Genomic DNA, 135,574 nt, shown 5'->3' on the forward strand with positions numbered 1-135,574 from the left:
CTCATCTGGATGAGAAATATGTATTTTTAAATAAATAACTATAATTTTATTTATATGATTAATAAAATGATTTATGCCCAAGTCCTATATGTTATCGTATGTGAAGTGTGGTCCGGTTTGATCAATGTGGATAAAGAGAAGAATAATGCGCAGAGATTGCGACTGAGTTGTTTTATTAAATACCCTGTAGACGATCAAATTTGTTTGACAATTTTGTTGGTCAAACTTCAACCAAAGATCAAACAAATTTGTCAAACTTACCCGTAGTTTCGGTTCTCTTCTTGCCGGGGCGTGACGTTCGCGCCACACGCGCCGTCAATCCAGATTTCCATTAAACCCGTCAAACACTTACATTGTTTGTCAAACAAGCCTGCATACTAGCAAATAATTTGACAAACAATTTGATCGTCTACAGGGGCCAACAACTATTTGCCGACCTAGAAGGCTCTGAATGTATTTTTTTAACGGTGGCTTTTTGAAAAAGCGGTTGCTGAACGCACGGTGTCACGTTTAGTTATCCGCTCCGTAACGCCAAACGCGTGAGCGAAAGTACTTCCCTTAGTTTAGAGCGCAGTTACGAATTTTCCACATAAGCCCCGTTTTGTGTACGATTTTCGCAGTCAATGCCTTCATAACGCGACGCGCAGTATCTGTTGTTATTTACATCGTCAACAACGTCGACGGGGTCGTAGCGTCGGTGGTGGTCACGGCGGAGTGAATAGTGGCGGAAAGAGGGGTCGGTCGGCTAGGCTCAGCGGCGGTAGGCGGGAAAGAGAGCAGGGGGGGACACGTTGTTTTGTCTGGTCTGACGTCCGTGTCGACGTCGTCGCCCGTGTGTATACGTGAGTGAGTGTGTATTGCGCGTTTGCCGAGTCGACTACGACGAAACGCACTTGTCTGCCGCCGCCGTCGCCGTTGTCGTGTGCCTCTCGTAATGTTATTTAGTACGTCGGCATCGCGAATATAATAAACACATAGAGGTGTATGCGCTTAGGGTATCGTCGAGTCGCCGAAAAAGTATTAGTTTTGTTTTGCGTGTACGTGTTCGTATAAGGAAAAAACGTGACATACGCATGGTGGTGCCCACGGATTACATCCGCATTCATTCATGAACGACCGGGATCGGCGCGCAACGATTTTGCCGTGGACGGTATCATCGCGGCTACTGTCGGCAGTAGTACATATTCAGCATCAATGCTGTCGTTGACAAATCGGGTTTTTCCGTTATATTATTTCGAGTTGTTTTGATTGCGTCTGACTGCGGTGTCAATGACCTTTTTACTGTAGTGCGTGTGGAAAATGGCGGAGCAACGCGCGTTTTGTGATGTGCATTTTTGTTGAGGAAAACAACCGGGGATTCTGTCGAGATATCGGGCAACTATTAAAATAATATTATTACAGTTTATTGATTATCACACTGTGTATACTGGATATTGCTACAACGAAAGCAACAACAACGCCAAATACTGCTGCTACTACTACTACTACTACCTCCGGTGTATGTGATATCAGCATTGTTGTTGTGATGTGGTAGAACACAGTAATATTTTCGTGTTGCTTGTTTTTACTAAACAAATGTGTGCGCCTTGCAATGTACTACTAGTTGTACCTAATGGAAAGTGCGTCATAAACACTATTCGGTTAGTACCAAATAATAATACATTTAATAATACCTCCTCTCTTATACCTAGTTAAAAACAAAGTACAAGTAAATAATAACAGTCTACGTCATGGTAGGTAGTCCGTGTTTAAGGGTGTTACATAACCGTTGACATGGGAAAAATAAACGAGAGATTTACAACAGAAGGGAGGAGATGAAATAATCAAATTGGGGTTCATAAAAAAAATATTGTCTGAAACATTTTTTTCTTAATGGAAAATTTGATAAGTAGCCTAAGCGAAATTTATCAATACTGATAAAACTATTTCTTCTATTCATTTCGTTTTGTGGATCCTATCTATTATATTATTGTAATTTGTGTTCAGTGTATTGTGATCAAATTTAATCACTACTGCAGTTTCCATTATCATTATCTGTTATTATGGATTTAATTGAAATTTGAACACCAACTAAAACGTGTTTGTACAGAACATGATGTTTATTTATAATTCAGTGTGTTATTATCTGTAAATGAAACCTAGTGTTTTTCATAAATTTAAATTAAGAAATGGGCTAGGTAAAAATAAACATTGCTTATTAAGATGTTACGAAATCAACATTTTTTTTATAGTATTAGACATAGGTACCATATGCGTCTAAGTATTTAAGTAATATAATTATAAATAAATCAATTTATTAAGCTGCACCTGTATTTCAGAATTTCATGATTAAAAAATATTAAATTTTACAAAAAAAATAGCAGTTTTAACATTTGATGAAAGTATACAACATTTGTTTGTACCTCGTTCACATAACAACATGTTTTGTTTTATTACTATTATTTTTCCTTTTTTTAAAATAACTCAATATTTCTGATGAATTTCAATTTTTAACTTGAGAGGAGGGGGGAGTGCTGGATTTTTTAAAAAAAAAATATATATATATATATAAAAATTAAATATATTTTTGTATTTTAAAATTTTATACATAATCTAATTTTTTTGGGGGGCTATGTCTAGCATTAGAGGGCTAAGCCCACCCTAGCCCCCTCCCCGTATTTGCGCCTATGATTTTGAGTATATTATTGTTATATTAAATACAAGTTTTTTTTATTATCAACAACACTTAAGTTTTTTGTTAAAATATTATATTATATTTTAACTAGTTTTTCTTTATCATCAGGTAAAATAAGTTTTTTTAAGTTCACTTATGTTTTTAACCATTGGCTTATATTTGCTCTTAAAACATTGAAGATGGAATGGGTTTCAAGTTGTCTGGTTGACACTTCTTGCTTCGTCATAGTATGTAAATTATTGTCTGGTAGGTATATGAGTTGTTGAATAAGTGTCCTAATATTCCATACAAGGGTCTCAGCCAGGCGCATTAAAATTTCATACCAATCAACTTTCAAATTCTAAAAAAATCCATGGGTACAAAAACAATAGTTTATAAATGGATTTACAGTTAAAATAAAACTTAAAGTGATTTATCAAATACCACAAACATCATAGGCCAAAGAACTTATCTGTGACTTGTGGCTGTTGTAATTATTTTTATGTTGTTATTTGTGATACAAATTATTTTTTATATTTGTTAACAAATTCACTTAATTTTTTTGTAAGCCTTGACCTAGTTCCTTAACAATTAACATTGATATATAATTGATATATAATAGTAACATTAAATATGGATTTTAGAGTTAGTGTTAATAAGGTTTGGTAACTCAAATATTAGGTTCTTGATATTAGATCTTAACGGTATTTTTACTTATAGATAGATAGATCATAATTCTTGTTTATTCAACATTTATATAAGGTCTCAATTTTTAATTTTATATATTTATAATTTATTAAATACATATACATTAAATTTGCTCATTCTTGGGGCGTCATCTTAAACAGTTTATGTCCTCTTAAAATCCAGAAAAATAATTAAAACCCTTTTCATTTAGAATAGAATATAGGTATATTTCTTTTATTCTCTTTGAGGGCTGGGGCAGTGAAATTTTTCATTTTTCATTTGTATATACATAGTTTAGATAAATAAAAAATACATTTTTTTTAAGCATCACAAAGTTACATAAAAATCAATACTCTTAAGGTGTATTTAGCAGAGTATTTAAATTTTAGAAAAAGCTTGAAGAATTCATATCATACATCAACAGCAAAGTGAACTAGTGTATGATCTGTACATATTACTATATTACATAGTGATTTTTACATAGTGCATGTGTGCATATTTTTGGGAAATTGAGTCATGTATAGCAATAGCCAATAGATACCTAATAGCCTTTTTTTTTTTTTTACCCTTAGGTCTGTTTGACAACTTTTGTTTTTAGCAAGAGTTGTATCCCGAGAAAGTAGATGATGGTAGGTTGGTTTCCCAGTTTTCTCCGCACACAAGCCTCCTACACAATAAGTATATACAAATTTTGGAAGCCAAAAATTTTGGTGTTAGAAATACTTAGTAGGTTATATGAAATATAAATTACATGTTATAATATAAAATTATAAATCTTCAAACTTTGGTAAAATTAAAAAAAAAATTTTTTTTTAAATCTCTTCTATGCTATCAAAATTAAGTATATAATATACTTAAATATGTTTTTATTTAAAAATATGTAGGCATGTTTGTTTTTATTGTTTTAAGTTGGAATCGTTTATTATATTTACTGTGAAAAGGAAATATGTCCTTGAAATACAATCATTAGAAAAAATAACATTTTTTTGTTTATGATTAATTTAATATTTTTACGCAGTCAATATTAAAATGATATCAATTGTTTTGAATTATATGTTCAATATTTCATAAATTATATTATGTATATCCCACAGATTTTACTCTTGAAATTTTTAGAAAAAAACAGATTTGTCCACTTTCTTTAGTAAGAATTTCACTTATATTCAATACTTTTCAAAAAATATAATGTATTTCTTTATTTCTTTATTTTTTTTTTTATTAAAATATGAGGTGTTAAATAAAAAGTACATATTTTTGTAATTCATATTTTAGTTTCGTCAAGTCCAAAACAATATCATTGATTCAAAATGTTTTTAATGCCACCCTATTATTATTTGTTTGCTTCTTAAATATATTTACAATATCCTCCATATTATTTACGACATTTGTCATTATAAAACCTTTCTAGTCGTGTAATATTGACAAAAGCATGGTATAAAAAGATGATAAAAAATGTTATTGTTAGACGTAAAAAGAAAACATAAAAAAGGCTACAAAACATTTATTTTATTAAAACTTCTTTTTATTAATTCTTATCATCTTAGGAAGGCAAATGTTTTTTTAAATGTTTTGGGAACTTAAATGTGTTAATTTAGAAATAAGGGTTATACAATTTTAAAAAGATTTAAATAGTTTATAAAAATAATTGATAGATAGTAATTACTATAGATTGCTAACATAGGACAGGCGCTAGTAATATGTATATAATGAGAATGATGCTACTAGTGCCCGTCCCGTATTGGCGCCAAACTAAAATTTGTCTATGTGAGCAATCTACAGTAATTTAAAATCAATGATAAAAGTAATATTATTATATAGTAACCCCTTATGACAGTTTTGTTATAAAATGCTTAAAGAGTTGATAATTTGTTTTAATTTTGACTTAAATCTTTAATATTTATTTTGGCTTTGTTTGTCATGAAATATGTTCGGTATTTTCTTTTAAATTATCAATTTATTTGGACCTGTATAAGTACACTTTCAATACGCTACCCAACCAGACAACATAAACATGGTAGTAAAACTCAACTTTTGTTAATACAATTACCCATCCTAGTTTTAATTTATTGTTAGTAATTATTATTTATTTATAGAATAACTTATAGTTGAAAAATATAACAGTATTTTATTTTAACATTTTATTTACTATTTTATTTTTAGACAAAGATGTGAAAACATTTAGTGAAAATGTGTGGTGATTATGATGAAATACACTGTCTACGTGACAACTGTCCAGGAATTGACCAATGTCGTTTGTGTGGTAGATCTGTAGTATCACCTATTGTGCAGAATGATTGCTGCATTTGTTTGTGGCCTTCAGCTCCATCACGATTGTATAAATCACCTACACAGCAACATCGAAAAGCATGGCTATTTTCATCAAAATCCGTTTGGCAATCAAATTTTCTATGTATAGCATTATGGTGTGTTGCTGTACTCAGTGTCAGTCAAGCATCTACAGAAGAGTATCGCACACAAATTACTACAATTCCTACATTCACAACTACTACAAGTAACCCTGTACAATTATCTGAGGGTAGAAGTGAGTGAATGCTTTAATATTTTGTAGAATACTTTTAAACAATAAATAAAATGTTTATTTAGTTATCTGTTTTTTAAATAATGATTGTATGAAAATAAATATGAAATTGTAATAACAACATTAGTGTATTATTCCTTTATGACTTGTTAATAAATTTCATAAAGAAGATAACTATCTGATTATAATATACAGTGTGTTTAAAAAATGGTTTTCGTCTGCCATGTACAAGAATTTCATTTTCTGATAAATTTCAATATGATATATTTTAGACCCATTTATTTTTACAATTAATACTGTCCCATATTATGTCATAATCATATTAAATTGAGTAGTTTATCATACATTTACATTTTTTAAAGGTATTATCTAAATACTCACATTTATGTTAGGAGAAAGGTCGATGAAAAATAATTTCTTCTCCATAGAATCAAATTTTGTTGATATTTTGTTATGTGACTTAGTATTTACTAAAGTAATTATATCTAGGGTTTTTTTTGTTTAACTCAACAGGATGTAATTCAATCTTGATGATAGAACAATAATATTTAAAAATAATAATAAAAACATTCCACTCTTGATACTATTTACAATAAAACTGAAATTGAAATGCCTGCCTTCCATAGATGATCACCAATTAGTTTTTTAAATTATTAAATAGTTGTATAAAAAATCCTGTTAATTTTTACATTAAAAAAAAATTTCATTGTTTAAAAAATGTGAGTGTGTAATAGATTGACTTAAAATATCAATTTTTTTTTCAGTTTGTCAGAGCAAAGACATCAGAAATAGAGCAGACAATCTAAAATCTCTAAGGGGTTGCCGAGTAATTGAAGGATTTCTTCAAATAGTTTTAATTGACAATGCAAATGAAACGAGTTTTGAATCACTTTCGTTTCCTGAATTGCGAGAAATAACTGGTTATTTGTTATTGTACAGAGTTAATGGTCTAAAATCACTCGCTAAACTTTTTCCTAATCTGTCTGTAATTCGAGGACAAGATCTATTTATGTCTTATGCTATTGCTATTTATGAAATGGTTCATTTACATGAATTAGGTTTATATACTTTAAAAGATGTTGTTAGAGGAGCTATTTACATCACTAAAAATCCAATGTTATGTTTCACACAAACTATTGACTGGAATAAAATTGCACCATCTGGAAAAGGCTCTCATGTCATATATGTAAGAAATTATTTCCTTTTAAACTTGTATCAATAGCTGTATATTAATTTTCATCATTAGGAAAATAGACCCGGAAATGCTTGTCCTGTTTGTCCATGGACAAATGATCCTAGTTGTGCTGTTTCCAGCACTAATGAACCTTTGTGTTGGAACACAGATCACTGTCAAAGAAGTAATATTTTTAGCTTTTAAAAACAATAAACTTCTATAACAATTTTTTATTTTTAGTTTGCCCATCAGATTGTAATGGTTTATGTAGCATGGATGGTAAATGCTGCCACGAGCAGTGTCTTGGAGGGTGTGTGGAAGAAAATAAACAGGACAAATGTTTTGCGTGCAAAGAGCTAGAAATTGAACGGAATTGTGTAACTGCATGCCCAGCTAATACGTTAATTGTAAGTTTTAAATAAATAAGATTGTACTATGGGAATTAAGTCTTCTTTTTTCTCTATAGTATCAAAATAGGCGTTGTATTTCGGAATACAGCTGTTATCATATGCCTCGGCCGAGAGTAGAACTACAAAATGGATTACACCCACAATCATGGAAACCTTTTAATAACACATCTTGCTTAATGGAATGCCCTCCTGGGTATGAAGAAGTGCCAACTGAAAATAGCTATGGAAAAGTACATGAATGCAGGCAGTGTGCAGGTACAATATAGTAAATAAAGAAATTAATAAAACTGAGTTATTTATTAATACCAAAACATTTCAGGACCCTGTCGAAAAGTTTGCATAGCAGCTAATGTAGAAAGTATACAGTCAGCACAAAAATTAAAAGGCTGTGTAGTTATTAATGGATCATTGGAAATTCAAATACGTGGTGGCAGTGAGTATTAATTAATAATAACTGGATTCTGGGGTCTAATATTGAGTTCACACTATTCCTCAATATGTAATTTTGTACACTAATGAATCAGATACAATTTTTGTGTACTATCAAAACCTATATTTTTCACTCTTTTAATTTTTAAATCTCATATCATATACACAAAACGAACATGGTTTAATCCTATACAAAGATAGTGATGCCATATCACAAAACCATGAACACCATTTTCTAATAGAAACCCCATCCGTAAAATAGAAGTTCAATACAATATTTAGTAATAAACACCAAGATTGTTTATATGATTCCACACCACGGGTATTGTTTTTATTGGAGTTTTAGCTCATTATTGTAATGGACCCTATTTAACTAGTAATTACTTTTTATATGAATAAAAAAAATAAGTGATATCATGTTTTAAAACCTTTTAAAGTATAACTATAGAAAATACAAGTTTTTTTTATAGTAAGTTTAAATGAGTTAATGAGTTAAATGTGATGTATGATTATGTCGAAAAGACTTCACACATACTACTTTTTAAAGCATTAGGTATAGGCAATTTTATGTAAGACCTTAATTTAGACCTAAAATTATATTGTAATATATTAGGATTCAAATTACTATATTGGTAATTAATTCTTTTATCAGATTATCAAAACCTTTATTAATAATGAGTTCCTAAAAAACAGCCTCTTTCTTTCACAGTACAACTTTCCCAAAAATTCAAGAAAAAATGATTTTCTTAGCTGTTTAGTAAGACAAGTTCTTAAACTGTCCCCTTGTAATTTTTTTTCAAAAATTATATTATTTCTCTCTGACATCTCTTTCAGTACGTTTCCACCTTTCTATTAAGATCAATATCATATTAATATGATGAATATGTTTAAAGAGTTAACACAGCTCTAACCCTTGTTTTTGTACAAAAAAAAAGGCATGCACAATACATACATTTTTGTACAATGTAATTGGATAAATTTTGCAAAAACTCATTCATATATATATTTTTTTTTATAGCAAATATTGTTAAAGAACTAGAAGAAAGCTTAAGTATGATTGAAGAAATCACTGGATACTTAAAAGTAGTCAGATCTTTTCCATTAGTATCACTGTCTTTTCTCAAAAAGTTGAAGCTAATTGGAGGAGAGACATTGGAGAGTTCAAAGTATGTTTAAAATTGTATTGTAGTGTCAACTTCACTTGGTGGTCTCTTTCACTGAGCAAGACAACTTGTCTAAGAGAATACTGCTATCCCCCCCCTCTAAGCATGGTAGAAATGCCATGCGCCTCACCCGGTGACCGGACTAGGCCCAAATAAGGCCTACACCCGGCATATACGCTATTTATATAAAAAAAAGTGTTAGCTTTAAGCTATATTTTATTTAAAAAAAAATAATAATAATAATGAAAACTCGGAAACAAAATTTTGTTGTGGAATATGTGTTTGTGTTCAGCACATGTTAAATTTCATGAGGCAATCTTATTCTTCAGTACTTTATTTTATCTGGGTACATTACTTAATTTTAATGTTTTGTGAACAATTTTTATTTAAAGTTAATATTAAAAATTATTTTATAAAATATATAACATATTATTAACAAACGATGTATTACTATAATAGTATATTTTTAAAGGTATGCTCTAGTTGTGTTGGATAATCAAAATTTAGTAGAGTTATGGGATTGGTCGACGCGTAAGCAAGATGGCGAGTTAAAAATTGTAAATGGTCGAATATTTTTTCATTTCAATCCAAAGCTATGTTTATATCGAATAAAAGAGCTACAAACTAAATTAGGCCCTAAATTTGGCAAGGTTGATGATTTGGAAGTAGCTCCAAATTCAAATGGTGATAAAATAGCATGTAAGTAATAAAGTATACACAAATATTATTATTCTTAACTTTAATGCAGAGTTATTCTTTTTACTATGATGTGTTTTCAATTTGTATTTGGACACACAGTATCTTCTAAAACACTAAACCGATTTCTTCATTTAGTCTAATTGATCATAAATTGTACCTGTAAGATACTTTTTGGGTCAAAAGTTTAAAATTTTACCTTTTCCTTCAAAATTGAGAATAACACTCAAACAATTTATAGATTTTTCAATTTAAAAATATGGTGTGCTATACATTTTTAAAAACGGCCAATTTAATAGAAACATTTCTTAACTGTGATACTACTGATGATGGCAAACCAAAAATTTATCAAAAGCCCTTTCCCTAGATGGAGTAGAAACTTTTACCTTATTTTGCTTTTTAGCTATAGTTTTAAGGCGTAATGGTCTGAATATTAGACTAAAGATAGATCTAGAGTGGGTTTAATTATAACATATATTATACCTAATAACTTATACAATTTTGTTAAAAATCTGTAGATAGTAAACCTTTTTTTTTTTTATTAAGGAAAAACCAAAAAAAAAAAAGGACAACTGACCATATGTATCTGAAAAAATAGTTACATTATGTTTTTAATTACGATTTATGGTAACTAAATTTTATAGACACACAACAACCGTAATTGTATCTACTGAAATACTAAAAATGCAATTCTAAGCACATTTTTGTCATTACAATGCTTTTGTTAATATTTTTATTTTGAACATTGACAGATTTGCGTTGAAGCGTTTATTTGATTTTAATTATAATAATTCCTTTACACTTGTGACCTCCCCGCCCACTTGATGCCCTAAATCTTCACTGTACTGGATTTTTTAAATAGTATATTTACAATATGATTTAATAAATATTGTCTTTTCAAGGTAATGTTTCAAAATTGAATGTGCGAACAGATATAGTGGATACAAGATCCGTCGTTCTTAAATGGCCACCCTTTTTACATTATGACACGCGTACATTACTAGGTTATGTAGTATACTATTTGGAAGCTCCTTACCAAAATGTATCATTGTATGATGGTAGAGACGCGTGTGGTGGTGATGGGTAAGTAAATAATAATAATAAACAGTTTTCTAGATGTATACCAGTAAAATATGATTTTTGTTATTAATAGTTGGAAGACTGATGATGTAGAATCGACTGAAACCACTGAAGAATTATTTGCAATTATCACAAATTTAAAACCATACACACAGTATGCATACTATGTGAAAACATACACGGTAGCTTCAGAATCTATTGGAGCCCAAAGTGATATAAGTTACTTTTATACCCTGCCTGACAGTACGATATATATTTTTTTTTTTTTTGTAATATTTAAAAAAAAAAATTTACTTTTTAATAAACCATATTTTATTTTTGCTATATATTAATGCAACTATTTATTTATATATTAGCACCAGGTCCTCCACAACATTTAGAAGCTACTGACTGGACCACAGATAGTGTAACAATTAAATGGTTACCTCCAGCTGAACCTAATGGTCAACTTAGTCATTATGTTATTAAATACTCACCTAACAATATATCGGGGGATGAGAGATTGCATGAGAGAAATTATTGTGAAAATAGTAAGTTATTTGAAAATTGTACTACAATGTATTAAAGAAATACATATGTTTTATATTATTTGATTTTAGCAATCAATATGAATGACTTACCTGGAAAAAATAATAATCCAAATAATGAAGTAGTAAAAAGTAAAGGTAATGAAAAAGAAAAAGATTGTAACTGCACAGTTCAGCCAGAAAAAAAGCCAACTAAAATTAAAGATGAACAGCAAATAAAAACTATGATTGAATTTGAAAATAATTTACAAAACATTGTTTTTGTAAAAAAGTAACAAATATCTTGTTAAGAAAAAAAAATACTTTTACTAATTTGCTTTAATTTTTAGTCCTCATCGCAAAAATGAAAACTCCCAAAAAACAAAGCGTGATGTATCAAATTATGATATAGCAGTCGAGTTTCCGAACAACACAATTATAGCATCTAAAGTTCTAACAGATTCTGACAAAAACGATGCTGAAAGTAAGTACATTTCTGTATTAAAATAAAATAAAAAATATTGCTAACAGTTATTAATAATTATATTAATAATAATGCAATTTATGTGTCTATATTTGAAATCGGTACAGTACAGGTTGCCAGGTAAGTTGCCACAGCTGTGGCAGCATTTATTAGTAAATGTATCCAAAACTAGTGTTTTTTGCTCAACCGTTCATCGGTTAGGATGCGTGTGGTTCAGCCACGAAGGTTCTTTATTATTATTATTGTTGTTGTTAATACTTTTGCTCCAACAAATCATATAAGACATTAAAAAAAACATACAATACAGAGAACCTCTGGCTTCTCATTTTCGCGCCGCCACTGCTGTACCAAGTTATCTGGCAATGACTGTAACTATAAATTATTCATATTTGTACTATGTGTCTTATATTTTTTTAATAGATGAATATATAAAAAAAATAGTTCCAAGTGATATATTGCAATACACAATAAAAGATAATGTAACACATTTTACCACTTATAATATTGAATTGTATGTTTGCCGTTTATCGAACAAGAATGAAACAGCCCATTTATGTAGTACTAGAAAAGCAATGACCTCAGGAAAAACTCTTAAGAAAGGTAATTCATATTAATTTTAATTCTTTAACATTCAAAATGTTTTATTTTTGAAATTATTTTAGATTCGGCTGATAAGTTAGACGAATCAAAATTTGTTGTTAGCCCTAACTCTACTTCTGTATCAGTGAAAATTTCCTGGAGTGAACCTCAAAACTCTAATGGTCCTATTGTCAGTTATCAACTAGAATACGCCAAAGTTGGCGATAACGTAAGTTAATTATTTATTTACTTTTTCTTACCTTATATCCCTTTGAGGAATGAATTATAAATACACGAATGCTACTCAGAGAGCAGATTAGAAATAGAAAATCGAAAGAAAAATTTTTTTAAATATCAGAGTAATGACGTATGTATACGTCTCATTTTTGACAATGTTCAAATTATAGCTAATAGAGTCAAGCATAATTTGCTCTGGATTTTATTATGTCGGTGTAACCTTCTCAGTCGAGACTCCAGGACTAATATGTATACTATTTAGTATTAATTTGTGCGTTTTTAAAATGTTACAGCTTATTCCGTCAATTAAATGCATAACTAGGCAACAGTTTAATAAGTCTGGTGGTTCTTATATATTATCTAGTTTATTACCTGGAAATTACAGTTTTCGAGTACGGGCTCAATCATTAGCTGGATATGGAGAGTACACTTCATACAAATACTATAACATCAATGTAAGTTTTTAAAAAATTGGGTCTTACAAATGATGAATGTAATTTTATTTTTATTTTTTTTCAGGAGTTTCAAGCTATAACTAAAACTGAATTATTTACCATAGTTATTTTGGCTGCTGTAATAATTTGTGTTGTAATTATTTTGGTTTTCTTTGGTTTGCATCGTTATTATAAAAATAAATTGGCTTCAACTAGGTTATTTGTTACTTGCAATCCGGATTATATTAGTTGTGGTAAGTACTAATAATAATAAGTATTAATAGAAATAGCATACACTACCTAACTTTGTATAGAAGTTAACATGTCATTATAATTGTGTTAATAATGTGATAATTATAATAATGTGACTTGTTTAGAATACCAAGCAGATGAGTGGGAAATTCCTCGGGAGGATATTGAGGTTTTGGAACCTTTGGGTAGAGGCTCATTTGGTATGGTATATCGTGGTATATGGAAGAAAAAAGACAGCGATCCAGTGCCTTGTGCCATTAAAACCGTAACAGAAAATAATAATATTATGGTCAGACATGATTTTCTTTCAGAAGCTAATGTCATGAAGTATGTAAAAACATTTTGTTACAATTTAGTCTTTATAATATTATGCTTATTTTAAAAACAATTTTAATTTGTTAGGGAGTTTTGTACAACTCATGTTGTTCGTTTATATGGTGTGGTATCTCAAGGTCAACCAGCATTTGTTTTAATGGAACTAATGACCCAAGGTGATCTCAAATCATTTTTGCTCAAACATCGTCCAGAAATGACAGCAGATCCTTTATTAAAGCCACCAACATTAAGAGTAATTAAAAATTGTTTTTTAATTTAATTTGCAATATAGGTATGACACTGCAACATACACATGACATTGGTTTTGGGAGAACTTACTTTTCAAATATATGTAATAAATATCAATTGTCATATTAGAAACTTGAATTTACATAGTAAAAATTTGTACGGTTGTCCCGATATTAATTTTTAACACTTTAACAAATATATATCAACAAAAGAGATCTAAACAAATCCTAAAATTTTCTCCCATTCGCTCCACATTTTGAAGTGTTTTCTAATTATTTTTCACAGTTTCCTTTTACTTATAAGTTATGAGGGATGAACTATATATTTAATAAGTCTATTGTATCAGTACAAATATGCTTATATGGTTATAAAAAATATTTTCTTTAGATAAAATTATGTTCTATAATTTTAATTATTAATACCCCCTTTTTTAGGATATTTTACGAATGGCAATTGAGATTGCTGATGGTATGGCTTATCTTTCATTTAAAAAATATGTACATAGAGATCTTGCTGCTAGAAATTGCATGGTTGGGGAAAAAAATATAGTTAAAGTGGGAGATTTCGGTCTTACACGAGACATTTATCAAACAGATTATTATAGAAAAGGTAAATATGTTTATCTCTAAATTATATATATTATAATCTTGATGAACTGAATTGAAGATACTACTTATTTATGTTATTTTGTATATAAATATAGATTCGGAAGGAATGATGCCAATACGTTGGATGGCACCAGAAAGTTTAAAACATGGACTTTTCACTTGTTTTTCTGATGTTTGGAGTTATGGAGTGGTGCTTTGGGAAATGGTGACATTAGCAGCTCAGCCATATAGAGTATGAACATAAAATGTTTAGCTATTCGTTTTTATATCTTTCATAACTGGCATTGTTTTTTTAAATTAGGGTGAAAATGATAAAAATGTAATCGCCTATGTTAGTAGTGGTGGTATTATGGAAAAGCCCCATGATTGTCCAGATATATTATATGATTGTATGAAACTTTGCTGGCGTTTCAAAGCATCAGAACGTCCAACATTCCCAGAATTAGTAAAAATGTTTTTACCTTGTGCTCGTGAGGAGTTTTCAAAGATGTCTTTCTATCACAATGAATTACAATCTGAAACGCCACGGTTAGAAGTATCTGATAATGGTGTTAATGAGTCGGAAACATCGGAAAGAGAACGTAAACAATTGGAGCAAGATCAGATAACTGCTGCATTAAGGAACTTCGGATCATCCAATGAGCGATTAGCACCAAAAGCTGATCTGGAAGAGGACGATGATGATGATGACGATGACGAAGAAGACTCAGACAACGGTAATGAGTTGCAACGATTACGCATTGATGACTTCGTATATAAGCAGCGGCCACCTAACGGGTATATGTCCATACATAATGGAAATGGTAATATCAATACCACTATGTGTTGACTTGTAATTTCATTATTATTATAATTATTTTTATTTTTTTTTATTAGAATTAATTTTTTTTAGATCAAACCTTTTCTCTTTTGTATGGTAAATTTGTTTTTATATTTATATAGTTCCTAACTGTTTGTTGTGGTGAATATGCAGAGATGGGCTTATGTTATTTGTAATATTTCATTTTAAGTACAAAACAAACATTTATATATTTAGATAAGCAATATTTATGTAAATATATATGTGTAATACATTTATATCTTACTATTATAAAAATGTATGTACACATAATATATTTATATTTTTACCATTAAATTTATACATAAATAATGTAAACACAATTTATATGTTGGATGATACATTATAAATGAAATTCAGTTTTTATTTTATAGACTTCCTAATTTTTCTGTTTTAATCAAATTAATTATTGTCTCAACTTTTTGTTAATTTTTGCCAAATTATATATCATATATGAAATTACATACGTTTAGCGTAAAACACCAGTATTATATTCTAATATACATATAAATTCTTAAACATCTAAGTATGGATTCTTAGATTTATCTACTAATAATAAAATTTTACAAATTATTTTATTAGATTTATTTTAAAATACATATGTATTATTTAACAAACCATGACACCTAATTAGGTTAATCTGATTTAACCGAATTTAAGATTGTTTTATCATATTATATGCGCAAAGCACGTAGTTTGTGTTTCCTAATCCTAATATTATATGTACAGACATACAACTGTCAATTATAACAAAATGCAACCACTAATTTTATTATTATATAAAATTCGAATTGTAATAAAAAAAAAGTATAAAAATAAAATGCTATGATAATATATTACCCATCTCTGCAATATTTCTAAAACATAATAATATTTAATTTAATTTTAAACTTCCTGTAAGTTACCCAACCAGTGGGTAGAAATCAGATTGAACTTGCTCAATGCCAAAGCCAGTGTTTTTTTTTTCAAGTATAGGTTTAGTTCCTTTTTTTCTTTTCTTTCCACAGGTGTGCAATTTATTAGTCTCTAGTTTATTATATTAATTATAATTTTTTTTTATTATTATTAAATGACACATATTCCTATAAGACTGCCTTTTACGAATAAAACTACTTACGTAGTTTCCATAGTACACAAATAGTAAAGTTTAACCTTTGTTACCTGAAGTTTAGTCTTAAGTTATTGAATGTATATGTGTACAAAATACACACATTATAAAATATGTGGTTCTAATTCAGATCCACTCAATAAAATTGAAGAAAAAGAGAGAGAAAACAAACGTGTAGATAATTTGGTTTTATGAAATCATTCAACTTACATAGTTGGTGTTTTTTATACTTTGATAATTTAGTTATTTTAAAAAAAATTGTTGTAAATATGTTTAATTTTTATTGTAGATAAACTGTAAACTAACATGTTTTTAATTTAAGTGTATTACAAGTAGTAATTGTGAGTCGTGACCAAATTGTTTGTCATAAGTGCATTAATAAATTTTTAATTTTATTTGTTCCTAAATGCAATTTTGTAGATTTATAAAACAATCTCGGTTAATTTATGGTATTTATAAAGGTATATGTTTTCAAATGTATATTTAAATGCAAACAATGTATTTATATATAGGTTTGCTTTACATAACAAATACCGTGTAACATAACTTAGAGTTAATAGTTTGTTTAATTTTAAACAAACTATGTTATTTTACCTCTGAACATAATTTGTACTTCCTTTGAATAAACTTGTTATTTAATAATAAAAAAACAAAGGTAAACCTGCAAAACAAACTACTTTCTACCTCTTTAAAAATGTGTTGATATTGTGAGATTTTACAAAATACGTTTAAACCCCCCAGTATAGAGAATAATAAGTTCTATTATATTTATGTTTTAAACATTTTATAGTTGATGGTGTTTATTGGTAGTTACAAATTGTTTGGTTAATAGTTACCTACCTAGTTCTTGGATCAAGTCTGATGTAATATTAGAAATGCAAAAGTACAGGTTAAATTGTGATAAATTATTCATTTTTTAAAAATTAATAGTAATAAATGCTTCAGAAAGAAATATTGAAAATAGACTATGATTTATACTCATAAAAGATCCTTACTATTGGACCGATAAAAGTATACCTTAGCTTTATTTATTAATTACAAGTTTTATATTAAACTACCTATACGAATACTCTTGATAAATAAACAATGGGTTATGGCGTCCTCTCTGAATTACTGCAAACAAATTTAGAGAAAAACGTTGCTCTGCTAGAAAATCGTCATTTTGTGAATACATTTTTGATTTGGGACATCGATTTATTCTTTACCAATTACCCCAAAATTTGGGTGGCTCGTTTAAACCATCTATTGTATAGTGCCTAAACCACTGAATCACCATTAAACCTAACGGTCCTTTGATTTTTAAGAATTTGTCCATGGGTTAAGCATTAAATATATCAAGCTATTGCATATCCCCTTCATTAGATAATTAATTAACAAAATGGAATCATTAAGCTATCATTTTTTTTTTTTATATAAACGTATACCATCGAGTAGTTATTCAACTCTGCGATGGAGTTTATATGCGGGCCATTCCGACAACAAATATGTCTCTTAAAACTATGTATGTTGAGATCAGTGCCGAAATTAAATTTGGAAGTTAAATTTTTTAGGCAACACATTGTTCCACGTTTTTGTCTCTGGACTTGTTTGCTTGATAGAATTGGTGTCTGGCTACAAAATACTATTTATTTTTGGTGATCATTGAGGGTAATTGTTAGTCTCTTGTACTGCAAACTATTGGGATAGTTTCCATCCGTCAAACACAAACTGTATAACAGCTTGTACAGTGCTTCTGAAAATTATGACAAAAGAATTGAATTTTTTTTTCAATTCGTCACTAATGCCATAGTCTAAAAAAAAATTGTTCAACCTTACCTACACAATTTTAATGTCATTATCGGACTCAAACGTACCTGAGGGGTATCGATCACTTGAAAAAATACGGTTTTCTGAATTACCTGAGGTGTTGGTGTCCAAGACATCAATATTACTGACGTTTTTTGTCAGGTGTCCGCACAATATTTTTCAAATTCTATTCATTTTGGACTCTCTACTCCCAAACAAAGTAAAAAACCTTAAAAACCCCGTTGCCAATTTGTTGTACCTAATCCGTATGTGATGGAGTAGGTAGGAGTAGAAGTAGACACATTGCCATATTGACAGATTGTCAAAGACTGGTTTATTAACTAAGATTAATAATGGATTATACATGTACAATGTACATGTATGTGTGGCGCCCGGTGGATATTATCTGTACGTACTCATCATCATCATAATAATTAAATGTTCAATATAAAACACTGATTAATCTAACTGTTTGGATGACTTAGATTAAATGTTGACCTACATTGGAGAAGTGGCTCCATCATTAGACTGTAGTAGGATATTATTTCTTGAAAAATCACCTTCTGATTTTACTAAGTTAAAAGTGGGCACATTTGTAATTAACCATCACGATAATTTATTTATGTTTCCCCGCTAATAATAATGCTTTTACATAATATTTTCCTGAGTATTTACTTAAAAAATGCCTTGAAAAACACTGCAGTGATATTTGTTTATGTTATGCTAATTGCTTAACATCAAAATCAGTTAGTTTTATCATTTTTGTTTACTCATTTTAAAGCCTATCGAAATAAACAAAACACAAATTATGGATGTAAATATCTAATAAGTATATAAATGTACTACCAGAACTATTTTTTAGCTACATTAATGAATTAGATAATATTTATCATCTTGTCTTTTAATTATGATTTTCTAAAAAATCAAAAACCTATACGTTAGGCTAAGAATATATCATGGTTGATTAAATTTTCTTTTGCCTAGATGATCAAACTGATATTTCCTCTTATAAGATGGTGGAGTGATTTCGCCACCTGCCTATATGCTGTATATTATGTTACTTCTTATCAGTGTCCATTCCGTGACTTTCCTTAGTTTTATTTATTTATTTGTTTTTTCATTTGAATTATTTCACAAATTCATTTCAGAGTTGTTGCTAATACCCACCCCGGATGTCATAGCGTCGCCCTTTTCCCCATTTTAAGCAAGGAGAGGGCACACGTGATAGATAGCCTACAATAATAACAATACAAATTTTAATTTTAATATAATATATTTATAGGTATGTTTTTATATTTTCATACATATTTTATGATCAATTTGGAATAGGTCTTTAGGTGCGAAAAAATTAAACGGCATCTCGTCCGTGACCATACACAAAATGCGATTACTATATAATTTTATGAAATCACACGTATTAGACATTATAGTGTTCAAACGGATTGAATTTTAACGTAAATAACAGATTTCTTTCGGCAGACGGAAGTCGCATTCGGCATTTTCTTAACCAACTTTTGTTTTATAGTTTATACACTAAAACATGATATAACTAACAAGGTACTATGTTCTTAGCTCATCACAAAAATACGAGTTTTGGTCCCAATTTACTTCTAACAGAAAGTAAAAATAAGGTTTTTATTTTACAATCGGGGTACGTAACTACTTGCGGTATATAAAAAAAAAAATAAATTTTTAATTGTTCATGAGTTTTAAACCAAGGAGTTTCAAAAAGAACTTAACAAAAGTAGGATGCGTTGGTATTTTGCTATACTTGCCAAGGTGATATTATACCCGGCCGTTGACTAAGTAACCTAGTGGCTAGTAATAAAGAAATGGACTGCGCCCCTCTCACACCCCGCCTGCCAATATCGCCGCAGGCTCAATTTCGATAGAAAAAAATAGATGTAATTAAAAACATTTTGTTATCAAGTATTATCATATTACTATTTTTCTATAATACTATTTCTTCCATGAGATACCCAGAAAATCACTCTTCAACGATATTGATTCTCAGATCTCTCTACTATCAGTCCATTTCTTTATACGGTACAGTGTATATCTATATCTATCATGATTGATAAAACAATTTTCCATTGTGGTCTGTGAGCTGTCTAAATAATTCATATTACAGAATAGAGGCACAGAATAACTGTGTTATTCTGTGATAGAGGTACCTACTTAAGCAGTCTTCAGTTGCACTGTTCACATTCAACATATTAAATATTTCATTTATTTCAAAATTAGATCTCGGCCGGTTTGTCATTGAGTATCCATTTGTGTAGTAATTATATTAATTAATTACCCGACGTTTATAGTAACAAAACTTGTTCGAGGCTGCTGAGTGTTGACCGGCATCCAACGTGAACTAACAATTCTTAAAGGTTTATATATTTTAATATAAATCATTATATTTTTTATTATTACGGATTCCCATGTTCAATCTTCAATATTAGGAGGTAATAACCATTACTTTTTACTTATAGTAGCAACACGGTTAAACACTTGTTTGTTTTATTACTTAAATGCTTTATTCAATTACAGGTTAACCATTATTAATACACAATTTATGTATTGCTCAATGTAAGTCGAGTTCATAAATTATAAACATTTTAAAACAACAATGTCTTCGGATATTCCAAAATATGGTTGGAAAGTGGATTTTGACAATAAATACCCAGATCCTAGAACACCTACATATATACCAAGGATCAAACAAATCATTCAAATATTACCTCTAATAATTAGGTAGATAATTAATGATTTAATTTTGTATTCAAATTAGGAACCAATCAACTTTACCGCCCCAGACCCGAATTTCAATTTTTTTTTCAATCAATTTGTTTTTCAATACTAAAAACAATGGTGCAAAAAAAAATTGCGGAAATGCTTAGTTTTTAAGTTACAGCTACTTGAACTTGGAGAATTATCGTTGCACGAGACGGCTGCGGCTCATCGCCTGTGGCCCGCTGTGGATGCAGGCCCTGGAAGCCGTGTTACGTGCTCGACAATAAAAAAAGACCACGAAGGGCGGGTGCCTAGTTGTGTCGGCAGCTATTGGATTATAAGAGTCTGCTTAATTCTGGATTTGTAATTAGTGACAAAACACCATTTTATAGAAAATAAAAAATCGCAAAGAAATCCCATAAACTACTGTGTTCTTAAATCGCGATTCACGTCGTCCAGTGCTGCATGATGGTGACAGCGGCACAGCCACTGCGGGGGCGTCTCGTGCTACAATAATTCTTTAAGTTCAACTAGCTGTAACTTCAAAACTAAGCATTTCCGCAATTTTTTTTTTGCACTTTTGTGTTCATCATTGAAAAACAAATCGATTGAAAATCGAAATTCGGGTCTGGGGTGGTAAAGTTGATTAAAGCCAAAAATGGCTAGGTTTATAAACATAAGTTTAGACACCTTATAAACTCATTGTTTCCGTCTGATATCTGCCCCTTGTTCCCAATATCAATATTTACAATTTTATTCTTTTTGTATATTTGCCTAGATAAGGTGTTGATTTTGAACTTAAGTTTATTGTTTAAAATGTTTTATCAACTAATAAATATTAATTTTAACCCGTGTCCTACAAGAGTTGAAGTTTAAATGGGATTTAACATAGAATTTCGACACTTGTGCACAAATCAATGCATACATTTTTTCCTACTCCTTATTTTGAGATGAAGTTTTGATGGTCTTATAGCTTGGAGTCTGCTGAACACGTACACTGTTATCATTACATAACATCTGCCTTCCCCACCATATTCTTTGGACATCACCCAGCGATCGGGCCGTCCTCTAGATTTTTTAGTCGAAATTATATTCTTTAATATAAAATGTAAAACAATTCTATCTCTTAATGTTCTCTCTTGTTTGAAAATAAACTAAAAAAGTACGATAAAACGGCTATTTTTTGTTAAACTTTCATTTTCTGGCAACAATTTTGACAGGTTTGAACTTTTGGATATAGTGTATGTGTTCAGCAGACTCCAAGCTATAAAACTATCAAACTTAGGAGTAGGAAAAAATGTATGCATTGATTTGTGCACGAGTGTCGAAATCCTATGTTAAGAGGACGCCACACCGGCCATTTCTAAGGAGTAAAATATAGGCAATTTTTCGAAAAATCTTAATTTAGAGTTTGAACTATAATGTATACTTATTAATACAATAATGATGATACTTTGTTGATTGTCATTTTTTTTGTCAGACTATCACTGTCATTTCTATAGGATAAATTATAATTTTTTTCCCATCAAAACTGCTTTGCACGGATTAATTTTTCTCAGGCTTCATATATAGTTAAGGGAAGAAATTCATACATATTATACATGACAAAATTATCTGTGCTCCAGCATCTGTATTTTTTTGAAATTCCTAATACAACCAATGCTATATCATTTTTAATAAAGTCAAAAAAGTCCTTTCTTAATTAATTAATTATTCATTAACTGGTTGAAATATTTAAAAAAGTACCATGGGTAGAGCACAGATAATGTTGTTGTTAATATTATGTAAAAATTTGGTTTCTTAGTTTTGATTTCAGCCTTTGTAAAATTATGCCGTGCAATGCGGGTTTTTGAAGAAAGTAACGTGTGTGTGACGCCCTCCTAAATCTCATATATATATTTCAAATGCATGTATATAAAGTTTTGTCGAGGCCATCTTTGGCTTAAAAAAAATTAGAGGTCAGTAAGATCATGTTGCTGTTATGTCATTTAATTTAGGAAATATATCACCATAACATGTAGCAGTAAGTATTTTTTGACCCCTACATTTATTAACCATTGACGGTTTTTTTATTTATTATTCTTACATAAATTGCAATAATTACGATATTGCAATACAATTTTATTTTAGGTACGTTATTTACATGCTAATGTGTTACATAAAAGGTCAAAAGCCTATAATGGATTTCTTATTTCCAATTCGATCACAACACATGTATGGTAAGTAAATTGTTAAGTAGTTTTTAACATGTTATTAAAAAAAAAACTTAGCTGTAACCTTTGAAAACATGATGTTCTTCTTTTAAAATATCAAAATTATTTTTTGTAATCTTCTTCTTCTTCTTTATCTTCGCCTTACACTCCCAACTACATGGGGTCGGCCACCCTAGTCCTACACCTTCATATGGCTCGGTCTTCTACATCTCGTTCAATAACCCCCCACTTCCATCATATCACTCTGTATTCCGTCCACCCACCTTTTCTTTGGTCTTCCTCTTCCTCTTTTTCCTTCTACATTTATCTTCATAACACCTCTCACTGCCTCTGCCTTGTTTCTTCTCATAATATGACTGAACCATCTCAACCTATTCTCTCTCATTTTCTCCACAATTTATGCAACTCCTAGACTGCCCCTTATGTATTCATTTCTTATTCTATCTTTCCTAGTCACTCCACTCATCCATCTTAACAGCTACACTCATTCTCTGTTCCGTTTTCATATCTACTGCCCAACATTCTGACCCATATAACATTGCTGGCCTCACTACCGACCTATAAAATTTACCTTTCAAAATTATTTTTTGTAATAAGCTATTCAAATGAATTTATGGGCTCAACCAGTGCAGTAACCAGACAGCTGTATTTTTTTTAATTGTTAAAGACTATCAAAATAAAATTCCTTTTTCATTTACTACCATTGGTGGGAAAAAATGCGTTTTGTATTATCTTTATAACTAATAGTCCGATTTTACTGTTTGTTCTACCAAAATGTAGATCATTTTCCGTAAAAATGTTTCCATGAAAACACAATGTTTGATAAAAATAGAGCAGTCTGGTGATTGCACAGAGCCCTTTAATTGCAAAATGTTAATTTTTTTATTGTTTGCAGGAGTACCATTAGGTGGTATTGGTGGTGGAACTATTGGACGTGGGTTTAAAGGAGAATTTTGTCGTTATCAAGTTGTACCTGGTATGTACGAATATAAAACTATTCGTGCCAATCAGTTCATTGTCACTATACAAAATTCTGAAAATATTACTGTTTACAACAATGTTTTGTCATCTTTAAAGTAAGATAACTTTATATTTTTTACATTAATAGTAAAATGTTCACGATGAGTCATTCATAGATGTGACAATAAAACTTTATATAATTGGAAATGGGATTTTCCAACAAATTGTGCTAAATATACTGGACTTTACCCCAGATCATGGACTGAATATTTAATACCTGAACTCGACATCAAGTTGGTCTGTAAACAAATATCTCCCGTGATCCCAAACAATTATAAAGTAAGCAGTTTTTACGGTGATATGAAATCCAACAAAAATTGATGTACACTTATCAAAATAGATGTATAGAACAAATAAAAATAATTTGGTGTAAGAAAATATTGAAATTTGCTTGATTTAATTTTTATAGCTTTACAATTGTCTAATTTAAGCGAGTACATAATATTTTAAGTACAAAGCTGCTTATCTGTAAAAATACTGGCATAGCTTGCTACTATTTTAAATAATTTTCTGCCAATTTATGGAGACATGATCAATAATTGACATGAGCCATTATAACCGTTATGACTTATTAAAGGCCACCTGAGTTATCCCCTGGGCAAGAACTTGATGTTTATGCATATTGCATAAACATTTTATTAAGTGTTTGCATATTTTGTTTATTAAAAATAGATTTAACTAATTTTGTATAGGATAGTTGTGTACCAGGTGGTGTTTTTATATGGACTGTAGAAAACAACAGTAATTCACAGTATAACATCAGTATTACATTTACATTTGCCAGTGGAAATGGAGTTTCTTCTTATAACACAGGTAAATACCTACTAATAAAAATGAATTGTTCATTCTCTCAAAACTTGCAAAAATTACATTAGTTTTATTTCTAAGTGAAAAAAATTATTTTTTGAAACTTGTTTAATATGTTATATACATTTTAGATGAAGCAAGTTGTGAACCATTTAATGTAAATGAAGATGGAACTGAAGTTGCTGGTTCACTAATACATAACTTCTTTAAGAATATGAAATGTACTTATGTTATTGGTGGAAAAGTCAAAGTTAGAATAAATATATGAAGAAAATGGATATTTTAGTACTCAATTACATAGAAATGAGCCTGAAGTCAAAGTTTAAGCCTGGATATATATATATATATTTTTTTGGAATAAAATATTGTTTGAAAAAATCGTGGTCATCTTCTAAAATGATTTTTTTTGCCATTGTCGATATTTTTTTGTAATTATTTTTTTTTTCTCAAAAGTTATAATACTTAGCTTTATATCTGCTTAGTTCTATGACTCAGCCTCATTTCTAAAACAATTTATACACCAATTATATCTAGTGAAGAAATGACTATAAAACCCTTGACCATAAAAATAATACACTCTGTGTATACGTAATTTGGTTTTAAATGTTTTCAGACTGAATGGCTCAGTCTGTCGTTAGCACTGAAGATGACAATATTGTTGCCAAAATACATATTCACATAGAGTGTATTATTTGTATGGTTAAAGGTTTAAATAAATATTCGTTTCTTTACTATATATATATATATATATATATATATATATATGGGGCATTCTGAGTTTTACCATGCGGTCCCGACCACCTCAACATTTATCACAATTTTTTTTTTAATCATCTTTTGGTCTTGTATGAAACCTTAATTTTTTTACACTCATTTTGAACCCATAAATTCAGGTTATTTAAGTTATTTTTCACAAAATCGATTTTGATCAGTTTTAAATTTCTGAAATATTTATCACAAAATCAGAGGCTCAAATTAGTTGTTTTCATCTAACTACGGGAATGAGCCGAGATTAATTTCTACTTATTTTTCAAAATCTGAAAAAATTTAGAATTTCAGTTTTTTTTATTTAATGACCTGGATGACTGCGTGGTTTGACTGGAAAAAAATGTAGACAAATATTTCTATTTGTTGATTAAATATTTAATTATTATTGTGACCTTTTAGGATCGTGGAACACTTAGTCAATTAAATTTTGATCCTAATAGTAATGGAATGTCTGTATCGAAGAGTTTGAAGTTATTTGGAGAACTGAAAGAAATGGGGGAAAAAAAAGATAATTTGTATTGTAAGTAATTATGCAAAGTAATATATCACAAGAGTAATTATCAAGGTTTTGTAACATAACAAAATATACAATTATGAACTCGTTCTGTTCACCAAACTCCCACAGAACATAACATAATATTTGAATATGTTCTGAGAATGTTAAACCGAATAACGTATACATGTTTTTGTGAACTGATATACAATTTAGATTATTTTGCAAACCTAAAAACAAATAAATTGACTAATTTTAAAATATTTCTTATAATAAATTAATGTATAAAAAATTACTTGTTTGCAAATTCAATAAAAATATTGTGTAAATTATTTGGGTAAATGTTCAAAAACCTTGTTCTCTTTGTTCTCTGAACAAATATATTTATGATGTTATTCTTTATAATGTTTACGAAGCAAAACATTTTTAACAATATTCGTGATAACATTCTCAGAGTTGATCAATTCATAATGTTATTCATAATTTACGCTCATGAACATAATTTTGAACTGGAAAAAAATAAAACTTAAAAGAGCCCTGGTAATTACTTTATGACACAAATATCTCGCACTATCAATACATAACATCTGAAGTTGAAAATATGGCTTTTTGGCAACGTCAAATTTAGAATTCGATTTCCTATCTTATATAGGTACCTTTTTTTAAGTTATTTAAACTATTTCAATGTCAGCAATCATTATCGTATATGTAGTGTAAACATGCAAGTTTTAAATTTTAAAATTGTTTTCTCAAAAAGACAAATTTCATGTTGTGAAATGCCTGATCATGGCACAATCATGCCTGATTGTGTTGATTGTGTGATATACAATGAATAAATCTAAAAAAATTACAAGGTGGTAATTATTAATATGTCTTTTGTTGTAGCTAAAGGTGAAGAAGTTGCAAGTGCAGTTTGCATCAAACAATGTTTAAAACCTAATTCGTCTGAGAAATATGAGTTTGGATTGTTTATAGATATGCCAAAAATTAAATTTCCTATGTCTCAAATTGAGTATTTAAGGTATAAAACGTATTAATAATTGTTAATCTTTTATTTTATTAATTATTCATTTTGTTATAGAATGTAAAGCTTTGATTGCTAACCATTTTAATAATAATCGTAAAAACGTATTTATGGCAAAGCAAAATGGTCATAGAAAAAGATTTTGATACCGTTAAAAAAAGAAAACTTGGTTATCTTGTCAGTTTTTTAGAAAACCTTAATTTTTCCTTAAATAAAAGCTCTTCAAAAAGTAAATTTAATTTCAGAATTAAAATATAAACTGTAAATGTTGGGTTAATAATATCAAAATAAGTTACTGTTTACTAAAAAGTGTCCTAATTACACATCACAGTTAAACTTTAAAATTAAGATTTTGCAAAAAATTACCTGCATCCCCATGCGGCCTCTGCGTCCTCTTAAACAGTATTCAAATTTTTATTTTTTTCGTCAAGTTCTAACAACTTTTGAAACTTATACATCTTATTTGTTTTTTCAATTAAAATTAATTTTGACTGGTTGATAACCATGTTATTTTAAAACTCAATAAAGTTTAAAATTTAGAAAGAATGAAGTATTATTGTTAAGTGGGCGTATTACACAACCACACTCCACCCCCGTCCTAAATTTAAACTTTAAACTGAACATTAAACATTAACCCTTAGGGCTGCTTCACACGGGGCCACTTTTCTGGTCGCTTATGCTTTTACGAGTGGCGCGGCCAATTTGCCAAACTTGGTGGTGCTACCACGTGTAAAAACATCAATTTAAATGTTATTTTTTTTATGGTGGCCTTGTGTGAAATGGCCCTTACTGTTCCATTAACTTAGCACTGTATCTTTAAAGATGCATATTTTGTATATTAATTTCCTTGACCAACCTAAAAAGTACTTAAAAAGTATTATTTATTTTTGTTATTTAAAAATAAGCCCTTGCTAAGTTAAAGGTTAACCAAATAAAATTTTTAGCAAATCATAGTTCATTAGGTAATTAAAAAAATTTATATTTGTTACCATTTTAGCTTTAAAAGTTGATAGAGCTCTGAAAATACTATATAAAAAAAAAATAGTGCAGTTATTTTAAGAAATATTGATTCTGTTGTTAAATGATCACCTTGTATGAAAATTGAAACTGGTTGTTTATAACATGTTAACATGTTACGATATTTAAATAGTTATTTTTGTTTAGGTATTACACAAAATTTTTTGGATGTGATAGTAAAACTGGACCTAAAATATTTCATTATTCTATGAAAAATTATAAAATCTGGGAACAAGAATTAGATAAATGGCAAAACCCTATTCTTAATGACACGTGTGTACTTTTTTACTGTTAAATTTACTTTTTATGTGCAATATTAGGTTATTTAAAGACGAGTATTTTACAGGTTGCTACCGGATTGGTATAAAAGTGCTATATTTAACGAATTATATTTTGTCGCTGATGGTGGTTCAGTTTGGTTATTACCTCCAAAGGATGACCACTTAGACGTTACCGATCCTAGATATGAATATGGTTACTTTGGATATTTGGAAGGTCATGAGTATCGTATGTATAATACTTATGATGTTCATTTCTATGCATCCTTTGCATTAGCGACATTATGGCCCAAACTACAAGCATGCATACAGTATAAATTTCGTGATACAATTGATGTTTCGTTGCAAATAACTAGAAAACATTTATTTCATGGAACAAGTGGCTTACGGAAATATAAATACAGCGTTCCGCATGATTTAGGAGATCCTGGTGTGTAAAATTATTTATTAATTTAACATTTAAAATTAAATTTTTCTAATTTATTTTTTATTAAATTAGAGGAGGATCCGTTTAGTTTAGTGAATGCTTATTTAGTGCATGATGTGTCTGAATGGCGAGATCTTAACTTGAAATTTGTTCTTCAATGTTATAGAGATTACACTTTGTTTAAGGACAAAAAATATTTGATCGATATGTTTCCCCAGGTAACTATTGTGTTATTAAATAAAAAATTATTTAAGCAGGGCTTGAAAACTTAAAAAAAAACATTATATTAACAGTGAAAGATGGGCTTTTCTAGTTTCTGTCAAGGAAATGAAATGAAAACTTCTTTTAGTTATTAAAATGTTATTTTAAGTTACAATAACAAAAAACAAACCCCAATTTACCCAATTTTACACTTATAAAAAAATCTGATTTTTATTATATACTGGTGTCCCATAAAGTGCGCAACTTTGAAAAAACAGGAGCGACCACATACCGACTCAGTGTAAGTTGTCTTATGCTAGGTATTGTTTTCCACAATTAAATTGGAGATGTTATTCAATGTAAATATATAAGAATATACCTATGCGTTTTAATTAATATGTAACTGTTATATTATTTTTTTTAAAGTTGCGCACTTTATAGGACACCCTATATTATGTAATAGACAACATTCAATATCAGTAGTTACCAGCTATCACTCAATTATTGGTTATTGTGATTTTTGACTATGACCTATGTATTAAGTATTTACATACTTATAGCATCATAAGCACAGTTTTTAAAATAAATTACTAGGGATGACAGCTTAAGCACAAATTTCTCACGAAAATTTGTGATTACATTTGTTTAGACTATAAATTTAATATATTATTTTTATATCCACATATAAAAAAAATAAAACTTAGTTTGGCTCTCTCATAAATAATATTTGGTTGATAATAATATATATAATTAGTGTACAAGGATCAATGGTATGTATTTAATGTAAAATTATCTAGTTTTTTTTTTAAGTATTGCTTTTTTATGATGGCAGTTTATTTTATATTTTGGTGTTTGTATACCTAAAAGTGCTAAAAAATATTTTTCTTTTAAATTAGTAAAATGTGTTTAGTAAGAGGAGGGGTTTGGGGAATGCAAGTTTTGTTATGTTTTTATTGTTTAATAGAACCTTGCCTAACGATTATCTTAAAAAAAAAAAAAACTTAATCTACTCATTTTTATAAAGTAACAAGCTGTCCGGACTGTATTTACATTTCGTATTTAAAGTACAAAGTTCGTGTTTGAGATCATCTTTAGGGGTGGAATTTTCGAAAAGTACTATGCCAAGTATAGATATAATGAATAATAGTATAATAGGTATAATGTATAATGAATAAAGGACAGACAGACCAACAGAAATTCATTTTTATATATATATATATATAGATAAGCTTGACAAAGACGAACCACTCCCAACAACGGGAGTTAATTTAATTCCAATGTCAAGAAAAACTATAATATTTTATTAAATTATTGACCATATTTTCCACTTGACTATTGACGAAATTTGTTTGTACAGACAAAAATAAAAACATGTTTATATTTTTGATATTATCATTATAATTTATAATTGTTTAAAGATCAACCATGTAATGGAGAGATGTTTAGTTTGGGATACAGATCATGACGGCATGATAGAAAATTCTGGCTCAGCGGATCAAACTTTTGACACATGGATTATGACTGGCGTCAGGTAATCTGAACTAGCTAAATAATTTATTCTTACTTACATATTTTCAATTTATACTTGTTTTGATCTTAGTGCTTATTGTGGAGGATTATGGATAGCAGCTCTTTACAGTACTATTATAATAGCAACAATATTAGAAGACGATAAAGTTATATCAAAATACTCTGCAATATTAATTAAAGCCAAAGAGTCTTTTAATAAAGTTCTATGGAATGGTCAGTTTTTTATTAGTCTTACATTTTAGTAGTGTTAACAAGATGGTTACATTTTATAATAAAACTAGTAGAGTAAGAACATTTGTATTAACTTATTTATATTTTTGTTAACTTAAATAGACATCATTAGTTTAGAAGTTTTTATGTGGTCACTAAACCATGATAGCTTAAAGTAAATAGTAAAATGTTATACATTTGATTTATATCAAAACTTTTTGAAGGTGCTGCTCTAATAGTTAAAATATAATCATTAAGAGGACGCCATAATACCGCCCATATTTAAGGAGTAAAGTATAGACAATTTTTTACAAAATCTTAACTTAAAGGTTAAACTGATGTGTAACTATGAGCTCAGTAGTTAGGACTCTTTTTTTTTAGTAGTTAAATTATTTTTCGGACTAACACAGCATCCTTGACAGCGATTTAAAAAAAAAAATTCTGTTGAATTGAGTTTTACGCGGATTAATTTTTCTCAGGCTTCATATATAGTTAAGGAAAGAAATTCATACATATTATTTATGACAAAATTATCTGTGTTCCATCATCCGTATTTTTTCAATATACCTAATACAACCAACGCTATATCATTTTTAAAAAGTCAAAAAAGTCGTTTCTTAATTAATTTATTATTCATTAACTGGTTGAAGTATTAAAAACAGGGCAATGGTAGAACACAGATTATGTTGTTGTCTATATTATGTGAAAATTTGGCTTCTTAGTTTTGATTACAGCCTTTGTAAAATTAATCAGCACAAGGCGGGTTTTTTAAAGAAAATAACGAGTGTGTGGCGCCCTCTTAATATAAACAATACATTGCTTTTCTATTACGTTTTTTTCAAAATTGAATTTACTATAAATATAAATACATTTTTTATTTAAAAAATTTGTTAAGGCGATTATTACAATTTCGATTCATCTGGCCAACCGCATTCAAAGTCTATTATGGCTGATCAGTTATGCGGTCAATGGTATTTAAAATGTTGCGGAGTGGAAGAAGAAGTAAGTGATATAAATATTTAAATTATTTTTTTCCAAGCCAGTGTTGTTGTTGCTGATGTGATTCCCTGAGCTCACAAATTAAAAATGGATTTTATTTTGAAACTTATTAAGCAATATTTTAGATTAACACTGCATTATTGCACATTTTTTATTATTGTAGGTTTTTCCAACCGACCAAGTTATAAAAGCTCTATCAACTATATACAAAATGAACGTACAAGGATTTAATGGTGGTACAATGGGAGCAGTAAACGGTATGATGCCTGATGGAAACGTTGATACATATTCGTTACAAAGTGAAGAAGTTTGGACCGGTGTTACTTATGCCTTATCTGCATTAATGATCTCTCATGTACATTTTCCATATTCATATTACGTGTTTATTTTGTTATCAGCTTCAATTTAAATTTAAATTGCTGAATTTTTACAGGGTTTAAGGGAAGAAGGTTTTAATACCGCCAAAGGAATTTACAACACTGTTTACAACAGTATAGGAATGGCTTATGAGACTCCTGAAGCATTCTATTCAAAAAAAGCATATCGCTCAGTCGGATACATGAGACCACTTAGCATATGGTCTATGCAACTTATTTTAAATAATATTAGTAAAATCTAATTCCAATTGACTATTTTATAATAATGGTAGATCACATTTTTAGTACAGTGAATATGAAAATAAAAACTATTACAGAAGTATTTATAGATGGACACAATGCAAAACTACTACAGAAATCCAAAGTGCATGATTGATTTGATATGATCGGATTTAAAGTATTTTCAATTGGTTCCCACGGGCAAAGTTTACACGATTCCTTAGTCATTGGTATTGCATGCTCATTCAATAAAAACATAACTTTATTGCCTTCTCTACATTTGTAAAACACGGCTATGAAATTTGATGCAAATGGGTCTATGAATGATGTCCTCCAGTTTCTGCCTCTCTGCTTTTCAAAGTTACTACTCAATAATGGTATGTTGTCTTTTGCAATACCCATACGAGTCACAATACTCAATACGTTAGGCGTATGTCCAAAATAAAATACTCCTGATGGAGTAATTTGTCCTCTAGCGATGTTTCTAAATTACATAACAGTAATGTTATAATTTTATATAGCATTATGCACTAATTTATATTTTTAATGAAATAAAAAAAATTTTTACTTGAAGTTGTTTATCATATCTTTGACTATTGGACATCCCAAACGTTCTCCATTTGGATTACCATAAGCATTGCTGTAGTAATATTTAAGGTCCTCGAGATATTCTAAGATCTATAATATACATATATATATATACAAAAAAAATATTTTTTAACTATTGAAATCAATGAATACTAATGCTCGAGTATCTCACTTCTAAATCGTTGTGGGAAAACAATGCACACCACGCCGGACTTGACTGAGGATACCACGCTTTTTCATATCTACAAGATTCAAATATCAGCTGAACGTCATCTATAATAATTAATAAATACATCTTTAATGGTAAAATTATAAAAGTCGAGAGTCATTACTCGTTTTCCGATTATAGTCTTAATATTTTGTTAAAACATGGCCCAATAATCCTAAAAAGGAAAACCTAGAAAATTATGTTGTTTTACTACAGAATCATTAACCGTGTAAATGGTTTAAATTCTTAATAATTTGTGTAATATATTGTACTATAAAACAGACTTGATCGATTTCAAGATTTAACATTGTAAATAAGATAAAATCATGAAAAATTTTTTTAAGAAAGATGATAAATTCAAAATTTAAAGACTAACGAATTTACAGCTATATCGCTTGTACACTGAACACTATGTTATTGTAAAATCAAAAATCTTTGCATCATTCAGCAGACGATATTTTAAACAAATTTAAATTACATATTAAGATATTTTAGCAGTTAATATTTTTCGTGTTGGTCTTATGTCCTTCCTTTAAAATTGGAAATCAAATATTATAGTTAAAAGACAATAATTATATAATACAAATTAGACGGTAGCGAATAACGGTAGTATGACAATAATTATTTTGAGATAAAAATCTTACTGTACGTGAGGTTGTTACTTAGTCCCATTTTCATAGAAACACTTGACACGACAGATTGCACTGATGGGCTATTTTGAAATTTGTTTACTTCTTCACTGCCGTCCATAGCATCGTCGTCAACTATTACTTTACATTTTGATAGCTGCACGTATACGGTATAATATAAATATTTAACATAGTTTAGTTTTTCATTATTATTCTAACACCGATAGTAAATTGTATTATATTTTAATAGTTATTAACTATTGAGGTAGGTACACTGTTTTACCGGAACGGGTGTACTACCCAGTTGACACCTCACACCGTACGTACCATGTTACAAGAATTGATTTTACTATACCGTGTGTACTTACCAAATATACTAAAAATATTCTAACAATAAAGGTATAATTTCGGAATAAAATATGTCGAAGGTAAGGTTTGCACTATAATTTTACCTATATAATTCGTTTATATTGGTGTATTTTTAGTGTAAAACGACTGTCGAAATTTGGTTTATTTTCCGTTTACAATTACACTAATATTTTTGGTATGCATTTAACGGTAACCTATAGGTATGTACGTATGTATTTTAAAGTTTAAATTAGTGTTAAATTACACTTACACTTATTCTGTCGTCGTTCTTTGTTGTTGGTAAATCCTTTTCAGGGTTTGTATTAAACAATGATTGGAAAAATACAGTTGCGCTAGCCGTGGCACGTGGTTTTGGCGACGATAAAAACTAAAACAACAATATTATACATGCTTGGTTATAATGGAAATAATTGGAAAATCACAGCTGCTGTGATGATGATTGTTCTGTTTTAAAGATACTATTATTTTCACAGTGAATTTCAAATATGAAATGTGAGCTTGAAACCGATGTGTGACAGTGGGTTGGTAAACAAAATTAACATCATAAGCTTTGTACCAGAAAAATGTATTAGAGTAGTACAATTTAAAAAAACTTACAACAGCAACAAAAAGAAGCAATAAAACTTGGAGAAAACGCAAAACGTCAACACTAGATTGATTATTACATTAGGTTATTTAACGTATGTTAGTTGTTATACTAAATAATATAATATGTTACTGGCCTATAACATTGGAAAGAAAGGAGATGTCAAGTATTTATCCAAATCCAAGGAGGGTAATAAATATAGTGGCCGATTTTTTAGAAACGTATTAGCTCTAGAGGCAAAGTGAATAAATCGTTACATCGACAGGTGTAACAATTATTAGTGAGTAAAGTAAGAGTTTTTATTCAATGCAGATTTGAGGCAATACAAATGTGAACAATAAGCCAAACAATTTATGAATATTATCATACATGGATCAATTAACGTGAAAAAGAAACAGGGAGAAATGCTAGGGAATGAACATGGTCTTCTGCATAAACAAAATATACTGAGCCTGTCCAGTACTGTGGCTAACAGACATTTTGTGTCTGTAATACAAATCTGTGGCTTGGAGCAAGAAGGGCCAATGTCACTTTTTACAACTTTCGGAAAATGAGCTTTGAAGTTTTTATTTTCCAATTAGGCTCTATGTTAATTTTTTCACAGTATATAAAGAATGATTCAATTTTTGCAATTAGCGGACTAACTCGTTTATGCACAAAATTGACATTGGCCGTTCTTGCTCCAAGCCACAGAAATGTATTAAGACAAAATTATTAATTATTAAAAAAATACTTAATTGGTTCAAAGATGAAATGGGTCATAAGAACATAGCTTGAATTTTATAATATAAAAACAGTTTTTTTAAATTTTTTATTTTTTAACCTCAAAAAGTTGTTGAAAAATTAAAAAAAAAAAATTGAAACCTTATTTCTGGTGTCAAAATAATTTCTCCATCACCAAACTTTTACCAGATGTTCTACTCACTTACTTAAAAGTAAGTATTGCATGAATTTGGAAAATTTTCGTTCAGTCACATTTGTGTTGTGGGTCATTAAAATAGGTAGTTTTCAGCAAAATACCCATGTTTGAAGCCGTAAATTAATAGCAAAAAAAAACTTAATTGGATCAAAGATCTCGATGGCCATTTGAAGTCGTTGTAACGATAGGCGCAATTTCAATTTTTAACTTGGGGGGGCTGGAATTTTTTTTTAAATATACATAAAAGTAAATATATTTTTGTATTTTAAAATTGTATGCATAACCTAATTTTTTTTGGGGGGGGGGCTAAGCCCACCCTAGCCGCCCCCCCCGTATTTGCGCCTATGGTTGTAACCGATTTCTACTGTATTAATAATTTAATAAGATTGAATTTTAATCCTTGTAGATTTGTCGCATGGATAGTAGGTAGGTACTTCATTATTCATATTTATTATGTCGCCTGTTGTGTTTATTTATTACGGCTTTGATAGTTACTTGAATAATTGATTTTTTTTAGGTTTTTATTATATTATGATTTATACATAAATATAGGTACACCAATTTACGGTTTACCAGCATGTGATTGACTTGTAATCTCAATTACAAACCGACCACGTAATCATAGCCGTTTAAGTGTATAAAAGTGCTTTTTAATAAATGCAATCATTTTTATATCTAACTTCGATAGTGACAAGGCTGTTCATAATTGCATGGTAGAACAGGGGGAAGTGCAAAGATATTGCCATTTGCCGATTGTACCTATACGCTTTAATGATGAGTAAATCAGAAGAATGGTAAGTTCGCCTTTTCGAAAATCTAAATAATATTTCAGCTGAAAATGAATTGGATTTAATAAATCCTCAATTTTTATTTGAGCAAGCCGCTAGAAATGCTTCAAAACGTGAATACATAAAGACTAAACACAAAGGTTGTCTTCACATAGGACAAAGTGTACCTAAGGCGTCACTAGAAATTCATTATTCACGATGAAACTTCTGAGATAATGCAGTGGTTTGAGAACAATTAAGTGCACGGTAGAATTTGAATAATGACTAATGAGAGGCGGTAATGTATGTGTCACAGCTCTTTTCTTTCCGCCACACTTTTGGTCAATATTTAAGTAAATGGAACTAGGAATTACAAGTACTTAAAACCGTTTAGACGCATAGCACAGGCGTCTTGAAACTCTTGTTAGAAAAAGGTCATGTTGGTGTGTATAAAATCATCGAAGAGATTAAAAAAGAACAAATTCCAAGTTGAACGAAGAACTGAAGATATAATTCGAGGAATAACACTTTCTCCATCTCGCACAGAATATACTGAACGAGAAAAACGTTTAAGTGCAATTATGAATGACAGAGAAAATCGCATGAACTTATAATTTTTAAGGGGAATCGCTCATTACATTAAATTGTAAATCATATAACATTGACTATTTAGTAGTTTTTGGCATAAGCTTAGTTTTTAAATGTTTGTATTTATTTTATAAAAAACTAATATTTATTTAAAAATAAATAATATTATTTATTTATAACATTTTAAAACTTTGTACTGATTTTATATGTATATAAGCTATAATGTATTATAATTGAGTAAATGTATGGTCAGGACATTTGTACTGATCCCCCTTTTAAGAATATCAAAAACATAATATGATAATACTCCGTAGATTTATTGAGTACGTTTCTTCAATTGCCTGTATAAATATTAAATATATATCATCGAATTTTTATGTATAAATATATACCAATAAATACAAATAAAGCAGTTTTTGTTTCAAATAAATCAATTACTAACTTTGAATTTAGACGCATCGTAATTCGTACTGAATAAATTTGGGAACTGTCGTTTAAGTCGTAGAGCTAGTGTTTTAAGTTCTTCGATGCCCTGTGCTTGCAGCATGTAATGATCTTGAATAGTCAAATTAGTGTTCCAGTTTCGGATTGCGTTTATGTCATCCCAACACATTGGAGATTGTTCAGTAATTTTAGCCTTCAATAGGTTCAGTTTAGTTTTGAACTCGGTAATGGTTTCCCTTGACGGATATCGGGTGCCGTGTCTAGACATCATCCATACTTGTATTGGTGTACAATCTGCGAAAAAAATCCTTAATATTAGTATTGAACATATTTGATCACGTATACAGGTTTCCATAATTCTCGTGCTCGCTTTGCCTTAGCAGTTATCTCGCTTAGTCCTGTAGCAGATTTAGGGATCTAGGGGGCCGATATTAATTAACAGCTTTTCAGAAAATGTAGCGCAAAATTAAACAGCTGAATGAAAAAAGGATAAAATTCCATAAATACGAAAAATAAATTGAGATAGCCACTTTGTAGCTAAAAGGTAGCCTCATAATATAAAAAAAATAATAAAGGATTAATATCCCACTGAAACTTTATTTGAATAAATTATAGCAAGAATTAAATAATTCCTATATATATAAATTATATAGGAAATAAACAGTTTTCTTTAATTTTCAGAAACGTGGATGTTACTTTTCCACTCAGCAGTTCAAATATTCTTAAGTTTAGATATTTGATACATTTTACAGTTGTTTTCATATTCGTGCTGTTGAGTGGCTATAAGTAGTAAATGCTGCTTATAATACAATTATTATCTATATCTATATCTATATGTATAAATTAAAGTGTGTTTTTTTGTTTGTCCTTTATGCATTAGTACACCATTCATCCGATCGCCATGAAACTTTGGGAAGTTTTTGAGTACACTGGCATATACCTAGTACTTTTCGAAAATTTCACCCCTAAGGGTAGCCTCAAATACGAAATATAATTTTCGTTTCTAACCCAAAATAAACACCTGGTTTGTAACAATGGTAACCACGGTATTCGAGCGAATGGTAGGTGGATGGTGGACGATTAAAGGATCAGCCCGATTCTATGGACCACGATTGGGACTGGGACTGAGACTGGGTACCCTTGAGTAAGAGACATAATCAATGTAATGTACATAATATGTAGATCCAAAAAAAAAAACCGAGACGTGGTATGCTAAAGATTTACAATATACAGCCTGGAGTGCTGACTTTTTTTAAAATCTTATTTGTAATTATTTTACTCAGCCCTGGCAAACTAAATCCCGGGCACCGCCGGGTCGGGACAGCTTGTATAATATAAAAATCATCATCAAGCTTAACGGGCCTTTTAAGGTCCAACGCTGCCATCGTGAGATGATAGTTTCTATATTATAAAAATAGTTTTCATATATTGTGTAAAAAAAAAATAGATATTATGCTGGAGTAGCTTGTTATACGGCAGTTTTATTTAGCATACATACCTACTAATATTATTTATACACAATGACGTCAACTAATCACCACTGTTTGAATATTTACCAACGAATAACTATGAAATACTTGATTAAACAATATAGTGTTTACAATAGAAGATTCTTATGCGCTATAATTGGACAGTCATACACGCATTATACTCGAGATCTATTCATGCATTTGTTGAAAAATAATTGAGGTCTATCATAATAATAGCAACTAACAATTATAAAGTTACACCCACTGCAACAAAATTATTTTATTTACTTCTATGAAAAAAAAAATATATATGCTAGTAGTATAATGGGTATTTTATTGAACATAACACAACCATTTAATGGGTGTATATGGTAGAATATAATTATTAGTATAATACGTTTTAAGCAGGGTTCCGTTAACGGTTTAAAATTACGCCCATGAACAGAAACCAGGGATAACTGTATAGGCACATTTATTTATCCTGAGAATGTTGTAACGAATAACGTTATAATTTTATTTTCTACCAAAAACGTTACAACGAATAACATTTTAAATAATTGATTTGCTATATAACGAATAAAATACACTCCAAAAACTCATGAAGTATAGATTTGGTTTTAAAATTGATAGCAAATTTGAATCAGCGAACCAAAAAAAAAAAAATTGACCGAATTTAAAGTATTTCTTGTAATAAATCAATAAATGACAATTATTCTTTTGCAAAATTTTAAGTACCTATATAAATGTATAACGATGTTCGTTATAACGCTTTGGCTAGTAAGATGGGAACATGAACTTTGGCAATATTCTTTTAAACTCTTCCAAGTTACCAAAAAACGTTAACATCCAAAATGAGTAGCCCCTTCATAATGTGTTTTTACCCAAATTCTGTTTGCCTTAAAAATCTGCACTTTGTTGCCTTTAAATTTTCTCTCGATCCTAAAAAATGTTTACAGCTGTTATTATGAACCCATTATATGCAATATTCTTTGTATTATATTTACAATTATAAATAGGTTTTACATAGATTTTAGGGGGGAAATAGTTTGTTATTATATAGTTGTTATGGTTACTCATTTACATTTACACATAGAATATCAATATTTGTACATAGAACAATAATGTTACACTTTATTTTATATTTGTTTAAAATCAATACAATATTGTTTTGACTATTATGTAAAATTTGAATTTAAATTATATGTTTTATAAGCCTGCCATTATAATTAATATCTTAATTTTTGCAGGTACCCATATAAGTTGTACTGTTAAGTCAAAAAGTTATTAGTTTAAATGTTTAAAATTTTATAGTGTTTATGTTAATGTATGTACTCTGTTTAGTAAGCTATACGTATGTTAAGAATATATATTATTTATTTAAAAGTCGCTAATACTCGACGTCCCGACTCCAGTTAAAGCTTTACTATCGTTATAAAATCTTTTTTATAATATTATGTTCAAAAACTAGGAAACATAATTATACCGTTGGTCTTACAAATTTGGGAATACTTTAGATTAAATATAGAAGGTGCTACCTCTCCTATAGTTTCGAGCAACGTACCTAGCCTAATTATGAATATTGTGGCGTGTCACGATGTCATTTCGTGATTTCAGTGATGGACTATAGGGTAAAAAACTAGAATTCTAGATTCTAGAAAACCACCACGACAGTCGACAAGTGTTTCACATGATAAATCTGATATTCAATTATGAGATACACAATTATGTGAAGAACCGCACTATGCTTACTATACGTGTGGTTAGTGGTAAATCGCGGATACTGCTCTATTAAAACTAAACATATAGGTTCAAGACATTATTTTGATTTCCAAATCTGAACGGATTTTTTATACTTCAATTATCTAGATAAATTCAGTCCTATAGCAGTCCTCGCATTCTTTAAGACATTATGTTAGCTAATGCATGATTTGAAGTAGTTAGAGTAGTCCAATGCGGGTAGTTTCTCACGCATAAATGCGTATGCGTTCAATATAACGTTATCAATCATCAACTGGCAATAAAAATCCTTAAAACGCATATTATAATTCTATGGACGGAAGATTCAAACAATAAATTAACAAATCTAGGTACCCACAATTAACGTATTACATAGGTACCTACATGAGAGTTTCTATAACAAAAACTACATAATTGTACGATAGTAGATTCATTAAAAATTGCTATTAATATTAAAAGCATTCAATTAGATATTAAGTTGTATTTAGCACTACGATTTTTAAGCACTCGCAAAGCCGTAGTTTTAGCGCAGAGTACTTTTTACAAACAAACTCTACTAAAAAACCAATGATAGAAGGTGCAGACCTACAAATTATGTTCCCAGTTCCACTACCTTGTTTTTCTCATAACCTTCGCACATAGTCACATAGTTGTTATTGTGATGTATATTGGGTAAAGTGATCGTACAACCATAACGTACTTATATATATATATATATATATGTTTTTGTTTGCGAACAAGGCTATGCAGTAGTACAACTACGGGTTCGTTAAAAATACTAACGATAATAAAAATAGTATCGTACCGTCTACCGATAAAAAAAAAATCGATAAACTAGATAGAACGACCATGACTAAATAAAGTTAAACTAAAGTATACTTGAATGCGTTGATGAAATATATTAACCAATGTAAATTATTTAAAAACGATTATAATTTATGTGGTTAACAAAATAAAATATCGCAAAATAATTATGAATTATCATTTTGATATGAAACGCATAGGCGCAATTTCAATTTTTAATTTGGGGGGTCTGGACATTTTTTTAAAATATAAATATAAGTAAATATATTTTTGTATTTCAAAATTGTATGCATAACCTAATTTTTTTGAGGGGGCTAAGCCCACCCTAGCCCCCCCGTATTTGCGTCTATAATGAAACGTTTTTTCTCGAAAAATGTAAGGTAAAACGTGTAAAACTATTTGCTAAATAAACTCAAATACTCAAATTTTGTCGAAACCTATAGCACAAAATCGATTTATTTCGATTAATTTCTATAACTTAATAACTTGAAATCATTGTAAGTTACAACGTCTTCGGAATTTCAATTTTTTTCATTATACATATTAAATTATCAAAATGTTTTAAAAAATTAAAGTGTAGTTTTTGTGGATAATTTTTCAAAATAAAATAGTAACTAACGTCTACAATTGAATTTTTTAAACAGTAATGACACAATAAAAATACAATGATATAATAATGACTGGGTAGTCAATTGTGGTTAGGCAAACATACGAATGGGTAAAAATAACATTATTTAAGCTTGAATAATTTGAAATAAAAAAAGCCAAATGGGGTTACTAATTGATTGACTATAAGCTGTTATAATAGGTTAACATTGAGATTGAGTATAAATTGGATATAAGGGTTACAAGGGATATAAAAATATATCTCCCGACTGGAAAAGACATTGAATCGTGAACACGTGTCTTTTGGCGTTGCACAAATTGTCACAAAAAATCGAATGCAATTATTTGAAAACCACCAGCCAAAAGACATGTCAAAATGCACCTCTGAAATAATGTTACTTATGTAGTTGCGCCTATAGGCTTCAGAATTTATTATCCGAATTTTTTTCAACTTATCGTAGTTGCATAATTGTAGGTAAATATTACTGGAACGCCTCAAAATATGACCCCCACGAATGAAAAAAATGATACCTAAGTCGGATAAATTAATTCGAGTTACATAACGTGTACAGTACCTGAAGGTTTTTGCAGGTCCACCCCAGAGACGGCGGCGTATGACGTTTTAGATCCATACAACCGATTTGAATTCGACTCTCTTTGATAACAAGTACCCGCCTGAACGGTTTCGCGTGAACGATAAATCACAGTGGCTGTAGATAACAGCAAACATTTTGTCCATAACATGGCGAGTGATAGTAATGATTGTATAGCGGTGTCGCGCCGCGGTTGTGTGAACGCGTATATTGTATGCACCGAGGAACAGCTAGTGTCTAGTAGTAATATTGCCCGCACACAGATGAATACTGCCCGGATGGTTCGTATGTGTATGAAAATAAATATACATATACATAGTGATGGTGTGCGGGTAATCTACAGTACCTACTGCTATAGTTGCTACCTCTATGCGAAGCGTAAACAGTAGTGATACACACCGTCAAATAGTATGTTACGCAGGCGTGTCTGTACACCTATAACTGAGCAGTGGTTCGCGCGATTGGCGTCATAATTAAAAAAATATAATATTTTTTGCAGCTAGATTATAAAATTAAAAATCAATTGAAATAACTCGGTGAATAAATTGTATTTTGTCATATGTTTGCTGCTGCCCTCCTAATGAAGCAGTGAATGCCAAATTTTCAAAATTGAGGTTATTTCGCAGATTCCGAGTAATTGGATAATTCAGCGTTTTTTTCCTTAAGGGGAACCGCAGCAACACCACTAGAAATGACTTAAAATGTACTTGGCAAAAGTACAGTAGGTATGTAGCATATCCTAGAGAATATAGCAGTATGCACAACGGGGAGATACCTAGTACTTATTTTATTAGTAAACTAATTTCTCAATGCATATTGCATACTACCTATGCATATAATTACCTGGTAATTTTAATATAAAATATAAATATTATTCAATATTGAAAATATTAATTTAAACATGTCTTTATAATTTCGTAAATAGTATTAAAATAAAACTAAATTTAAATGTAATTAAATACAAAAAAATAAATAATGTGCAAGAATTAAAGACTAAGGGATAAAACTGCATATTCTATAGTTTCGGGAAAATCGTACAAAAATATTTTAAAAGCGACTAATAGACGTTCAATAAAGACAAAAATGATTCTATGAGATCGCTAAAACCCAAGTTAAATATAAAATATGGGACAATCACACTTTACAAATTAACAGGTGTTCGGGCAAGTTCCAGGCAAAATTTACTTTTTACTTTCCAATTAAAAAAATTGTACAACATATTTTTTTTTATCCTCAATAATAGTATAACATAATAAAATGTTTAAATAAAGCCTTAATAACAAAAATAATATGTAGCAATGTTACCATCTTCAGCGCACACAACAGACTTGATGACACAATGTTGTTATCTTTCGATTTTATAATAGGTAGACTACCTATTATAACAACAATGGAGTGAGTGGACTTATTCTAAAGATTCTGCGTAACCATGTTTAGACAAAAAAAAAATATCAAGATCGCTGACATAGATGATGTGATAGTCCGAAAATAAATGAACTGCCTAAAAAGAGTTCTAATTACTAAACTAATATTGCAATTTAAACTTTCAATACAGATTTGACAAAAAAATTGCCTATATCTAACTCCTTAATAAATAGGGGTATCGCGTCCTCTTAATACGGAATACCTAAAATAATATAATAATATTGTACATTGTATATAAATCACTTGAGAGCTGAGTAACTAGCCTTCCAGAGGAAACGAACCTACTAGTAAACCAAAACCTGTCAATAACCACGAGGAAAGTTTCTTAAAGACATTTTTATGGAGTATTCAACTTTAGGGTGCCAAACGTTGGACCCTAGAGAAACAGGAGAGTAACCTACTCGCCTCAGAAATGAACATTTAAATTATAATATAAAATAACATTCGTTGTAATATAACTTATTCGTTTTAAGTAAACGTTATTAACATACCCACAAACGTTTAGAACCAATTCCCCCCCCCCTAGAAAATCATTGCTACATTCAGGTTTGCACTGTATATTATTATTCTTTTTTACTTAAGAGACGCCATACCCCTATTATTTAGGAGTTATTGAAGAAGAATTATTTGCAAAATCTTAATTAAATGGTTAAACTGTGGTGTGTAATTATTAGTTCAGTAATTAGGACTCTTATTCGGTAGTTGATTTATTTTTTGGACTATCATAGCATCCTTCACAGGTATAAAAAAAGGCATTGTGCGTAAGTATGTTTTAACGCTAAAAAATTGCTAAAAAGTATAACGTTCTCTAAAAAGAGTCCTACCATTTTTTCGGCACGTTAAACATGCCTTTAGTCAAGATCCATTCTGAGGAACTGAGCGGGTTTAGCGTAAAAGTACACCGATAAAAAAATATAGATTAAGATTTTACAAGGGCGATTTTTGATAAAACATTTTTTAGAAAAGTTATAAGCTTCCAAAAATGCGTAAGTTCAACATATTATGATTATTCAGTTTCTAAAAGTTTTATCGAAAATCGCCTATGTGAAAACTTAGATAAAGTCTTGATCTTTAATTTTGTATAAATGTACTTTTTCGCTAAACACTCACAGTTCCTCAGAAAAGTGTTTTGACTGAGACGTGTTTTACTAACCGACGCATTTTGGTTATTTTAAAGTTCGAATGGGCTTCGAGTTCGAAATTTTTTTTTTAAAATAGTCTGGTTTAATTAGGGAATATGTTAAAAAGTTTATTCCATATAAAGCTTATCACAAGGGCCGCTTAAAGTATAATCATTTAAATTCCATTAATATATTTATATTCAAATGAATGTTAATTTTACTAAATTACACACACACACACACTTTCGTGTTTTAATTAATAAAATACACACAATTCTCACTAATTTAATGTCTATGATCATAAGGTGGTACTTAGAATCAAAATTTACTATGCCAAAAACATCAACACAAAGAACCGTGCGCGAGAGAGAAAATTATTTAGTTTATGAGGAACCAAAATTAATACAATAAATTACCTTTATAAACATAATTTATCACTCGTCAACGCTTAAGGATTGATTCTCAATTATATTATACACAATATTATTAAAAAAAGTTACATTTTTGACAAGCTCAAATTTCTTCGTTTCGATTAATGTAATAAAAGTTATTAACACACTACCTATACAGGTACTATAGGTAGGTAACCTTAACAATTAGAAATTAATAATCAATAGAATATATTATTAGTATGTTACATTTTCTTGTACTTTCAGCTTTCCCCAGTCCGTCAAAGGGTCAGAAACCTTTAGGTTATTCATCTTTTTTTAAACTTTGAAAAAACACAACTAACTTAATGATATGGCACGTCCAAAATAAATGACAGACAGGTCAGACGGAGGTCAGTTTAGCGACCAATACATTTTTGCATAATGTCAAAACAAGACTTTTAAACCCATTTCGATAATGTACGTGTTATCGATTATATAGAAACTGAAAACCTTGCGTCTAGCACCTTTTCAGTTTTCTTGTAACTATAACGTTATTATTCTTGTACTAGTCGGGTATTCAATAATAACGTTAGTGCGTGTTAAACGTTCTGTAAGTCGCCATTGGACGTTTATGCAAAGGGTGGACCACTGATAAAAACTAACACGATATAGATACTTATCACACAAAAACGCGGGGGTCATCTTCTAAATATGCTATAACCATAATACATTTTATCTAAATATTATTTTTAGTTGTATATAGATACAATTTATTTTATGATTATAGCACATTTGAAACAAGGTCATCACTTTTTTGTTTACATTTAAGTGACCCTTCTGCTTTGATCTATTCTGTGGTTTATGCAACCCGCCCTATAATAACTATATTATATTATATTTCCTAGTTTTAAAAATTCGTTTTAGTCCTTCTAATATTACCTCCGTCACCATAATAATAGTACCTACATGTTATATGTTTATTATTGTTGTAATTTGTAATATGTTTTTCATCGAGGCTGTTTTGAAAGTAGTTTTTAATTACAAGGCTATTTATTTTGCGAAACCGTTTTTTATTTACATAATTATATTCACACTTAATAGATTCTGTTTGAACGATTATTGTGAAGTTCTGAGTCATATCGCACAAGTTGTGCTTATTTGGAGACTGGGGAGTGGATGTTAGAAATCAAAATAACCGTAGTTGCCATAATATTTAGCTAGGTACTAATAATTTGAATAGCTCATGTATGGGTTTTCCCTCCCGAGGATGGGAGCGTGGCATAACATTACAAATTATCATATATACCTTACTCAATTATTTATTTAGTAAGAAATATAGTCGATGAGCAGGTAGAACAAATATGGATACACTCCTGTTGTTGATTCATACTATAGGTTTCAACACTAAAATGTCGTTAACTTGTGCAAAATATTTCCTAGAACTCAGTATGTATAAGTATACGGTATACCATTATACCAATAATCAATATACAAAATAAAGAAATGTGTTTGCAATGTTTAAAACATTTTAAGTTTATTTTTAAAATCTCCTAATGTCCGCTTTTTTGTTACAAAAAAAAAAACATGTAATAAATGACGTTGTTGATACATTTATGCAGGTCGACACGGTACGCATGACTCCACCGAATATCTTTTTAGTCGGAGAGATTTACTTTATAGCCTCTGTGCTATTTACTGTATATTATGTAGCCATGCACGAGAAAAAGTTATTTAGTTAGATGTCTATTTCTTTGGTTTATATCTTTATATTTAAAATTAATTGTGTACGTTCGAAAGCGTTACTGATTTTATAGTACCTATCTACGTAAGAGATAAAAATTGACCAGTATTTCATAAAAACATGTTCCTTATACAATAACAATGCTAATCCATATTTTTTTAACACATAAAACACTTGTGCACAAATCAATGCATAATTTTTTTTCTACTCCTTAGTTTAAGCTGAACTTTTGACAGACTTTAAGCTATAAAAGCATCAAAACTTCAGCTCAAACTAAGGGGTAAAAAAAAATTATGCATCGATTTAAAATTAATATTTTCGAATTTTTTTGTCTTATTTTTATTGTATTTAGAAAACTATCAGGGGGCGTCGAGGTTAAATTATATATTAAACTATCCTCAAGTGCGTTTATAAGTTGTTCCACGAGTGTTAAAGGCAACGCAAAAAATATGTATTAAATCTACTCAAGATTAACATTTTTTACCGTATTAATTAATCAGACAAATGACATCATTTCAGGAATTACTGTACTGATATTTGATAAAACTCTTGCAGACTAAGTACTCTTAAGTTAGAATAATCAAGTTTTTTTTAAACAAAATTTAATTATAATATCAAAAACTAATATATATTTGTATATAATGTTCTGTTAATATATATTGTATAATGTATTATTAGCAGATAGTAGCACTACACTTGTCATAGAATAACAAGTGTATTTTCATACAATGTCATATTATGGACATCACAAATCATAATATTATATTAATATATATATCTGGTTAAAATAAAAACAAATTGTTTTGTTCTGGCGGTTATATTTACAAACTATAAACAATATTATTGACGTTATTGACTATTTGTTTTATTACGCGGTGAAATCACATTTTTTTTTAAACTAAACATTTTAATTTTACTGGTTTTTATAATTAAATAATCATGAGTAACAGTTTACTCGTTTATACGGATTGCAGTAATAAACTAGAAAAAATAGCGTCAACGCGAAGGATTTACAAGCCTCAGGACCAGATTAAAAGTAAGGGAAAGGACTTCAAGCCGTCCAGCTCTTCTAAAGATGGCGAACATAAGGAAGCGAAAAGCGTGTTTAACGCTATACCGTTCGTAGCTTAGGGATCTTCTGGAAAGAACCATCACTTAGGGCTTTCCATTCAAAAGACCATGTCCATGATAAAGCAATTCCCTAAGCAACCCGCCGACGAATTGTCAAATTTGACATGTTCGAGTAACAATTTTTTCACAGAACTTAACCAGAAGAAAAACAGTTGGACTTGCTCTTCGCAAGAATTTACTGATGCCCAAACGTGGTGTTCGGGTAAATCTCAAGAAGGACCAACTGTCCAGGACAGTGAGACGTACGACGAACCCGAAAGTAAGAACCCTTGGGCCGTAACACAAAGCGACGGCGATGATCCCATCACTTACGATTGCGCCCACCCCAAGAATTCGTGCAGCTGCGCCACTCGGTTCATGGACAGCTATCAGAAAGTGATGGGACCTTTTAAGAAACACCTGAAACGCAAACAGAAAGCGTTGAATCCAATGCGGAATCCTTACAACAAAGAAAAGACCGTACAATACTACACGTCGCTTTCGAAGCGCATGCAAGAGCTCAAGCAAACCATGATCGCCATGAACGCCGAATGTTTAAGTCAGTCGAAAAAATACAGTATGCTCTACGAGAAATACGTAAGAACTAGGGACGCTCATCTCGTCCCCGTTTTGTTGGAAACCGAGGACAATTTGAGTAGCTTAAAAGCCAAAGTAGAGGAAGCCGTGAACATGTACAATGCGGCTGATCGCATAAGAGTACAACAAACAACTAACGACCCGATGTCTTCGGCTTGTTTCGTGGCCGATTTAGAATCCGACAACGACACGAGGCCCAAAGATACGAACGGCACACGTCTGACTAAAATCTTGAGGAAAATCCAGAGTTTTCAAGAAAAACTTAAAACTGGACATTTTAATCAGGCAACAGCAGACAGAGTTGTCTAATAACGAAAAATGCTGAAACGACACATCAAGTGATCACGTCTAGTTTCGATTGGCATATTATCTTAAGCGTCGTTATATATTTTTGTTACTATTTATAACTAAATATTTAGTAAACTATAATATATTCTTAAACTTACTTAAACAAGTTACGTCCGAGTGTCATCAAAATCACGAATCGCGTACTACTAATTTTAACATTTTTTTTTTTAATCAAAATTAGATTTTATAACGATTTGTTCAATACGATACCAATATTATATGCATTATGAATAATTTTATTTAAAAAGCAGATGAATAAAAAAAAACAGATATTATAATTATATCATAATTTTATTAGTAGATTTGATACACATTAATCAACGAAGGAATGCAGAAAAATAGTATTACGCATATCCACAATAAATATTGTCACGATGCTAAAAATGTCCTAAAATAACCGTGAGTATATAGATATCATGTCATTAGCTATGTCTTAAATCTAATGTACATAGAACAAGATAATAACAGAATATGCAAGGGGAAACAAATTTTCGCCAAAGTAGTTACAACTTTTTTTTTAAACATAATTCAAAAGATTTCAAAATTGGAAGAAAGATATATAGATAAGTAGGAAATTAAATTTAGGGACGATTTATGCAAGTGTAAATATGTTAACATGTTAACACTTGAATTTGTTCGAATAATGTATTTATACTTTTATAATGAATTTATAATTGAAAAGCACGTCACAGTTGTTAAAATCGCGTACAGTATTTTCAAGAATACCGCCTGGTTAAGTAAGAGCAATCATATTGCTTACTACACAAATTAATAAGAATAACTTATATGTATGTTCCCCTTTAAAGAGATATTTCAAATTGTTTTACTTGTTAAGTGGATTTTAACTAAACAAAAAACGTTTGTATATTAAAAGAAAAAAATAAGGTAAACCCAGTTGTTCTTTTTTATTTTTGTAACAGGTATTTTACTAATAATCTAACAAACAACTGCAAAGTATTGTATAAAAAAGTAATTTTTGGAAATGGGGCAATTACAAAAATGTTACTGTGACGCCCTCCATACATAGTCTATCAAAAATAACATTTAGATGTTAAGCTATTTGTTAATCAACAAAATGAAATTATAGCTATAAATGAGATAGAAATCAACGATTTAACAAAATAATCAAAAAATCAATTCCTAAAAAGGAAATTTTTTTACATTCATAAAAATAAAATAAAAGTTATTTTTTTATCATATAAAATATTCCATAACTCTACTCAAGACTAATCAATATATTATGTTTTATTATGCGAGTATGAAACAAAACTATTAATATAAAATTACTTGTAAACATAAATTACTAGTGATACAAATAATATGGCAAACAAAAATGTTGGTAACATTTTATGATAGGATTAAAAGAAAAGAAAATACTGATAATTATTGTTATATTGTAAACAGTTAACTATATAATATATAATAATTATAATTAAATATTTGTAATATTTTTTCACACAATATCTCGCTGTTATCTATATGGAAACTTACTGAACATATAGGTTGCCTTTATCAACAATTACATTTTTTAAATGATGGCTAACAATTCATTAACACCAAAATAATTATAATGTACAAATAAACAATGTGCTCGACCTTAAGTACTTAAAAAGCAAAAACTCAAAACCATGTCATAACTTAAATACTTATACATTATGTTTTATTACGTTTAATTCATCCAAAATAACATTCAGAAGTTAAAATAGTTGATGTACTGAACATAATGCTAATTATTTTAACGCTCATTTCAACCATTAAAAATATGGTATGGATCACAATTAAAATGAGCAAAGTTAATTACATATTGCTTCTTCTGGTTTCGAAAGAAATGACTAAATCTGTAGGCATAGTAATATTTATGCCCACCCTGTATAATATTATATATCTGACATACTGTTACAAAAATTATGTATAATAAAGGCGTACACAAATACCTACATTGTGGATAAAACAATTGTGATAAAAAAACAAAAAGGTTACAAAATAATAGAAGATAAATTGATGGACTTTGTTAGATATCTTACATAAAAAAAAAATAATAAAGATAAAATTGGTACAAATTACCTAAACAAGTATCTAGCAAATAATAAATTAACACATATTAATAATACAAAATATAATTTTTGGTAGTGGCATTTCACAATTCTATTTTAGCTATAATACAATTTTCGACCTGTTGTCTGAAGTCGTTTTACTTAGTCTTAATGCCAGTTCAAAGTCTGCTTTCTCTTGTTCTAAACGGGCTTTCTCTTCTTCAATTCTAAATTTTTTTTGTGCTTCCCAAGCGAGTTGTTCGTCGTTAATGTGTGTTCTTTGGCAGTCATCCGATGAAAAGGCTCCATCACCAAAAGGATCAGTATCAAAGCCAGTATCCGAAAATGGATCTATTTTAAATGGATCTTCATACCTGTAGTCCTTGAAGGGATCTTCAGTAAATTCAAAACTGTTTGATTGTGATTGTAATTTGGAATCCATTTTATTATTCTGTGAAAACTAAAAGGAGGGGGCCAAAAAATAAAAATAAAATAAACAAAACAAAAATAAAACAAATAATACAAAATTAAAAAGAAATCAAGAAGAAAATGATGTCTACTTCTATAAAAAAAAAGGAAAAGAAAAAAAAAAGGAAACACCATATTAGTAAAATGTACTTCATAAACATAATAATTATAAAATGTACAACTGACTACAATTCATATCCAAATGTTAAATCAATTATGAGAATAGTTGAACAAATATGTTATTTGGGAAAATGTTGATTTTTTTATTAATTTAAATTTAATATTAAATACTGATAATTACTGCTGAATAAAAAAAAAAAATTAAATGTAGGGGGATTTAATGTTTGATTTTACAGTATTCTAGTCCTCACTCATCATATACAATTTATACAAAGACTCAAACTGGCCATAAGTATTATAATTGGAAGAAATATAATGTTTACAATAGATAACCTGATTTTAAACCATACACTCGAGAATTTCTCTCAAATATTGTCCACAATATTATATTATATATTTATTTATTTATTTAAGAAGATAATGAGCTTATGATATTACTATCATACTTTTTTTTTTATTACTCTACTGTGAGTATATTACTAGATTAACTTACAAATGTACCTAACAATTAATTGTTAATGTCAATTAGCCTCAATAAAATATTTCATTCAATAATAAATTTCATGATAAAACATTAATAGAATATTTCGAAAAAACATTACCTTGCTATTAAAATTTGAAAAGTCTGCAAACTCTGAATTAGCTGAAGAATTGGTATGAGATGTTGGCGCATGATAAGGTGCTGGTCTAGGTGGTGCCGGTCTCGGTGGAGGCTGTTTACCTTTCTTGGGTGGTAAAGCTGGTGTTGGGCTTTCTGGTCGTTGTGGAGGAGGAGCTGAATTAGGTCTGGTGGGAGCATGTAATATTGCAAATGGATCACAACCAAATGCATCTTTATCTTCATGTTTCTGTAATATTTCAGACACATTTTTAATCATTTCTTTTATTTGTTTGTTTTATTACTATTTAGTTTTACTTACATCAGTCAATTTTGATGTGTTTGAATCACCACCAAATGGATCAGTACTTTGACCTATAACAATAATAAATTATCATTTTTTTATAATAAAATATACAGATGATGAAACTCTTTAAATTGTTTGATACAATTAAGGAACACAAAACCAACTATAGAATTATGAAGCATACTTGTAAGAATATAATTAAAAAGTATTTTAATACAAATCATACTTTTCATTAAAAAAAAAAAAAAACATAATTATAAATTAGTATTATAAATTAAATAGTAATATTTTTTTTTTAAAACTCACTTCTAGCTCTTGAATCATCTAACGAAGCAAATGGATCATTTGAAAGAGAATCCTAAATAAATAACCAAGTTATAAAAAATATAAAAAAAGAATATGAAAAATATATTTGTATGGTTTTTTTTTTATTTACCAATTTACTACTTGTGGAAAAAGCATCATTGTTCGCAAAGAAATCTACAAAACAAAAAAAAACATTGTTTTTAATTACCAATTACCACTTAAGTAAACATTAATGATTTTTGGGAATATAAAATATAATAACACTATATATTCTATTTAATATGAGGTTCGGTCGAGGAAATTTATTTTTGCAGAATTTAAAATCTTAGTAACATTATGAAGTAGGCTAGTAGTAGCCTATTTTTAGTGGTTATAAAATCTTAAAATGTTAATAGAATTTTAAAAATAATAGAATATTAAGTTTATTGTGAGATCTTTTTGATTTGCGATTCAATTTTTTTCCTACTGAAATAATTTTAAAAATCATTTCATTTTCATTGAAACCGATACTAGTAGCTCCTGTCCCATGACGACTTCCAGAACTGAAATTTGTCTCGATGGGCAATCTTTAATATTTATAATAAATGGTTTAACCAAAATAGTCAATAAATCTATTAAAGGCCAGTACTTTGAACATTGAGATCAAAGTAAAGATTAGTAATTTTATATCAAACAGAGCTTTAGTAACCTCAGGGTTAAGACAGGGGGACGCTTTGTCACCTATTTTGTTTAATGTGACAATGGACAAGGTCATTAGATATAGCCGAATAGAACAAATAGGAAGTTCATTTAGGGGTCGAAAAAACTGGTGTTCTCGCTACTAATGTAGATGATCTAGTGGTAGCTGTGAGGCTTCGAATTTACATAAAACTAAAGACGATCATAAGTTGCTAATCTTTGATAGAGCATTTTTTAGAAGAATCGTTGGACCAGTATCAATTTAAATATAGGTCAGTGGAGGGTCAAAAAAAAGAATTTGAACAAACGTACCTCAAACCAAACATTGTACAAGAAAAAAAATAACCACAATGGGCAGGACACTCGTGGAGGAATAAAGTTTGTACATTGTATTGATTTTTAAGGAAAAAGATTATTACGGCGCCCACGTTCAAGATGGGAAGATCAGATTAGAAATTAAGTAAGGAGAAGAGATCTAGATTAGATTGGAGGGAGTTAGCTCTAGATAGAGAGAAGTGGAACAAGCTTTGTTTGCCAGTGTGGTCTTCAAGGTTATAGGCTAGTAGAAGACAAATAAGTATTAGGTTTGTTTTGTTATTTATATCAACAACATGAGAAACTTCTTTCTTAGATATGTTCTTGTAAGTGTTTTGTTTTAATAAATAGTTATATTATATCTTTTAAATAAGGATTTTACCAGTTTTGAAAGAGTTACTTGATTCATTCGCCAAACCAAATCCGTTAACATTTTCAAATGAACTTTTGTTATCAACCTACAAATACAAAAAAAATATAAAACAATTTTAAAACATGTAAAAATAAACTAAAGAAACACACCAATTTTCCAAGCAGTTTACTGCATTCAACATCTCTGAACTCTAAATTTAAAGTCATCAAAGAATCTGGTATTCCATAAATATTTCCATCAGCTAATGCTTTTTCTGTAGATTCGATCATATTTTCCATTTGATGTTTATTTTCCTCTAATTGATTTACTTTATTTTTTACCTAAAAATTAAAACAATAATAATAATAATTAAACATTTGATTTCAATTAAAAATTAACTACAAAATCAAATGATTATTAAATTATTTACCTGACTAATTTGTAGTTGTGAGTTTTGCAACATTTTATTCAATTCTTCTAACTTAAAACTCATATCTGATTGGTCTTTTTCAAGTTTATGCTCTTGTGTTTTAAGTTCTTCGAGTTCTTGTTTTTTAGAAGAAAGTTCAGCTTCTTGATTTTTTAATATGATTTCTTGTTCATCAGCTTGTTTTCGAAGGTTGTCAACCTACACACATTTAACAATAGTTTTTAAATTAGTTAATACATGTCTACCTTAATTAAATATAATAATGTTTAAAAATGAATAAAAATCAATTCTATTATTGTAAAAACAAAAAATGTTGATAAGTGTAAATTAAATAACTTACTAAACACATGAGCATAATAGTCTTTTATTTAGTTACTTATATTATTAATAGGTATTATTCGTGTATATATTAGTAGGTCAAAATGGTGATGTTTACAGAATGGTTTTTGGTTGGACTTTCAATCTATATATATATATTAGGGTGGTTAAAAAAAAACCTTACTTTTTTTAATTATGTTTCTGTAACCCCCTCATTTTTTTCTATGATATAAAAAAATTATTCTGTGAAAATTTGGGTTAGATTAAGTAACCCCTTCACGTGCCGCATAGGGGATGAAGTTGAGCAAAATAGGGTAGTTTGTAGTTTTTTGCATTTATTTAAAAATCTATAAGAAATAGCATAAAAGTGATAGGATAAAATTTGTAGAACTATTTCCTATAAATTTAGTAAATATAAAGTTTTTCGCATAGCCATTATTTTTTATGTAAAAAAGCAAAAAGTACATTTTTTAAGTATGGCGAAAAAATAATTTTTTTTTCAATTCATCAAGCAATTCTGCCGGTCAGTTAAAATTGAAATAAATTAAGTTCAAAATCGTATATTGTGTATGAAAGTTCAGTTAGGGAGGCCTGAAGGGCTTAATCCCACAAAAACTAGCACCACCCGTAAAAAAAAAAAATTTGTCACCTTAAACATTCTGCTCGAATTACGCCTAATATAATAACAAAAAGATTATATTTAATATTATTCATAAAAAGGTAAATTATAGTTTTGTTTTGTCAAACAAGTAATGTACTTATTTTTTATTTTTTGAGTCACGCATCTTCAAGCAAATTTATTTTTATTTAATAAGATATTGCTTGACAGCTCATAAAAGACAAATAATCTAGGTGAGGCCTGCCTCCCTTATCATGAGAAAAAATCAGCCTGACCTTTCCTCCACCATTATTAAATAAAAAATTAAAAAATAGGCCGAAATCATGATTAAGTTTACTTTTAGCCAAATTTGTGGCATAAATCAAAGAACTTGGTATTCAACATAGGCTGCAAAGAATTAAAGAAGAAAACAATAATTAAATATGTGATGAAAGAGACTATTTGGAGCAATAGCCTATAATGTTACTATTAAAGAACTGTACAAAATAAATTATATTGTTATCCATGGTTAAAATATACAGGTTATTTCACATCGTCTCGAATTGTTATCTTTAGAAATAAAATGACAGCATAACGGGATATCAATTTTACTATATACTTAACTATTACTATATATTTTACCGACACCCTAATTATTTTTTGCACTTTGTGCGTTTAGAATATATTTGTATTATTTAAAAAATTTAGGTTTTAAACAGACAAATAGGCAAGTATTTAAAAAATGTACTATAGGAGAATTTAGATAAAATACCTGGACTTGTTCAGCCTTTAATTCCTGATTGATGTTGCTAATTTGATTTTCTACCAATGCAGTCTAAAATGGTGAAATATGCACATGCAGGTTAGAGGGAAAAAGTAAATAATAATTAATAAGCGGTGGATAATAAAACCATGTTACTCTTCTAGTATGCAAAAAAAAAAAATATATATATATAATAACAAAAAATTAATTAATCAAAACAAGAACAAATCATTAAAAACAACAGTTGTTTACTACATGACTGTTGATATTTCTATCCATTATGTCTATCATATTTCATGACTGTTCATATTTCTATCCATTTACCTGATTCCTGAGATCATTAAGTCTCTTTTGTGCTTCTCCCTTTTGATTTTCCAGCTGTTTAAGAGTTGCAGACAATGTATCAAGTTCACCCTATAATTAAATTAAATGTAAAGTATAAATTAATACGCTGTTAAGTTGCCTAATAGATAACAAAATACAAAAATCTCAGTTGTATGATTATTACTCCACATTTTTTACTAAAAACTAGCTAGTACCAGTGTAACTTAAAAAAATACTAAAATAAAATAAAAAATCATTTCAAGCGTTGATCTGTTAAAAATTTAGGGAAAAATAAATACTTAGATTAAATTATTGTAACAAAAAAAATCAGGGTTGAGAACTACCAAATTTACATAGGAAACAAAACAATTTTTCGTTTCATTCATGTATATTCGGTAACACATCAATATCAGTAAAAATAGAGTTATCAAATTTTTATGTATTACATTGTTTAAGGTTAAATTAAATAAAAAATTTAAATAATAATTTTTTAACATAAATTACCTGTAAACTTTTTACTTCACCAGTACGTATTTTCAAATCAGCTTCTTTTTGCGTAATCTCAGTTTCTAGTATCAGCCTTTCTTTGACTAACTCATCAATATCTTTTTGAATCATATTTAATTCAGGGTTTGAATACAAAGAAGAATTTTCCAGACCCTTCAATTGTTAGTAATAAAACATTGGAAATAAATAAAAAAAAATACTAAATAATTTACTAATAAAATATTACACAATAAACCTGTTTGCTATTTTAAATGCCAATTAAGTTCACATTTCTTTGGAGTATACTTTAGATATTATATACATAAAAATATATTTTACTTTTAACATAAAATTGTATCCTAAGAGACTGAGATTATTTATGAAAATGGTATGTTTAAAATAAATATATAATAATGTCATTTTTAATAATAATTTGTGTAGTTATAATAGTGGTATTTTTTGAAGACGTACACCTGGTTAGTTTGAAATCAAAATTGAATGATGTTAAAAAAGAAGCTAAAAATATACTGGTAGCAAATTGGAAACAATCACGAGGACTCTCTCAAATAGGAGATAAACCTGGCTCATATTTAGACTATCCCGGTCAAGATGCTATAAAATTACAAAAAAATAAAGAGCTCTGGAATTTATATTACAAATGTTTGGAAGAACAAGTAAAATACATAAACAAAAATAATATTTTCCAAGCAAAAGTTGTAACAGCGTTTAAAAGTTTTTCTATACAGTAATTCATTTTGTTTTATTGAAAATAAATGTAACTACTTTCTTATAGTTTTTTATCATTAGGTTAGAATGTCCACTTTGTATTTCACCCAGGGACCTCTTAGACAAAAATGTATGGTATTACTCAAAGCTAGAAGAAACGAGCAATGTAAGCTTATTAGAAGACAATGATTATTTCAAAATTTCATCATTAGACCTATCATTAACTATAATTAATATGGAAGATTCTAAAAGTGGCATGTATCAATGCAAATTTTCTAATACCGAAGCTGGACCATATTTTGTTGAAATGTTGAACGACACCACCGAACCAATCATTCAAGTGACAATAATAATACCAATAAAATTTATAAAATAAATATTATTCTATTTAATTGCATAGGTAAATAATACGTCGCCTGTAGCCATAATGGATGACAGTGACATATTAGATGATTTGAGAGTGAAAGCTTGGACTCAATGGACAGAATGGACTACATGTAGTAAATGTGATGTAATGGGCAAACAATCTAAATTTGGTTACTGTTTTATATCTATGGTTTCTTCAAGTAACTACATATTGCCTTTTATTTTTTAAATTAAATAAAACAGAATGTTGCAAATATTAATAATTATTATTATTATAAAAATTATATTATTTGTATAAAATAGGTTTTCAAAAAAATGATAACGAGGACGACATAGAGAACTTAATGAATGCTTTTGATATGGGAATACCATGCCACAGTAGTCTTTTAAATGATTTGTATAGTTCAGATAACCGAATAAAAAATATACCAACAAAAATAATGATAGGACATTGTAGGGTAATATACACGTAATAATTAATAGTGATATCTGTTATTAAACATAAATAATTTATAACTTAGATTCAATGCAACAACAATGAAATATTTGAAATGTTAGATCCTAGAGGGAATGTAATAGAAATGGTCAACAACTCTGCAGGCATATATTCTTCATCACAGATAATTCCAGAAATTGCACCAAAAGTTGAACAAACTCTAATTGTTACATATATAGATCAACAACTGAATATTACATGTCCTGGGTTGGAAATCTATTATTTATTTTTTTAAATTAAATTACCCATTTTATTATTTAAATGATTTTTGGTTATAAATTTGTTAATAAATAGAAACTTAAATTCAGATGCTCCTTATGAATGGAAATCTAATGGTAAGACTATACTTTCATTATTACCAAACACAAAATATGAACGCATTCATATTGATGTATTAAATAGACTTATTATTGAAAATGTAACTGATGAAGATGAAACAATATTTACGTAAGTGAAAATATAGCAGTTTTGGAATATAAAACAAAATTATAAGTTGTCTAAACATAATTTTTTTTTTTATTCAGATGCTGGCAAGTTGACTATTTAGCTGGAATAGTACACATTAAAATAATTAAAAAGTTTAAATTGAGTATCCAAGAAGATGTATATTTATATGCATCAATCCCAATTATAGGGATGTTTATATGGTTAGGTTTTAGAATGTTTTTTGATAAAGAGGCGTCCTATTAATGTATTAATAGATATAAGTCAGCACAAAAAATATAAGATATTGAAGTATTTAACCTATTATTAATTTTTTAATATTTATGTAAAATAAGAGTATATGCATTATCTTACTGGTACGGTCACATTCTGTGCAGTATGTTTGTTACTCGGAGGCACCATTTCAGATGTAAGTACAGTTGGCGGATCAATTCCTTTAAGCTTACGTTCAACAAACCACATGGCTAAACAGAACTGTTCTAAATCTAATTTGCCTTGTTGGTTAATGTCACAAAGACTCCTTAAAAGACATTTATATTATGATAATTTATTACATAAATAACAAAAATGTTTTTAATTATTATTACCATATATGTGCCAATATAGACTGATGAATGCCAGTTTTTAAAAATCTATCTTTGATCTCAGGCCCAGAAACAAATCCGTCCATGTCTACATCAGACTCCAAAAACATGGTTTCATATCGTGATTTATCGTCTGCAGTAACAACCCATGTTGCAGCTGAGGTAACAATTCCAACTGATGGAGTAATTGGTCTCTAAAATATAAATACAAAAATCAGTAATACATTATAAGCAAGTTTTTTTTTTTAAATATTGAGAAATTCTTTAAAAGAAACCAGAGTTAATAAAAAGCATTCATTTCAAACATTTATAAAAAATATGTAATTAATAAAACATACCACAGGAGGTTGTTTAACTAAATTTGTGTGGGTGCCAGATGGAATTACTGGTAGTATTGGTACAGGTGAACTTGCTAAAAGAGACGTTTTTCTTTTTGCTGGAGGCAAGAGTTCACCAGGTAAAACACTTGGAATAGCATACTTCTCTAAGGCTTTATAAACTAAATGCATTGCCTAAAAAAAATGATATTTATGTTTTAGATAAAATAAAATTAAGTATAATAATTTTAACTTACAACAGCAAATTCGTGTTGATCTAACTTTCCATCTTTGTCCATATCTGCTAAATCCCAAATTTTACCTAAGGTATCCACCGACAGTTTGGAATCAATAAGCAACCCTTTAACCTAAAATATTAAAATCACAAATTCAACAATTGTAATTGTTACAATAGTTTAGTTATAAAACTAAAAAAATTACTTTATCTCCAGCTACTGTTCCATTAACAGGCCTTAACGATTCAAACAATTTGTCATAGTTCATTCTCTCAGATGGCTTCATGGCCCAGTCATTCATATTGCTGGATGCTGTTGCTGAGCATGGTGCTACGATTTTGCTAGCAACTAATTTAGATACTTCACCCTAAACAAACAGATACGAACAAACAATAACAAATTATAACTTCATTTCAAAAGACATTTTTATTTTATATATATATATATATAATACACTTCCCTGCTAAGCAAATTTACTGTAACTAAAAAAAAATTATTATATTTATCCCATATATTATATATATTCATACATTATAATAATCCCATTAAACTAAGTCAAACACCAATTATACATAGTTTTTGTAATACTCTTTACTATTTTTTTGAGTCACAGCACTTTTGCTTAGCAGGGCAGTAAATGTTATATATATATGTATATATATATAAATATTATAAATATAATACCAAATTTGGTGGCGGAATTTGGTGTGTAATATTCATTAAAGATATGTTTTGTCCAGCTTGTGCTAACGCTATTAATTTAAGGGCTACAAAAAATCCAGGTTTAGTTAGAAAACCATTTGCTGCCGGGTCAGACAAATCCCATATCTATAAAAGTTAAGCAAAAATAAAACATTTATCAATATAATTTTTTGAAGTGTGTATACTGAATAATAATAACAATAGTACCTACACTAAACAATTAAACATACCTGGCTAAGTACGACTTGAGATAGGCCAGATTTTTTTAAGAAATTTGCAGCATCCATTGCACCAACATTCCCTTTATTTGTGGGGTCAACCTAAACATATTTTACAAGACTTAATTAATATTCATAAAAATCAGTAAAAATAATTAAAATTCTTTAATTTAAAATATAAAGTACATAATAAGTCTATAATTAAATTTTTGGCAGTTAAACCCATGAATTACAAATTAATAAAAAAATATATTACTTTTATAATTATAAAAAATGTTTAAATGTGTTTTTATTTGAAAATAAGTTTTATATGATTTTAGGAATAATAAAAAATTGACTATTAAAATATCTAAAACTACGATCTGACCAATGTTCACACATTTCATGGTTGAAATATCTAATGCAAGGATTAAAGGTAATTTTATTAGAAACCTAATAATATACAGAAACTAATATACATTTTAAGCTGTTATATGAATATATTTAGAATTGACATAAATATAACAATAATTATGATTCCTAAATGACCTTGTATGGAAATCTGTATTGTATGGTCATCCTTATATTATATTTCTACTTACGTTATAATCAAATGAATGAATGGGGACATCAGGTTTAAAGAGGATATTGTCACACTCATAGATATGCATTGCTAGCTTAACATCATATAGATAAAAGTGTTTTTATGTTTTATCATTTTTATTTTAATGAAATTCAAAACTAAAAATACTTATAAAAAAAAATTATGAACACTAATTTTTTGCAAAAAAAAAAAAAAATTACACAATATATAAATCTTACTTGTGGAAAAATAAATTAAAATGTGACGATAGATCATCTTTAAAAAAAATATTAATGAATTATTATAGAAAACTAACTTACCAATGTATAAAGAGCTTCATAAATGGGAAAGTGTGTTCCAGCTACCTAAACAAATATTCAAATACATGTTTAGAATTGATTTTTCATAATACAATTTACATGATTATTGTTTACATTTAAATTTAACAGTTTTAGACACAAAACTAAGAAATATGGCAATACTTTTAAAATTGATTTTTGGGTGGAGTCAAGTAGTAAATATATAATTATAGCCAATATCTGATAACTACTCGATTGAGTAGCAGCATAATATTCTAATACGTTTTGTATTTTCATGGTATGATGAAAAATAAAATACATGATCTTACTTCTTTTGGGGAAGGCAAAGTAGCCATCCTGGACGTCTTTTTCGCGCCGATATTGCCTCTATGCAGTATTTAGTTAAAACGATTGTTTGATAACAATTTTTTTTAAAAATCACTTAATTGTAAATGAACGTTCGAGTAACATTAAATTAGCAACAAAACTATTTGGCTTGAACACAAATCAGTGAATAGTTACTAGTTACAATTGTATACGAAAACACTAATATTATATCAGTCAAAATAACAAGTCGTGTTTAATAATAAAACAGAGCAAAAATTAAATTGATTTTTTTTGGATTTTTATCAAAGCGAGTGACAGCTTCATGCCTTCATACATACATATAGATGTACAGACATATAAATGACGATCGATAACAGTGTCGCAAAAAACACAACACTAAATACGCGCGCCAAAACACACTCCTTCCTGACTTTAAAACGAATTTAAATCATAATATGTATTATTACGCCTTAAAAAAATTTAATGTTTTCAGTTTCAGTGTTCTAAAATTATAACTTTAAGTTCGGTTCATGAGTATTATTGTTTTTTTTCTTATTCCTTTTTAACTAAATTTTTCTGATTCTTCTTACATTTGCGAAAAAAAAAAATTTTATCCAGGACTGTGATAGTTTCTATTCTCCTTGACAAATCTTTATTATCAATGGTCGTAACCACGGTATAATATTAATGGCGTTACCGTAAAATGCAATGTGTACAGTGTAGTGTGTACTTGATATTTGATGGTTCATACTTCATTAACGTTCGTCGTAATATATTCTTCACGTCGTTTTTTGTGACACTCGTGTTTAAGGTAACTTATTTATTCATACTTACATTAATTATGCTTTATTTCTATTTGTCATAAGAAATACTTGGTAAAATTGCCTACGGTCGTTTTGCAAAAAATCAACCCGTATCCATAAGTATCTGCATGTCACATGGTCTATATTTTTTTTTATTAGGTTATCTTAATTTTTTTGTTAAAATCAAGTATGCTGTAGACATGGATAGTTAAAAATTCTTTAGTCAACAATTTCGATCTTATGTCGATCCACATTTTAAAATGAATATTATAATTTCAAAAGAACCACTAAATGTAAGACAGCAGTTCATATTTAATTAGGCTGTATAATTTTAGTTTAGCCTATATGGTAATAGTGGCCAATATTAATTTTATTTATTATTCATTAATGTTCTGATAAATAATTATTCATCTCGTATGGAGCCTGGTTATTGACTTACTCTTTGTTTAATTTTATGTTTATTATGTATACCATATTTTTTTAACTAATAATAATTCATATTGACCTATCATTGATAAAAGTATTTTGATTTTTGTTTATGGCTGTTAAGACTATCTCGTTGAAACATATTCTCTTCCATTTAAAAGTATTCTGGTAGTTTTTCACAAACATGGATTGTTAAAAAACTTATTTCTGTTAATTACATGATTCGTATAAGGCTTCGTAATTAAAATTTATCAATAGGTACGATTATTTTTGAGTGTTGTTAATGACTTAAGTTTTAGTAGTACATGCAGTTAAATTTAAATGGAAATTTATAATTTTGCTCCTGTAAAATGGTAGCTGATAAATTACATTTTTTTCTAAAAATTTGACTTATTTTATTTGAAGTTAACTTTTTGTTCTAAATGATAGTAGTATTACTAGCTTACATGATTGTAGATACTTTTAGATTTACACTAACCCTTATTTATTACTCATGTATTGTTATATGTTATCATTGAAATAACAATTATGATTTACAGAAAATTGTTTGATATATACCAATTATGGCAAAGTCTAAAAATCACACAAACCACAACCAAAGTATGTAGTTGTGTTTTTAAGTTATGTTAACATTAATTAATTGAATATTTTTAATTTTTTTAGACCGTAAGGACCACCGAAATGGTATTAAAAGGCCTAAGAAGTATAGACACGAATCTCGTCGCGGAGTAAGTTGTGGATATTTTAGTACATATAATATTATAGTTAATGATAAAAATGTTATTGTATGATAATAGGTATGCCAAAAGTTCTTGAGAAATCAAAAGTATGCTTTAAAGGGTAACCTGCCTACTGAAGAACAGATTGCAAGGGCTAATGAGCGAAGAGAAAAGAAAACAGCTTTATTAGCGAAGTTTGCTGAAATCAAGAGTAAGAAGGCTGCATCCAAAAAATGATTTTGACCTTAAGATTTCATGACACCGGTGTAATTTACAAACAATTTTATTAAACTTAAACATCCAAAAGCTGTGTTTATCTTTTCTCAGTAACCTTTCTAAGTATTTTATTTTATTAGAACAATGTATATCAGAGTTAAAATAGAAAGCTATGACTTATAACCAGAAAAAATGGCTTATAATAATTCTATTAACATAATTGAAACTTACTATGAACAATATTATAACTTTATACATATATCATCATGCAGGACATGATTAATGCAACATGTTAATGTTATCATTAAAATATTTTTGGTAACACTAATTTACTGGTCAAAGAAACCACAATTTTAATAAAATCTTAAATTTTTTATTTCTTGCAAAACCAAAAATAACATTTTAGTAATTGGATATATTTTTCTAAAGCTAAACTGATTTAATAGTAGCGATGACCTAAACAATTTTTCTTGCTACCAAACAGTTAAGTTAATAAATTATGATTAATGATAACTGATCACAGTAGAAATTTGATGTAGTTGTCCTGTTGATAAAACTAACTGACTGGTCGATATAATATGGGGAGTACCTAATCAGTTGAACGCTTAAAAACGGTGTTTTTTTTTTTTTGGTTAAACGTTTTTATGTGAACAGTAAAAGAACGGGAGCGAGTTTGCGACTGTAAAAGTAAAACATTCATACCACAATAATAATTGGGAGCACACAATAACAATTTATTACTAATAATAGACAATAGTATAAAATAAAAATACTCGACGATCTTTTAATTAATACATTTGCAACAGTAAAAACAACTTTAAAAAATGAATAAAATTGAACAAATCTAAAATGCTAATAATAATTTATAATTAGTTTACCATACATCTAAGAAAACAAAATAATACAAAACATTAATTATACATGGGTTTTACGTTTTATAAACAGTTGCCGACGACGTGACACGCCGTTTATGTTTAGCGTAGGCAACATAATTAACACAACACCCTGCAGTGAATAGTGGTGATGAAAATAATAATAATATATTCTAATGTCTAACGTCTTAAAATATGTTTAAGTATAAATGGTATAAAATTAAAATTAATAACAATAATAGGTTTCCGATATAAATTTACAGTGAGATAACATTGATTGGCGACTATATTTTACAAAACGTTAGGTGTACCTAAAACTAAAGTGCGCGTACAGTGAGTATTTTACACGAAATATTGTTTATTACTAGCTATTCGTCACCAAGACGGTTAGGTATAATCTACTTGAAAAAAGAAGATTCGCAATGAAAATACCGAATAAAAAATCTACATATTTTGTGACTGGTTTGGTTTGGACCATAAAAATGATATATTTTTATACAACATAAATCATGATGTTATGCATAATAATAATATTGTATGTGTAACGCCTATTTTACATTTCTACCAGTTTACAAGTTTAACGACGGTTTTTTACCATCAGTTACGACATTTATCAATCTTCCTGTTAGGAATCCGTTGTCTGCAGTTGTCTCGTTAGACCACGAAGTCTCAGTTGGAGACCTAACATTATTTGTTCGTCTATTGAATAACCCGTTCTGGAAAAAATAAATAAAACAACAGCATAAGTTTATGTACACGTACGATTAATATCAAAATAAATTACAGTATCGTTGGTCGGAATCCTAAAGTTATTATGGTTTATAAGTGCATCGGAAAAGGTCACCAAAACGGAGGAAATGTTAAGGTTAAGCCTTTGAGTTGTAACAAAGAAAAATAACTAAGTTCAAAATGAACTTTAATAATATTAAAGTGCGTAGGTTCTACTAACAATAGTAAGAACTAATAATTCACAAAACTCGGATTTCTTTAGTATACAGGACTAAATATTTACTGCTGGGCGTCGACGTTTTGTTCGAATCTATGACTCAATGGATGGGTCAAGAGCTATTATCCGGACAAAATGAGTACCGCCATTGATTATAAATAGTATACATATAATAAATGGTACTACTGGGCTCTTCTTAATTATAACTTGTAATAATGGAGTTTTTTTTTCTTACTTGTTAGTTATTACTATTATAATAATCAAACATTTTTACTAAAAACTTAAAATGTAAAAAATATTAAGGATTTTAATTAATATAAATAAAAAAAAAAATCATCATCTAGAACATTTCCACGAGTCTGAATTTAAAAAAATAGTACGACTTAATAATTAAATCGGAAGAGAACTTAGATTAAACATTCAACATATTTTAATAGTTCTCTTGAAAATTGTAACTGTATGGGATAATAATGTACGATTTATAGAAATTTGTTATTCCCTTTTAATAATCTTTTCGTCCCATTTTAATAATGAATTTGCGCCTATGATAAGTCTAGTGACTAAGTACTTTGTTAGGTACAAATGAGTCGAGGGAAGATTTTTAACAAATTTTTAAATTTGAAATATTTTATCTTTTCTACTATTACCGTTAAATCTATCGCCATCGTAATTCCACCATTATCTCAAGTAACATGATTTAATAATATCAATGAATATACAATCGTATATATATTTTTATAAGAAAAAAAATAATTGTTTTAATTTGTACGTACAACACGATGAATACTTACAATGTACATGGTTATTGAGATACCGATAATAGAGCCAGCAAGTACATCCCACCAATGATGCCTATGATCGGTAATGCGTGTCAGCGAGCAAAAAATGGCCCAAAGCATGCATACAGCTTGGAGTACTGGCACCAACAACAGCGATCCGGTTTTGTATTTATTTTGCAAATACCACTAAAATAAAAATCATTTCCAAATGTCAAAAAAAAAAATAATCTTGCGTGTGCTCAAATTAGGTACATAAGTACTAAACACTTACGGCTAAAGAAATTGATCCGTATACTGATATAGACGCGTGACCAGACGGGAAAGATTTGCTGGCATCTCTTACAATGTACATGCTTTCCACCTTGTTTGAGCATTCATAATGGTCGACATAACTAAAAGGTAAACCAGAGTTCCAGGGTATTAATTGAGGGTTGTTTTATTAGATTATTCTAATCGTACTCATCCAATTGGCAGTATTATTGTGCTACGTTATTAAAGAAATCATAATGACCGGCAGTATGGTAATAATTAGTGTTTAAACAAATAAATCTATTATCTATCCAAGTCTATGGACTATGCCTATGCTAGACGTGTGTTACTAACTTACCACAAAAGTAACAACTAATAAATATTTAAACAATAACAAATAAAATATACAACCTAATCCTATATTGCATTTCGTTAACATACCCAGGGACAACCCTAGTTCGATTTTTGTTGCTGGTACTTATTTACCATTGGGTATAGATAGTATACCATATAGAGTTGACTGTAAGTTGACTGTAGTAGTAGCCAGTCGGTATAAAAAAAAACCAAATCATACACCATAAAAAAAGCCGAGAAACTTATTTTTTCAAAGAAAGTAAAAACTAGTTACGTAAAATTTTTAGTTAAAAATCAGTAAGAATTATGCATTTATACTGTGTGGCAGATTTAAGACTTGAGTATTTTTTGGGAGTGGGTTACCAGTATAAAAAAAAAAAATAATAAAAAAAAAAATGTGTAAACTATGAGGGACTTTTAACATATAGTGGGGTCGGAGGTTAACGCCACTGTGCCCATCCCTAAATCCGTCCATGTAATAAGATAATGCGTTTTACATTTTACTCAGAAAAATATACTACTAGCGACCAAAACTCGAAACATAAAACAAATTGAATCAAGTCTAATCGTTTGTAATCCCATTGTTGTAATGAAGTGTTAATACTAAATATTATTATAATTTTCAATTATTATCATTTAGAACCTACCTACTCATTTTTTTTTTTATAACATTTTAACATTATTTGGATATAATAATTTAAGAGCGTATTGTGTGAGGTAGGTACTAATCTTATCGTTAAAGATTTCAATGATCTTACCTATTGGTGCAGTTAACAGCTTCTAGAGGCCTGCAAGTATCCAAGAAATGTGGTCTTGGCTCGCCAATCAAAACTTTACCCACGTCAGTTATAAAGAAAACGAATATCAATCCCAATATGTATTGGCGGTACCACCGTAACGATTCTTTAAGCCATTCGTACGGGCCGGAGTCGAATTTCCTTTGATCTCTCATGTAATATTCTGCAATTACCACCTATTAAAAGAAAACGTTTCAAATAAGCATCCGTTTTCTATAGTTTTATTTTAAATGTTACGCATTATGATTATTATAAATTATATACATATACGTACTGTCAAAAAAGGAATGACAAGCGTTACTAATATGAGAACATGTGGCTTAACCGTATCACCTCTATATTTATAACTGATTTTGGGATCACCGCAAAAGAATCCTATGCTTTGTAAATGCGGTATCTTTCCCGATTCCACTAAACACATGGCTATCAAAACTAAAACAAAAAAAACAAAAATAAATAATTATATTATATTATAAATCATACAAAAGTTAAACATTAAATTAGTTAATCAGATAGATATATTATTAGAGTCTTAACCAAAAAGGGCAAGACGCTAACATTGACTAAGTATATGGATACGTTGAAATAAACATCTAGTTGACTATAATAAGACAGCAATTAAGTTCAATTTTTATGAGTTAATTAACCGGATGGCATTCACTTTTGACAAAGGGGTCACAATTTTAACAACCTTAAGGTAGGTGGGTATTAAATTATCATAAATAAAATAAAACCATTGAAATTTACCAAAAATGTACCATTCACTTACCTAATGGCTATTAATTATTAAACAAAGGTTTTACTTCAACGATTTCAAACATTAAATATATAAATGACTTTAAGTAAAAGATGGATATAATGTTATCAATAGTCAAAAACATAGAGAGAAAAAGGCTTAAGCCTGGAACTCTAAAGTAGGCCAAGAGCCGCCAAGATAAAGCTATGCAATAGTCAATAATAGACAACCAGCGATACCATTGTGGTGGCATTTATTCAATTCTATAAAAAATTTTTATAGATAATTTAATCTATTGAGAATATAATAGGAATTAATATATTTCGATGTTAACACTTCATTTATAAGAAATAAATAGCCTATAGGTGTATACAACATTTTCTAATAACAGTATAAATCTCTATTATTAACTTTGAATAATTGAGAATTATTTAATCTATATTCGTACAATACTAAATAATATTTTATTAGGGGGGGGGGGGTCATAGAATGAAATTATATATAAAGATAGCTAACTGGCGCATAATTAATTTTGAAAATGTTCTCTGAATTTTCTAATTTAAGATGACAGTAATTTTTTACTAGGGTCAGATATCATCCTACTAAGTACGTTATTACCTTTCAAATGTATAAAGTTGTTTAGACAATTAAGTTTCCTAAAATCTTACTTAAATAGAAAAATTGTAATTCGAAATACTATTGTTGGTCAATGGTAATGTACAGTTTTTCTTAATTTAGTTAAAATGCTCACCCTTATAAAGTTGGCTACAAAATGAATAATGGCTGTATGCATTTAACATATTTTTACATATTGTTTCTGTGTTTTCACTAATCGGCTGTTATCATTACTTGATATTCGAGTTAATGGACTGTGTTTTTAGAAACTACTCATAGGTAAGAATTTGATTGTTTTTTTAATTTTTTCCATTCTAATCTAATGAAATCGAATTATATTATGTATAGATTTTTTTGTTGTTGGGCGATAAAACTATAATTTATCATTCATATTCTAACTCTATAATTGTAATAACTCAAAAACAAATTAATAAGTTTGGGAAATAAAATCCAACCTATAAGTAGGCACAAATCTTAGCGGTATAAAGTATGATGATATTATCTCATTAGCGCAGTCAAAGTTTTGTAGACATAACGTTACATGTACCTAACTAAAGACTATATTTTACTGTAACTGGAGCAATACATATGGTTAGGCATAAAATTATCTGCAATGCTTTAATGCTGGTTCTTCTAGCTTTGCAGTTCTTAGTTTACACTTTACGCCATAGATAAATTTGCTTAATAAATACATTTTATTTTTAATATGATATTAATGTGCTATATAAAATACTATAATAACACTAAAAAAAAAAACTATAGGACTACTTTTTCAATTGGATTATACAGTGGTATACCTATATAATGTATGTATGAACGCGAGGTCAATTCTATGCAACTTCGTGAAGCCATATGAAATTTACGAAGAAAAAAGCTTATTGGGTTGTGGTATTTTTATGTACGATATTAATCATGTGCGCCAAATAAATGCAGAGTTGTTTTTATTTATTTTAATTATGTCTATAGTTTATACTATACGTCGCCTTTGTGACTTGCGCATATTTTGTTAAGAAAATTCTGGGGAACGCTTTATAATTTTTTAAATTAATTTATTAATAATATTATAGCACACACACACACACATAAGATATACAAAATGATGGTATTTACTAAATTTGTATACAAATTACATAGGTGAAACATTTAAAATTTTTATCAAACAATAAACATTTTTTATTTTTTATTTCTTCAGCCAGAAGACAGATTTAGAGGGGGGTAGTAACTTCTAAAATTTATATAATTTAGGACGGGAGGGGGGAATGTGGTTAAGTAATGCGTGCAGATAAAAATAATACTACCTTCATCCCGTCCTTAATTTTAAACTCTAAAGTACTGACTCAACAAAACTGATTATCGACAAGTCTGTAATAAAGGCTATATAAAAAAAAAAAAGAAATCGACAAGTCTAATATTCAAAAAATTATTGGTGGTTTAAAAAATGAATTAAATGTATACATTACCATTTGACAGACCATTTAAGTTTTAAAAGTCCCCCCCCCACCCTAAATCTGGCTTCTGACTAAAAAAAAAACACAAACAAATTAAATTATTACTGTTTGATTAAAATTAAAAATGTTTCACAAAGGAAATTTTTTGAACATTTCATATAATCATTAAAATATTATATCAATACATGTTATACATAAACTCACACGCCAATATACGTGTCTAATTTGTGTGAAAGTAAATAAAAAAATAGGTGAAACATAGCTAGGTAAACCAATTATCAATATACCTACCAGTATTAAGGTATGTATTAGCTAACGGATACTTATTATAGTATCATGCACAACGTAGAGAGATACTATTTAAATAAAAATAAAATTGTACCTACAGCTTTTATATAAGTATTCAACTCTATTTAAATTAATAATATATTAATTATGTATGTATAAAATCGCAATCTAGTCTCAAATCATTATGTTGGTAACACTACTGGTGGTATTTGGTTCCGGTCGGTTCAACAACACAAACGTACATACACATAATATTTACAATACGTGTTACAGCAGACTATAGTTATCAAGTTTTATCGAAAACAAAAAAACTTTTGTAATAATTGACGCTGTACTTACATAGGTAAGTCTTTATTTTGACGGAAGACGCACAACGGACGAGTTCTAGGCAAATCCACGAGAAATTAACGCGTGCCATAAAATATATTGTTAGGTAGGTACTTATAATAGTATTATCAATCTAGCTTCACACGGAAACGAACAACACAATATAAGTACTAAAAGTAAAATAATATAAAATGCGAGTTTACGAATAACATTATTATTGATGGCGGTTCGAAGCGATTTAACAATATAAACTTAACGCGTTGGTCGTTTGTCAGCGTACAACGTCTACTCATTGGCAAACACGGTCGTACAACCGTCTGAGATAGAGCCGTAGGTACCTATTGCATCTCACCAGTTACCAAGTCCATAATATATATTGTCTCTAGTGAGATTTAGCGTATTCATGAAAAAAGATACATTGCAAATATCGTATTAAATCTATTAGCATAATATTATATTTATATAATAGAACAGTCGAGACTGATATGCTATGTGTTTCCGAACAAATAACAAACACATAAACCCATATGAGGTCGTCATAGTGTACACGCTTTGTGTATTAACACTAGGTGTAAAATAACATCAGACGAGTGAAAAAAAAAATCATATTTGACAAGCCGTCCAAGGCTGAATCCGTCGAAGTCGATAGTCCTCGTTTGTTATTATTATTATTATTTTTTTTTTGAACCGTAATTGTTTTCCAACCCGAAACAACATTGCGATAATGGTAAATGCGGTAATAGTATTTATGTTTAATGAAGGTAATAAAATATAAATTGTAGCTTTTTAAACGAAATCGGAAACATTAAAATGTCTACTAACCGATAGGTAAAAGCACTTAGTAGCTACACATTTTGACATTGGAAAATGTTAACATAATATAGACAATTTAGACCTGAATGCGTTAAAACTTTCGTGGATTGATATATCAATTGAGTAATTTAGACCTGTTCTTAAAAATGGTTCGGATGAATTTTAAAGATCTCAGTATTTCAACCCACTGCAAATAAATAAAAAGAGTTCTTTCCATAATTTCTTGTCAAAATAATTCTGACTTTAACCCGTGCCTCAGAACACTTACATTTTGTTATTTAATTAACACTGACAATAGCACGTTTTGGAGTGTTTTGTTACTGATCAAGTGAAATAATCCTTGATAATAATTACAAACCTTCTATGTTGGTACTTAAAAACGTTTTAAAATCATCTTTAAATATATTTTATATATAAGTATAAGTAACCATAAAAGAAACAATAATAATTTAGATAAGTTTTTACACACTTATAGAAAATGTATAATCTAATATGTTGCTTAAATTCGTTATTGGTTGGAAGCTTCCGTTGATTTTAGATAGACCATTGCTACTATTATCTTTAAATTAAGCATTATGCTCGAGTAGTGTTCATTCGAGTTAATTCCGTAATATAATAATATAGAAAATACATACAATCCCAGTTCGTTAATTTGCACATAGTGCGGCAGTAAAAGTTAAACGCCGAAGAAAACACACATGTAATGGGATGCGTGTGCGTGAGTTTAACATTGACATTTTGTCCGAGGGTCAATGTCAATGCCATTTTATCCATTACTGGGTGTCACCCTTCGAGCGAGTTCATTATACGGCTTGTTAATTTAAATAGTTATAGCGTGCAATTTTGTTTTATCCGACCACGTATTAGGTACCGAGAGCAGGAACAGTTTAAAAAATAACTATTATAATGTGCGACTAAAAAAAAAAAAAATAGAAAACAATACCAAGTTCATAAAACTAATTTTAATCAAAGACAAAATGAATAATTCAAGTACCCATACTACCGTGCATTACAATTATTAATGGATTCATCTTACATCACTGTCGAAGATCTTAATAACATAAATGCCGAAAACTCAGAAATAATAATACCAACAACAATAATAATATTTAATAATAATTACAGTAGGTAATAAAAAATAATAGTTGTCCATTAAAAAAAAAAAAAAAACAATAATATTAATAAAAAATAATTTGACTATTTATTTCAATTTTGATAAAAGCATTACTACTTTAACCCTTAACTTGGCATTGTTTCTATAAAGACACATATTATATTATATTATATACAGCCAATCAGTGTAGATTTTTTCGATTTTAATATTACGTACCCATTTAATAAAAATGCTTATTGACCCCATAATAATAATAATTTAAATCTTCCTATAACTGTTAATAATTAAATTTAACTACTAATAAGGACCTGTTTTATGTTCTATAAAACATAGCTAACGAGTTATAATTCTGTTTACTTACTGTAATTTTTTTTATAAATTAGCATTATCCTAAACTAATTAGAGCTATGGTATTCAAATTCCAAATCATTAATCAATTATTAATTATATTTATCAAACGCCAATTTTTCTAGAATAAGTAGTATAGTCTATACTATAGTCATTAAAATGATTTCTCGAGTGGAATTTGGTACATATTTAAAATTTAAATAACATCAAACTAACTTAAATTTTAAAACAAAATTTTAATGTACAATAAACATACAATCTATAGCTGTTGTAAAAAACTATCAATTGTCACTGAACTGAACAAAAAAAGACACTTTTTAAAGCGTGTATTATAACATATTTATGAGACAATTTGATTTTAATACAGTCTGACGTATTATGTATTTAGTCAGAGTTATGCAAATTCTCATTCAAATAATTTTTCGAATTAAAATGTGTTAAAATAATTATTTAACACTTTATTCAAATAAAATTATTTTCTTTTTTAATTATATACTGGTTTTATATATTTTGTAAACGTAGTATATATTATATTCATACGAAAACATGTTTAAAAGTAGTTACATGAAAAAAACACTTAAAACTATTTAAATAACATATTTAAAAATGATTCGAATAAATTTACTTGAATAATGTGTTATGTAGCTTATATTATTTAAGTAACGTTTTAATCTAATGATGCACAACTCTGTTTTGAGTATATAATAAGCGGTTTCTGATGCTATGTACTATGTTAAAAACTAGTTACTTGTGAGCATAGCTATTTTTAAAAATTAATAAATGGACGATAATAATAATAATGATGGTGGTTGATCATAGATGTAAAATAACATAACGGTTGATTTTTCGATTTTATTAACTGTATATAGACTGTACTGGATGTGTTAGAAATATAAAATTCTTCTGAACACGATGTTTTACTCTTATAAAATAGTGGTTTTTTATGGATATCTTTAATATAATACAGAATACTAATGACTATGAGGACAGAAGCGTAAAAATCCTTCGATAGAAATACCCTCGAGAACCTAGTGCATCCCATTAAAACGACCTTTATTGATTGTTCTAAGAGTTTCCACTTTCCTCAAGTGGATTCTTAGTTAAACAATGTTATTATGAAGATAAACCAAGTCCGTTTTAAATTTAAAATAAAGTTTTTTTGGTAGAGGCGTATTCAGAAATTTGGCACCCGGCGTTAATATTTCCCCCCTCCCCACAAACAAAAAAATTATTTGACTTTCCATCTACCGAACGCGCTGGAGTTTCTGGTGACCACCCTGGCGCTTTCTAACTTATTTATTACATTTTTGTTTTTAATGTATTCACTTTTTGTAATCTCTGGTGGAACTAGTTAATATTGAATATTTAATCAAAAATTCCCATTAAAAAAATGTTAAGTCGTTAGATAAAAACACTCTTCTATATTAGAATCTATAATATAAGAGTGACTAAAGAATTAAATAGTTCATTTATGGTTATGTATCAACGAAAAATAAGTGAATGCTCTCAGTTTGTTAGTCTACATTCCCTGATTACATACTTAATGTACTACAATAAATTTAAATGACAATTACACTTGATGAAAATTTAAAAGAAGATGGACTATGTAAAAATCTGATGCCACCCGGGGCGACCACCTCCTCTAGGCTCTAGCCCCCCCCCCCCTAAATACGTCACTGAACGTAGGTACTATTTTTTTAATGAGTAAAGAAAATAATTAGGTATTCGAAATCACCACAAAATTATCTTCACTGGTTTGGTTGTACTGGACACATATTTTAAAACTGAGAGCATAAGGTTATTAAATAATAAAATAACCTTAATGAATATTAAGACAAATTATTATCGATTACTTTTAATAATAAATTAGCATGTTTCTTTTATTGTGCTACGCTATCGAATCACACCGTTCACACAGTTTTTTCTTATGGAATCTCATTATATATCCATCATCAATTAAAACATTTCTACCTTGTTGGTTCTCAAGTTACTCGGCAACGATAGTGACTAAAAATAATAACGTTATACAACACGTTATAGCTATAAGGACTAGGTTCCGCATCTAACAAATAGAAAATATCAATTGTGTTAAGAAGTAATTTATATCACGTTACGTCAGTAAATTTTTCCTTGACTTAATATAATTAGTTGGCAATTTGTTTTCCTGCCTTATTTCGTACCGTACCATTGTTCGTTTTGGAGAAACAAGTAATAAGAAATAAAAAAAACTTCTATATTAGGTAACCACATTTATTCAATGGAATGTGCCATTTAAGTAAACCCACTATCAAATTAAGTATTTATTATTTATTTACAGAAATACATTTACTCAATCAAATATTTTATGTTCAAGTTCAAGTTCAATAAAGGGGGCCCAGTTCGATAACCAGGTATTTTCAATTTTTTAAATTATTCAGGACGTCCAAAACAAAATCCATTGTTTCATTTTCCTCTATTGGTGGGACAACATATGTTTTGCAATAACTTTTTAATAGAACATTTTTACTGTTAGATATACAGTAAATGTTTACATAGAAAATGTAAATCATTTTTCCATAAACATTTTTCGATGAAAAAACAATTTTTAATAAAAATGTAGATACCTGGTTATTTCACCGGACCCTCAAATTTATTTATTTTTTAAAGCTTTATTAGTGTATTACCTACCAATCGAAGGCAACGATATATATGTACAGTATACACATAACTATAGTAGGTATTAGGATCTAATATTGTCTTAGTCATTACCAATTAATATTCTCGTTACATATTATTAACATCATGACTTGAATAAAAAACTCTTTTTTTTTTTAAGGTTCAATGTCATAAATATACTCATTGCGTAATTTAACACAGGCATAGCTTTAAAGCCGTAGCTGAAGGATGCTTTGAAAATACATACAAAACATACTATTATTTTCACTGTGAATTGTGGTACTTTATAGGCATGACTGCACTCCAGTAGGTAATTTTTCCCAACACTATTGTTGCTGTAACTATTATGTGAATGAATATGGCTTTAGAAGGGTATATGAAACTTATGAAAAATATGTACGGTGTACCGAACAGAAAAATGTTACGGTCAATAGTATAACAAACTGAAGAATTGCTTTCTCATTGCTATGATTATGGTTTTGTAATATTCTTTAAGATAACAACATGATTCAAACACAATGTCTAGTAAATAAATAAAAACCCCTGTTGAATATTTGGAATTTTTTTAATGAGAAAAAAACAAATTTAAATACATAATTATATTAATTATATTTTAATCATAATAGCGAGAAACGCTTTGTATATTAAGGAACTGTACTACTTTCTAGCGATTCTGTTTTTTTAAATGACAATTAATTAAACTAAAAATACTACTAAATAAATATCCTGAAATATTTTTTTTATGATTAATATCTTAGCACGCATTGTGAAATACGCAGTTTGAATATTTAAAAACGTATGGAAAAATAAACTTTTGGATATATTTTGTAATTACACACGCCACGCCGTGACCGACTTATGCAATCGTGAACATTTTCGTGGCAAAAATTATATTTTCCACTATTATTCATCTACGAATGACATTATTACAACAATGTGGAATATTTTAAAGTAATTGTATGTTAATACTTTATAAGTTATAACCATTGTTATTGATGCCATTAGAGTAAAATGAAAAAAATGAATTTATTTTTATTTTTCGTACAATTATCGAGTCCTCTAAAGACAACTTTATTTTTTGTTAATGAAAAATCTTAGGAAAAGGTATTTCGAGCGTAGCACCGGCGTCAGTGACATCTTTTGACAACATAACGTGTTACACAATAGATAATTATTTTTAATTGATGACTAATTGTAAGCCTTGCTCAATGATTAATTGTTCTTACAATAATAATGCCACATACAGAGCCATACTTGTACGAGTGCTAAAATATATTAATGGTTTCACATTAATAGAGGCCAAATTTATAATTGTTCAAAGATCGTTTTATAAAGCTAATGGGTAAGTCGTGGTCCTTTTAAAATTTATAATGACGAACATGAAGAAACAAAATGTTTACCAACAAGCCAATTTTATTTTTAGGAAAATATCATTTAAAAATCGTTAAGTCAGATAAGTGGGATATTGAAATTAATGGACAAGTGTAAATGCAAATGGGTTTTGGAAAAAATTAACAACATTTCAATTTATCTCTTGTTGAAAACTTATCGGCTGTGACATATTATTTGATTGTTTTGGGTATATTAGCCATCGGGCGTAGATAATATTATGTAACCCAAATCAGTTGGTAGTGAGAGGGTGATGTGGCTGAACATTTTTTTCAAGGCAAGTGAAAGAGAGACAGAATGAAAAATGGAAAACAACATTTAATATCGCGTGTTCCGTACGTCCATAATATTATGTATACACACACATCCACCGTCTGGGAATTATTCGTGTGTCTTGTTATATTTTGGTTTTCGACAGCCCATTTGGTGTCCCGGAAGGCGGAACCCCTCCTCTCAAAAAACCATTTGCACGTCTCCAAAACCCATTTACGCGTTTTATGGAAATCGTTGCCTCGCAAAACGCGGCATGTTATACTTACACGTGAGACCGTTTACGCATCGAGAGCTCGGTTTACATCACGTGTGTGCTGTTGGTAAATTTCCTTCACGTGCTCCCGGTGTTTCTAACTTGCATGTAGATATGGGATATGTTGAAAAAAATACATATATTTATATCGGTTGTACTAACAGCTGTGAATTTTCAAGCGTTCGTCCAAAAGCACGGACAATTTAATTGACTGTGCGAACCCCGACCTTAAACTTGTACTCGAATGCATTAGATTAGTGTTCGCGGATAATAATAATAAAAATAATAGTTCATGAACGCGATTACGATCGCATCCGGTCGATCCCGCGTTTTACTATGACGATAATAGTATAATATTATATTTTGTTAGGATAGACTTTGTTAATACCATCACGGTCAATTATCGCCGCCGTAATAAAGGCAAGGGGCGGGCTCGCGGTCTACGTGTGTCGTGCGGTAGGGCCGACTTATCGTACGGTTACACCTCACGACTTACATCCTTTTTGTGACGTCAGACCCATCTATTAAGCATTGGGTACGTCACTGGTTACAAGTGTTTCGTTTACGATAATATTAATATATGTATATCACGTGCAATAATAATTATTATATTAAAAAAAAACGCAGGAAGTACATGGTTGACGTCGTCGATGACGACCTACATCACTGTTATACATATTTGTAGGTACGATATATTATATCATGCACGATGCACCCATTTATGTTTTAATTTTCGGTTTCCATTTTAGGCGGTTGCCCTATGCAGCGGACAGAGTGAGGAGAGAAGCGTGTGATTAAGGGAGTTTTTATTCAACTCGTACATTTTATACCGCCGTATATTTTTTCCTTATTCATTGTTTCATTGTTTCTTTAAAAATTTAATTTATTTAACCTTTTATAGCAGACACCGTCTCCGGTTATGTAAGGGCATACGTTTCTTAATATAAAAAGAGGAAAATTTTCTAAGAGTCGTATTTTCTGAGGACCTTCATTATTATTCAATATATTCAGGTATTATCAGTGATAAAAACACTATTTCCTAATTAAAATCATAAGTACATAGGTCATTTATTTTAAATATTATATAGTTTTAAAAAGTCTCAACGGTATGAAAGTACAATTAAAAAATCTTAACTCTTATCTTTGACTCGAGAGTAGAATCAATAATTTGAAATAATGCAATTTCCATAGGTACCCACGTTTAAAAAAAAAAACTATTCCAACTTGACCGAGCTCGTACTTTTGAGTTTTGTTACTACTGTAGTTTGAATAATTATTATTAAAACTTATTGTAGGTATTATTTGCTGGCACTTGGCCAATGTAACAAATAAATAAATTACGACTTTGCTTCATTCTTCTACTTTTTTTTATTTTATTAACCCAATCAATACAACACTACATCGTTTTCCTGCGCTTTAAAGGTTGTTGCCCTTTTAGTCTTGGCCTACAAACCTCCCGCTAACTTTTTTTTTTGGCATTTTCCGACATAAGTATAACTTTTTGTTAAACATTTTTGTTTGATTGTATTTGTTCAAACGATTAGTCATGTATACCAGAAGACAAGTCACATTTTATTATTAAAAAAAAATTAAAATAATTTGCTGATTAGACAATATCAAAACTACCGCGACTGTAGTGGAAGAATCACTATAAATCGAGCATAAATTCCTAGAAATAACGATTGGGACTTTATTATAATGTTATTTGGAAATAATACAAATTTCACTCGTCTCATTCAATTTGTATTTTTATGATTTCAAAGGTATACAGAATACGGACTAATCACTAAAATATCATATAGTTACGGGTCCAATTTTTAATTTGTTAAAAACAAATTCAGGTAAACAATTTTTTTTTCAAAATTGCTACTCGCAGTGTATGTATATTAACATAAATTACGGGTTCTACATGTAATACTCTAGTCACGCCCCGTTCTTAAAAAAAAATGTTAAAACGTTTGTGTTGCTTACTTATAAGTTATTATTTTGTAAATTGTGTGCTTTACCTAGGTATTAGTTATTATTTTTTAAATTGTAACAAACGGTTAATGGTAAACATGCACGCTCTCCCCATTCGAGTAATTACTCGATCACGCGTGTCAAACATAACTTTTATGGTTTCTACGTGTATTTTTTATTGTATTCAAAATCAATTGAGCTTTAATAGTTTTAATTTTTTTTGCTTAACATTTTTTTCATAACTTTTTCCGACAATTTTTTATTATAATTATAATAATAATTGTTAATAATTTATTATTTATTTATTTTATTAACAAATATTTTATCGGTAATCGTTATGAAGTATAGACGGATGTGTTTAAAATATATATTATAAGGTTATATAAATATACATCGATAATGAACGATTAATTGTGTCCCTGCAATTATAAACATGAAGAGTTTAACAATAGAGCAAGCGCGCTTCATACAAAATTAACGGTTATACTGTATGTATATAGTTTATACACAAGTGTATATATAATACATAATATAAATTTATCTTAAAGCGTAATGTGTGTACATAAATCAATCGTTTAAGTTTTACCTGGGCGTTTATTATTTTTATTATTCATGAACTCGGTAAATTCGACAAAGCATTTCACGGTCAATACATCTTTGGAAAGGAAAAACTGCTAAACAATTAATTAATATAATAATACCTATACTCTATAGGTATAACCTTTAACAGAAAAGTATGCTTTTTGAAATAACGCAAGGGTCAAAAGAATCTTGCGATAACTACGAGATACGATGTACACTTATTTTAATGTTAAAGTCTAAAGATAATATTAGTGTTTAGTAATATTTGTAGTTTTTCGCAGAAATTGTCTAACGTTAACGCAACGTGATAATAATAATGTTATTAAATTATATTTTTAAGCTCGATTAAGAAAATCCGTCATGTTCTCAAATTCAAAAATGTATTTTCGAAAATGTTACCTCGAGGTTTTTGTATTCAATCAGTTTAAACACAAAAAAGATGATATAAATGAACACTATCTCTGGTAAATAAATCTGTACGCGATTTGTCATAATACGTTTTATAATCGAAAAAACAATAGAGAATATAGTAATGACACTTACCCAAGAGTAGTAGCATAAAATCGAGGAATATAATCCAACTTTTTTGTTTAATCATTTTATTTCTCGGGAATTACCAATAAAATCTTTCCAGAGCGATTAAATATAACAACAGACGACAACGTCGGTTTATAATATGTAAAATTATGAGTAAATCAACTCCACTGATATTATTATAAAAAAAAACAAATTAAAATTATTTCATTTTCAATTATTGGAATTACGCGTTACGCAAATAAAAAATATATTATTATTATCGGTGTATGATATTATTTTTTTTTTTTTATAAAAGTTGAACTTTAAGCACACGTGACAGCGGTTTGTTTTTTATGTGTCTACAACGGACATTCCGACCCAATGGTTCCCCACTGAATGGCCCATGCTATTACGTTACAATATAGTGTACGTCCCACAGTAATGACGTGAACCATTTCGTTATCGTCCTGTGGTGTATAAAGTGTATTACACACACCACACACACACACACATTCGCACACATTTTTATTGTATCCATTATTTTTAACACACACAAGCGCTAATCAATCTAAAAAAATATTAACCACGTTATTGTTTTCACTGTGAGATTTACTCAACAAATCCAGTGTTCAAACGGTTAGGTGTGGAAAGTTCAAAAGTAAGTATAAAAGGTAGGTATGTATCTACCTTTTAATTTTTAATTACTATTAATTACTATTAATACGAAAACCTAGATAATATAGATGTATGGGCCATTAACCATACCGAAAATAATATTAAAAGTAGGTATTCTTCGGTGTTTGTGTGCTTAAAACAATCGATATATTGCGCTAAATAATATATTATTATTTGAACACACAATACGATTTTATTATTTTATTGTACAGTACGAAGATTACAATATTTATCATTGTCATAACTACTATTATTTATTATCTAACTCTATTTCCTAAATTTGTAAAAAAAAATTTTTTTCTTTTATTACTTTACATACACACAATTTAAACAACATTCAAAATATACAATTGAGTAAATATTAAAACAATTTCTTCGGAATATGTAAAATAAAATATATTGTATATAGATTCTTTAGAATGTAATTACAATATGTAATGTACAAAATTCATTAACTTCTATGTCTTAACTCCTAATTGTAAGTAAATAGAGTGTTTTTAAGAAATTCGAGTAAATACATTAAATTTTACATTCAAGTTTGATGTAGCAATTTTTTAATAAATAATAATGGTAATTTGCATTTAAAAACAATAGAAATGTTTGACTTAACCTTTGGCTTTTTAGAAAAAAATCGGTAATATATGGGTCTGAAGAAGCCCAACATCAGTTTTCGTGATTTTTCGAGAATGATATAAAAGTTTTTATTTCTATGATGGCTTTGTTAATTTTTTTTTCAAAACACCATAAATTTTAAATTTTTGTATAGATGGTACGTAACATCTTGATAATACTGTTATCAATATATTATATTATAAAATAAAATATGTTTCTTAATACAATAATTATATTTTATGGCATTATTACTTAATATTTAAAAAACGCCAGCCTCGTTTATAATTACCCCTGTTAAATTTACCCAACTTGACTCTTTAAATACAATAATAACATGTAAGGTGAAGAAGTTAAAAATTGTAAATAATTCTTCCACTTTTAAACTTGTTTACTAAAATATTTAAATAATAAACTAAACAATCAAATAATTGTTTAGGGCAACAAGTTAAGTGGTGTAAACAAAAGATAAGTAGAAAAGTCTTATAACTCTCCTATATATTTTTTAGTGAATGAAAGTTTATCTCTTTCATGAACAAATAACAATGATCATCTAAGCGTCTCACGTTATCTAATGAAGGACGCTTTTATGTTTCTGGATTTATTTTAGTTAAATAGATTTTTTGAATATAGTATGATAAATACTTTTTACCCCTCTTTAATGACAAAAGCCAAATTATTGTTATATAATGCTCATTTTAATTGATTGCATATACGTTATGATTTAATCCTGCGCACGCTTATGCATGTGCTGATTATTGCCTTAACATTTAAAGCCCTCTCGAAAACAAATCCTGTTTTATTAATACATTAATATTAATATTTATTATCTTTGTTCAAGGTTTTTAGGTAAGCGATTAAAATATCGTGTCATATTAATAATAAAAAACTACATACAAATTATTGACAGCATTTTTTTTCCAGTAAATTTTAATAAAGGTAATATTTGTATAGTACACTGTACATTTGAGTCATAAGTACAACTGGTGAGTAAAATCTAGTTAGTTTCACGATACTAAAATAACGAACAAATGTTAAATAATATACAATGGTTAATACAATTTTCATCTATTACTTATACGTACTTTGTATTTGTTATTTATTATTTGTATTTTGTTAATAAACTGAAAAGTAAAAATCACGTAGATCATTATATCGTTTTAAGTTATTGTGACAATTCTTATTGATGATTTCTAATAATAAAATTATTAATAATTTTAACTACCTATTTTAACTGTTCACCGTTCACTGCATTTTTTTATGTATTTACTATGCATAACTTGTTATAATTTTTTTTTAATTTTAGACCTAATAAGAACAAGTGTTCTTGACAATATTGATTAAAATTTGAAACTTAATACGCATGTTATTTACTAGGACAAGTTCATTATTAATTATTACTATTTTTAATTCTGGTATTTTAACAGTATATCTATAGTAGCAGTCAGCAGTAGAGAAAGTAGTAGGGTAATAATTAGTGTGAATGACAACCATAATATCTATAGTGTTCCTTGACCCAGGTTACAGTCCTACTTGACATGCATATTAATCCTAATAGCTAGTGACTTGAATATTGGGTGCTTATAGTGCTAATTGAGCCAATGACTGCGTTTTACGTTTGCATTAATTTGCAATTAAATTGTAGGTATATCCGTATATGGTATTGTACCATATTATATATTTTGTACTGGGTAAATAGTATAATAACATGATACTAGAAAAATATAAGAAGCATATGAATCTCATTAAGAATGCCATTGCCGTTTTTATATTACAATATCATGAAAAACTGATTCATTTATAATGTAGTCATTAAGTTAGAATATTAAGCGAAGAACGAATACTACAATATTATAACAACGGTTGATATTTTAAAACTCACTGTAGTTTGAACACGCCCTGACATCTAGTAAAAAAACACTTGACTACTATTTCAAATATGTATTACTAGAGTTTAAACTTAAAGAGTTTATTGTAGTTGAGAGAAAAATAAAATGTATAATTTAGCATTCAAACGTTTGTACATACATTTTTTAATTAAAAATTTAATGAAATAAATGGCTGTCACTTGTTTGGACATTTGTGGGTATGAAGCGATCTCAAGTTGCTTAATAAAATAAACAATCGGGTCACATTAAATCCTTGAAATTACACATTGGACAGTTACTAATAACCTTTGTACTAGGTCGGACCGGTTTTTAATAACATTGGTGATAAGATAAAACTATTTACTTGATTAAAATGTGAACTTCGTTTTATTTTAAGACTAATAGAAATAATTTTAATAGATTATGACTGAATAGTTAGATGTTGATCAGAAACATTTTTGTTATAAATTATATTTTTGGGCGTATGTCGTGATAATAATATGTCTGTAGACATTTTTCACAATACGCTCAATAAAACGGATTAATTTAACAATATACTTAGTTTTTATAACCAAAAATTGTAATTAGTACTCGGTAGACAGTAGGTTTTTCGATTCCAAGATACTGACTTAAAGTGTTTATTTTTTCAAAATGTTACTTAATTAAAAATAAAATTACAAGTACAATACTGGTTTTTATTTTCACGTAACACTTATTAGGTGTAAATTAAATTGTATTTATAACATTATTATTATTAAATAAGTACATAAATGTTTGAAGGTAAACTTAACAACGTTTGTTAGTTAATATTTTAAATCCCAGCATACTATTTAAACATTAACTAAAAAATAAATAAATTGTAATAATAATTAAGCTAACATGATGATGATAATAATAAATTAAAATGAGACAATGAATATAATGTAAAATATAATTTTTAAATACAGTTCTAACTATTAAGTAACACAAAATTAAACGTATTGAGGGAAATATAATTCAGTCAGTAATTATGAATTGCACTTAATGATGAGTTGTGTTATTTAAACATATGATTTAACCTAAAAGCCCGAATTTAAGTAACTTTAACTTTAATAATTTTAACATCAAGAAGTTGTCCGGATCTCCTATGGAAGGAATATCGTCTCTTTTCCTGGGGTCTGTCGGATCCGAGTCAATTGGAAGCGATGAAACGAGTACCACCGCAAGTAATAAACAACACAAAATCTGTAAAAATTAAATATATTTATACATTATTCTTTGAACCTAATCATTTAAAATCTTTTAATCGCAAGTAATTATTAAAAGCGCCTTTGTAACAAATAAAATAAACAATTAATTTCTCTGATATTTTGAAGTTGATATTAAGTTATATTTAATACAGTTTTATTCCAGTTAAGTAATAGGTTATATTAGTTAAAATTAGTAATAATGTATTAAAAGTAAAATACTCAAATCTATACCTATTGAAACGAATAATATATTTATTAATTTATTATATAATTTAATACATAAATTACATTTCTTTTACCAGGGTCGGCGAGTTTAAATTTTGCAACACAAACGTAATTTCATTGTCTTTCGTTGCTTTTATAAGCTATAATTTATATATACATATTTATTTATTTATTTAGTTGTTGACACTGACATGTAAACCCATACCATAATATATCTGTTTCAAATCTTGTTCATGTTTGATACCCATAAAGAAACGTACTCACGTATAACCCCTATGGCTTATGCATTGATTTTATAACGTAACTATTTTGTATAATACTTTTATGAACACAGGACAATAATTTTCAACGACCTACATGACGAGTTATTGATAAAACATTAAACGGTTTACCCAAATTACATTTTACAGCGTTTCCCAAAAATAAAAGGTATATTTCTCTCGGCTTTCTATCTTAATACGTTAGAAAATACTTGACTACTTTCATATAATTCTAGGGCCATAGCAGTATTAACACAATAATTTATTTTTTGTCGAGACATAACAAAATAAGAGGCTTTTATAGCAGTAAAAGCACAAAAAATAAATTTAAAAAACAATTAGCATATTATAATACTAAAATGCTAATTAATTAGCCTTTCTGTTAACTCAAAACTATATTCATGTGACTTTAAATGTTTGCTATTCTACCTGTAACTTGATATATTATGAAATATTTTTAGGGACCCAATAAAACTATTATTTATTAACCCTCTTGAGAATCTAATATCAATTAATACCGTACTAGGTTAATCTACCAGACATTTAGCACATAGTCCAGATGCTTATTGTAAAACCAAAATATAACGTTTAAAACTTATTAGATTAAATAATTACAACTAATAATACTACTATTACCATTTTATTGTAAGTTGATTATTTAAAATGTCTGGACTAATTTGTATTATGCTAAGCGGTTTAATACATGTGTTGTAAACTTGCTCTAACTTTTTTTTAAAAAATAATTATTCTATTTAATATTATTAAAATATCATCTGTACTTGTATAATAAAATAATAAATTAGTAAATTCTAAATAGCAAGATCGAGTAATATAATAAATGGCATTTTTTCAATTTGAACGTACCCAAAAATCGTTTAAAATTATGTGAGCTACTTCAGTTTAATTAAAACTTATAAGTATCATATCATCCTGTACAATGATTAAAATTTCTAGAAATATCTCGAATCCAATCGATTATTAAAATACATTATAATAAATAATGATAAGACAATTTTATTTTAATAGGTAAAATTGCATTTTATCTTTTATGTACATAACATCTTATAATTAAATTTAATTACAAATATAGTGGTTGTTATTAATACGGATTATGGATTATATTAATATAAGTTGTTATTGCCCATTGACGACTATCTATTTGTTTTATGACCCGTGGTTCTAACTACTACTTACCCACTAACCGTAGTCCATAACATAATATATTATTTATGAATTTACTATCACGTTTAAAAAGAAATTAAGTGAGTACTTTTTTGAAAATATATTGCTTAGTTCAACAACAACAGTATGATGACTTTAATAAGTATTTTTTTTAAATATGACACTATATAATACTAATATACTATAATTATATAGTGCTCTATGTTCCTTTTCAAAAATAATTTGGTTGTTAATCGTACTTTGAAGATTACTCAAAATTTTAATTTTTCTATGTTACTTTTGTGCAATTTTTATAACTGTTAAGTATTCAATAATGAGTTTTGTAAAAAACATATTATATAGACTTTTACTAAGAGCTTTACAATTTTAACACCACGAAAAAAAATGTTATTATTCTAATTGTTGTAGTTAAGTCAATTGACTTAAATGCCAAATTAAAAACGTATAATAAAATAAAAATATAATGTAATTTAGTATATTAAAAAACATTAAGTACTTATAAATTATCCAAATAATTAGATGCCTTAAAATTTCTTTAGTTCTAATTTATAATTTTTTTAAATTAATTTTAAAATTATGTATCTTAAATTATAAAATTAAATTTGGAAATGTTTTAAATTCTATTATATATTATGAATAAATCGATTAGTATTTTGATTTTTGTAAAATTTAGTTAAGAATGTAAAAGTACTTACCATTGCCTTGTACGTCATATCGGTAGGTAGAGTCAACTGTTTTGTTATCTTGTATAAAATTCACAAGTAACTCCTCTCAGTCGGGATACCGGTACGGAAAGAAGTCGTGATTCGATACATACAATCACTTTTATAGGCGCACATCCAATACTCCAGAGTCCAGTATATTCCATATGCCTTTATACCAGGCGACCTTCCCAGTTCCCGCGACGGCCAGTCATTTTCTTTATAATATAATATACTAAATACATATTTAATACCCCACATGAATGAAGAACAGTTATTACTGCTACCTCATAACGAATATCCAATTGTTTTCAATCAAATTAACTAACTAGAAATGAAGAACCAGTTCTAGGTAGTTAATTTGATTTTTATATTAATAGTATTCGAAAATAGAAGTATTTAATAATTGTTAGACTAATAAATAAGACTAATTATAGTACTTAATATTTTTTATAAATTAAGTTTTATTTTATTTATATAAATATAAGTAAAATATTTTTTTTTTGTATTAATATAATTCAGTATGATTAACCAACAGTCTCATATTGAAAAATTTTCTCGAGAATTGAAAGCTAAGTAATCACTTTCTGACATTATAATTTAATCGTCTTGACTCCGTACTCACTAAGCTGATTTAATAAATTTCCAACATTCCAATTGAAGTTTTATTTTCAACGGAAATCGTATTCATAAATTGTTTTGTTTTATGACCTTTATAATAAGGAGATATTATGTTTTTAAGATTAATCCTATAATTGAAATTATTTGGTAAGCAAATATAGTTTTTCAATTAATGTTACGTTATTAAGTAGTTCAAAGAGGGATTTTTAAACTGTGCTAGTAAAATATTGATGACCTTTTAGTTGCTAGATCAATAATAACATTCATGCATGTTTATCAGACAATTTAATTTTAGTTGGTACTTTAAAGTCCTCATATTTTCTATAATAAAAGAATTATTTTAATTTTATGATAAATGTATATATATATATGTGTGTGTGTGTGTGTAATTGTATATGTGTATGTATTATTTATCATATATTATAATTAGCTTGAATTTATTTAGTAGCACCTACAGTTTATAGCACCTTTTAAGTTAAATTAACTTTAAGTTTAATTTTACTAGTTATTTTATAAATAATGTGATTATATGCAAAAAAATAAATTCTAGGAAAATTAACAAAAATTTAGATTAAATCGACAAAATGTTTGTTGCTAACGAGTCAATAAAATATTAATTAGTGATACCAACATTTCGTTAGTTTAACAAAATTATAGTTAGTTAAATCAGCCGTTTGTTAAATTTGATCGGCGGGTTCGTTAGTTTTAATCATATGTTTGTTGAATTAACGAAGTATATTTTGTAAAATCAATAAGTTATTATTTAAATTAACAAAAAAAGTTTGCTAAAAGTAATTAACAAGCCGATTTTGTTTGATTTACCTAACTTTCACCATTTAATTTCGTTCTATGTATAAATATGCAACACGTACTGAGTTTAAATGCAGTGATTAAAACATTTTGAAATTCAATTGTTTTTAAAAAAGATTTACTAAATCAAACAGTTCTTTATTGTTCTTTTATTGTTAGACTGATAAATAACACGGCCGTTAGGAAGATAAAACACTAGCACTATTTGGAAATTTTTAAAATATGTTTAAGTTTCAAAACGTTTTAATCGCTTCACATATAAACGTATTTATAGTTTACAACTTACAAGCCATTTTGTACGTAAGGACTTCCTTTTAATTTGTAATAGGTAAGCAATATTATTGACAATGACAATTAGTATTAAGGTGTATCTTTCTATAATATGTGTATACAATCGTTCTAGGTTCGCATCCTAATGAGTTCTCAACACTCGTTTACACAGGTATGTAGTTTACGGCATGCACGTCCCATAAACTAGGCTAATGTGCTAATGGATCCGATTATCGAATACCTACTTATTGAATAGCAAGCCATGGACATTTAAAATTAGCGAGTAATGTCCATTACGTTTAATTAGATTTATATTACGTTTAATTTGTACCTAAATGACTATGCTAAAAATATTCACAAAATCAAACATAAAAAAAATCAATCGAATTATTAAAAAAAAAACACTAGACGAATTAAAACAGATAACGTTGTTAATGGAGCATAAATAATACATCTATTTTTATTTTAGTCATGATAATATGAACGATTTAATTAGTATGAAAATTATCGCTAATTGCCAGTTGTCATTAAGTCTTGACAATTGTTAAGCTCGTAATAAAGATCCAAAACACTTCACAATAATTTCCATAGATTTAATATATTATATTAGCCATCACATATACATTTCTATTTGGTAAGTTAACACCATGTAATGTTAATAAAATATAAATTAATTGATCGTGTCACTAAACAGTATGGGTAAACCATAATCAAATCTTAACCTACGATTTACCATAGTACGTGGTAAATAGGGTAACATAGTATTAACAGTAGTAATGATTTAGGGTTATTTTAGAGGTAAATAGGTTTAAATATTATTGAAAATATTAATATTGCATATTTTTTGAATCAAAATTTGTTTGGTATTAGTTTTAGGGATTTTTTGTGTAAAGCTTTTCCGTTAAGTGTAAAAGGAGAGTTTGTCAACTGTAGAAACAATTGAAGTTTTGAAATGCATTCTTGACCTAATCGAGAGTCAACCTTTATGAAAACCTGCAAAATTGGTCCATTCATGATTTTGGCACAAGGGCGACAATATCATAAATAGATACCTCATTATTCAGTTTAAAAAAAGTTTATTCAATTTAAATCCATTGTAATTATTTTTATTTTTATTCGTACACCATCATCTAATATCATAAAGTATAAACCATGACGTTTTTTAAAAATGATATGAATAATATAATTATATAATATGCTATATATTGATTTTTTACTACCTCTATTAATCTTATTTAAAAAACAAGTTAGTCTCAAAAGACAATTGTAAAACGATTGTTAATAGAAAAATTCAGAGCATTTTGCACGGGCTGATGACGTTTATTAAGTTATCATTAAATGCCAGGTAGATAGTGTCCATACCGGCAATATAAACCTTGGGAGAGATTTTATTAAGATTTTATCGAATTTTCTTTTAAATAAATATAAATTATTTTTAGAATTTAAATTTTATCTAATTGTGTAATTCATAACGAAGGGTAAGGAAGAATGCCTTGAGTTGATAACATTGTAATACTAATAAAATGTACTAAAAACTAAATGCAAATATTGTTGTTCAACAAGTAATAAGAATATTTGTATGTTTTTAAACGTTTAAAAATTCAAGGTTAATGCGAATAAAATTTTGAATTTTTGCTGGTTGCAATACTGTTTGTATAACCGAGTGATTCTTAAGTAGCATATCACAATATAACTCTTATTTCTCACTTCCCAACTAGTTATTAATATTTACATTTTAATTGATCAACGTGACCAGTTTGATACATAACTGACCAGCATATACATTATTAAACATGGTAAAATTGACAAACTGGAATTACAATTGAAACTGTTTAATATAAACTTTGCCCTTTTACTATAAAATAATACACTCTACGTGTTTCGGCAATAATGTTGTCATCTTCAGCGCTAACGACAGACTGAGTCAGTTAACTCAGTCTGTTTAAATATTAATTTCTTTGTTATAACTATCGTTAAATGAATAGTTACAAATCGAAATACACAATGATCTATACTCTTGAAAATATATAGTAATAGTACACAGATAACACATAATAATTAATAAACAACGATCATAAAAAATGTCATTACAATTTAAATATTTTGTTTTATTGAATTATAGTTAAAAACATTTTTTCGAGATCTGTTAACGTAGGTAACAATTATGCGTGAGGTAAAATTTATATTATTGATTACTACTGATATTAGTTTTATTTGTGCTAGAAACCCATTAATTTAACAGTTAACTGTTTTGAGATTTCGAATTGTTTGTCAATTTTAAAAGTAACCACTAACTATAGTTTCTTCAATTTGCAAATAAAATCTACTCTATTTTGTAGTGTGCAAGTATAAAAATGAAATATTTGGCACAAAAAAAATAACATTACGCTTTGAACAAGTAATTATAGGTTAATAAAATAATCAAAAAGTCTTTCTTTAAACAAATTTATTCGGTTATTAAGCATATGATATTATTTTCAGGGCAGTTTTAGTGTGTTCGTCTACAACGAAAATCCTAGTCAACGATCGGCGGTTTAGATCATTTGCATCCGATCACAGGCATGTCCTTGACACAGGGCGCATCTGTGCAACGAGGCGGCGGTCATTCAAGTTCATGACACGTAAACTGCTGAGTGCAACAAATGCACGTGCTTGTATCTCATTGGCGTTTTAACTCATATTGGATTTTCTACGGGAATGCAACTTCTCGTCGTAATTATAGAGACCACTGAATGATTCGCCTAGAGGTTTCGTAATAACAAGTTATTCTGTGCGTTTTGAAAGATTTATGAAGGAGCACTGTCCCTTTTATGGACAGTTTACATCCATGTACGTCGTAAATCAAACGGATTTTTCAACAATATTTGTATACGCGCATAAGAATATTGACATAAAATATACAGTCAGTATTGGCAGTGGAAAATTGTGTTTTTATATTTTGCTAGAACCACTCAAGCCAAAAAAGAATTCCCTCCCCCTAAATAGTATGATCATAATAATTATGTAGAGACATTTTATAAAATTACAATTTTTACGATCGAGATCAGATTTCAATAATAATTTATTTTCACATTGAAGGTTTGTAGTTCAACTAAATGAGACCAGAAGGGAATTTAGATTTGGCTGATCACAGGCCATACAGCTAGTTACAGATGTTGGCTAATCAGTTTCTAAATTACTATTAAACTGTAAATTGTATTACAAACTATAACTACTCCAATACTATAATTATTCTTTAACCATTTTAAACAATAAAACTTTTTTTTTTAAGGCAAACTTATTAATTTATGTATTCAATTGTCATATTACATGGTAAAAAACAGACATAAATTAAAACCAGTAATAAATAGATAATGTTATATAATATGTACCATTAATTAATAATAAAAATATATAAATATTATGTTAGAACAGTTTTATTATAATTTTTAGTTTTTCTCCGACAGCAAAATTTGTTTGTGTTCAAATTTTATTAGTACATCTCAGATTTACCTACAGGCTGATTTTTATATTATATTGTTAGTCTCTGTTCACCTGAACACTGCCTCGCAACAACTCCAAACACATACTGACAGTTTAAAAAGTGGCGAGTCAGAGTTAACAAAAGCAAGTTACTACACAACACTTTTACACTGCGACAGAAAACACACCCCAAATCTCTATTAACGACAACCGAATATCAACAATAACTGAAGCAAAAGACCTAGGCCTCACTTTAGGCAGACGCCTTACCTGGTCAGATCATATTCATACTAAAAAAATGTCCCTTAGCCAACGGCTTAGAGCTCTTTACCAGCTAATGTTCTAAAGCTAATACAATCACTAAACTAATATATAAATCACTTTTAAAACCAATGTGGACATACGGAGTAGAATATGGGAACTGTTAAAAAAGCAAATGTTAATATAATCCAAACATTTCAATCTAAAATACTCCGTCTAATCCTTCAAGCTCTTTCATGTGCCTCCAACGAAACAATTCACAACGACCTACGTCGTATTATCAACAGTCAAAGAAACAGTAATACTTCACTACAAAATATTATATTATTATTATTATTTTATTATTATTTTTTTTTTTACCTAAAAACAATCTTAACACCCTTATTAGTTCACTACGCATTTAGTCATAACAATTTTGGTACTTAAATATTACTTTGTGACAACCATGGTTTTTATAAAGAATAAAGATTCTTATTTTAATAAACACACATCAAAATTCAAAACAATAAAGTTAATACCTTCAAATATCAAGATTGTCCTAATATTGAGTGTGTTGTCTACTAATTAAATGTATTACTCCACGAGAAAACCTTAAAATAAGCCGAGAAACCTTAGAATCGATTTTAGCTGTTTTTGATAGTAAACATATCATTGACGTTAAACACAGTTAGTATAAATAATATAAATGCAATTAATTTATATGGTTCCGAAGAATAGAAAATTAACTATTAGCAACGATACTATATTAATGGTACTAAAGGCGGGGTGCAATTTTGCTAAAAAGTGGGGGTAATATTTAAAATACTAAAGTAAATCGAATTGAGGATTATATACTTATATTTTTCTAACAAGTAAATGACTAAAACAAATTGTATAATTTTGTTCCCTAAGGTTTAATCAACTTTTCTAGGCGGTTGCATAAGTTTGTGTTGCACGATCTATATACAAGTATTAAATATGTACCTATCCTATACTCTATACTTATATTTATTATCCGTAGCCTACAGCATACCATGCATATTGCATTCTCATTTATGTTCTCGGAATCGTATAGGTACTATCTTAAGGCCAAGGACATAGTGTGTGATTTGAACCTTCCCCCGAATACAAATCATTACAGAATACAGTATAGCCTAAAATATAAAAAATAAGTAATAGAACTTAACAAATTGATCATTTATACAATTATTACAAGTACTACCAGGTTAAAAGTATAAACAGGTACTGCAACAGATGTATTTTGTTCTTATTATTAACTTACATGGTCTACGCTACAAAATGTTAAAATTAGTATTTTATATCTTTAAGTCCCTTACAAACCCTTTTTTTTAAATCCCTAATTAAGTCAATTTATGTTTTGTTATAGTTGATAATTAAAGAGTATAGATGATGAAAAATGATAAATTGTATATTAATATTTGAAATTTTAACACTAGCTGACATGGACAGTGGACAGATAAAATATAATTTATATTCGTGTTAATTTATTTAATTATTCATATTTTGTTGCCATTATTATTATTTTGTTTTACTTTAGTTTTTAGTGACTACATTATATATAGAAATAAAAGTTCAAGGCCTTTTAACCATCTTATTAACATACTCAAGACTATTTTTTTGAGGTTTGGCATTTTAATGTGGACGGTGGACCACGTGTCTGGTATCATCTTCTGACTGTTTTAAACACAACGTGTATTTCATAATATAGGCATTATATTAGTTTAAAATTATAGCCTCAGGTCTTTAAAGATTATTATAGAACATGGTACTTATCTTTATATAATGGTTTTATTTCAAGACTAATCAGTCAAGGCATATCAGTCATAAAAACACTGTTTAATTACTTTAAAAAAAAAATGTTTTTTTAAATTATTATTAATGTCATAAATTACAAATAATAAATATAATTAAACAGTATTTGCATATAATACGATTAAAACATACATTAATTAAGTTGGTTATAACTAATTAATATTCACCCAGTAGTTTTTTGATTTTATCGTGCAATTCCAGATAAAAATTTGTCGAAATTAAATCTTCGTCAATTGAAATTTTTGAAGGGAACTTTAATAATCAATATTCGAATAAAAAAAAAACTAATAACATTTTTTATAGGATGTTGGGGAGTTGATTAATTTCAACATCTTTTATTTTGGTAAATAGTGTGATATGTACCGCGTAATGACACAGTAAAGACTTTTTTTTGTTTTTACAGTATAATAAGAATAATATTTTATTTTTAGTTAGTTTAATCGCTGTACAACTTTCTATAAAAAAAATCAAAGTATTTAAACTCTAATATACATAACATAACCTTCTTATCTATCTATTTCCAAAACGCTTACATGTTTATTTATGTTATATTATGTTGAAATAAATTTTAATAGGTACTAAAACTCGTTGTTTTATTTTTAAAAACCCACTATATTAGGTTGTATAATAAAACTCGCATTTAAATGACTAAGTTTGATTTATTTATACTGCACATAATACAAGTTATGACCATACAAATATACAATAATTACTTGCATACTTAAACAACCCTGCAGGGTTGTTTAGTATTATTTAAATTACTACTAATAATATTAATGCTACGCAATTAGACTTATGTATAGAGTGTACATAGTGATTTGTTTTGACGGATTATATAATATAGACGATTTCAAATAAATGTTTAAAGAACATTGCCTTGACAAACATCGCTTTACTGTGTACCTAGGTATTAAAAAGAGCAACGTTCGGTTATTTCCAATAGTGATTATACAATAAAATTTGATGAAAATTGAAGGTGCTATAAACGGGAACGGGTTTTTCTTGTGTTAGAAGTAGTCTTTTTCTTTGGATTTTCGATTATAACGATGGATTATAATAAATCAATTAATCGTTAAACGTATAGGTCATCCGAGTTAGATTTTCTAATATTATTAATTATTATGTTAATATGTACATTTAAAGACCTCGTTTCGTTTTATTCACCTATCGTACTTACGAATAGTCACGGCATCCGTACGAAGTGCATTGATATGTTTACTGCTCTTGTTTATAAAAATCAATAAATACCTTTTATACAAAGAACAATTAATTATGTTTTTTTTTGTTCAACAGCCGGCGACGTATTTATATTTAATGTTCATAAATACTCCTATTTTGAAATCTAACTTAAAAATCAATAAAAAATAATTAACTTTAAATTGAATACTATTCAACAGCTATCAACTGAATAGTTAAAACAGTAAATTTAAATTTCAAACTCGAATACGTGTAAACAAATGAGTTTTTTGGTATTAATTAAATACAATGTAAATGGTAATTAAATAATATAAAATATTAATAACGTTAAATAGTAATTTATCTGAAGTAAAAACTTACATGACCTATTGACAAATTACAGTTATAGATTATTCAATATAAATTAATTATACGATAGGCTGCGAACTTCAACGTAAATAGTTATGTTTTATTAAATTTTTTATACGTAAATGTTACGTAAATTCAACTTACGTAAACATAAATAACTTAGTCCAAATAATAATACTAAGTAGTATTTAATTTTCAAGACATCTGTCTATAAACAGCTATAGACGGTATGTATAGTTTATAAAACAAAATAAAGTAGCACAATTAGATAATATGTAGCTAATATAATTTTTAAGAATGTTGTACCTATAAAATAAGGTTTATAGCTTATAGACCTTTTAAATATCGGTTGTAATCATTATTGAGCAACAAATACAATAATAAAAATAATTATTGTTTTGATCTGTTTATGAAATGTTTATAGCTTTAATTTTTTACTAAAACTTAACATTAAGCTAAACATTTTAAACGTTCATATTACTATAGGAAAGAAGGATCTATTTTGATATTTCATTTTTTTTTTTACTTTTACAACGCAAAATAGATTATCTATATTTGTACAAAGTTGTTTTAATTTTTTACCACTATTGATGCCTTCAAAATGTCAGGAAAAATTCAAATATTTTTTCAAAACTTAAATCGGAGTATTCTTAGGAATAGTTTCGTTTGAAGTAAAATTAGTAGTTTTTTACCAAAAATACGCAGGTGTAGAAGCTCCTTAACGATAAAATAAAATATCAGTACAGATAAAATATTGAATTCATGGATTAGCCATTATAATAATTATTATTATAAACTAACGTGTATGTGCAATTAAATCCGTCAGATATTATTTCATGATTAACACACAACAGACGCAGGGTTTATCCTGACGTGGAACTCCAACTTTGTCTTGTGTTTGCGGGCAAACTTCTTAACTTCTTCTGCTACTATAGGTAATAATAAAAAAAATATATATAATACAATATAATTGTTATAGAATTTGTATAATTTTAAAAATTTTAAATTATTGTTATACTCACTGAAAACTATGTTATGTCGCAAAACAATTAGTGTCATTCGCAACTCCCTGTATTTTTTATAATGTTTAAAATGTTTAAAATGTATAACTTTTTATTTTTTTATTAAACCCGAATTATAACACAATCTGTAAACAATTTTTCTAATTAAGTAGTAGAGCTATGGTGTTACTTCATGAATTTATAACTATTTAATTTATTAAATGGTTATTTGTTTTTTGTTATATGCCATAAACATACTAGAAGTGAGAACGCCTGATGTCTACAGCTTATGCAATATAACATACATAATACATATTATGATATATATAATTAACGACATTGTTTTCATATCCGGTTATTAAAAAAAAAGTACAAAATGTTAATGAATTCTCTAATAGTACTAGAAAATTAGGAAGCTAATGAGAAGTTATCGTTATCTTCACGGCAACATATTACAGAAAGCCAATAGCGAAATGTTATAGACTAGGAAAAGTGTTAACTTTTTACAAAATACATTTATGCCAGATATAGGTATTATGATATAATATTTTTTATTAAAATCGAAAAACATCCCTTTATGGTACATGATTTCATACAGCAGTTATCGTAGCTCAATAATAATAAAAAACTTGAGCAATCATTATTAACATTATTAACATCATTATACTAATAGAATATTCTTGTATTAGTTTATCAATTAATCAAAAACGTAAGTAGAAATTTGGGGTTTATTTTAAAATATATTAAGATTAATAATAAAATATATTATGTAAGTTTACAGTTAGACCAAAAGAATAAATTGTCTCAAAAAGTCTATCACCGTGTTCACACATTTAAATTATGTTTTTTTCCCCTATCCTAATCTTTAAATTTTAAAATATGAGTAGTGGCGCAATAGCTTTATAATTGTATGGGGAGGGGGGAGGGAGCTTAGTCCTTTGCAGAATACAAAAACTTAATCGTAGGGTACAATGAAATTGAAAAATAATATATAACAATGAAGAAAATTAGTTAAGAACTTGAAGATCAGACACCATAATGACATTATTATGATAATGTCTTGAAAAAAATATTCATACTCTTCATTACCGTGTCTGTATTTATTAATAAAGTACTCAAAAGTTTATTGACAAAATTTGAGCGCCAACAATTTGAATAATAATAAAACTACCTACTTAAGTTTTCTTAAACGAAATACAGTTTAGAGCTGTCAACTGCTCGATTTAGGTTAGAATATTTTGTACTTCGTACTCATGGACAGCCGCGGTGCCGCCGCTTTTGGCGGACAAAAATAATTGAATGTAGCCGCCAACCGACGGTGTTCATAACCTCTTTGACAAAAACCAGTGGTGACGGCGCACGACCGGTCGCCGTCGGCTTTCGGTCGTAGACACTAGACAGCTGCCGTCGTATTGTTGTTTGGCCGTGTCCCGCGAACGGGTCAGCCTGGCCATTTTGGATTTCCGACAAACCAACGTCGACGGCCCGGTCGCATAGTATACGGTATACACACACACTCATACAGTGTATACACATTGCACATTATATTATAGTGAACGCTCGCGCGCACGCACGCACGCATTGTTCCGCCGTCGACCGCGACTCCTCCGTGTGTACGGTATTTTTAGTTGATTACCGAAAAACAAAGTATACGAATTATTATTATTTTCCTTTTAGATCTTCCGCCGGGGACTCGTCGTGAGAAGTCGAAACACGCTTTGGAACGTCCCCGCTCTGCCGACCGATCACATAAACGTCAGACGTACACGCGCTATAAAAAAAAAAAACCCGCACACCGCAAGTCTCGCGTACCCGACATCGCCGCCGTTCGACTCAACAGCAGTTCGTGTCGTCGTTGCCGTTTATTATCAACAAAAAAAAAATAACTCGAACCGCCGTCACCGCCCAACAACAGCAAAGGTTTTTTTTAAATAATTCGCTATCCTACGCCGATCATGCCAACAGCGTTGTTATACAGCTGAGCCGCCGCCGCCGTCGTCGGAAAATGTTATAGCAGGTACCTACGTGGGCTTAGAACATATTATAATATAATAATAACAACGCATACTTGGATATTGTGCACATGATACATTACTAATGTATACACGCGTACGTTGCGTATAGTTTTACCTACCTTTGTAATATCAATTTTTTTTTTTTTTTTAAATGTTTTTCGATTTTGATGCGCTAAGGTGTCGGAGGTAGTAGTATCTATTATCAACGTTGTCGCGGGTCATTAAGCGCTTCCCCCGACGGCCAAACTGTACGAATCGTCAAAACACGGGTCTCAATCTCTGCCGCCGCCCGCTGTTTTTTTGCTCGCACACACCACACACGGTACAAGTAAAATCATGTCGTCGTCCTGACATATCGCGACCATCGTAAACGTGCCGCCCCCGTGGGCCTTCTATGCGACACCAACCGCTCTTTGCCCGCCGTTGGCCCTCGGTCCATCACTTGTACCCCTCGTGTTTTATAACTGCATCTTCCCCGGACTTCCGCCGCCGCGGTCGCCGCCTGCACGGCCGTTTTTCTAGTATCAAAGGTAAACACGCCGAACGAAATGCTTATAATATTATGCCTTTAGGAACCGAGTGGTTATCATCTCTAATTATCTGAAATCAATTCGTACGAGAGTACATCACACTTCTCGACGACAAACTGTACAAAACCAATATTTCTACGTAGGAACAATATTATTTTTCTTCTTTTTACATGTCACATCGTCTTGCGATTAATATTTACGATGTGTGAACTTGTCTACAAGAACATGCTGTTATCATGTTCGTCGGTAAAACACGAATGTTCGATGTAATAATATTTTCATTTTGTGTGTTTGTTCATAGATACCAACTGCTTCTTGAGTGCGACCGGAACAAAGTTTCGGAAAGTTGTAAACGATCAAACGACCACTGTTAGGTATATTAGTCAAATGGCGCTGCCGAGCCGAGCGCGAGTTTATGCCGATGTTAATTCTCATAAACCTAGAGAATACTGGGATTATGAATCGTACACTGTTGAGTGGGGGTAAGTGTATTCTGTGTTTTCTTCAGTGCAAAAATACACTCTTTACTTACTATTCATGTTAAATAGTAAAACCGGTTTTAACTGTTAAATTTATTACTCGTGTTAAGTTGTATTTGAGTTTCAATTTATTATTTAGGCAACAAGATGATTACCAGTTAGTAAGAAAACTTGGTAGAGGCAAGTACAGTGAAGTTTTTGAAGCAATTGACGTAACCAATAGTGAAAAATGTGTTGTGAAAATATTAAAGGTATGAAGTACAATTTTTGCTTTGAATATAATTGATGAGGTAATTCGTCTGTGTTAATTTAATCTTGCAGCCAGTAAAGAAAAAGAAAATCAAAAGAGAGATAAAAATTCTTGAAAACTTGAGAGGAGGTACCAATATTATATCGCTGCAAGCAGTGGTTAAAGATCCTGTATCTCGAACACCTGCTCTTATTTTTGAGCATGTTAATAACATGGATTTTAAACAACTTTACCAGACTTTGAATGACTATGATATTAGATTTTATCTCTACGAGTTGCTCAAGGTATGTTACTAATCAATTTACTTTTTATGGAAGGTTTAACTAATAGAAAGTGACCCATTAAAGTTTTAAAAAATAGTAGTTTATTATTTATTAAAAAAAAAAGCAATCTGAAAAATAAACATTATCAGATAAGCATTGATTTAAACTATAAATTACTCATGCTGAGTTTTCTTTTATGAATTATATCTACTGTATTATAACAGAAATTAAAGATTGAAGATGATGGGGGAAAATACAGAGTTATTGCTTGCTAAATTTAGAAAACATTTCAAGTGTATTATGCTAAACATTAATTTATATGTACCTTATCTTTAAAAAAAAAAGTTATACTATAATTTTTTATTGTTTTACAATGATACTGCTAAAGTTATTGCTGTGAGTAGTACAACTGTTATTATACTTAAATTTAATTAATATGGAAGAAACTTTCGACTCGCTCCCCTCTTTTAATCTAAGCTGAACCTAATGGAGACTTCTATATTGCAAACAAAGTAAAACTGTATACACCAATTGCATCTAATGATGATGATGATTTTGTAATACCCGATGTTAAATAAATGTTACCAGATATATTGTTCAATATTTTATTATGATATTCAATTGGAGATAATTAATATACTTCTAATGTCATGTTTTAATATTATTATTTTTTTTTTAATCTAGGCATTAGATTATTGTCATAGTATGGGCATCATGCACCGTGATGTAAAGCCTCACAATGTCATGATTGACCACGAAAACAGAAAATTGCGCCTTATTGATTGGGGTTTAGCAGAGTTTTATCATCCTGGTCAAGAATACAATGTCCGAGTAGCTTCCAGATATTTTAAGGGTCCCGAATTACTCGCTGATTATCAGGTATCTATAATATGTATAACTACAAATTAGTTTTCGTAAAATACAAAATGAATGGTTATAATCTTATAATTAGGGTTTATGCTTTAGATATTAAAATATGAATTATTCACCTAACATTTTAAAAAAAACGTCTATACCTAGGTAATTATGTATACAATGTAATAGTATTATATTACAAAATATACTTATTATATCGTACCAAATTATATATTAAGAACCTTAAATTTTTAATATGTACAGAATACTATTAATTTTTTTTATATTTTTATTTATTGTTATTTAACACTTTGTGACGTTAAATACATTTAGTGAATATTAGTTTATTATTATGGCTTATAGAGAGATTCACTCTATGAAAAATTGTTCTATCTGGCTAGAGTTTAATATATTGTAATTAATAGAACTAGTGGATATAATATTTTTTATGAACTAAAAAAAAGTTCAATAATCTCATGTTTTATATTAAATTATTATTATTCCTAGATGTATGATTACTCATTGGATATGTGGTCACTGGGTTGCATGTTAGCCAGTATGATTTTCCGAAAAGAACCGTTCTTCCACGGTCATGACAATTACGATCAACTTGTACGTATTGCTAAGGTTCTTGGAACAGAAGAACTTTTTGAATATTTAGATAAGTATCATGTGGAACTGGATCCAAGGTTTTCAGATATTTTGGGAAGGTAACATATGCAATATTAAACGCTTTATCTTTTGTGCATTTTTATGAGAAATTTTGTATTTAAATAACTAATGATGTTTGTTTTGTCTATTAGACATTCAAGAAAGCGATGGGAACGTTTTGTGCATAGTGAAAACCAACATCTTGTCACTCCAGAGGCTTTGGATTTCTTAGATAAACTTTTACGTTACGATCATTTTGAGCGGTTGACTGCCAGAGAAGCGATGGATCATCCATATTTCTGTAAGTTTTTATATGTTAATGTTTGAGAGTGTTTTTGTAATTTTTTCTTAATGGGAATGAAGAAAACTGTTACGTTGATGTTTTTGTTATTTTTGAAACTTTGGAATTCTAACTTTGGGGTTATTGAGTCTCATTGTTTCAAGATAAACGAACACTAATGATTTTTGTATAAAGTTTTCAAGCTGACCTATATTAAACATTTTTTTTAATTATAAATATTTGTATGGTATACAAAGATACTAAAATAAGAAGAGTTTTTTTATTGCTTTAAATTTAATTATAATATAATATATTTTAGTCATCATCATTCATCATGAGTTTAATGGGCCATGAAGGCCCTACATTTTTATCATGGGATGGTTTCTTGACAAATTTGACATTTTGGACTAGTTATCTGTCTGTCACCAGAAAGGGGGTATGGTGGCCCTTTTTTACCAGATGATTTCTCGTCTGGCAAACGGAGCGCTTGAGACCGAGTGTCGAACCAGTAAGATTAGTGCCAAACACGCTTGACCACTCCTCTTGATATATTTGAATAGTTAATGTAATTCATTTGCTATGAGGATAATTATTAAAAAAATATTAGTTGATAACGTTAGACACAATTAATTATAATTTTAGTAAGTTTATACATTTTTTTTATATCCTTTTTTTAATAGTTAATGATTTTTATTTCAGATCCTGTAGTAAAAGAACAGTCACGAATTAACTTGGGCGCGTCATCAGTATCTCCAACACCAATTACAGGTACTTCAGCTGTTTTAACATATGCCTAACACTCATAACAGTTTCATACAAATAACATACCTCAAATTACTTATTAATGTTCACATATTATATGTTTATAAATATCCCTCTAAATAAAACAGTGTTGTATCTTTCTTAATGTATAAAATGTTGATTATAATATATAATTACCAATTCAATGGCCCAATAATAACAATAATAGTAATAAATATATTTTTACCGAAAATAAAAAGCCCGTTGATTAGCAGCAATACATAGTTATATTGTGTAAAATTACTCGAAAAAGAAACTGTCGGATCACGTGAAAAGATTTTACACTTAAACTTTTTGGTAGAATATTTTCAACTGAAATCATCCTTAATTTATTGATGTTAAAGAATTGTGAGAAACTGTTAAACCTGTGTCACGTTTATTCGTTATAAGTGTTAATTATAAATGAGACTGTAAGTATTTCCTTATTAACTTTTATATTTAATACTATAAATAAACTCTGATAAAAATGTATTACATTTTATTTTATATTAAACTCTTGAAAGTACAAAAACATTCTAAGGTATTATCATACGTGTAATAGCAGAGCAGTTGTTTCAACGTTAATTATTGAAGCAGTAGTTTGATAACTCCTGGCATTATTTAAAAAAAAAAATCAATACATAGTATACTTATAAAAATATGATGTCTACAATGTGTGTTCAATGTGAAGATTTTAATTTCTGTATAAACATTCCATTATGATGAGTTTTGTTAGTGTAATCTTATCTTTAACTGTTAAATAAAAAAAAACCTTATTTGTATATTTTCATGGGCATTTTTCTGGTGAAAAATACATTTATTTCACTTGCGAACTTTATTGCTAAAATTTGATGTAATTTGAAATAACATGTATAGAAATATATCCCAAGTATAATAATATTATACTTGGGTATATATTATAGTATATGCTATTACAACAATAGTAATGAATTCATTTGTCAACTTTGACTTTTGAACATACTCATAATTACATAACTGGTGATCTATAGAATAATTTTGCACCCTAATTAAATTTGGCTATTTATTCAATTTAAGAAGTAAAAATAATTCTATGCTCTGCATAATGACGTTAAGCTAAAAAGTAAATTAAAAATATTTCATTTCAAACAATCTGTATTTAATACCTGTGTCAATTGTTATGGGAAAATATGAATTTATATATGATGATCAGAAACACTTAATATATTTTTTTTTTAAGTTATAAATGTTGGACATTGATAGCATAACCTCAGGCTATTATAACATCTGGTGGCAACGAGGCTCACTGCTTAAAATGTTTAGGGGCCTTCATGGTATTATAATTATCAAAAAAATGCATCTAATAATCAAAGTTTTAGCCATGCAAGGTTTGGGATTTATTTTTTTTTATGTTCCTATATCTTGTGGAGGGAATGAGAAAGTTTCCAACAAAAATATTTTTAAGCCTTTCTTGCATTAAGCATCAAAAATTAAGTATTTTTCTTTTTAACGATTCTGCAAACATAAAATGTTCTTTTAGGTAAAAAAAAAAAAATTATTCAATTTAGTCCAATAGTATTAGGGAAAATGTTCCTTATAAATTTCCAGTTACGCATGCAAAATGTCCTCGGTGCCTTGATAATGTCCCTTCATTAAATAAACAGTTTTGTGATAGAGTATGTTTAGTTTTACTGTGTGATAGAACCATAATAATAAATGAAGATCGTGTTAAACACATACCCACTGACAAAAAACGATATGAGTATACAAATTTTGTTTAAAAAATTATTTACATTTTATTGTCTTTCTGGATGAACAAAGTTAAGCATACATACCTATTGATACAGTTACTATTGGTAGATGGTTTATGTTAAATTTAACAAACAATTCAACAAGTTTTTAATAACTATTATGGATAATGGTAAAAACTTACAATTATGAAATTTGTGTACAATGTCAGGTTCAGTAATAATTATTATATAATAGTATTATAATTCACCATTTAATATTTTACTATACAGTTATAGTTTTTTTTTAAATATTTGTAACATTGATGATTGTTGTATAGTTTAACTAAGTTTGATTAGAGGTGTAAACGTTTTTGTTAAATTTGATAAATATGTTCATTAAAAACAATTATTTGTTAATAACTAGGAATAAAAAAAATATAATTAAATAAACATATATAAATAAATTGAGCATCTGCAACAATTTTTTTTATTAACCTATTAACGCCCTTAACTGTTTTTTTATGTGATTTTTGAGTCCCGAAAGGGACCACCAGGCGTTAATGGATTAAGTATATTGTGTATTTTAAAAATTTGTTTGTCTATTAAGTTCTCGTTTTAAATTTTAAAAGATTTTTCCCATACTAGCCTTTTAAATACTAAACAACGAGTCATAAATTTAGTTGGGTAAATTATACATTGAATTACAATTTAAAACTCTAGATATATACTATTTGGGAAATATTTATTTGTAATAAAAGTTATTGAAAAAATGTAAGTGCTTTCATAATAACTAGTGTCAATTATTTATGGCATAATAATCATAATAATCAACTTTATGCTGTTATGGATAATATGTATATAATAACTATATTGTGTATGTTGTAAAATATATTAGTAAATATTATTTATTTTAGCAGGCGGAAATGGCATAACTTCACCGAATGCTGTTGGTGTTCTCCAGTGAGAGTTCCTCAATGAGACATTGCTGCTTTTTTTGCTTTTGGACAAAATTAATTAAAAATATATATATTTAATTAAAAAATAGAAATCAACACCTTTATCTCAGGAATATCACACTCAAAAAAAAAAAAAAAACAATTTTGTTTTATTTTTTATTTTTTACTTGTATTATTTCTATTAAAAAAAAAGGTTATTATTTAATGTTTAGGTCTTTTGTGTATAAATTGATAATATTTTTCTTACTAAAACCGTGAAGAATACTAAATGTTTCTTGTACATAGTACTCTTACCTCCATTCCCCCATCTCCCAAAAAAAAAAAAAATCAACCATACAAATTAAAATAATGACGGGAATTCGAATTTTTTTTTTGATTATGTATAAATTTGGCAGAGATTAACAATTCGAAATGATTAAGTCAACCATTTCTCCTGCTCTTCTATGTAATTTATTTATATAACACTATGTGTTTGTTGCCTTGTTACATTAAAAATATATACATTACAAATTTATATATTTTACAAATGAATAATGTAAATAATTATGATTATAACAATAAATTACGTTTAAAAAAAGATAAAAGAAAGGATTACAAATCAAATACCTTTAGTTTTTTTTTTTTTTAAGTAGTTAAACAAAATGTTTTATACTCATATTTAATATGTATATTGTTAAAAGAAAAATTATGAGTAATATCGAAAATTGATTTAAGAACTGCTAACAAGATCTTTAATATTATTTCAGTGTCGGTATGAACTATGTAGCTTTTTGTCGCCTCCGATAAATTGAAATCGAAATTTTTCTGTTCTGTTTAATAGGTTATTACCATTATTAATATTATTATTATTATTACTTTTATTATCTTTTTGTTATTTTTAAAAGTAAAATTGTATAAAATAGTTTTACGTGTAATAGCACGTGAATATATGTATACATTATTTATATTTATTTTTTTGACATCCTGCATTGAAGGGAGTAATCATCATGAAACAGTGATTTAATATTCTGGATGTTTTAAAATACAATAATATTACATGGTGGTGCATTACATTAGAATATTTTTTATTTAACATTTTCTTTATTTACAATCTATACAAAATATGTATAATCAGCAAGTCAGCAAGACACAGTGACAATAATATAAGAATAGGAAGGCTCTAGGCGGTGTCACCTGACCGGAATAAACATACTGGAATATATAACATTTATCTAATGAATGTATATTATCATTAATCAATTATTTATTTGACTGCTATGGACTGCTAAGTACCTACACTGTTTACCTATCTAGTAAAATTAAATACTACATATTATAATCTAGCTTATAAGTTGTGAAAATCAATCGCGCATCCTTCCAAGTCGCATTTTGCATTCCGACAAAAAATTGTTGCTTGTAAATTAAATAGTAAATACTTTTACTATAAAATTGTAAAGCTGGTGTATAAAACTCGTGGCTGTGCTGAAAATGGAACATTGAAAGAAGAAGAACTCAACTTCTTAAACTCTTCCTATCAATGGTAACTATACTCTATGCCATAATATAAAAGCAGTAACCCCGTAACTTCCCTGAATTCTATTTAGACTCTACACACATGGTAATTTTAGTTGTCACTTAAAAAAAAAGTGTCAAGGGAAAACGGTTTATTCATTATTGTCAAACAGTAATAGTAAGTTTTTCACAGTCCAAGACTTCAGCTAAACAGTTTAGTACAGAAACCTAACTAATCTGTAATCGTAACTAATATAATATACAGGGTCCGGCAAAAAAACCTCCCTTATTTAGAAATGGCACTGTGTGAGTTGTGGTGGTGGTAAAACGGCGGAGGGGGTATCGATCGATACCCCCTCCACCGTTGTACCATCACCACAACTCACACAGTGCCATTTCTAAATAAGGGAGGTTTTTTTGCCGGACCCTGTATCTGGTTTTAACATTTTACACCACACATTCTACTTTTTAAGGGGTTAGACCGTACACAGACCATTTGTCCCATACTATAATTAGCAAGTTCGTACGATATGTGGTTATCCACCTATGTACTACAGAGAAGGCAAGTGACTATACACTGGGTTCAATGTGAACTTTTAGTTTTTCTTAAAGTTATAAATAAAAAAAAAATAATCATAATGAAGAATCCAGAATGCTTATGTAAAATGTTATTAATTTAACACGTTATACACGTGAATCATAAAAGTTGACAGTTATTCTTGTCAGGTAAAAACTGCCAAACATCTGTAGAAGATTTCAAAGTTACACTATTGTGGTGTTTAGGAGCGTCTTTAGGGCCATGCTGCTAAGGGAAGGAACAAAAACAAATAATGTATGTAGGAGCATACATAGAGTATGCCCAGAGTACATGTCGGAAGTGCATTTATTATATCTACATACCTATATAATATAATATACACAGGTATAATAAACATTTGTAAGTCTTGGTTACAATTTTTAGATTTTAATACGTATAACGAAAAAAAACCACTTTGTATGAGTGAGGGGTGTTAAAAAAATTCTCAATTAGGTACCTAATTAATTATGATATAGGGGGTACCTATACTTACTTAATGCTTAAAAAATAATCTGTTTAATAATATATTTCTTATATTAATTATTTCTGAAGTTTATAAGCTAAATATTGGTTTTAAAATTAATTTTTAAGAGGACGCCACTCCGCCCATTTTTAAGGAGTAAAGTATAGGCAATTTTTTACAAAATCTTAACTTTAAGGTTAAGCTGTGATGTGTAACTACGAGTTCAGTAGTTGGGACTCATTTTTAGTAGTTAAATTATTTTTCGGACTATCACAGCATCCTTGACAGCGATTTAAAAAAAAATTGTCTGTTGTGTTGAGTTTTACGCGGATTAGTTTTTCTCAGGCTTCATATATAGTTAAGAAATGAAATAGGTACATATTATATAAGACAAAATTATTTGTGCTCCAGCATCCGTATTTTTTTTCGATATTCCTAATACAACCGAAGCTATATCATTTTTAAAAAAGTCAAAAAAGGCCTTTCTTAATTAATTAATTATTCATTAACTGGTTGAATTATTTAAAAAAAAAAGGGCTATGGTAGAGCACAGACAATGTTGTTGTCTATATTATGTGAACATTTGGTTTCTTAGTTTAGATCACAGCAATTATTTTTATCACGTTAGAGCCCATTGAAACTGATATGATTCATAATTCGATAATTAAAAAAAAAAAAAAATGTTATTACAAAATAGCGTAAGAAGAATTTTTAAGTATCATATTTCAGCTTAATATATATATATATTTTTTAATTATGAACATTTTGATTAGTTTTCTAGTTAGAATTGTTTAAATTAATCATTAAAATGTCCCTTGTGAGTTGTGTTAATCAAAGAGAAAAATACAAATTGATGTAAAGTACTCTACTGTGAAGAGTTGAGCTAGGGATCTGAAATTTTGGGGATTTCTTGTTTAAATAGACTACAATCAATTTGGGGGGGGGAGGGGGTAAACCTTAGGAAAAACCAAAAATAAAACCAGTACGGTGGATCAAGGCCTAGTGGGGGGAACGGAGCTCATCCGGGCGGAAAAATACAGGAAACTCCCAAAAACTGTACAATAAGAATTAATAGGAAGTGTGATAGCTACCTATAATTGATAAATAATATTGAATAATAAATACCGTTGTCAAGTGTGCACGAAGCTTTTGTTTTTTTTTTTAATTAAACATTTTGATAAGCAGAGGTTTTAATATATAATATAAACACGAAAAATTAGAAGGTACTTGTTTTAAAATTGGAATGCTAATACCCTCTAAGCCTATGACTATTAAATGTACACGTACCACTTGGTCCCTAGTACGCGATTGACAATTCTAATATGACAAATATTTGTTTATCAACTAACAGTCCATAACTAAAAATTGATATGAATTGATTTGACTGAAACCATGGTTATAACTTATAACTAATACATTTTATAAAGTGTTGTTACTTGTTAAATTTTTTTAGATATGTTAATAGTTTATAAATGATTTAAAATTATCAGAATAGTCAGTAGATACATTTTATAAAATGTTATTAAGTTAAATCGATTAAGAAAAGCTCTCATATAATTAATTAGTATTATGAAAGGTTCTCATACTATCTTGTCATTTGTATTGTATAATTTAAAATAATTTTTATTTTATAGATAGTAATAGTTTATAAACAGTTTAAAATTATAATAAATATATATTATAATTTGTTATGAAATAAAATTGTTTTTGAAAAGTACATATTGTTGTACGTCTTTAATCTTTATAGGTAGCTTATACTTAATTTAATCTATTTAGCATTTAGTTTATTCAATAATACGAAAATCTTATTATTAACTATTAAGTATATTTTAATATTTTTTTATCATTCTATCGGTATTCATATTATTTTTTAACAATCTACTCATGATATATTTTGTCATGATGTTAGGTATCAATATTTTGTTAAATATTCTACACCGAATAACACCAATTATTCTGCTACGAATAATGCCGAATATTCGGCCCCGGATACCGAATAATATTAATTTATAAAACATAGGGTATTTTTAGGTGTTGAAAACAAAATATTCGGTATTAGTTTTTTTCAATTTAAGAAGTTCAGCAGCACATCACTAGTAGTTCTGACGTATGCGCGGTATGACACGGTGAGATCACTCTGTCTTGGTCGTTTTGTGGCCTGTGGGTCTTTGGGTTCGCGGCTGTATATAGTCTTGTAATGTTCAATTTCTGAGCATAGATACCGCGGTGTAGTAAGCAGTCGGGACGTTGTCGTCGCAATTGTATTGTTTGACAGGCGCCGATGAGAGGTGGCGAAACGAGGGCGGTCGTTCGCAGCAGGATAAACAAATTTGGATCCTGTAAATGGACCGTCGTTGACGGCTGTCGAAAACACTACCGAAGACCGGACGCCGTCACGTGGCCTTTGCCAAACTGGCGTGTGCCAAGTCTAACCGTATCTGTTATTGTTATTTTACCGGCATTGTCTGTGTGTTTTTATGTTTTTGAACGTCACGACAATGGAGATTTGTCTCCCAGCAAGCCATAAAATGCGTCTCGATACGATCCTGGCGTATCCCTGTAAAAATTGTGCGAATTTTCTTCTTTTAAAATGTTTACAATTAAACGCTCTCCGCGGAAAAAATAGAACTCGATTAAACAAAAAAGCCAACAAAGTGTGGCGTCAGCGAGGTCATCGGTCTTCACTTTTCAAGAATTATTCTAGCTGATAGTGAATCACTTAAAAAATGCTACCATGTTAAACAATCCGAGTTAAAATACTTATCATTATACTTTATCGTTTATAAAACATGTATTCGCTATTTAATATTCATAACATACCTACACAGATGTAAAAATTAGTATAGTGTGTAGAATCATGACCACAGGATCAGTGGCGTGGTGAAGTGTTTAAATTCTTCAGGCAAACATATTTCATGAAGAACCTCCCCCCCAGCCATAATTATTAACTGTGTTATTTATCCAATCTTTTTTCTAATTGCATTTAGTTTCTTTAACACTCGTTAAATTAAATTCACTCATTAAATTTTACTGATAAAAATAATAAGATGTATGATGACCAGATGGACCACCCACCTCTAAAAAAATCGGGCATCCGCCCCTAAAAGTCACGGTCACCACGCCACTGCACATGATAATATATTGAATTTCCACACCATCATTAGGATACTGTATAGTCAAATAATACCAAGAGGCATAGGTTGTGGCGCAGTGGTCATGTTGACACTGAGCACCTGAGGTTAAGCGCTTTGGTGTCCGTTGCCGCTTGGTACCTACAAATTAAATTTGTTGTGAGTTGTATTTTTAAATAGTAAAATGAAAATAAATTTCTATTTTATCACCGTCGTGCAAAAGTTGTCTATACATGTATGTGAAATTGTCGATTTTTAGATAACAGACATTACAGTCTACATTTGTAATAATTTTAATTTTCATTCGTTCACTTAGTCACTTTGTCACTTTTTACACGACGGGAATAATTTTTTAAAACTATATATATATGACTATGAGGAGGAGTGACCGAGTGGGTAAGGCGGCAGTGTGTTAGCGCTCACTGTCGCCAGTTCGACACTAGGTCACAGGCGCTCCGTTTGCTGGGCGAGCAATCGTCCGGTAAAAAGGAACCGCCATCCCCCTCTCCGGCGACGGATTGACGACCCGTCCCGGAAGCGAATTCGTCAAGAAACCATCTCATGATGGCAGCGTTGGGCCTTCATGGCCCGTTAAGCTACATGATCATATATATATGACTATTGTGACAACAAGTACCTAGGTAATTATAACTACAAAAAAATGATTCTAATTTATGAAATATAAACTTATTTTATTGATATTTGATAGTAATAACTAATACTACTATTTACTTAATACCACAACTATAACATTAATTGAAACTTATTACAACTTGTTCTTGAACGGATGGGCGTACCTACGGTGAATTCAGTAATTGTATCAGAGCGGCAAGGCAAACAAAAACATAAAGACCCTCTAGACATCTAACTTAACTATATAGAAACATATTAACCACAAAAAAAAAAATATGGAATTTTAAAATTACGTTGATTTTGTGTGTATTTTTCTCTAAATTTTAAAAGTGAAGTGGTCTATTTCAACCGTTGTTTCCTTAAAACACTATTTTACATACCTAATATGTTTTTTTTTATGTTTTGCCATATAAAACTGTTTTTTCAGTGTTTTTATATTTTAACATAAATACGTTATAACTGCGAACAAAATGTTTAAGTCAAGTCAATGTTCTTTTATGGACATTTATTCAGTGTTCCTAGTTAGTTTTTAGTACTTAAGTACGTGTATTACGAGAGTTTTAAATGATTTTTGATCAGGGTTACTGATCAGAAATAATATAGGAGCACAAGCTAGAAAACGATTGTGAGTTACCGAAATGCTAAATAACATTTTCGGTTTGGCAAAATCATTACTTATATGAATACCTATATACCTATGTACTACACAATATATTATACACAAACATATTTGTTTGTGGCTCGAATAAATTTCCAATGATTTTGATGATGGCTCGAGCCTCGGCAAATGCGGTCAAAGCCGACAAACACTTGAACACACACACATAACGCGCCATTGACCACCACCCAACAACGTAGCTAGACCTACGATTAATAAAAAATGCCATTTTTTTCCGAACGGTCAGTCATTTGTTAAAAATGTATATACATATTTTATGTTGTGTTTATGGTTGTTCAAGTGCTATGCCCGTGGCGTCAAAGCCAAAAGGACAATATGCTATGTACATTGGCGTAGCTTGGTATAATTATCTGTGGGGGCTACATAGCACTAGAAAAATGTATTACAAAAACTCTTTATGTTTATCATGAAATAAAGGGAAAGGGAACATTTTCTAAAAAAAAATATATATAATATATATACTTATATGTATGACTCCTTCTTAACCTGACATTTTATTTTACAATACATAAAACAATTAAAATTAAATTATTAAATTAAACTTAGACGTCTCTCTTTTTCTGCAAAAATATTGAGTACATTTTCTGATTCTATTGCATGTGATAAATCTCTTTCAATATGAAGTATCGACAAGTTTGTGAACCTATCATTTGTCATGGTATTTCTAATCCAATTCTTTATTCGCCTCATAACAGAAAATGAGCGTTCACATGAGGCAGGCGATAGTGGTATAGTCAGTGCAGTTTGCAAAAGTTTATAAAAATTTGGAAAAATATTGTTGTCTACAATGGGTATGATGTCGCGAATCGCGCCGAGTTTTTGGAAGATATAGTGAATATTGTGAATCAAACAAACGCGAGTCGAATATTATATTAAATTATTTGGATTGTGGCCACTTGAGAATTAATCAAATCGGTGCCAAACAGAGGGGTTACACTGTTACGACTGAGTCATAATTATTAGCATGTACTGCACTCAAAACAAATCAAGAGAGAGGGGGGGGGTCGGGGGTACTCGCAAAATCGCATTAATCGCGACCCAATGGTTTAGAGCGTAATTCCAAGGAGACATAATAAAATAATCCCGTTTAAAACAATAATAACATAATACACTCTTATTTTATTTAAACGCGAAGGTATATATTTGCATTTCTGTGTTCCTGTGCAGTTCCTCCTTACATATACATTTACCCCAAACAGCTATTTTGTAACATACCCAATCACCCTAAACTTTGTTTAGAGGTATTTATTAAACGCGCGTGTAAATTCTTGGAAACTATTAGTATAGTTAGTATTTATATAGATAGTCTTAAAGTAGTGTTTATGATATTTTAAAAATAACGTTATATCATCTTGTTAAAAAAAAATGTGTTTTTCATATTCATTTTTAACTAACGCAAATTCGTAATAGAAAATAATCTAAAATTATAATATGTACCTAAAAAAAAATATATACGTTTTCACTGTACATTGATGTATATTAAGTCTTAAAGGACTAAATCTTAAATTTTGAGTTTTCGTAAGAATTTTCTTATTTTTTTTTTATAACGTTTTTATTTATAATGAATTACTACTCATCATATGGAAGACAACTTACGTCTTACGTGTAACGTGGTTTATTTACTATTTACAAATGTTGTTCGTTTTCCTTTGTCTGAAAAAAAAACCAGTGTCATAACGTAATATTTCATCAGGTCATATTTTATAATAGTCAAATTGTATAAATTGGTAGATGTATTTTACATTATTTTAAAAGTTTTAGACAGTAGTAATAAATGGAAAAAATATACAAGTCAATTTATTAATATTTCACAATAAAATTAATTTAAAATTTTAAGTTGTATGCAATCGTTTTAAAAACTCATCGGTACAATACTTAGAATTATTTTCTAAACTTTACAAATAGTTAAACGTGAACGTTTGAATCCCATTTATAAACAAAAATATTCCTAAGAGTATATAAAGCATTATTTTGTTAGATTTTTAATACTACCTTTATGATGCCCAACCTTCAGCATGATTTGTTGTAAAGGAAAGTTGTATACATACTAGTACGCAGGCTCATTCGTGTCTCCTCGGTTCTATATTATTTTTGAACTTAATTTTATTTAACTTATTGATCGTTAAAAATAACATTAACTGATTATTTATCGTAACAGCGACGTGTGGAATTGCCTGGGTTTTTTTTCCATAATCTAACCAAGCGCATGAACATAACTATATGTGTATCGCGACCATTAAAATTAAGAGCTTTTGCCTTTAGGTACGGGTTTTCTCGCCGAAGTGGGTGTATGTCAATACATACACAATTTTCTATACATACACAGCTCTATATTTATATATATATAGGTACCACCTGCCGAGTTAATAGCAGATGCGCACAAAAGAAGACGTCGACGTTTCACGGGATAATTCCATTTGAGCTCGGGCGTCCCGGACAAATCGAATCAGAGACGGTGGTGGGCGGCAGGGCACGCAAGGACCTCTCTTTAAGCAGTGTATCCTTAAATCGAATAGAACTCTTCCCGATCCGTTCGCGTGTGCTCCAGGGCTAACCTCTTTTATGTACGCCAATCGGTGCAATTGAATTTCACACGCTCACGCTTCTGGCACTTCACCCGCCACCCCTACGCTTGGTCGACCCGCAATCCCTTAGTCGATCATCAACACCGTGACTATACTTCTAACCTCGCACTACCCTCGGATAACCGAAAATAGCCACCCGACCGATCCGTGCTACGGTCCAATCCCGGCGGAAATGGTTTATATTATATTCTCTCTGCGTACATTGATGTAGCGCTGTTATTGGAATACAATTATATATACAATGTAGAATTAAGAATAACATTATACACAGCGGCGGTAAGTATAATTTATAAAGCGTTATCAACAGTATACGGTAGCCGCCGCCGCCACCCGCCGTTTGGATAACGTTCAACTTGAACTACGCGTGACTTGTCAGTAAATCGATTAAATTTATACCGTTACCAAAATCGAGCAACCGAGAGGTGCTGAGGGCATGATTTTTGAAAAATATTCAGTTAGCTGTTTTTTAAAGCTATTCTAACGTTATACTCGTAGTTTTATTTTACTAACGTGATTTTGTGTTAAACATTTTAGCTTCAAAGCGGAACCGAAAAGGTATTGTTTTGTAGGAACTCTATAGATCAGAAATCGTACCTAAAAGCTACTTTAAAGGGACAACATTTTAAAAGTTCGCATCCATTCCTCTTCGAAATCGAAAAGAACACTTAACATTTTTTACATATTTTTCAATTTAAAATAGATCTAGAACGGGGCTATAAAATATAAAATTTTCTCAAAGATCTAGTCAGTCCTTTGTCTTTATTAAGAAAAAAAAATTACATCTTGACCGTAGTCAATAATTAGATTGGTATGTGTGAATGATCCAACAGTCAACAGGTATTTGAAAATATTTTCGTTATATTTTTGATTGCGATATACGGGTAACAAGGACAATAAGGTAGTATTATAGACAGATGATCAACCCTAATCGTATCTACCCTTATACCAAAAATACATTATTATCATGAAGTGCAATGCTTTATCGATATTTGTATTTCTTCCAAGTAGAAATTTGTTTTAAATTAATTATTTTAATTGTTTTTTTTTATTATTGAGTTTATATATTTATTGTTGAGTAATTGTTATTAACAAATTACGTCTTACATCATATAAGTAACATTTCAGAATAATATTATAAACTATCGGTTGTCTTATTGCAAATAACATTTAATTTTTTTCTATTTGCTTGCATCATGCGTGGGTACTTTTCAGTTTTTAAATTGTTCTACTTATATCAAAATATTACGTACCTACGTTTACATGATAAAGCTTTCTTTTAAATTAACTTTGTTGGGTTGAACACAACGCTTTGCTCGGTAATAGGTTTTGAAATTTGAGCTGGCAAAGTTTTATGGTGACTAGGTATATAAACGCTGCTGTTGGATATTGCAACGTTGTTTTGTCGCCACCATTCTTCCTCAAATGTTATAGACTTTTCAGATATTATGTGCTACATATAATATATTACATATTATATTATATACTATTCCGAGAGTGTGTGGAGTTATATAAACGAGAATCATTTAAAGGCTATAGCGTAATAATATAATACAAATCTAACGCCGTGGCACACTCGGTTACATTATTATATGGTATTATACAACAGTCGGACGTGACTATTATCCTTTCAGAGGGACTTTAACACATTATTATGTAATTGGTTTTGTGCCGCGTTAGGGATAACAACAACAGACAAAAAAACTGTAACGAGACCGCGGTGGTGGAAGAAGAAGGGGAGACAGTTTTAACCAGGAAAACCGCTTAAGTTAAATTAAAAGCTCTCCCTTTTTTTCTATGTGCCACCAACCGACCGATTAAATCTGAATAATCTGCGCAACAATAAATTGCAGCTAATGAGATTGCTATCGAGTGCGTTTGTGTACCCTACTACACTATTATGGTGTATACTTGTATAGGTACTATTGTAATAGCATATCAGTAACGTATAGAATGATACCAAATGCTAAAGATAACTATAATATATTTTTGAAATGTAATAATAACTATAATAGCGTTTAATAAACCATAAAATAACCGTAAGGCCCAACAAGCATATGTAGACAAATTTATCTTCACTTATAATTTTATTCCGGATATAATAAAAACAAAAACGTAAACTTTCAACTGTTTTAAAATATATTATCTAATTCATTAGCCCTAAGTAATTAGTACTCTCTTTAAAATTACATTACTGACTACTGTACTGTTATACACTGATTACTTTTTCTATTATTATTAAGTATGTATAATATATCTAGTAAGTAATATAAATACATTTATCTTTTTTCGTTAAAAATATGTATAGATATCAATATTATAATTGTTCATGTAAAACATAAGCTAACTAATATAGGTAATACTATTAATTTTATAAAATATTTATTAATCAATGGTACTACTCAGTTTTTATGTTACTTTATGAGTGTTATCGACGGTAGTCAATATTACAATTTAATGGGAACTCACTGAGCTACTGTCTTTAAAAATCGAACGAATATTGATCTTAACTTCAATTTTTTTATAATCATAAGTGACGAACCGATTATTTAACATTGAAAATTCAAAAGAAATCTCAAAATTAAATTTTTTACTACCAAGTTATCGATTTTTTAAAATGTGTTTGCATTTGAAAAACATGTCGATAGTCTTATTGCGGTTAAGGGATGATGTTAAAAATGTTCAAAGTATTGAAAAATAAAGTAAAATTACAAGGGGTACAGGGAAAAAACCAGCAAAGTCACTTTTTGCTAATCTAAGATTAGTAGATTAGAAACATGTTTATGTAATGCTAAAAAATGTTTTTAAAATGTTAAAAAAATAATATTTACAACTTTTAAAAAAATGTTAAATTTTCGTTTTTTAGTCGTGCTTTAAATAAAGAACAGATTCGTTCGTTTTGTATCAAAACGAATTTTATAACAACAAATTTGCTATTTTTTAAAAAGTGACTGCTGGGTTTTTCCCTGTACCCTTTAAATGTGTACCTATACGTTTAGGAAAAAAATTATTTTCAAAATATTTAGATTTTCCGAGATAATCAGTGTATTACATCAGATGGATCACACTGTAGTATATAGTATTCTAGCATTTACTAGAGATTACAAGATTACACGGGTATTTTTTAAAATAAGAAACCCGGGTATTCAGTAATGCCTGGATATATTTAACGGATACCCATTAAAAACTTAACTCCTAGTATACCTGAGTAGTTAATAGGTAGTGTTATGAATGTCTTTAAAATATGAATTTAAACGGAGTCCTCATTATTTAACAGTTCAATAAAAATATAAAATATAATACAGTTATAATAATGTTATAACATGAGTTTAGTTTTATAAAGGTTATATTATACACTTAATATGCAAAACTAAATCAATTCTTATAAAAATGGATGTACTCGCACACTCTATACCAAACCTTTTCCCAATAAAAATCCTATCATTGATATTACAATAACGCCATAATGTAATTTATATTCAAATTGAATACACAAGAAGGGTTAACACGTATTATAGCTGTCAAACTGCTATATACCCTTGACCCCTGTTGCATGGAACGATAGAATGAGACAAATTTACATACGTATAGCGCACATATGGTGTAAGGGTATAAAATGTTAAATGACCAATAATGTATTGTTCAAATTATATTTACATATTATATGATCGGTACAAGTCAACATTAAAACTCCCAAGTGTTAGAAAATAAACACTATTAAAAAAAAAAATACAAATTTAGCATTATAATAATATTATGTAAACCAGAGTGAATACATTTTGGATTAAACTATAAACGTGTAGTTAAGTTATAAACACAAGTTTTGTTTTTTTATTTCAAAACCAACTTATATGATATCAACATTGACACTATTTCAGTTTAAAAAAACACAAAACCATGTCAGTTTGGTAAACCTACGGCCCCCCCCCAAAAAAAAAAAAATTTAGATTTAGATGAAGTCCCCGCAGACTTTTATTAGCTACCGAATATAAAATATTACATTTCATAAAATATAAAAGTATTAAAAAATGAATTTTATGCACTTAATATTTTGCAGAATCTTCGGCTAAATAAAAGGTTAGTTAATTGTTGATAGTGATCTAAGATTGATAATATGATGTCAATCTATTATTTATGGGACAAAAAAAATCTGATATTATCGTCTAAACTTAAAATTGTCTTATATTTATCCTGTTTTGCGTGTCGCGTGTGATCACATTCAGGCCAAGTCGGACGTCCTAAATTTTATTTTTATTTTTTCAAAGCATACATTTCGATGGACTTACGGCCGTTCTTGCGTGAGACCGTTCAAATAAAAGTACAGACGTGGAGTAAACGGGGAACGATACGGCGGCCATGTTACGCCGGTGGAATTTGTAAGTATATGCGGAGTTGGTTTTAAGTATGAACTGTGCAGGCGCGCGCCATCGGTTTATCGGACCGGCTTAACGCGGCTTTAAGTTGTGCATTGGGGTGTGAAGGGGATGGGGAGGAACGAGTACACCCTCCGTCTACCCGTCTACACCTCATCCCGTTGCCGAGCACTGCCGGTCAAACGGCTACACAGCGGTACCCGAAAGCCCTTTGAGGGGAGAGGAGGCGTTCGTTTGATCGCGCCGCCGCCGGGTCGGTCGATTGTCGGAGAACGGAAGTTAAAGGGGATCCCGCTTGCGCTTCTGCCGTCTATACCTCAGTGTAATGCAGTATATGTATGTAACTGTTGTTGCCGAGGGAGTCCTGCAGGGATCCCGGGAAAATCGCATCCGGGACAGCGCTTTTCATCCGACACACAAAAGCATTAATGTACACAGCCGCGCGTTCTGCGCTATATAGTGGGGCGCCAATCGCTGAATTCTATATCGTTTCCCTCCTCGCTGCAGCGCGGTTCTCCCCGTTGTTGTCCCCTTCGAGACACGATTCGTAACGTTTAATTATCGATTTTATGCCTTTCAACGTTATTCACCAGGCTATAATGTACATATACTCTATAAATGCCCACTACCATCGAGTTCCAAAATTACAATCGACCAAACTTAACTAGCATATTTTCGAGTAGGTGTATAAAAGCTCCGTGCACAATTACACCGGTTATGCGATTAAATATAATGTGCGATTCGACTTTAATAATGTCATCTGTCGTTTAGACCAAGGTAAACAAGTTGCTAATCAGGCTTGAACTAACTAAATCCCGGACATACTCAAATTACCATAAAAAGTGGGTCAAGTAGGGTTAAAATTAAACATTTAAAATTTTTATTAAGAAAATTGCATTTGTAATTGCCAAATTTGTTCCTAGTTGGTCTCAATTGATCATATGACCTATATGGTATACATAGTACGTGGGATTTAGAACGTAATTCGCTTGGTTTTATTGGTTATTTATAAAGTTTACTAACCGCAGTAAATGGTCAAACTCAGTACTACCAACCCGTCAACATCTTGTGGTCTACGTGGGTGACTTCAATTCGCATAATTCACATAGTTGGGGTATACAGCTGTTCTTATTGTTTGGCATTGGTCGGTTGGTTTAAAAGAGAAAGAAACAAATTAAACCAAGTACCTACTGACCAAAAAATATAAACAGCTGTTGTCGGAATAGATGAAAATGTTTGGTGTATAAAGGAAAGAGCAAAATACAAAAGAATGCTAAAAGAGCACAACAGCTATAAACAGTGAAAAAGAGAAAACAATGAAAACCCATGATCCATTACAATACTACTTGGTCAAGAAACACCGATAAGAAACAAACGATGCGCTCAGTGTAGTTGTGGCCGCGGAACAGTAACTATCCCTCTTAAGATAGACCCTGCAATTGGTTCGAAACTTTAGCTATGTATACTAGCAAGTATTAACAAAGCAATAAAATGAGCAGTAAAATATACATAAAAGGAAATTTGATAACCATCATAGAATAAGAAAAAGAAGATGACAAAAAAAATAATAATATTGTTAATATTTTTACAAGGGGTCATAGGTCGTATCACCAGAATAACAAACAAATTAAAAATGTAAATGATAATTAAACCAATTATATTAATTGGATCATTATTCCGAAACCTGAAGGATAAAAAAAAAGGAAATACAAACATCAGGTGCATACGAAATATTATGGAAATCATACACTGCGGAGAAAGCAGAAACTAGAAGAGCAATAGACACGGGTAGAAGAACACGGAAGATATGTGGACTGCAAAAGAATTTGTTACATCCAGTTTGACCAGGTAAAAATATTAAATTAATGAGTTAATTTTGAAAAAAATAATGTTGAAGGCAGCAATAGCAGTTTAAAAAGTTTGAAAATTAGTAACTCACGAAAACCAGTTATTTAACAGAGTAAAAGAAAAAAAAAACAAGCGATCAACGTCAGACATTAGAAACAGCTGTTGTAGATAAAATTGCAGATGTAAAAAGTGAACAACGAATTGCAAAAAACGCCTAAAGTGTACAACAGAAAAAGTGCCAATAAACAGAGAAAATGAGCAAAACAAAAAGAGTAAAAACCACACGGTTTGCATTGCAATACCTACGGCATGTAGGAAACAAGCGAAACACTCAAGTCTCAATATAGTCACGACTGTGGAATGATGAGGAACCTGCGATTGGTTCGAAACGACAGACAACTATTGAATAGATCCGAAAAAGATCAAACTAAGAAAAACCTAGTCATAGCTTTTGTGAATTGTCTCTGTTGTTTTTTCCATTGTTAACTATATGTTTTATTGCATATGGCTTTCAACTGCTTATGAAATTATAATGAATATACAATTATATGAATTAGGCAATTATTAAATAAACTAAAATCAAATATAAATACAAAATAGATAGCACGAGTAAACATTTTAAAATATAAATTTCGTAAAACTACAAACACTTAAAAAATGTGTATCCTCTATATTATATAAATTATGAAACTACTTCAATCAGGGCTAATCACAATATTATACCGATTACAAGTATACATTACAGGTTCATTGTACGAACATATTATAATATGATTCATTTTGAGTACAAGGTGATTATGTATAACCGAAATGACGCAACCTAAATAATTTAAAATAAATTAAAACTATCCGATTCTATACTTTGTAAACGCGGTCAATAAACAAATAGATATCAGTAGTTTGCCGACCGCTAAAATCCCACTGTTTATGCAATATGATTGACAATATTGACGATAACTCGAACTATATCGTACACTGTACAGCGATTAATAAAAAAATGTTTTTATTGATATTTTAAGGATGAATACACCGACTATAATAAAGGGGGTATGGTTACGGTGATAACTAGAGGTAACGCATTTATTTTTTTTGTAATATGTATTTATATATTTTTTTTTTCGACTCGGTGGGTAATTTCAAAGGCAGATTACAAAATGTCTGTTTCATCTTCTTTGCTTTATTCCATACAAATTAAATATATCTATAAATCTCTCTGTCGCCATTTATTCACCTCCATATTATTTTAATTTAATATGGTATCCACAAAAAATAAAACTCTTATTTTATTCATTATAGAACCGGTTCTTAAGACACATGCGACTATAATATTATAATATTCCGGCCCCATAACCTTAAACGGGAGGTTTAAATACTACTTGTAAGTATATAGTATATTATATGTATGTATTCATGTGTATAAAATGTGTGTTAAATTATAACTACACAATATCATAATATGAACGACAATGGTTCAGAAAACAATGTAATATAATATTATGCGCACGTGTGCGTCGTGTGTACGCTGTCAAAATATTAAAAAAAAAAATAAACGTGTAATTTACATTTTTTGTACTTTCCGTTCAGCACACCAAAAAACGCAATATTTACACAAAATGTACATCACATACAGATGAGCTTTGTTTTTGAACCGCATGCGTTCGCATCACGCTGTGTGGCCGCTACCAAACTGTTCTGACAGTATATAATATAATAGGTACCTACATGATAATCACGGTTCACTTAACGATCCTCTCTTCTCTTGCACAAAATTATATTGCTACCCGCTCAATATCTATATTATATTGTTACTGCACACCGTTTGTTGTCGACGGCAGCTCTACGCTTCTACCTGTGCATATTGTTATGTATAAAGTACAACATGGATGCCTTGAACGTATGTCTGTACATACAGAAAAATACAACACAGGGGACGAAGAAAAACAAACAAATGGGTTAGGGATCGCTTGAGTATTACACCGGAAAACGAAATGTATATTATTATGAACGGTCTATTACGCAATTAGGAGTAGATACATTTGTTATTCGTTGGTAAATGTGTTGTTCTGTTCTTGACGCATGTGTGAATAATAATTATCGTACTCAAACATCTATGTATCTATGTGAATAAGAAGGTATCAAATAATGGTTGTAAAACGCCAAAATCAATTCGATATTACCAATGTTATATGTATACCTCCGGGAAAATACAACAACTTTTGTGATATTAAAGTCTTTTTAACGCATAACGTGATGTTTGGTTTTGATTTTCTGTTTATCTGTTTTACAAAAAAAAAATTTCTGAAATATTAAATAACAAAATATACCTACTGTAAAAATATAGGAGATACATAAAATGACGATATTTTAGTATTCCATATACCTTGTAGATCGCAGTCGGTGAATATTGTAGAATACAGGAAATGTATTTGAACAACAACAATCATTTTGAGTAAATAAATAAAACACGACAATTATATTATATTTAAATAATGTTAACTTAACTAGTTTCTTAACAGCTATCGCTTTACAAATGTACAATATCATATTACTGATAATTAAATAAAATAGTCAATGAACTAAACGCGTGAATCAATGAAAAGTATACAATATGAGCTGTTTGTTTTATAGTAGATCAAACATTTGATAGTGTCGGATCAAATACTATGGTAACATGTAAATTATAATACAATTATATAAAAAATCGTATAGATTACATAGTATAATAAAATTAAACCATAAAAATTCGTAGAAATCGTATCAAAAATAAGTAGACAAAAGCATCTCTGTATAACATAGACCGAATAAGGATAATAATTGGTGGTATTCAGAAGGAGAAATACAATAAATATGAGTGGAAACACATATAGAGTGGTAAATATACAAATGAGTGGAAGCAGTGAGAATCAGGGTAGGCGGTCGTCTCCGATGATGTAAAATGAAGCAAAAATGAATGAGTGAAAATCTCGTTTTGGGTCGACAAAAACAAAAATTCGATTTAGAATTTTCGTCGTACGATCCTGTGGGCTGTTATTCGGTGACGTCATAAATTGGACAGTTATTTTTTTTCAGTCTTCTGTTGAACGATACTACACAAGGAATCAGATACAAGGTACCGAGCACAATGTACATGCCTCCGTAGAACAAGAGCTGCAACGAAACGGAATGCGCGCAAACGTATTGAAATAATAAATACATTTGATAATAACTATATAATATTATACATGTACTAATTGGGTAAAATTATCATAATAAGTAATCAGCTAACCTGTTTGGAGGCGGTAAATTTCATCACTTCGGCGCTTCGGACGAAAGCCACGTTGAATAACAACACCAACACAACAGACACGAAGGAGTTGAATCCCAACACGAGGGTGTAACATTTGTTTTTCAACGGTTTCGCCATTTCGGATCTGCATTATATAATGAAAAAATTTCAAATTATACGGTCCTGCTGATTTTTTTTAAAAACTAATTCTAATAATTTGGATCCGAATTACTCCATCGATAGTCCTTTAAAAGTTCCGAAAATCTACTTAATTTCCTTATAAGCTTGTATTTAAATAAATGAAAAACTTTAATGTTTTATTGCCTTTACTGTTGCGATCCTCGTCGTATGTTGTAATTTGAGATTCAACGTATGATAATTTTAATACCATAATATAGTATAGCTATATATGGCCTCAACTATAGGCAAGTCGTGTATAATTACAAGTAAAGATAAAATTAGTTTTTTTTGCGGTAAAATGACATCGTAAATGGCCTTTGATTCGGTTGTAAAATACATATTATATTACCTATTTCTATTATGGTTTGCTGGACCGATTCGGGAAAATGTAATCGAATATAAATTGGTGAAATCGTATTTTATTGGGAGGGTACCGTCTTTATATGAAGTGTTATTCAAGACGATTCTGTTGCTGAAAATAGAGCACGAACCGGTTGCTTTGTGGCGATTTCGGATTAAATTGTTGTACACGAAGAGTAAAGGTGTGATTGGTGCATGATATTATACTTGATGATATAATATACTCACAGAGATATGACAATCATCGCCTGCATCAGTACTCCGAATAGCGCGTAGGACAGATAGACGGACAACAGTTGCTGGTGAAAGTAACAAAACACAACGCACACACCGAGAATCAGAGAACCAGATCCGATGAACGCATTGCTTTTTAATTCCCAGTTCACTCGTCTCACGCCAATTTTGTACGAACAGATAGCCCCTGTTATAAGATATAAATATAAAAGTATTTATTATTGTTTTGTCGATTCCACGTGTGTACGAATATACATAGAGCATCGTAAGAAGAAAATAATAATTTTGATAATACAACAAGACGTCGTCACTGGTCAGGAATGGTTTGGTTATAATGCAGAGTACCCGCGTACAAATATATTATATTACATAATATTACCTAGTATAAATGGATAGACAAAATGTGATACACGAGTATTTAAAATACACATATTATTATGAATATACTTTTCTATATTTTGCATTTTATGTGTCTCTCTCTCTCTCTTTTGTGGAATTGTTATTTACATATATATTTTACATGGTATTTTATAAACAAAATAAGTCTTTAAAGCCTAAAAAGATGGAGGGACGATTAGATAAGGAGACATACTGTGCTAACGGTCACCAATTCGAGGCTAGGTTAGGCAGTTCTGTTTCCTTGGAGGGAAACTGTCCAATAAAAAAGAGCAAGCATCACTCTTCGGCGATGACGCATTAACCTCGACCGGTTCCTGGTAGCGATCAGTCGGAAACCCTCTTCCCTAGGAGGGGCAGCGATGTCCCTACATCAGCTACTCAAGTTGTTTCCGAAAAGTCTTTTTAAACAAAAAATGTGATTGGTAAAGTTTTCGAGTGGCTAAAGGATAATTTGTAAACAAAAACAATAAACAATAAGTGGCGGTGTGAAAAAACTTGAAATTATACATTATGCAACTAGTAAAAATCCTTAAAAGTTAAATAATTGTTAATAATTATCAATAAAATATTAATTATTGAAATAATTATTAATTTAAATTAATATTTTTGTTCAAATTAAAATATTAGGAATATTATACTTTTACAAAAAAAAAATATCTAGTTAATAACAATAATTTTACTTGCATAATTTCAAGTTTTCTTCCGGCCACTGTTTAGAGCTCATTGTTATTGTTCTCAAATAATTATGAAGTAACCCGAATTCTAAACTATTTATATTTTTTAGTCTAAAAGACAAAATTATTTCAAATATTGTACTTAAATAACAAAAATAACTGTATTAAACAAAATGTTTTAGTTTTGCTAATGCTATTTTTACGACTACAAAATCCGGTTGTCACGGATGAAACCAAACCCTGTTGACAGTTATTTGTACCTACTCACTAGGAGATTAAAGTGTGTTTTATTTACTATGTACTAACATTTTTAAATCCAGCGACGCTGAACCATCCACTAACATCTGGTAAAACCCACATACCCACTCAAAATTCACTCGTAACATAAAAATATTATTAATATTAGTACAGATCAGCCAGTCATTTAAATAAAGTCTACCTTTTCTTCTTAATCAACATTGGCTTATTGATATGGAGTAAAAATTCTGATGACAGGTGCTTCTTTACTATCTTGTTTAAGAGCATTTGGGAAATATTATAACACCAGGATTGCAACATAGCAAAGGTCAGATTAATTGTTTTGCTGTAGGTTATGGTTTCGTACTAAAGTACATGTTGACAGCAAACGCATAAAATATAACAACTCACCCGAATCATGTTTGTGCTATTCTTCGTACACACACTAGTAAAACACAATACACGTCAAACTACAGCGGCTTCTAAATAGGATTTTTTTTATCTTTGTTTTAATTTCAGAAGTTATACAGAACATTAGGAAATATGATCGGGACACGCCCTAAATAATTCTGTTTAAAACTTTTCTAAACCATAATTATAACCTTCATCAAAGGTGTTGTGCGCAATAAAAGTTACTTAATACGTTTATATTTTCCTAATAAAAAAAAAATAATAATTAATAGTGCACACATTCACTCACCGATCAGCGTGGTCAAGGTTTCGACAAGTCTGTTGGTCTGTTGGTTGTTGCCACCGAATTCTCGAGTTACATAAGACACTTTGATCTGTACACGGGTTTATTGATATCGTACATTATATTATATTTTTCACAATAGCTTAACAGCAATAGACAATAGTAATACATACCACGTTGTATCCGGTTAGCGCCACACAATACCAAACTGACCATTTCAGAACGGTCAAGTTTGTATATGATTCGTTAAAGTCTCTCCAGGCACGTTTCGGAGCGCTGTCTTCCGTCCTTACTTCTGGATTTATGCTCTATATAAAACACCAGCTTAACACATAAATCCCAATTGCGAAATAACAATATATGAGTAATATACAGATTTACAAATTATTAATAAGACAAGACCTATCCATCGGGTCACCGGGCAAATCCCTTACACCCTTCTCTTGGTACACTTTTTCTATGTTTATATACTATAAACGATAAAAAAACCTTCATTATCTAACTGACTAATGTGTCCAACGTTTGTATTATTTTACAATATTAGACAATATTCAATTTTTTTATTTTGTTATAGAGTTCTATAAGCTTTTAAAATGGTAAACTGAAGTTTAAAATATTGACGGGAGGAGAAGTGCGGTAGAGTAATGCGCGTTTATACAAATAATACCACTCTCCACCCTTCCTTCTGTATTACATTTTAAACCTAAATGACTTCAAAATAAATTTTTCAAACTTGCTATCAGTTAACATGTTAAGCAAATTATTCTTATTAGATTTATTTGAATGCTAATTACATTTTCCAAGATTCGACAAAAAGAAATTAATTTCAGTTGGTCCCGTTTTAAAATTTAGCCAATATACGCCTCTAGGTGGTGCTGGATCTAATATAAATTATAACAATAATCTATAAGAATGTTCACCCTAATAGAGGAGAACCCTATACAAACATTTTATTATTAATTTGTACACAATAAATTTCAGTAAACTAATTAAAGGAACCATTTTTGAGTTAGATAAAAATAAAATGTTTAGGTTGAGAAGCTCAGAAAAAAATAATGTTTAACACATAAAGGTAAGATTGGTAAATGTTGATATTTACATTTACATAACAAAGAGAGCTGTACTGCACAAGTCAGCTCAAAAAAACATATTTGCGGTTGTAAGAAATGCAATTTTTTAAATAGTTAACTTTATTATCTCGGTTCCAAAAATTAAGATCAGTTCTTTAAACCCTAGGTCCCCTAAAAATATATAGTAACCCGTAATGAACAATCCGCAATCGGATTATTTACCGGCATTTTGGAAGGTACGTTATTATTGAGCGCTGCGATCAATAATTGCGCTTTGAGTTCGGTTTCTTTTCGACTTCTCGACCGTTTTGCCGGCGGCAAGAAAAACGCCCAGACAAACGCGAACACCATGCCTGGAAAAAAAACAAACTGCACATTAATCACTCTTCATGCACAATCGTCCGGCCTCGTGGGTTACGTCGCAGGGTTGTTAAGATTATATAGCATTTCTATATAGCTGTATCGATTAACAATAAATGCCCATTTGTGTGTACTCACTCCCGAGGCTGTAGCAAGGCAGTTGTTTGTAGGATTCACCGGATACGTGCACCAGCGTCTGGGCGATTATCGATGCGCATAGCTTGCCCACTAGCATGGCCGTTCTGGCCAGTCCGGAAGCCACCTGGTAGAACCGTTTGTCGTGGATTTTTGCAAACATGTAGCTAATGTAGACTATGTCATAGGACATGAAAATCGACTTGGCCCACTCGGTGACCTGAAGAAAACGCAAGAGATATTTTACAATAATTACAACAGTTTGATAATAATAATTATTAGGAAATCGCACGCAGCGCTACCTAATCGATTACTTGCTTTCAATTGGAAAATACTAGGTGGCATCGCTAGACTGGTGTACACGAAGATGCCGCAACAAGTGTTGAACAGCATAACGGGCTTGTACAGCAGATAGTCGGTAACGGTGAACGTCAATAGAGCGACCAACACGACGGCGTACTCCCTTATTGGTACCAGCTCTTCGTTTATCTATTAATTGAAAAAAAAAACAATACTATTATATGACATAGTTATTAAAACCAATATTATATTATCTAGAATTCAAATTGAAGCTATAAAAATCGTTTTAATAACGAACAAAGACGTTACAAATACTTGACCAAAGTATTCCGTGAGTATACCTACAAGAAAAAGTACACCTAGGTGTCTACTATAGTTTTGTCGTCTAACGTCTTCTCTTATATTATTATGACACGACTAATTAATACAACACTGTAACAACTGGTATTGTTTTTTTCTTATATCCCTCAGAAGGGATCCGCAAAATATTAGAACGATCAAAAACATTTAAATGGTCATGACTTGACGTTATGTAAAATATCAGATACAATTATTATTGTAGCTGAGGTTTAAAATAAAAATATACATTTCCTCTGTAAACACTCTGTATTCACTCTGTAAACGGTTATAAATACCTGTTATAAGTACCTGAGAGACTGTTACGTTCATGTCGGGGCCGGTGAGGTATTCGTCGAGGAAACAGTCTAAGGGCCTTAGTTCCATGACGAACGCGAACACCACCACGAGAATAGCGATTATCCTCCAGGTACGCATTTTCGGTACAAGACTTTATGTAATTCGCACGCAAAAAAACCAACACCGTTTTACCGACGTCACTGTTGCTTCCACTCTGAAATTGCACCTAATGCACTCATAGGTGATAGGTCTGACGACGGCTAAGACGATATGGTTTGGATGCGACGACCAGAACGAATGCCGAGGACGTGAATAATAATAGTATTCACTTTCGTTTGGATCGTTTCGCGTCTGGCAAACTTAACCGAGTTTGTGCAATCGAACCGGTTTTTTAAAACCAGTAACGGGTTTTTTTTTCTTTCAAATATACGATATTGACCTATTATTATAATACACTTTGTACGCGTTTGCAGTGTTTTAGTTTTTACGAAATACCTAGAAATATAATAATATTGTAATCCTTTTTGTTTTTTTTACCGTTACCCCTACCGGTACACCAAAAAATGATTAACACTGTTGAACAGCTCGATCTTTGATAATACGATCACTGTGGGTGATCAAATTTAATAAATTATCACATATGGATCTCTGACTCGTACCCGTTGGTCATATTGACAATGTTTGCCAGCAAACGACGGACGGTTCGTGTATATTATTTTGATTATTATCACAAAACAAATTTTTAAGGTATGAAGTATGAATCAATATATTGAAAAATTTGACCCAATAATCCATTCAAATTTCATACTTCCAAAAAGTCAAAGCTCAATATCTCGAGAAACATCAATCTTAGAGATTTGGCTCAAAGGACTTTTTTTGTAGAAAATTAAATTTCCTATAAATATATTACTAACATTTTTTCTGTAAGTTTAGCCATTGATGAAATAACAAAAAAAAATTTAAACAAAAATTGAATTTTATTTGAATGGGAAATCTTCTCACATTATGGGAGAGTACTTAATATTAATATTAAGGGCTCAAATTTTCAGGGAATTTTTTTTTTGGCATTTACAACAAAATTTTAGGATGGGAGCTAAAAAAAAATAGTCGCAAAAACAAGCACCCTAATACTACATAGTTAAATAAAATTCAAACATTGTTAGTTTTTTTTATAAAAAAAATACATTTACATTTACCCTATTCTTATAAAATTACCCATCTTAACCGTATACGTTATAAGAATAAATCCAAAAATATCTCGAAACTCTGCAAAAATGTAAAAAACGAATTGGTGTAGTCCTATACAGTCGCATGTCCAAGAATTTTGTTTAGGATGGGTGGATAATAATATAAATTTATATAAAGTTTGTTAAATGTAACTACCTATGAGTTAATTAATATTATTATTTCATTTTGCCATTCTGTATCATTTAAAGGGTTTAGAGAAAAAACAGATGTCAGTTTTTTTAATCTAAGAAATACATGCTTAAAAATGTATAAAATAAATTCTTAGAAACATGTTTAAAAATACAGCAACTTACATCAAAACGAATTTTATAACACTAAAAAAGCCATTTTGCATAAGTTAATTTTCTGTTTTTTTTGCCGGTATGTTTCTCATTTTAAACATGCTTTATATTTATAATTTATTTATCTTGGGTAATATATTCAAATTAAGTACTTCAACAAGTTCTAGACGATCTGTAACTTTGTACATATTTTATTAATACTATTACATTAAACATTATACGTTATACATTTAATACTGTTTATAATTGATATAGTTGCATAATATAAATCAGCATTTAATTTTGTGTATAGTTTTTTAATAATAAAATTAGTAAAAAATTCTTTAACACATTATTTGTAACATTGAAACGAAATGCATGCATGAGACAAAATACAACAATGCATACATTTTATAATTTATGCAGTTTTAATACACTATGTATTCAAAATGAGGTCAGCGAATCGATATTAAATATGATCAATTGATTTTAATGATTAATTATATCAAACAAACTGCATTTATACTCAACTATCCCAATAATTGAGATACAATAGTCAGTATTTTTAAATAGATAAATGTATAACGTGTCGGATATTATAACAGCTGTAACAGTATGACCTACACTTACTAATCTTATAAAAAGTTCTTAGGTACATTACCATTAAGAATTGTATAATATAAAGATTTTTGATTTATGATGATAATGATGTCGTTTTCCGATGTACATTAAACAGTGTATAAATTATACATACATATAATTACATATTGTCTATGTATAGTATTCCCTATACACTTTGTAACACATTGTATTTTATTAAACCACAACGTTATAATATTATTAAACCAGTTTTTACAATAAAAATGTGTAATGAAATAAATACTAGAGTATTGATCTTGGCTTGTGTCATTGTGTACGTTTCGTTTTAAATAGTGTGTATTTTTTTCAGTGAATAAAATAGGAAAACATCTCAATTGGGGCTAAAGCTCCCTTCCTTATATATTTTATTATAGTTTAAATACAAACTTTTGATCTTTTTTTCAGAAAAAAAGAGTAGGTACCCATTATTATTTAGTATGTATAGTATATAGTATTTAATATACGAGTAATATATATTACTCGTATATTGGCCTTGCTTTCATATACAGAAAAAAATACTTACCTGATTCAACTAAAATTATGGTTAATATAGAGACACAATAATTGTATAGTTGGAATAACTAAATAAATAGTTACTTTAACTAAACATTGAGTAGGTCTACCTATTTATTTAGCTACTTCAACCGTAAATGTATCGTATCTCTCTATACCCATATTTTTAGTTGATCCAACTAGGTATATATTTTTTTCCACGTGAGCACCCCTAAAAATTACTTACAGAATTAGTAGATATAGTACTTTTTAAAATATAAAAACATTACATTGATATTGTATTATAATTTATATTTTGAACGTGTAACCTAATAAATTACACGAAGCCCAGTAGGTACTTTTTTCTAAAATATCCAAATTCAGTTTTTAAACCTTCTAGATGCTTACGAGTTTATATGTACATGTATTCTTAAGATCAATTAATTTTTTTGTAAATATAGATAAGCAATTTTTTTTTAATCCAGTTCAATTGGATTTAGTGTGTGCGTTAGTTTAGAGTTTACCGTAATTCGCCTCGGTTTAATGGTTTAAGCCGGTTAAAAGGTCTAAATTTGAGTGTAAAAGATAAATTAAAAGACGTTATTCATGGAGTTATGGCACATAGACGCCGCAGTAAGTGATATGTATAGAATTGTATTTACATCAGCGACGGCAAAAAGGATGGGCTTTGGGTTCGGAGGACCAGACGTGCTGTCCGGGACTTGTCGGTGTCGCTGTGTCGGCGTACGACGGCGGGGAACAAGTATCGACGGTCGGGGATCGAGGGGAGGGCGCCAGTGTCGGCGGCGGCCGTAGCGTCGGTTCAATACTCGGTAATCAAATTGTCGTGCACGGGGGCGCCGTGTCGGAGAGCTTAACTATTAACCCGGGCGGCGGCAGCGTCGCGTCGGC

General features: G+C 29.3%; 8 protein-coding genes across 18 annotated transcripts; 4 read left to right on the plus strand and 4 right to left on the minus strand.

The window, feature by feature from the left end:
* Positions 1-833: 833 nt before the first annotated feature.
* Positions 834-16,808, plus strand: LOC126845544 (insulin-like receptor). Of its 2 annotated transcripts, none has more exons than XM_050584222.1 (23): positions 834-1,498; positions 5,501-5,882; positions 6,644-7,065; positions 7,126-7,237; positions 7,294-7,460; positions 7,520-7,718; positions 7,783-7,896; positions 8,911-9,058; positions 9,528-9,754; positions 10,654-10,834; positions 10,905-11,074; positions 11,188-11,361; positions 11,431-11,629; positions 11,688-11,821; positions 12,242-12,421; positions 12,484-12,629; positions 12,931-13,092; positions 13,157-13,325; positions 13,449-13,650; positions 13,726-13,891; positions 14,322-14,496; positions 14,591-14,727; positions 14,797-16,808. In XM_050584222.1, exons 2-23 carry the CDS (start codon positions 5,528-5,530, stop codon positions 15,322-15,324), a joined length of 4,467 nt encoding a protein of 1,488 aa, XP_050440179.1. In that variant the 5' UTR covers positions 834-1,498; positions 5,501-5,527; the 3' UTR covers positions 15,325-16,808. The 2 variants fall into 2 exon arrangements, with proteins under 2 accessions (XP_050440179.1, XP_050440178.1); XM_050584221.1 differs by having other exon boundaries at positions 835-1,640.
* A 3,465-nt stretch (positions 16,809-20,273) lies between these two features.
* LOC126845646 (non-lysosomal glucosylceramidase) lies at positions 20,274-33,106 on the plus strand. 3 transcript variants are annotated; one of them, XM_050584431.1, is made up of 18 exons: positions 20,274-20,396; positions 20,471-20,682; positions 20,768-20,971; positions 23,081-23,169; positions 24,059-24,239; positions 24,300-24,462; positions 24,876-24,996; positions 25,122-25,240; positions 26,158-26,278; positions 27,137-27,272; positions 28,440-28,565; positions 28,639-29,000; positions 29,070-29,215; positions 30,617-30,729; positions 30,799-30,941; positions 31,834-31,940; positions 32,101-32,292; positions 32,371-33,106. In XM_050584431.1, exons 3-18 carry the CDS (start codon positions 20,847-20,849, stop codon positions 32,554-32,556), a joined length of 2,430 nt encoding a protein of 809 aa, XP_050440388.1. In that variant the 5' UTR covers positions 20,274-20,396; positions 20,471-20,682; positions 20,768-20,846; the 3' UTR covers positions 32,557-33,106. The 3 variants fall into 3 exon arrangements, with proteins under 3 accessions (XP_050440388.1, XP_050440389.1, XP_050440390.1); XM_050584432.1 differs by having other exon boundaries at positions 20,281-20,480; positions 20,542-20,682; XM_050584433.1 differs by lacking the exons at positions 20,274-20,396; positions 20,471-20,682; positions 20,768-20,971 and adding an exon at positions 22,821-22,973.
* On the minus strand, positions 32,554-43,148 carry LOC126845647 (multiple inositol polyphosphate phosphatase 1-like). Its single transcript, XM_050584434.1, has 7 exons — positions 42,823-43,148; positions 37,630-37,925; positions 34,578-34,694; positions 33,974-34,115; positions 33,294-33,394; positions 33,102-33,211; positions 32,554-33,017 (listed from the first exon to the last, which is right to left on the minus strand). The coding sequence occupies exons 1-7, from the start codon at positions 42,989-42,991 to the stop codon at positions 32,588-32,590; spliced, it is 1,365 nt and encodes a 454-aa protein (XP_050440391.1). The 5' UTR covers positions 42,992-43,148; the 3' UTR covers positions 32,554-32,587.
* A 7,788-nt stretch (positions 43,149-50,936) lies between these two features.
* On the minus strand, positions 50,937-63,236 carry LOC126845645 (epidermal growth factor receptor substrate 15-like 1). Of its 3 annotated transcripts, none has more exons than XM_050584427.1 (20): positions 62,929-63,235; positions 62,621-62,665; positions 61,751-61,840; positions 61,503-61,646; positions 61,024-61,185; positions 60,840-60,950; positions 60,604-60,777; positions 60,269-60,459; positions 60,036-60,201; positions 57,668-57,823; positions 57,164-57,253; positions 56,849-56,911; positions 55,161-55,358; positions 54,901-55,071; positions 54,761-54,836; positions 53,516-53,559; positions 53,386-53,437; positions 53,095-53,147; positions 52,777-53,022; positions 50,937-52,046 (listed from the first exon to the last, which is right to left on the minus strand). In XM_050584427.1, the coding sequence occupies exons 1-20, from the start codon at positions 62,953-62,955 to the stop codon at positions 51,708-51,710; spliced, it is 2,598 nt and encodes an 865-aa protein (XP_050440384.1). In that variant the 5' UTR covers positions 62,956-63,235; the 3' UTR covers positions 50,937-51,707. The 3 variants fall into 3 exon arrangements, with proteins under 3 accessions (XP_050440384.1, XP_050440385.1, XP_050440387.1); XM_050584430.1 differs by having other exon boundaries at positions 52,040-52,148; positions 62,929-63,236; XM_050584428.1 differs by lacking the exon at positions 56,849-56,911 and having other exon boundaries at positions 62,929-63,234.
* Positions 63,237-63,606: 370 nt separating this feature from the next.
* Positions 63,607-65,180, plus strand: LOC126845651 (60S ribosomal protein L29). Its single transcript, XM_050584441.1, has 4 exons — positions 63,607-63,737; positions 64,695-64,755; positions 64,819-64,883; positions 64,953-65,180. Exons 2-4 carry the CDS (start codon positions 64,719-64,721, stop codon positions 65,109-65,111), a joined length of 261 nt encoding a protein of 86 aa, XP_050440398.1. The 5' UTR covers positions 63,607-63,737; positions 64,695-64,718; the 3' UTR covers positions 65,112-65,180.
* Positions 65,181-65,800: 620 nt separating this feature from the next.
* Positions 65,801-82,788, minus strand: LOC126845650 (phospholipid phosphatase 3-like). Of its 2 annotated transcripts, none has more exons than XM_050584440.1 (6): positions 82,431-82,788; positions 69,362-69,519; positions 69,049-69,263; positions 67,959-68,079; positions 67,700-67,873; positions 65,801-66,678 (listed from the first exon to the last, which is right to left on the minus strand). In XM_050584440.1, exons 1-6 carry the CDS (start codon positions 82,483-82,485, stop codon positions 66,532-66,534), a joined length of 870 nt encoding a protein of 289 aa, XP_050440397.1. In that variant the 5' UTR covers positions 82,486-82,788; the 3' UTR covers positions 65,801-66,531. The 2 variants fall into 2 exon arrangements, with proteins under 2 accessions (XP_050440397.1, XP_050440396.1); XM_050584439.1 differs by lacking the exon at positions 82,431-82,788 and adding an exon at positions 72,514-72,791.
* Positions 82,789-100,495: 17,707 nt separating this feature from the next.
* Positions 100,496-108,749, plus strand: LOC126845648 (casein kinase II subunit alpha). Of its 4 annotated transcripts, none has more exons than XM_050584437.1 (9): positions 100,496-100,951; positions 101,781-101,961; positions 102,098-102,209; positions 102,280-102,492; positions 103,156-103,350; positions 103,834-104,036; positions 104,130-104,278; positions 104,957-105,025; positions 107,661-108,749. In XM_050584437.1, exons 2-9 carry the CDS (start codon positions 101,867-101,869, stop codon positions 107,708-107,710), a joined length of 1,086 nt encoding a protein of 361 aa, XP_050440394.1. In that variant the 5' UTR covers positions 100,496-100,951; positions 101,781-101,866; the 3' UTR covers positions 107,711-108,749. The 4 variants fall into 4 exon arrangements, with proteins under 4 accessions (XP_050440394.1, XP_050440393.1, XP_050440392.1 ...); XM_050584436.1 differs by lacking the exon at positions 100,496-100,951 and adding an exon at positions 101,169-101,479 and having other exon boundaries at positions 107,664-108,749; XM_050584435.1 differs by lacking the exon at positions 100,496-100,951 and adding an exon at positions 101,171-101,479.
* A 17,234-nt stretch (positions 108,750-125,983) lies between these two features.
* LOC126845843 (thiamine transporter 1-like) lies at positions 125,984-132,346 on the minus strand. 2 transcript variants are annotated; one of them, XM_050584777.1, is made up of 9 exons: positions 132,023-132,137; positions 131,406-131,576; positions 131,091-131,307; positions 130,815-130,945; positions 129,696-129,830; positions 129,529-129,613; positions 127,513-127,705; positions 126,745-126,889; positions 125,984-126,626 (listed from the first exon to the last, which is right to left on the minus strand). In XM_050584777.1, the coding sequence occupies exons 2-9, from the start codon at positions 131,478-131,480 to the stop codon at positions 126,507-126,509; spliced, it is 1,101 nt and encodes a 366-aa protein (XP_050440734.1). In that variant the 5' UTR covers positions 131,481-131,576; positions 132,023-132,137; the 3' UTR covers positions 125,984-126,506. The 2 variants fall into 2 exon arrangements, with proteins under 2 accessions (XP_050440734.1, XP_050440733.1); XM_050584776.1 differs by having other exon boundaries at positions 125,985-126,626; positions 132,036-132,346.
* Between the last annotated feature and the right edge of the window lie 3,228 nt (positions 132,347-135,574).

Source organism: Adelges cooleyi, unplaced genomic scaffold, assembly GCF_023614345.1.
Source record: "Adelges cooleyi isolate 19-005CV unplaced genomic scaffold, UGA_ACOO_1.1 ACOO_flye_CR_arks_rails_tigmint_CR_PRNA_8, whole genome shotgun sequence".
Classification (NCBI taxonomy): Eukaryota; Metazoa; Arthropoda; class Insecta; order Hemiptera; family Adelgidae; genus Adelges; species Adelges cooleyi.

Bases quoted from the DNA above. Each gene is read 5' to 3' on its own strand.
- LOC126845544 (XM_050584222.1), top strand. From the start codon at position 5,528: ATGTGTGGTGATTATGATGAAATACACTGTCTACGTGACAACTGTCCA. The intron at 11,362-11,430 runs GTAAGTTATTTG...ATTTGATTTTAG, and splicing joins GAGAAATTATTGTGAAAATA to CAATCAATATGAATGACTTA. The intron at 14,728-14,796 runs GTATGAACATAA...TTTTTAAATTAG, and splicing joins TAGCAGCTCAGCCATATAGA to GGTGAAAATGATAAAAATGT.
- LOC126845646 (XM_050584431.1), top strand. From the start codon at position 20,847: ATGTCTTCGGATATTCCAAAATATGGTTGGAAAGTGGATTTTGACAAT. The intron at 23,170-24,058 runs GTAAGTAAATTG...TATTGTTTGCAG, and splicing joins TCGATCACAACACATGTATG to GAGTACCATTAGGTGGTATT. The intron at 28,566-28,638 runs GTGTGTACTTTT...AGTATTTTACAG, and splicing joins AACCCTATTCTTAATGACAC to GTTGCTACCGGATTGGTATA.
- LOC126845647 (XM_050584434.1), bottom strand. From the start codon at position 42,991: ATGTTATGGACAAAATGTTTGCTGTTATCTACAGCCACTGTGATTTAT. The intron at 37,926-42,822 runs GTACTGTACACG...TTTTTTTCGCAG, and splicing joins GGACCTGCAAAAACCTTCAG to ATTGTACACCAATACAAGTA. The intron at 33,395-33,973 runs GTAAGATTTTTA...TAATTATTATAG, and splicing joins AAGTAACAACCTCACGTACA to ATGACGTTCAGCTGATATTT.
- LOC126845645 (XM_050584427.1), bottom strand. From the start codon at position 62,955: ATGGCTACTTTGCCTTCCCCAAAAGAA. The intron at 57,824-60,035 runs GTAAGATAATGC...TAACAATTGAAG, and splicing joins CACAGAATGTGACCGTACCA to GGTCTGGAAAATTCTTCTTT. The intron at 53,560-54,760 runs GTAAAATCCTTA...TTTGTTTTGTAG, and splicing joins AAGTAACTCTTTCAAAACTG to ATTTCTTTGCGAACAATGAT.
- LOC126845651 (XM_050584441.1), top strand. From the start codon at position 64,719: ATGGCAAAGTCTAAAAATCACACAAACCACAACCAAA. The intron at 64,756-64,818 runs GTATGTAGTTGT...TAATTTTTTTAG, and splicing joins TCACACAAACCACAACCAAA to ACCGTAAGGACCACCGAAAT. The intron at 64,884-64,952 runs GTAAGTTGTGGA...GTATGATAATAG, and splicing joins GACACGAATCTCGTCGCGGA to GTATGCCAAAAGTTCTTGAG.
- LOC126845650 (XM_050584439.1), bottom strand. From the start codon at position 72,592: ATGGCACGCGTTAATTTCTCGTGGATTTGCCTAGAACTCGTCCGTTGT. The intron at 67,874-67,958 runs GTAAGTGTTTAG...TTTTTATTTTAG, and splicing joins ACGGATCAATTTCTTTAGCC to TGGTATTTGCAAAATAAATA. The intron at 66,679-67,699 runs GTAAGTATTCAT...TATTTTTTCCAG, and splicing joins TCTCAATAACCATGTACATT to AACGGGTTATTCAATAGACG.
- LOC126845648 (XM_050584435.1), top strand. From the start codon at position 101,344: ATGCGACACCAACCGCTCTTTGCCCGCCGTTGGCCCTCGGTCCATCAC. The intron at 104,037-104,129 runs GTAACATATGCA...TTTGTCTATTAG, and splicing joins TTTTCAGATATTTTGGGAAG to ACATTCAAGAAAGCGATGGG. The intron at 105,026-107,660 runs GTACTTCAGCTG...TATTTATTTTAG, and splicing joins ATCTCCAACACCAATTACAG to CAGGCGGAAATGGCATAACT.
- LOC126845843 (XM_050584776.1), bottom strand. From the start codon at position 132,161: ATGCGTACCTGGAGGATAATCGCTATTCTCGTGGTGGTGTTCGCGTTC. The intron at 130,946-131,090 runs GTGAGTACACAC...TTTTTTTTCCAG, and splicing joins GCCTTGCTACAGCCTCGGGA to GCATGGTGTTCGCGTTTGTC. The intron at 127,706-129,528 runs GTGAGTGAATGT...ATCTTATAACAG, and splicing joins AACCTTGACCACGCTGATCG to GGGCTATCTGTTCGTACAAA.